The following is a 140,705-nucleotide window of genomic DNA, read 5'->3' on the forward strand; positions in this document are numbered from 1 at the left end:
CTTACAGACTTTCAAACTGAATGAACTGAACAAAAAAAGGAAAAATAAACAGGACACTCACAATCTTCCTCGCATTTCTACATGGTGCCATCCCACCATCTGACTTTGCGAAAGGAATACCCCAGGGCTAAATCATTTTCTACTCCCAACAATATGCAACTTATTACAAATTCAGCAAAAACAGTCAACCTTTCTCAGAAACATTCCTCCTACTGAAACCCGCCCAAGATATTTGATCCATCTCCTATGAAAACCACTTTTGTACATCCTTTCTTAATTTCTTCCCTTCATATCCCTTTCATTGCAGCCTCGGTGTCTAGTTAATGCTTATTAACCTGTTTCTTATTTATCGCAAGCTTGGGATACATGTCAAACAGACACCGGATGACATATAACAAATGAGGTAGACTACTCGTGGCAGGTAAGAGTATCCCTAACAGCTCATTTAAATTTGTTCATCCATATTTTCATTTAGATGATCATCTAAAATAGTTTTATCCTTCATATCTCTTTGCACTCTAGCAGATCATCTATCTATGACATCCTTGTTTGGATGATGGAGAGAGAACATCCAAATATAGAGTTTCTCTCCTAATATAAATGACATTCAAAAATAGATGATGATATAGATGTTTTACTGGAGCTCAGTTTTTATCTCTTGTTCTCTATTTTTAAGATGGAGGATGAGATAGATGGACTGCTGGGGATGCTCTAACGGATTACCTCAAATATTGTGGAAAGTGTAAGGAAATGTCACCGTATTGTAGGAACTGGCCAAGCTAAGGCTCCAAGAACCACGATACAAATAAAATCTTGGCACCTTCTTGTTAATTGTTACGCTCAACTCCAACAGATTGACAGCTAGAGTGAGTTCATTTTGGCTGAAATGCACTCAACTAATTTGCTCGTGCAAAACGATGTAAGTCATCAGCGCATGGTTAGTTATGTATTAATTATTTCAAACTTAAAAATAAGATTATTTGTGATTTTAAAACAACTTTCTATATTTTCTGCAAAACAAAATAATACGCTAATGACCTGTCTCATTTGATGTGGGCAAATTGGTTTAGTTCATTTCATCCTTAAAAAAAACTTGGCCTAAAGTCTGATAGCTGTCCGTCTAGCTATTGACAGATTGTGTTGACAGAGTTCGTTCCATGGATCCTCACAGCTGTTGTGGTGGCTTCACGTAGGCCAACACTGTAAATATGGTCTGGACAACAGTGCAAACGAGCATGACGACAGTGGCTAAGACAGCAAGCGCAAGCCATGGATTGCTGAAGTGATTTAACGATAGCCATGCCATCCACCTGTTTATCCGACTCTGGTAGTGATTTTCCAGTGTTGGCACAACGAATTGAGGTAGCAACTGGTTTCAGCTTTGATCACTACTTTTTTAATTAACCTGGTGAAAAGAGACGACAACTCCTCATCGCTGTCCATCATATGCACTATGATCCCTTTCGCAACGAGTAATGCAGCATCATCAGGTGTGGTTACAAGTTGAGACATGAACCAAACATAGGCTGTGAGATCGTTGCCATACCTAGGATCTGTCTGCTCTAGTGCAATGAAATTCTTGAAAAGAGCCTCGGAGTTCTCATCTATCGGTAAGCATGGAATTTCTATCACCCCATTTCTGAACCTGATGTCCAGGAGTGAATGCTTGTTCTCTTGATCATACTCCCTTTTCTTAAGTGTAACTCCAGCCTCATGATACTGCACTGCACGGCGCCATCGACGCCATCGGCTTGATAGATGCTCAGATTCCGAGCAATTCAACTGCTGAGATTGCAGAAATATCTGCTGATTTTTCTCTGGCTTTCGACCAAGACTGATATATCTTTTTCCAAAATGAAGAAGACGGTAAAAGTAACTTGGCCTTGTTACACCTTGATGTTCCTCAAATTTCTGACTAGGTCTAAAGTACATATGGCACAAGTGAAGCAAATGATGAAACTGCTTTGGCCTATCAAATTCCTGAATTGCTATTGGATAGTGACGCAAGATACTCTCCATGCATCCAGCAATTTTGTCGGCAAGAAACCTTGTTCTCATCTCCGTTCCTGTAAACAACTCGTATATTCCTTCCACGATATAAAAAGGAATTTGGTTCTCAAACAAAAGCAAGTCATGCGCGAGACAACAACTGTACCATCCTCCCATTCCATCAGAACCATTTGACTCCTGATCAGTCTGCGTCACCGTTCTCTCTTTAGGTTCTCTGCTATTTCCTACCCGACAAAGCTCCAAACTGTGGGAACTATTTCTCTGAAAGTCTTTTAGACCTGTTCTTCAAAGTTCGATTCTTCCTTCCTTTCAAGATTTGCACTAAACCTACTGCTGGCAGTTTCACTTATTATTTCTTGACGACTACTGCAACCCTCGTATGTCCCTGGGTTTTCCTCTGCATTTCCTTCTGTTCCATTTAGAAAGACTAGTACAAAGCATCCATCGAGCAAGAGCATCTTCAGAAACTTTTTCTTGTCCATTTTTATTTCCTCAGAGTAACAGCTCCTTGCACGCCGCTCACATTTGGCAATTGCAGCCAAGTAATCTTGCAAATTTCCACTACAATTTGACCTGAGGATGAAGTTTAAACAATTCCATTTCTCCTTCTCCATAGCCTGTAATGGATCCTTTCCATAGTGATATGGACCAATGGACAGAATGGTTGGCTCATAAGCAGTCCTATCAACTCCAAGTATGTGCTGTGGGACTTTATGAATCGAGTAGAAGTTAGACACACTGTAAATTGAGTCATAATTTGACCAGTAATTATCTATTTCCTTTCTCATGGAAGAAACCATGTTGTGGATATCTATGTGATCGGTCCTTCTTTTGACTCCCGAATTCATCATTATCTACTGGGATCTGCTAACATTTTTGTATCAGTTTATTAAATCGTTATCTGAACGAGTCGATTTCAAGCTATTATCGACCATGGAAACTATCAACCTCTTCCTAGCAAGTGACCAAGAAGTTCAAACCATGCTTGGAGCAGAGAGCTTCACCAGAAATATTAGTACAATTTTATGCATTCTTAGCCTGCTTACTAGAAACGCTTTTAACATAGGAGGTGGTTGTATTGACTTGAGTAGTACCTAAGATCCTTGGTTCAAATCTCTGACTTTCAGATTAAGTTTATTTGAGTGGCTAAGTTTCCTACTTGGGCTAAGCGTGAATTTTAAAAAAAAATGACTGTATATATCTAACCAGATATAGAGACCGGTAAAATATCCTTATCTAACAAAAAAAAAAGAAACGCTTTTAACATTATCATTACTAAAGGGTTGTGATTTTGAAAATTAATGCAAGGTGTTAACTCATCACACGAACCTTATGCATGGGAAATGATTTTACGTGACTGAGACTGTCCAAACCAACCACGCGTTTTTCTGCCCTTCAAATAGCAATGGTGCCAGAGTGGCCAAAGTAACCTAGACAATAAAATAGTGACTAAAAAAACCTAGATAATAAAATGCTTTAATTAAATAGTAAAACATTCGACAGGCATGATGGATGCGAAATTTAAACAGATGTTCATTCGCCGATGAGGAATCAATCAGTAGTCAAATACCAGAAAGAACAATCATGATGCCAACAAGATGAGACGAGCTCAAAACTAATCCATGGCGAGAAAGGAACAAGGCGATGATTGACATTGCCAGGATTTGGAACTCACCAAACATCCAATAATCTTCTCTCCTACTGGGATCCGCGGAGTTAGCGAGAATTTGTGAGGAACGCCGTCAAGAAGGGAATCGAGGGATCCGTGGATCCTATCACAATCCCCACATCGAAAATTTCTTCCTTTCCTACTTTTTGGAGTGGATATCCGGTTAGTGTGAGGTCTCGACCCGATTGAAGCCTTGTTTGGATGGGCTCAATCTTGGCCCGTCTAGATTGGTCAACAGCAGACCAAGCCGAGTAATTTCTTTTTTTTAGAACAGCCGAGTAATTTCTTGATACCTATGAAAAGGAGCCATGTTTGTGGTTAGTGAATTAAGGAATAATAATTACGATTACAGGTCTGGGTATCCATGAGGGTGAAAACAAACGAAAAATAATTTTAAATAAAACTTTTATATACATAGTCTCGGCGATCTAAAAGCCATACTAAAAAATAAACTAAAAGCCCCATAATCAACTCTAAAATAAAGTTTGAAAATTTAAAGTTTATATTATAAATATAAGCAAAAGTGAAAATATGACCTGCACGTCTAACAGCCTGACGTGTATGTGCATGGGCTTAATTTTTATTAGTCATGCTTTATATTCTAACAATGAGTAATGCATGATCAACCTAATATACACGTAGAGATTGATTTTGGTCTATCTTAGACTTTTTTCATTGGTCCATTAAAATCTTAAATATTGATTAAGTTACTCTAGCTTGGTGATAATTTGTGTTACTCTTTTAAATCATTGGTGATAAATTTTATAGTTATTGGTTATGTTGTTTTTTGTCAAATTATCTATCTATCTATCAAGTTATTGAGAGAATATATTCCATGTCACTGAGTTTTTCACTGTTTTCCATTAGCGTTGTCACTTTATAATATATCGACGAGTTTGACTATTTTTCTACGATATGTCATTGGCCGATATTTGTTCTAAAATATGTGTGTGCCCGCGTGCGGAAGGTCAATGATGTATTTATACTCTTAGAAGCTTCAGATTGTTATTATTAGTATTGCATATCTTCCTCGCATGACATAAAAGTTTGTGTATATACTTCAATACTATTTTAAGAAAATATATTATGTTACATATATTGATAATTTATAATCTACAAACATAAATAAACTACAAAAATCATAAAACCCATACACAAACTTCCACATCATGTAAAGATGCTACAGACGAAATTTCAATTCTTTTTAAACTTATAAGGGTATAAATCAATCATTAACCTCGCAAGAATATACAGACATTTTGGGTACATTTGAAAAATGTTATTGGTCTAGTGGCAATATTGTAAAACAATAGATAAACTTATTGGTTTATTATAGAATGTGACATTTCGAGGACAAACAATTGAATTAAAAAAAGTCAATGGCATATACTAGATTATCTTTAAGGTATTATTTATGTGAAACCAATTGATACCCATCAGATATACTCTTGCCTAGTACATATACGGAGTTCTAGCGGACAATCCTATCGGACATGAATTTGACTAGTGATGATGGGTATTGGGTCGGGTATGGACTCGCTCTGCTTGGCCTGCCTAACCCGTGTCATCCTTAGATGAATATGCCACACATCTCAGTATCTCACCACCAACTCCTAATCTTTTGAAAGGAAATACGAGTGTGGGATCCACGTGTCAACCACCAACACCAATTCTCTATTTTTATATGAAAGTAGGATTCTAGGACCAATGAACTCATATAGTCATGTGTTAGTAGCACATATATGTGTAATAATTAAAAGATGATATATATATATATATATATATATAAAATAGTAATGATGATTATTTTTCTTAATAAAATCCCATTGTCAATGCATGAGAAATATGCTATTGAGTAATAAAGAGAGTAGTGGATGTTTTTTTTCAATAAATAGAAGTAGAACAGATCCAGCAAAGCAACTAGCGAAATCGCAAAACAATGAGACAAGTAGCATGTGGTGCGTGCAAAGGTGGCGTGATCTAAGAGATACCACACTCGGAGACGGGCACGACCTAACAAGATATCGGTATCACTCGGGTTTGGCCAGTAGAGCTCAGGCTACGAACGCATCATAAAATCTCGATCCGCGCTAATCATTATCTGCCGCCACCATACAAGTTTCGATCGATCCCAACGTCAGATGGAGGCGAAAGCGCCGCTCGTCCTCGCGGTTCTTCTGCTAGTCGTCACTCACGACGTCGTCGGGCCAGCGGCTGGGTGGATCTCGCGCGACAGCACACCGAACAGAGAACGCGAAGGGATGGTGGTACGCCAAGCAAACCTGGCAGAAACAGTGAGTGCTTCCGCTCTTACTTTTTTCCTTGTGCGTCTGCCGATGATTCATTTGGGTTCAAGTCGCTCGGTTCGGACTTGGGTGCCACGGGAGTAGAGGAATCGAAGGGATACTTCGCCGGCCACATTTTTGGCCGCCCTCCCAAACTTCCGCCCTGCAGCCGAGCGATGCTTTGCTGAAGATTAGTCAGCACTGTGTTTAGTGTTCTGCTCTCCACTCTGCGATATAAGTAATGAGCTCAACAACTGAATCTGAATACGAATCATCACTTGACCATGCCTTCCTGTGGTCCGTTATATTGAAAGCGAGAGTCGGATGTTTAAGTTCTCTATGCCATCAGTAAGAACTAAGGAGCCACGTTTGTGCATACACAGTAGCATATAACATATAGTTAAGCTATTTGGGTAGTATAAGAACTGCTCCAAGGCAATTAAAAATATGCCCACTAGAAAGCACTATTCTGGCACAAAACAGACATATTTTTCACAAAGGTTTTCTTTTATCATTTTTTAAAAGTATCTTGAGATAAAAAAAAATTAGTGCAAAACTATGATACTTGTACCTCAAGTTACTAAATTTTTACACTGAAAAATATGACACATAAATATACTTTAAGAATAGTAAAAAAGCTCTTGGTGCAAAAAAGTGTGTAGCGACTCCACTAGTTCAATGATGAAAAACTTAACATTTCTACCTTAACCATTTATATACAGTTCCGGACAAACTGGGGATCCAATATTTTTTTTTCATCTTTTGCTATGAATGGATTTAATACACTGGCTCACATCATGATTGTAAAGCCGATTTATGTTTTGCTTTACAGTGCAGAGAAAGAACAAAAAGGCCCATAATTACTCCAGTGAATAAATATCCAATACATCAATTTATTTTGTTGACAATAGTTGAAAACAGATGTACCACTCACCGGCTGAAGTATGAAAATGAACTTTACAGAGAAAGATCAGCTAAATCGAATGATCTAGAGACCGCTTTGAACCAGGAGTCTGCTCTTTTCTTCCTATGAATTTCATCCAATTGTGGGCGGAATACCGTCGTGTTCTCCCTGTGCAAACCTGCAAATACTTGCTCCTTTGTCCATATACCAACAGCTAACCCAGCTGCATATGCAGCTCCAAGTGCTGTTGTCTCAATGTCAGCTGGTCTGACGACAGGACTGCCCAATAGATTAGCCTGCAGATGGGTGCATATATGTTGTCAGCAAGTTCTGTACACGTATCCATGAGATAAGAAATACTACCATCGGAAGGCTAGATTTGTATTTATTTTCTTTTATGATTTTCTGGGAAGGAGAATAATTCTTTTTACCTGAATCTGCATGAGAAGGTTATTAACAGTAGCGCCACCATCAACACGCAACAAAAATTCCCCTTCTGCACTCTTCACTTCACCTGCCTCACCAGCATCCTTATGCATAGAACTTAGGACATCGTTCACCTGAAAGCACATACTTTCGAGCACTGCTCGAGCAATGTGCCCCTTATTTGTAAACCTTGTGATTCCTATGCAAATACCTCTTGCGTCATCCCTCCACCATGGCGCAAACAATCCGTTAAATGCTGGCACAAAGTATATTCCACCTGAATCCTGCACAGTTTCAGCCAACTTTTCAATTTCTGCTGCTGAGCTGATGATTCCAAGGCTGTCCCTTAACCACTGAACGGCTGCACCAGCAATTGCAATGGAGCCTTCTAGAGCATAATTAGTGGGCGCATTTGGGCCAAGCTTGTAAGCAATAGTGCTAAGAAGACCATGGGAAGATAGTGTAACCTCCTCCCCTGTGTTGAGAAGAATGAAGGCACCAGTTCCATAGGTGCTTTTTGCTTCACCTTTCTGACACAGCTGCCCGAGCATTGCAGCATGCTGATCTCCTAGGCACCCAGCAATAGGGACACCTGCCAATGGAAACCCATTGGCAACCACACCAATCCTCTCTGAGTTACTGATAATTTTCGGCAATATCTCAGCAGGAATTCCTAATGTCTCGAGTGTTGGCTTGTCCCAGTCAAGTGCCTTCAGGTTCATAAGCATTGTGCGAGATGCATTTGAGCAGTCTGTGACATGCTGCCCAAATACTTGTTTTCCATCACGATCTGTACCGCCAACGCCTCCTGTAAGGTTCCAGATTAACCAGGTGTCGATTGTGCCAAATAAGGCATCACCAGCTTGAACTGCATTCTTGACGGCATCCACATTTTCGATCAGCCATAACACCTTCAAAGCACTGAAATAGGTACTAATTGGCAATCCACATGTCTCAACAAAGTGAGTTCTACCACCAGAAAGCTCACTTTCCAATCTCCTGAAAGGCTAAACATGATGAGAAAACTGCATTATGTAGCACCAGATGGTCAAACAAGATGGAGAAAAGGATGACCTGCAAATGGGGCTTGTGCGAGCATCCATCCATACGATGGCATTGTAGAGAGGAAGGCCTGTTGATTTGCTCCACATAACAGTGGTCTCCCTCTGATTTGTAATACCAATGGCCTTCAGTCCAGCATCCACATTATGACCATCAGTTGTGGCTTTATCAAGCGCATTTGCCATGCATGTCTTCACACTCTCCATAATCTCCATAGGATCATGCTCAACCCATCTATTAGTTCACACCCACATAACAAGTCATAAGTAAGCATAAACACCAAAATCATAAGTTCTCTTAAATAGAAAGAAAACCAGCATTAGCAGCAAAAATTCAAGATGAACTGTAAGCACATTACAAGAGATTTGGTGGTAATGGTTACATACTACACTGAGTCAGTGCCTCACTGACCAATGAACAGAATCAGATAGCATAGAACATCATTGTATGGCACTTGTCCCTTTGGTAATTTCCTACTTTCACGTATCAATACATAAATAGAAGTATAGAACAGAAATCCAAGCCTAGTGACATTCATATTAAGAACTAAGAAACGTATATTCATGGTGAGAGTAGGAAATTGACTACCTTAAAGTTGCATGAAGGTAAACAATAATAATGTGATAAATTTAAAGAAGAAAAAGTTCTGCTGGCCATAGACCAATTGCCAGATAACCAAATTACTCTGGCAAAAAGGGGTTATTGTCCTCAAGTGGATTATATTAGTGTCTGTATTACTTCTTCCCTTTTCGAAGACTCTTCTGATAGTATGCAAATACTTTTATAAAACCGATGGTGGTATAAAAATAATATCATCCATGGCCTTTCAATTCATTTGCACCGTCTGACCTTTCTAAACTCCAATAACTTTCATTTTAAAAAAGGAGTGGCAGGAGCTTTGCCATAGAGCTGTGAGAAGAATATAAAGGCTAGGACTTTTGTGACTCCATTAACTCAGTCAATAAGATATATCTTATTCTTATTAATTATCCCGCTAATCTTCTAGAAAATATTTAAATAGGAAAATAGACTAGCTAGCATATTCCAAATTTGTTGGACACTGTAGAGTTCAGACGTTGAAAGGAGAATGTTGCACAAACAATGGTGCGCCATTCTGGTTAGGAGTATTATCTACCATTCTAGTTTGATTGTTGAGTAATCAAAATATACAGTACAAGGAAACTAGTTACCAGGTTTCTACCAACATGCTTTAGCAGTAGTATGATACCAGTTTTTTAAATAACAGAGTAACATTGAATGTCCAGAACGAAACAAAATTAAATTGAACCAAGGTAGCATCTTTAAACTAGGAGCTCCGTAACTCCATCCAGTTCAACCAATCTAACGGAATATCAAGCCCCAGGATCCATCACATCATAGCCTAAAACCAAAAATGCTAAGAAGATCTCCACCCAAAAGACCACATCTTTAGTAAAGCATCACTAATTAACCCAAAACTTACCCCGCCTCCGGGTAGTGCTGCTTGAACTCGAGCTGATGCGACGCAACGGGCTTGGCGTGGCGGTCATAGATAATAAACCTCGTGCTCGTCGTGCCCTGGTCGATCGAGGCTACATACACCTCCTCCTCCGCCGCCACCGCCGCGCCCTTCCCAGCCATCCTCCTCACCGCAAGGCACTGCGCTCCAGGGGCGGGCCGCGGGCACAGCGCAGCGACAACCAACGGCGGTCCAACGCAGCAGGATTGGCCGCCGAGAAGGAGGGAGGGAGGGAGGGGGAGGAAATCCGGGAGGAGGAGGTGGAGGTGGATCAGTGGAGATGGCGTCAAATCGGAGTGGGCAGTTAGGAGTTGAGAAATTTTATAGGCGAGGAGGCGATCCGATTGGTGGGGGAGGCGACGATGCCAACGAAGCCGGCGTGGAAGTCAATGATGCCCATCGCCTTGTAACACTGCACGCTTCACTACTCTTCTATCCTCACTCTCCCGTTGATAACGAGTTTTTCGCGTGCCGCGTCCCACCAAATCTCGGAAATTTTACGTGGTTTGTAAAACAAATCCGGATTTTTCGTACCAGATCGATATAATACAGACCGTTCGGTTTTTCGGTCAAGGATAAATTCAGAGTGAATTTTAATATTTTAACAAAATTTACTAGGATTTAGGATTTTATTGATTATAACTTAGCCTTTCGTTTTGTTTATACTTATAAGCCAAAATTTAAATTTTAGTCTTAAGTTTAAGTTTATAGTAGATTTTGGTTTTTTTCATCTTAGTTAATTTGTTTTGTTGTTCTTATACCACTAAGAATATATATATATATATATATATATATATATTATTTATAAAATACTTTTTATTTACACATAAATTGTTTGTTTTTTTTCTATGAAAAAGCCCCAGAAGCACCCACTTGGGCTGCTGTTGGCAGTGGTGGATCTGCATCACGGATAGTATAAAAGCCCTGACTGCTAGAGATAATGATAGATTAGTTCATTCTCTGGATGTAAATGAGGATTAGTTCGTGGACAAGGACAACCTTATCTGATTAATAAGGATGAACCGAGGACGCCATCACAAGTCGAGACGCATGTTCATTGACAAATTGATACGCAGATGTATAAAGCTTGGCACAAGCACTGCAGTTCTGCAGCACTGTGCTGCACGGTCAGCAACGACGCGGAGGCATTACTCCATGGATCGCGACAGGGGAGTAAACTTGATCACGAGCAATAGTAGCGTGCTGCTCCAGCCCAAGATCGCCGGCACGCAACATGTCGATCGTATTATCCGTCGTACGATTCCTCCTAGACTACTTATCCCTATGCGATCTCTATATTTTTCTCCTGTTCACATGTTAGGATCTAATTAGTCAGTAGTTAATATCTTTCGACTTCTGTTTATAATTATAAACTAAATTTTGATCTTTTTAACTTTAAATTTAAAATTGATTTGGAGGGTTTTTTTCATCGAATTTTTTTTAACCTTAGATAGCCAAGTAATATATTGACGTGCACGTTCGAGAAAACTTTTAGATAACTAATAATACATATATAAAAATTTTATTCATAAATTATTTTTATTTATAAATATGTTGTTTGTTTTTTGCGAGCACAATCACCCCGAGTGTCTTCAGAAACATGAGATGAGAGCGGGAGTTGCATAATTAGTGGATCGGTCATTGTAAGGGTCAGCATGCGGCAACTTGGGAGCTCTCTCGTTCCAGTTTCAGATTTTTCGTGTGATTTTGCACATTCCGAAGAGCGCATGGCTATGCCATGACAAGAATTTGGATCAGCCAGGCATAACCTGGTAGATTGAGCCTAATTTTCGTCGAATATTTCGAGGTGCGGAGTTGGCTCCAGTTGAGGTGATGAACTAGTGCTAACTAATGGTCTAATTGAACCATACATACTGCAGACTGCAGTAGCTTGTTTTGTCAAGAAACAGCATCAACAAAAACAATTGCTCATACTAGAAATAGAAAATGAGCGAGCAACGTAGGACGGTAGGAGGATGGACAAAAATCGTCATAATCTTCAACCACTTCACCGGACCAATTTTAAAGGAGAACTAACTAGAGCATATGCGATATCATCGATGCAAATAAATCGATCTGTTGTCAGCGCAACAGAAAACATATACCAAACGGCTAAACCAATGCTCATCAAACCTCAACCTATTTTAAAACGCTATTAGGCGCCTCTTTCGCCGTCGGAGAAAGGCCCAAGGGAGAAAAAAAAACTCCCTTAATTGATATATGAGTGACTTTAAAGCAGCTTTTAAATACAAAATTTAAAAAAGTAACTAATTATATATCAATGATTTATTATCTTGTTTTACCTGAGTAAATTGATTATGACTTTTTTATCCAAAAGGACCAAAATCTTCAGCCCACTGCTAGGAATGGCAATAGGTAAATACCCATCGGATACTGCTATCCCATATCCATACCCACTAGTAAAATTTCGTACCATTAAAATACCCATATCCGTCACGGGTAAGAAAAATTTCCCATACCCATACCCGCTTGGGTAAACCTTACCCATCGGGTTACCCATATACCCGCAAAAGTTCAAAACAATCTAAATATCACACTTTCCATATAATATATGCATAGGCGCTAGATACTTAGGGCATCACACATTCATATAGTGTGGTGGAAATTTATGGATGGTTTAAATACATATAGTTTTGGTTAATTAGGCTAGGTTAATATGATATTAGGGCATGACATGCATTTAAATTTGCGGGTATTTATTACCCATGGGTAAATGGGTATGAGGATCATAAGAACGTTTTCATACCCGCGTATCCATCGAGTGAAAGTATTTACCCAATTACTTACCCACGGGTAATATATTTAGCTCATACCCATACCCTAATAGAGTAAATACCATCGGATCTCGGGTCGCGAATCCCCGTTGCCATCTCTACCCACTGCCGTTTCTCTTGCGTCCTTTGCTGGAACAGCATAGCACTTCACTCCCTAGTCGATTAACCTTACATGGGCCGAGTGGGCGTCACAGGCCCATATCTTTTTCGGTTCGGCCCATAATAATCGTACCAGAAGCCCAAAAACGGCTTGGAGGAACAAAAAGCGGGCTGAAGATTTGGGGGACTTGGTGGGCCACTCATGACACGGCGGACACGAATCCGGTCTGCCACCGGTGGATGGGTCGTCGCAGGGATCCCATGCAAGTAAGGGTGTAAGTGGGCCAAGTCGTTGGCAAAACACAATAGGTAAGATCGATTGTCCATCGACGTCGGCCATCCATGTCCTCTATTTATTTTTAAAATAAACCGTCTTTAAACTTATTTTTAACATTTATAAAGATGTTTGCCCCACTAGCGAATTATGACGTGATTGTGTTACGTTGAAATGCAAGGCAGAACGGCATGGACAAATACTGCACATTTTGGTAATAAGTTTTGGAACAATTTGTTTTTAAAATAAAAGAGTGAAGTGTATGTTATGTACAATTTTTTACCAAAGTTTCATTGCAAACCACTCTTAAATTGTATGTTTCACCTCTAGACTAGGTATTGTTGCCAAATATTACACTTTAAACTGGGTGACCTATATGTAAGTCGGACATGGAGAGATGGTTAGTAATCTGGTTGTCATATGAGCCACACCATCTAACATGTCACGCCAATAACTAGTTCACAGTGAAAAACGGACTTTTGAGGATGTTTAAAGTGAAACTTTGCTAAGAATATGCAGTCCAAACTATTTAGATAAAAACATTCTAACCTATATACGGTTGCACTAGCCATTGAAATCGTGTTTCGCTGACTGAATCTTCGTTGCATAAATCTTTGGCTGATTCTTCAGCATGACGCTCACGGGAGATATGGTTGCACACAATTACATTCTACAGATCGTGACCCTCCTGACTAGTTCATGTTATTGGGGGGAGGTTACGGATAATCCACGCCGATACCTAATTTTACCGATACTTATTTAAAAAATTAATTATCATCTTCAAAAATTTTAGTTAACACAATTCATGTTGGACTTTACTCTAAAAAGTCAATTATAGAGGTTTTCATATCGAATGGGTACGTAGTACAAAATCATAGCTTGATTGAAATAAGATAATATATTGCTAAACATCCATCTAAAGTCGGTAAAAAACTGACTTGCGAGTTATATGTAGTCAGTCTTACTCAAACTAGAAAAAAAAATCTCTAAAATCAGTGGACAATCAAATCTTTCTCATATCACCACCGGAAACACATCAAGCCACAGCGGAAGATAATCTCAAAAGACTAAGTAAATTGTAAGGGACAATTACAAATCTGATCCTACTTGAACGCGAACTACAGATTTGACCCTACTTTTTTAGCTTTGTAGATTTGGCCCTCTTTTTTAAAATTGAAGCAGCTAAGTGACTTTGCTCCGTGAAGACTATTTAACGGTGTTAAATGGAGGACGACTTGACCAATTTACCCTTGCTCTTTTGACCCTATTTTATGTTAACTTTTAGGAAATAAATATACATATTTTATTCAGAAACATTGGATTAAAGGTTGAAATATATTTGATAGATTTGGTGTTAGTTTGATATATATAATTTCAAATTTGATAAATTTGAACTTAAATTAATATAATTCGAAATTTGATATTTATTTGATAGATTTAAGGTTAGTTTGATATATACGTTCTAAATTCAATAAATGACATGTAAGTTAATATACTTTGAAATTTGAATTTTATTTGATAGATTTGAGGTTAATTTGATATATATAATTTCAAATTCGATAATTTCAACTTGAATTAATAAAATTCAAAATTATTGATTTGAAATAGCTGAATGCAATAGGTACAATCATTATAGATGATCTTACAAAATTTTGACAACACAACGACTTATTATATCAATTTCGAGCAACGTATAGGAAGCACAAGCATATGTGATAGGTCTATGCATTTTCAACACACAATCATATCCAACATCAGAAGAACAGGGATTCAACAACACGACGGCCAAGTCACAATTAAAATCAGAATCGGTCGATCGATTGCCAATGTTGCTGATCTAGCAAGGTACGTTACCAATGGAGAAAGGAGTGGCCTTTGCTGCGGTGGTGACGGCCATGGCGGTGCTCGCCGTGACCACGACGGCCCAGGATCAGTTCACCAGAAGCTGAGAGGGCGCAGTGAACGACGTCCGGGCGGCGGTCGGCGTGAGCACGGCGGTGTATGTCAACGTCAACCGATGATGTGTCTGCAACCACTCTTACAGTTACACTAGCAATTGAAATCGTGGTTCCCCGGATAAACCTTCGTTGATTTTTCAGCATCACGCGTCGTGTGAGACACGGGAGAGCCACACAGCAAGTACAGATCGCGACCACTATTTGCGCTCCGTGATCCGCCCACTGCCCCACCACCACAATGTAACCGCGTTAATTTGCTTGGAATCTGGGTTAGTCCTAGCCTCCTAGGTTAACCTGCGACAGCCGGCAGTGCGAAGAACTCACCTCGCATTCTTGCGCTCTTCAACAGAACCGTGGTCTCGATCAGATGAGCATCTCCTCTGCACAGATGCCCTTATCTTTGCTACTACACGTGTTTCTGCTGTCCACGTTTGGCATCTCATATGGTTGCCTCGACGAGGAGAGGATTCCCCTCTTGGATATACGGGCGTCGCTGCTGGGCACGACGGCCACCGATGATGGCAAGCCGCCTGCGTCGTGGCTACGGAGCGATGACTGCTGCGCCTGGGAAGGCGTCGTGTGCGACAGCAGCACGCGGCGCATAACCCATCTCTACCTTGCGTCGCTGATCGGTGGTGGCGACCAAGCTCCAAGTCAGTGTCGGATGGGTCTCAATTCTGACGCCTTTTCGGCATTCCGTGAGCTTCAGCTCCTCGATTTCTCTATGAACTATGGCACTTTTCAGAGCTGGGATGGTAAGTATGCTCAACAGCTCAGTTGCATTTTTTTTTCTCTCCTTTTTGTTTTCCATGTATTGCTCGCACGTGTGATCCACTGATAAGAGGCTTATTTTGTAAACGGCAAAATTCTGGGCAGGTTTAGTAGGATTGACCAAGCTTCGGTATCTAAAGCTCAATAACAACTGCTTGAATGGTACTATCCCAGCATCTATTGGGAAATTGGTGTCGCTGGAGGTCTTGCATCTTCAGTTTACTGGCATTAGTGGAGTACTTCCAGCTTCAGGTACAAAAATAAACACTGCCTAGTAACTCCTGACATGGTTTTTAAAAATTAAGTGCTTATTTGGTTTCGTGCAAAAACTTGCCATAACAAAATTTTGACAACTGCAAATATAGTACTCCATCATGTCAATATTTATTATTTAGCATAAGAGTTGGTCAAACTTTTAAAATTCCAACTATCAATAATATCTTAAATGTTTAGATTAAATACAAGACAAATGATATACATAGATTCTTTTTGAAAAATACTATCATAATATCATAAGCAATTTTACCATCCTTGAGGAGGTACTAAGAGGTACCACTGTTTTCTATATTAAATTTAGTACCTCTTGGTACCTTAGGTACTAGAAAGGTACTAGAAGATACCAAATTTTATATACAAAAGAGTAGTATCTCATGTTACCTCCTTAAGGATGGGAAAAAAACTCTAATATCATAACCTTATTAGGTTTTATAAATTTATTTAAATGTAAAATTATTTGTTGGAGTTTTATAAGTTTGACTAAATATTACCATAAACGACAAATAGTTTTTACCGTAGGGAGTAACGGCTAGATATTTGGATTGGTTCCAATATTTGCCAAAGCTAATACAATTCATACTACAAACTCTACCAAAACATTGGCACTTTCAAAACATGTCTAAGATTTGGCACTACCAATAATTTATTTTAATTTGGTAGGAAACCAAACCAAATAAGACCTGACTGTGTATGCTGTTTGTCCAGTTTATAGTGATCATTCATGTACATGTTTTGCAGCTTTTGAATGTCTCCAGAACCTGCGAGAATTGGATATAAGTAGCAATCGACTCAATGGAAGCATCCCTTCATCAGTATTTTTACTTCCTCATCTTGAGCACTTGAGTCTCTCACAAAATCTCTTTGATGGAAATATTCCTGTGACCTCATCTTCAAATATTACTTCAGAGTTTAAGACGTTCAATTTTTCCATGAATAATTTGAGCGGTGAATTTTCCTTCTTCTGGCTGAGAAACCTCCACAAGCTTGAAAAGATAGACGTCTCAGGAAATGCTAATTTGGTTGTTGTGGTCAACTTCCCCACATGGTCACCTTCATTCCAGCTGAAAATGCTAGTCCTCTCTGGTTGCAACCTTGATAAGAGCATTGTTACAGAACCACATTTCTTAAGAACACAGCATCAACTAGAAGTGCTTGATTTGTCCAACAACAGCTTGTCTGGGAGCATGCCCAATTGGTTGTTTACAGAGAGAGCCACATTAGTTTACCTTAATCTTGGAAATAACTCACTAACAGGGTCATTAGGCCCAATTTGGTATCCTCAAGTGAATCTCAAAGCTATCAGCCTTCCTATGAACCGTATCTCAGGACATCTACCAGCTAACATCAGTTCAGTATTTCCAAACATGAGCTTTCTTGATGTTTCTAGCAATACGATTTCTGGAGAGATACCATCATCATTGTGCAGCATTAGTAGCATGGAATACCTGGACCTTTCAAATAACAGCCTTTCAGGAGAATTGCCGAGTTGCATGCTCACTGATTATCCTATGCTGAAAACATTGAAGGTATCAAAGAACAAACTTGGTGGCCCCATATTTGGTGGTAAGAATCATTTGTCGATCAAATGGGAATTATTCCTTGACAGCAACGAATTTGAAGGAACACTGCCGCTCAATCTGACAGCAGATTTCGATGCTAATGGGACATTGGATTTGCATGATAATAAGTTATCTGGTAGACTTGATTTTTCTCAATGGAACCTTTCGAATTTATGCACATTGAGTCTTGCTGGCAATAGTCTAACCGGTGAAATCCATCCAAGTATTTGCAATTTGACAAGAATTATGCTTTTAGATCTATCTTCCAACCACCTTTCAGGGGCTATACCACACTGTAGCACTGCATTAGAGCTTGAATTCCTGAGCGTGTCTCGCAATTCTTTGTCTGGCCATATGCAACCGTTTTCTTTCTTCAATAGCTCTACCGTCATGGCTTTGGATCTTAGTCACAACCGATTCACCGGAAACATCGAATGGGTACAATATCTAGGTAAAATTAAGTACCTTTCCCTGGGAAGTAACAAGTTTGAAGGGCATATATCCCCTGGCCTTTGTCAGCTCCAATCCTTAAGGATACTTGATTTATCAAACAACAGTCTGTCAGGGCCATTGCCCCCATGTATTGGAAATCTCTCATTTGGACACACTCCATTTGGTATCTCCTATTGGTCACTAATCTGTGAGCATCGCTTCCCGTACCCAATTTTCAATTACATCGGATGCTACGAACAAAGAGGCTTCAGCTTCCGTACTAAAGGCAACATGTACATGTACAAACGTAATTTCATCAACTGGATGTCTGGCATCGACTTATCTTCAAACATGTTATCTGGACAAATTCCCCAGGAGTTGGGAAATTTGGGAACTATCAAGGCCCTCAATCTATCCTACAATCTCTTTGCAGGACTAATCCCAGCAACCTTTGCAAACATGATTTCAGTAGAAAGCTTAGACCTATCACACAACAATCTGAGTGGAGCAATACCATGGCAGCTAACTCGTTTGTCATCACTGTCTGTATTTTCAGTGATGTACAACAACTTATCAGGATGCATACCAAATTCTGGTCAGTTCGGCTCATTTGATACTTATAGCTACCAAGGAAACAACCTCCTACGCCCAGCATCAGAAGAGAGTGGGTGTGCTCCCAGTTCAGGGTCAGGTTCTTCACTACCAGACGATGGAAATGAGAAGGTAAACGACCCAATCGTTTACTCAGTCACCGCTGTCTCGTTCGTTGTGACATTTTGGATTACTATCACATTCAGAAGCATCAAAATGTCGAATGAGCGATAGGTTTGTTAAACAGACATCATCTTACAATGAGTTGAGTGGCTCGATTCCATGGCAGCTGAGTAGGTTATGGCCATTGGCGGTGTTCTCTATGGCATATAACAACTTATCAGGATGCACTAAAAAATCTGGTCAGTTTGGTTCATTCACCATGGACAACTACCAAAGAAACAGTAATCTTCACGATATGTCAAAGGAAACATATGTTCTCCGGATTCAGGAGCAGGTGGTTTGTCATCGGATGTAGGGCTATCAAAAAAGCTCGAAGCTTGAAAGCTGCTCGAGTTTGGCTCGTTCCAGACTCGGTTCGAGCTCAACTTGAGCTTCTAACGAGCCGAGCCCGAGCCTTATCGGAAGCTCGCGAGCTTTCTTGAGCTAAGCTCAAGCTTATTACGAGCTTACATATACATGTTATTTTTATTGTTTATTTGATAAAATAGTAGATTAATAATAAATTATTATATATTTAAATGATAAATTAATTTTTTTAGTATTATATATTAATTTTAAATCTTATTTATAATTTATTTAATATAGTTGACTTAAACTTATTATTTTTATTTACAAATATCATCAATATATATATCATATACTCAAACCGAGCTCGAGCCTAACCGAGCTCGAGCCGAGCCTGTCTAAGAGCTCGAAGGTTTACTAGTTCGATTCGAGCTCGGCTCGAGCCTATATCAAGCTCGAGCCTGGACAGGCCAGCTCGCTGGAGCTTGGTTGACAGCCCTAATCAGATGGAAGAGGCAGTATGGCAAGATTTGGTGCTCTATGCAGTCACTGCTAGCTGCATCATTCGTCTTGGCATTTTGGACCACCATTGCTTTCTTGTTTTTCCATCCACTTGGACAGTACGCAACTCTTGAATAGGAGAAGGTGTTATGTTGTGGCAATTAGCAATTTCAAGTTTTTATTTCAGTGATCCGTTTCTAATTGTTAGTTCTCCACTTGGCAATAGCTTCTGAAACTCTTGAGCCTGTAACTTTGAATATTTGTTATGAATTTTAAAAAATAAAACATAATTTCACTAAAAATTCAAAAACTATTTATTATAAACCAATCAATCTCTGCATCAAATTTGAAAATTACTTTTCAACGAATATGCAGCGAAAAAAGATCTGTCGAAAAAACAAAGGAGATGAAATTATTTCATCACAAACAAAAAACATATTTAAAACTTTTAAATGCATTTCAAATCAAATTTGATGAATTTTGTACATCTTACCAAAAATTTAAACCTAAATAACATATAGTTTAAGTTCTCATTTTTATGATAAAACTAATGTATGGATTTAATATAATTTTAAAAAATCAAAAATATTAAATTTTATTTGTCAAGTTTGCATTAAATGATTGTATCCCTTTTATTTTAGTATAAGTTAATTTTTCACATAAAAATTTATTGAGTTGGTACCACACATGTATGAGAGGGGTAATATAGTTATTTTAAAAATATTTAAAAGTCAACTAATTGTCAACTAACGGAAATGATATAGAGATGATCAAAATAAAAACTCAAGTCTATGTAAGGGATGAGATAAAATTTAGGAGTATAGAATGGATTGAATAAAATTTTAGGGGTACTTAGGAAATTTTCGTAAACCAAAAAGACAGACTCCCCCTCAGACAAAGATTAGCCGTCATCCCACCCTGCTGTCAAAAGGACCACATAAAAACCATTAGCTACGAGCTGTATAACACTGCCACAGGAAGCTAAACAGAAAAAAAAACATATACTACTGGAAAGCTAAGGGAATAGATCACAATATCTTTTTTAAAATCCAGTGGGATGAATTTATATTAAGAGGGGTGAAGACAATTACGAGATTCTTACAAAGCACCCTGCAGCAAAGCTAGCAGAGCTATAGGAAAGAAAGAAATGGGGAGATGGTACAGACGGACCTGAGAAGGCGCCTATGGTGGTTCTAGACTACGTCACAGTCACGCCATCGCTGCCTTGATGGTTGGGCATAAGGATCGAGAGACCCTTTGCACCACTGCTACACCAGAGCTCAATTTCATCAGTTATTCAGTTAATAAGCTTGTTTATGTCTCCTTTTTGTTGAACACCACGTTGTTATGTTTTTTTCCAGATTTCCCACGAAACTAGGATGATCAAGGATTTGACGTCGCCTTTAAGCTCTTTTGGTGTTCCCTTGACCGCACTGGTCCACTAGTCTTGTAGTGGAAGATGGTCTCGATAATCATCCAATTTGAGGTTGCGGCCTGTTACCTTGTTGGGTCTCTTGATTTTACTCGTAGTATTATACTAACAGTAGAATTAATCTTATCTGTTGATTTAAAAAGTTATTTTTTACTTTGTTAATTAATTAATTAGTAGTATTTTGTAATTTTATTTTTTTCAATAAAGATCACAATAAAAAGGATGATATTATCCCTTTAAATTTCTACTACACATAATATTGTCGGTAGTATAATTTAATCATAACCATCCGATAAAAATAAATCAACAGTATGGATTAAATTTCTACTACAAGTAAAATGTATTGAAGTCGGCCCTACCTTGCTTAGGACATCGTTCCAAATCTAGAAGCAGGACTGGCAAAAGTATTCATTCAATCGTTGACGTTTTTACGGGTGGTCTGTGGTCTAAATTCAGTTTTATGGTAGAAGTCATGCAAAGAATTTGCATTTTACCGGTGTCCAGTTCTTCCACACACATGCTGCAGTGTTGAATGGTATGAAGCCTACAAACTGCATTTGGTATGTTGATCTCCTGGTGTATTCTACATAAGTAGTCTATTTCCACCGGATTATGTCTTCTTTCGTGTGAGATTAATGTTAGCTTCTCCAAGACTCCAAGTGGAGTTCCAAAACGATGCCTTATGCCCATTTCCCACTGTGACTCGGGTTGATGATGTGAAAAGCACAAGGTCATGTTCGTCGGAAGACGTTGGTGTATCTATCCATGACTTTTTTGTTTGGTTGGCAAGCAACTTTTATATATAATCTTGTAAAAATACCGTTTAAAAAATATACGCAAGGAGAAAAAAGGAATATGGGTTTCGCCACCGAACGCGGGGTCGAATATAATACCACGGGTTGAAGAAAGCTGAAGAAGTTTCCCTTCTCCCCGAGCGCAAAACATTCACGTTACGACCCACGACACACAAATCTCCGCGTTCCTGCCGTCCCACTTGGCTTTCCCGACTGCTTCAAAACTCCAGAAACAACGAGCTAGAGTCGCTGGTGTCAACTCACAAGTCACGACCCGAAAGTACAAGTGTTTGCATGAGGATGTCAAAAAAGTTCATGGAACCAAGAGAAATGCAGAACGATAAAACCACACGATCCAGCATCGATCATTCTCAGTTCTCTCCGGCCCCGGCAGGAAAAGAACGCAGGATAAGGGCCTGAAGCTGAAGGCGTAGTAGCTTCACTGAAGATGGGCAGCAGCGTCGTTCAATGGGGATTCTTCTTCTTCTTCTTCTTCCTTGTCCTATGTCTGACGCATCCAGATATGTACATGGCCCGTGGCTGCTTCGTGGAGGAGAGAGCGGCGCTGATGGACATCCGCTCTTCTCTGACGAGCTCAAATGGCACGGCGCGGCGTTCTTGGGGCCCCGACGGCGACTGCTGCTCGTGGGAGCGCGTCAATTGCAGCACCAGCACTGGGCGAGTATCACATCTCTACTTCTCAAACCTGTATGATTCTCAGGCGTTTTGGAGTTTCAACACGACGGTCTTCTCTTCATTCCCAGAGCTCCAGTTCCTGGATTTGTCCGGTATTTATCCCAGCTCTCTAAATTCTGATGGTATGTGGTCAACGTCCATTCTGAATAAACAAAGATTGATGCTTGTTTTTGCAATGAGTAATATTTTGATACAAATTATCACAGGCTTGGTAGGCGTGAAGCTGCCCAAGCTACAGCATCTCAACCTCAGCTCCAACTGGTTGACAGAGACAATCCTTGCACCTCTTGGGGAAATGGTTTCACTGGAAGTCTTAGATGTCAGCTCCAACTACATCTCAGGAGTTCTTCCCACTGGAGGTACAGAAATGAATATTTAGAACCAGCATAAAACTGTTCAGTAAAGAACTAGCATTGTTGTATTGATTATATTTGCAACCTTGATGCAGTCCTAGGAAACCTCACAAATCTGCGGGAGTTGTATTTGAGCGGCAATAACTTCAATGGAAGCCTTCCGAAGTCATTGCTTACACTTCCTCGCCTTAGGATTCTGGATCTCTCTTCAAATTCATTAGTGGAAGGAATTCCGATCAGCTCATCTTCAGAGCTGGTATTATTGGAAGTATTGAATCTCAACAGCAACAACATGAGTGGAACTATTCCAACTGAACAAGGTATGGAGATGAACATTTCTTGCTTGATCATAACATCTGGGGAGGATTTTCTACGATCCTGCTTATGACTGTTTCATAATATTCATGAGCAATTTTCCCATCCTTGAGGGGTATCAGGAGGTATCACTGTTTTCTATGTAAAATTTGATACCAAAAAACAGTGACACCTCATGAGCAATTTTATCATCCTTGAGGAGGTACTATGATGTACCACAGTTTCCTACGTAAAATTTGGTACTTCATGGTCAAATTTTACATAGGAAACAGTGTTACCTTATGGTACCTTCTAAAGGATGAGAAAAATGCTCAATATTCATACTTATTACTTCAAAAAATAATTTTCATACTTTGGGCAGCATTTGGATATCTCAGGAACCTACGAGAATTGCATTTGAATTCCAATAAATTCAGTGGAAACATCCCAACTTTCTTATTTTTACTTCCATACATTGAACGGTTGGATCTCTCGAGAAATCTGTTTGAGGGACCTATCACTATAAGTCCATCTTCAAATCTTTCTTTGTCTCTCAAGGGCCTTCGATTTTCCCAGAACAATTTGACTGGTAGAGTCTCCTTTTTTTGGCTGCGGGAACCTCACTAAACTCGAAGAAATTGACTTGTCAGGGAATATTAATTTAGCTGTCGATGTAAATCTTCCTGGATGGGTACCTATGTTCCAACTGAAGAAGTTAGCTCTATCTGGTTGTGATCTTGACAAAGGCATTATTGCAGAGCCACATTTTCTATGCACACAACATCATTTACAGGAGCTCGATTTGTCCAACAATAACTTGTCAGGAAGTATGCCTAACTGGCTGTTTACAAAGGAAGCAACTCTGATCAACCTAAACCTTGGAAATAACTCACTAACTGGATCTCTAGATCCAATATGGCACCCCCAAACAGCTCTAAAATCTTTCATTATACCTACCAACCATATTGCAGGAAAGCTACCAGCCAACTTCAGCTCAATGTTCCCAAGCTTATCAACTCTGGATTTGTCAGGCAATAATTTTTCTGGACAAATACCAATTTCATTATGCCACATCAACCGCATGCAAAATCTAGACTTATCAAACAATGAATTTTCTGGTGAAATGCCAGCTTGTGTGCTCACTGATTTTCCTGAGCTGTGGGCCTTGAGGGCCTCAAGTAACCACCTTGGAGGTTTGGTGCTTGGTGGAATGAAAAACTTGTCTGTTGGGTTTGCAATAGAACTAGCGAGAAACAAACTTGAAGGAACACTGCCTCGTCATCTGTCAGGAGAATTGAGATTCATGGATTTGCATGATAACAAGCTGTCTGGTGAGCTTGACACCTCATTTTGGAATCTAACTAATTTGGTGGCACTTAATCTTGCAGGCAACAAAATAACTGGCAATGTCCCTAAAAAACTCTGCAACCTGGCATCAATTCTAGATCTTTCGGGTAACAACTTAACAGGGTCTATACCAAGATGTAGCAGTGCATCTTTAAGTTCACTTAACCTGTCTGTGAATTCCTTGTCAGGAGACATCTCAGATGATACTTTTAACACATCAAACCTTATAGCTTTGGATATGAGATATAATAAGTTGACTGGTAATCTCAATTGGTTAAGGCATTTTGATAACATTAAGATACTTTCATTGGGTTGGAATGAGTTTGAAGGCCAAATAACTCCAAACTTGTGTAAACTCAAGTGCCCAAGAATAATTGATTTCTCACATAACAAACTTTCAGGTCCGTTGCCACCTTGTGTTGGTAACATCTCTTGTGATAGCAACACGGCAACTCCAAGTCCTTCACCATACTATGGTATCTACCTACTTGGTTTACTCTTGACAGAGGCCAGCATAAGTGTTTATAACCCAAGAGTCTTCACCTTTGCTACAAAAGGGGCACAATACACATATGGTTTGAACTTCTTCCGTCTGATGTCTGGCATCGACCTATCTGGGAATATGCTGTCAGGAGGAATTCCATGGGAGCTTGGAAATCTGAGCCATATAAAATCCCTCAACCTGTCCAACAATTTCTTCACTGGCCAAATCCCAGCAAGCTTTGCAAATATGAGTGAGACTGAAAGCTTGGACCTTTCCCACAATGAATTGAGTGGATCGATTCCATGGCAGCTGACTAGGTTATCATCGTTGGCGGTGTTCTTGGTAGCATATAACAACTTATCAGGATGCATTCCAAACTCTGGTCAGTTTAGTTCGTTCACCATGGACAGCTACCAAGGAAACAGTAATCTTCACAATATGTCAAAGGGAAACATATGCTCTCCGGATTCTGGAAAAGGTAATTTGCCGTCGGAAGGAAGAGATAGTATGGCAGATGATCCAGTGCTCTATGCAGTCAGTGCTGCCTCATTCGTCTTGGCATATTGGACCACCGTTGCTTTCTTGTTTTTCCATCCACTTGGACGGCGTGCAATTATTGCATCACGGAAGGTGTTATGGTGTGGCAATTAAGAATTTCAAGTTTCTCTCTTTACAATCACCCGTTTCTAATGGTTAGTTCTCCACTTAGCAACAGCTTCTGAAACTCTTGAACCTGTAATTTTGAATGTGATGTCCATATTTTGTTTTAGAATTTGGTCTCAATGTCCATATATAGGTCTCGGAACCACCGAGACCACCCTCTAGGTCCGCCTTTGCCGATATAACACATCTGTTGATGCCCCTAGGATGAATGGCCAACAAGGCTTTGGCACATTTTCATGCAGCCTCCTTGGTGTCTGCTTACTAGACGATTTAACCGAAGCAGGGGCACCTACAAAGTGGCCTCTCGTGAGTGTTGGAGAGATAAAGGGGTTTTTGCATATAGCCCCCTTAACACCCTTCTAACAGGTGTTATCTATTTTCGAGGAGTCACCTGCAAAATCAATCGACGAAGAGAGGGGGCATAGCAATTTTACCAGTGGTCCCCTCGACGTCATGTAGGTGTGTGTTCTATTATATATATTTTGAGAAAATCATGGTATACATAAATTTATAATTTATGGCAAGTATAGAGATATAGTTTATATATATATATATATATATATATATATATATATATATATATATATATATATAGGATAAGAATTGGACTCATGTTGTAGTTAAGGGTTTCCTCCTACTCGAGCACGGCCGTAACAAGGTCAGGTGATGCGAGCCTAATAATTAAGAAGAGTCGGTCAGCCCATCATTAACAGGTGGGTCTCATATTAAGTTTCCCGGCATGTGATTTTGACTCCTCGATTGTTCCACAAATCTCTTCCCGCAAGCTGCGAGCCCACAAGAAGATGGATAATTAGGCCTGTTTAGTTTCTAAATATTTTTCCAAAAACATCGCATCGAATTTTTGAACACCTAAATAAATTATTAAATATACATGAACATTAAAACTAATTACACAGTTACGGAGAAAATCACGAGACGAATCTTTTGAGCCTAATGAGGACGTGATTAGCCATAAGTACTACAGTAACCAACATGTGCTAACGACGGATTAATTAGACTCAAAAGATTTGTCACGCAGTTTCCAGGTAGAATTTGAAATTTGTTTTATAATTAGACTATGTTTAATACTTTAAATGTTTATTAAAAAAATTGATATGATGTTTTTTAAAAAAAATCAAACTGAACGCTGCCTTAGGCCACTTTACCGGACCAGGACGTCGTGTCCTACACTCCTGAAGAGGCGAAGACACGGAGAATTCTTGAGGACTTTGACGAGGAAATGCAGAGGTCGAATGGACTCACCAGTCAACAAATTCTGGGGTGGTGTTTAGATTAAGAAAATTTTTGGAAGAAGTATCATGTCAAATATTTGATCAGATGTCAGAAGGGGTTTTTGACACGAATGAAAAAACGAATTTCACGGCTAGCCTAGAAACTACGAGATGAATCTTTTGAGCCTAATTAATCCGTCATTAGTATATGTTGGTACTGTAGCACTTATGGCTAATCATGTACTAATTAGGCTTAAAAATTTGTCTCTAAGATTTTTTCTGTAATTGTGCAATTAGTTTTTTAATTTATCTATATTTAATGCTTTATTTAGGTATATAAAGATTTGATGTGATGTTTTTAGAAAAAAATTTGGACACTAAACCAGGCCTGAATGTAGCTAGTCAAGCTTTTGTACCGCGGAAAGCAGTGGTGCACGCACCAAGTCCTGGTCGAGATTTCCAGTGGTTTCAAGCCTAATAAAAGCAAATCATAGCGTTGTACATCCAATGCACCTAGTGCAGTAGGTGCTGTAATAAGTCACACAGCTTTCCAACAGATTACTCGTACGCGTGACTCCCGAGTGCTTCAGGCCCCTTTCATTCGGAAAATCAAAATTTTTTCTGTCACGTCGGACATATTTTTTCTGTCACGTCAGACGTTTGATTAGATGTTGGATGAAATTTTCAAACATAAATAAAAAATATATTTTATAGCTTGTCTAGAAACCTCGAGACAAATCTTTTGGGCATGCCACAAAGTCTGATAAGTTTGACGTTTGATCAGATTTGCATGATAACAAGCTGTCCGGGAAACTTGATATTTCCATTTGGCATGTACCTTCTTTAGCGGTCTTGAACCTTACTGACAATACTTTATCCGGTGAAATGCATTACAATATATGCAACTTGAGGATTGACCTCTTGGATCTATCAAACAACAACTTAACAGTCCCCGCAAAAAAAAAAAAACAACAACTTAACAGGGCCTATAGCAAACTGTACCGGTAATACCATGCCAATGCCACTTCGTTTCCTTAACCTATCTAACAACTCCCTCTCAGGAGATATCTCGTATGTTTTTTTTTAATATGCCCAATCTTATAGCTGTTGATATCAGACATAATCAGTTCACGGGCAACCTGAGTTGGGTACAAAATCTTCAGGAAATCAGAATACTTTCCTTGGGCAGATATAATTTTGAAGGGCAAATCACTCCATACATATGTGAACTTCAACACTTGAGGATAGTTGACCTCTCACAAAACAAACTATCAGGCTCGGTACCAGCATGCATCGGTAATATCTCCTTCAAAGTTGACGAAGATGAACAGATTTTGCTGGTGGTCTCTGTTGACACTAGATTGATTAATTACTCGATCAGTAATTATGACCTACAAGGCTTCTCCTTCTCTACAAAAGGGTATATGTATTAGTATAACAACAGATTCATCAATTCGATGTACGGCATCGACCTATCTGCAAACATGCTGGAGGGGAGATTCCATGGCAGCTAGGGAATCTAAGCCATATCAACTTATCAAGTCCCTCAATCTATCCTACAATTTCTTCACTGGTCAAATCCCAACATCATTTGGCGGCATGAAGGAGGTTGAATGCCTGGACCTGTCCCACAACAACCTGAGTAGTGGACCAATTCCTTGGCAGCTAACTCAATTAACGTCGTTGGGAGCATTCTCCGTGGCTTACAACTTATCAGGGTGCATACCTTACTATGGTCAGCTGGGCTCATTCGGCATGAACAGTTACATAGGCAATAACGACCTTCACAATACATCACAGACCTTCACAATACATCACAGAGAAACAGCATGTGCTCCCCAAGTCATAGCCCAGATCCTGTGGCGAAAGATGATGCGGGAGAGGATTACGAAGATCCAGTCCTCTACATCGTCGGTGCTGCCTCATTCGTGTCGGCATTCTGCGCCACCGTCGCATTCGCATTTTGCCATTCATACGGGCGATCCGTAATACTCAAAATGTAGTCCATATCCCATGAAATAATTCCTTTGTTTACCTGAGCAGTAACACTGCCAGAAAGCTCTGAGACATCATACGTTTGTGTGTAATGTAGACTATGCTATCCTTCGTTAGATTTTCTATACATCAGATTAGAAACAGCTATTTGTAGTAGAATAATATTGCACGTTCTATTTGTTGTGAATGTGTCATATCGTACTTGATTGGCAGAGACTAGCCAACCAAATTGCCCGTCACATATGTATAACAAATGCAGGTACTAATTCCTCCTCTTGCTTGTTCTTGACGATCTTTTACCTTTGGTTCCTGAGTCTGGAACCACTGGGAGTGGCACCAGCAAACCTCCTTTGAGATCATCAGCATTTTCGTTCTTCTCGATCGACTTCTGTAACTTGATGGAAAATTTGAAATCTTTTATCTGCAGAAAATTGTGTAGGGTAAGTTAACTAATAAATAGCCCTTGTACAAACTACAGGCCCAGTTTTTACAAGCGGAAGGAGAATTAGCACCTGTTCTTCTAGATCACGAATTGTATCGTCTTTCAACTTCAGTTGAGCCCTCTCCCTGTGAAATGTAGATTTAGCAAATGAGAAAAGAAAGGGATACTTGTGGATCTAGGAAGGCAAAACTATAGATCTAAAAACTGGGATTTTGGGTGCTACATACCAATTTTGCCTAAATGGAAAGGATAGGACTCAAGCAGATTATCTACAAACAGTGCATGAAAGAAAATATTTTCCATTAAGTGCACATGCATAAGATTATAATGTTCCCCCACAGATTAGCACGATTCAACACCTTCCATTGTGCCATCTTCAATGCAGTATGGAGGCTAATGCAGTACAGCTGGTTCCATTTTCCGGTGGAAGGGGGATGACGAGTCCAAACATACCTTTCCTCTATTTCCTTTAGTGTCCGGCACCATATGTCCTGGCTCTTCGTGAGTTTTTCATTCATCTACAGAAAAGGCAAAGTACCAAGTTATATCAAAGAACCCACTGGTTGTGCTTAAAAACAACTGAAAGAATAATGATTTAAGATGCTCACATCTGCAACTTTCTTTTTCTCCAACATTGCATTTTCAAACTTTTGTTGGATCTCCTGAATCTTATCATTTACAGCTTTATCCACAGCATCAGAAATGCGTTCTTCCCTTTCTTTCTTAGCTTCTGACAACAGAGCCTCATAATACTAGGAATATAAGCAAACATAGGCAGATAAGTACATCAGATATAAAAATATATTGCAAATTATACAACAAACTCTATATAAAAGTTACTAGTATATAGCAAGGTCTGTAACTACACATAGATCATGACATCAAATGATAAGCACAAATGAGGGAAGCACCTCTCTCTGAGTTTCAAGTTGGCTAGCAAGAAGGCGGTTGTATTCATCCACAATCTGTTATTAGAAGGACATGTGATTTGAGGAACCAGATTGGTAACATGGTGCAACAGATTAATTGAAATAATTGAATCTGCAAGTTATTACTGTTTCTGCTTTGCTGCTGAAAATAGCACTGCCAATATCTTCATCATCATTGCAGGAGCAGTTTACACAGTCGTCACCAGAATATTTACACTTTGACTTGAATTTAGAGTGCTTCGCATCGCTTTTGGAGTGATTAAGTCGGTGGACATAACTGTCACCAACATAATCCCAAACACGTTGAGTTTCCAAATCGAGTGAATAGCAGTGCTGAGTGTCTTTCCAGTGTCTAATTGCATGGCCTTCTTCATACCTGTAACAAACAAAGCAATAAAGAGTGATTGGTTGGGTTCAATTAGGTAATCATGCCATTAAATTTCTTTCATTCCAGATTACTAACTACAACAAGACATGAAAAATGCTCGTATTCATGAGGTAGTGTAGTGATTATTGACTTGTTGAGTCCAGATAGAAGAGAAAAGAAAAACAGTTAGTAGACAGTAGCATACCTTCCGCATCCAACAAAACCACATATTATACAGATCCAGAGGTTTCCAGAGGTTTGACAAACAGAACATGTAGGATTCTTAGACTGCTTCTGACAAAACTGACAAACCTGAAATGGAAATATAATGAATGAAAAACAACTCATGATGAAGCTTGGTAATGGTTATAGTGGTGTCAAGAATATGTCTGTATGTATAAGCAGGCATTTGCACATATACAAGCCTATCTCCATAAGTCAGGTGAGGCTAGTAATGTCTCTTAATATTCACTGACACAGGTAAACAGGTGCATAACATTCAGTAATCATCAAGATAAATATAGAGGGTGAATACATAATATTCTGCAATGATCCTGAACTCTGACAATGGTAAGTTCCTACTGAGTATTCTAGCAATTCACGCAAGGACAAATATAAAATTTCACGCTTGCAAAATGGCCACATTTTTTATTGACCACGGTATGGAATTCAAACTACTCCATTAATCAGTGCCATAGAGAATTACTCAAAAGTTAGAAGATGCCAAGACTATAAGTTTATAAAACTGAGGCGAAATCAGTACCATGTAGAAATGGAAACAAGCATAGAATCATAGCAATAACAAGTGATTTTTTGTTCCCTGGGAAATGATGATTTTCAGAATGATCATTACCGGACAAGATGAATTGACCCACATTGAAACACATGAACACTGGAATGAATGATCACAAGTGGCTGCCATAATTCCGCTGATGTCTTGATCCAATCGTTCTGATTAATAACATACATAAAAAGATGGTGAAACAATGACAAAAAAGAAAATGATGCATTAAAACAGGCACACAAACTCTTCCCATGAAACAGATGGAGTGTGTATATCCATGCATATTTACAGGATATAGTTAAACAATAGAAGTAAATACGTAAACATGAAGACATGTTCTTTACTAGAATCATGCAATCTGCATTGCCTGTTTAAGCTTATTAATCGATTGGTACCTTGGAAAAATAGCATCCAAAGACAGCATTTAGAAATGTGGTACCAAAATTGATAGGCAACGTGTGCCTTCAAATAAGGTTAACATAGATATGGTACAATTAAGACTCCGCGAACATGTAAATTTGCTGTCCACAGAGCTTCTCAACTTCACAGGTGTAGTGCCTCAGAAGGGAAGTGCCTAATCTCTTGATCAGAGGGAATGATTGCAATTGAAATCTTCCCAGCCAGTGTGGAGATGATACAAAGCAAAATCACTGAGCACAAAATCCAAATTCGATGTTGTTGAATGACAAAAAAATACTAGGACAAAAACAGAAAAAAGCTCACCAATACAGACAGGGCATGTCGGCAGCTCAGTAGATCCAACCGGTGGAGTCACCATTAGCTCGGTGGATGGTGTATATTGCACAGCAACTATAAACAGAACATGGCAAACCTCTACCTACACCATGGAATAAGCAAGAGTCCCAAATTAGCAGCAGTTTTGCACATGGTCAGCAACAGAGTACTAGACAGACATTATAATGTCAGCAACCTCCGAGGACGAGAACCTCCAACCATTGAGGTCCAAGTAGAACCCATCGGCACTCTTCTGATCCTCAAACTCCACGAGCACGCTATACCGATCCTCCACCCCATCATCCCTAACGACACAGCACATATGTGAAATCATAGCTTCCCGGGCAGAGCCGAGCACAAATTGCTTCAAGTTGAAGGGTAATTCACCTGATAACATTGATATCTGATGCATGTTCGATGTAGGGGCCGCAGAAGCGGACGAAGTCGTCTGGTGTGACGCGTGTCGGGACGGCGAGCACCAGGAGGCTCGTGCCGCGCCATGGCTGACAGACGCAGGCAATGAGGCATAAGCATGCACAGCAACGGAAATAAGGTACAGAGGAAGATAGGTTACCGGGAGTAGGCAATCGGTGGCGAGCTGCGAGGCGGCAAGTCCGGATGAGGAAGAGGATGGAGTAGCGGCGACGGCGGAAGCGTAAGAGGCGGTAGATGACGACGGGGAGGAAGAGCGGTAGAGGTGGAGGATGCCGCGGGTATGGTTGATCCTAGGGTTCCGGGCGGGCGCCGCGGAGGTCGCGCCGGGCAGCTCGAGAGGCACCGTTACGGAGGCGGTGGTGGTGGAGGGGAGCGGCTCGCCGGAGCGCGGGGAGAGAGGGTGAGAGGTGCTGCCGACTTCGCCGGCGGCGACGGCGGTGGCCGCGTCGTCGGGGAAGTCGACGGACTGGATCCGAAGGCTGAACATGTTTGCTTCCTGGGCTTTTCTGGCCTTCTGGGCCGTTCCCCTCCGTCTTGTAGTTCTGGCTGTAGCGATCACTGCCTGCAAGTGCGATGATTTGTTTTTTTCATCGACAAATATAATCGTATATTTGTAAATAAAAAATAATTTAAAAATAAAAAATTATATAATTCTAGCGTTCTAAAAGGTAATGTTGAAATAATTTTTGGTGAAAAACTCTAAAATTAAATTATAGCTACGTTATGGCTGCGTTCTTTTTAATAGAGTTAATTAGATTCATGTCATTATAATTTTGCATGTTTTGAAATATATCATTATTATCTAACTAATTATAAGGATGTCATTATAATTTTAGAACTATTTAAGATATACCATTAGAAAAAAAATTGGACCAAATTGCCCTTTGCACCTAAAGAGGTGTAGTGAACAACATAAGGGCAATATGATCCAATTTTTTAAAAAAACATTGAATGTATACGGAGTGACATATTTCGAATAGTTCTAAAATTATAAGACATCCTTACAATTAATCGAATAATAATAGTATGTTTTGAAACTGAAAAAATTATAATGACATGGTTCTAATTAACCCTTTCTAATAAGGGACTGTGGATCTTTGTTGGTAAGTTTTTCAAACTCCTAATGGTGTATTTCATGTGAAAATTTTATATAAAAAAGTTATCCATCTAATCCTTATAAAACATTTGCTGTCTTCTACGTGGAAAGTGTTGCTGAGAGATGATGAGCTAACTCTGATGGACGAATGGATTTCAAGCCTTCAACAAACTTCCAGAAATCTGCAAGTTTCAAGGATGGGAATAGGATGATCGGAGGTCTATTGCTTAGTTTCTACTGTTGAGTTGGATTCTGGAATGTTTTCTGGTCACTTATGTTTGTGCCAAACTTGTTTTGTTTAGGGTTTGCTGCGTTGTTGGCTGTGTTGTTTGAAGTTAAGTTTCTCAGCTCCTCGGTGTGACTGAGAATGTCAGTACCGTGCATGTAAAACCGGTAACCCCAATATACTCTTTTTGATTTTGCTGTTGCTTTATAAAAGCAGGGCTCTCAAGCCTTTTATCAAAAAAAATCTTTATAAAACAGGTCTTTTACTTTTATTTCTAGTTAATTTAGTTATGTTAAGATATGTTGTTTTTTGGAAATGGATTTTGTACCGGAAACGAAGCACGAACTGATGCATTGCAACGGGAGTGGAGCTATGACTTCGCCAAATGCTAATCATCATTCCGTAGGGTCGTCGTCGGGGCAGAAAGAGCTACACAGATGAGATTCGTCAAACTACTCAAACATCACCTGACTGACCCCCATCAAGTGACAAACGAACAAGTCCGTCGTGCGGTTAGATCATCAGAAACACGAAACTTTGGATTCGCAACTGTAAGCAGATCAACGACTTCCCGCCAAAAACCCATCGTCTCCTCCATAGTCCTTTCCCTGCCTCCAATGATCAGGTACAGACTTACAGACCAAAGCTTTTGCTGCCTTTTTTTCACACAGTTTCACCTCACATCATCCCCTAATCACCGATGACAACTCTGTCCTACACCCCTGGGGACCCTCTTGCCACTGAAATTGGCTGGCCAAAGCGAAGAGTAAGTACACTTCTGTTTAAGCAGACAAGAACAGTCATGGCACCACCATAATCTGCTCAGCTAATTGCACTAGGCACTAGCTTTTGGGAGTACTAAACTGCATCGGAAAACGTGACCGGACAAACTGGCCGGAGTAGATTAGATTAGATTAGACAATGAGTGGCAAATTAGCTTAATCTTGCTGCTATGGTAGTTGCCTTTTGACGCGACCAGAACTGACGACGAAGGGGTTAAGCCACACCCCCCCGCCCCCCACCCCCCCGCCACATGTTGCTTTGTTAGCTTGCGCACGCGCTCGCCACGGCGCGGTTCTCCACTCCGCGCCACTCTCGTTGAGCTCGGCGAGGCGGGGCGGGACGCGGGGGCCGAGGGGGGCGCCGGCGGCCATGTTCACCGACGGCATGTCGAGGCTGGCCGTGGGGGTCAGCCTCATGGTGGCGCTCAGCCTCGCGCTGTTCCTCACCATCGTGGTGCTCCTCCTCGCCGACCTCTTCTGCGCCCACCTGCGCCGGCGGCGGATGCGCGCGGAGGAGGAGATGCTGTCCCGGCGGCGCCCCAAGCTCGGGCTGGCGCTGTCCCCGCCGCGTGCCGCCACGGGCGACGATGACGCGGCGTCGGTGGCGACGGCGACCACCACGGCGCACGAGGCGCTGTCCAGCACCCCGCCGTTCTACTACGCGCACGGCGTCATGCAGGCGGCGGACACCAAGGACCTCCTCCTCGCGATCCCCAAGCTGGAGTCCGCCGTGTGGAGGTGGTCGCCGGCGCGGCGCTCGTCGCTGTCCTCCAGCTCCTCCGCCAACAGCGACGACCGCTTCGTGTGCATCTCCAACCCGGTGTACGAGCGGGGCGCCGCCCAGGCCGCGGCGGAGGCGGGCGGTGGTGCCGACACGCCGTTCGAGACGCCCGACGCCTCGCCGTCGCCGATTGGGATCACGGAGGAGGTGGAAGAGGAGGGCGAGTACTCGCCGCCTCTGTCCGTGATGAGGAAGCTGCCGCCATTGGGCGTCGTGGCGTGTCCCCCGCCATCGATGGGCTTCATCGATGGTCGACCGTCTCTGGGCTTCACTGATGGCCGGCCATCGCTGACGGCGTGGTCGGGGACGGTCACCGACACCAACCGCGCTTCCTCCTCCTCGTCCAATCTGACTGCTCACTTCTTTTCTTCCTGGTCACCAAAGTGATAGATCATCATGTATGCAATATGGTGGTATTGATGTAGCCGTAGCTTAGGATGCAGTGCTTATTTTTTAGCTAGAACTCGATTAATTCATTGATTTTTCTCTATTTAATCTGTTCTGTTGCATGTACTTCGATTTGCTGTGTTTCGCTGATTTTATGTTGCAGATTTCTTTTGTTTTATTACTCATGTCCGTAGACCGTAGCTTAGGAGAAGAATCGTAGAGGTGTTGCTCATATCTTTCGGTGCAAAATATGAGTAAATGAGGCACTTATGCTACGGTGAAAATATATAAGCGCTAACTTAACCAATACTCCTATTATAAGATGTTTATTTTACTTAACTAGCTTTATCCATATACCAATGAATATTTTTTACATAGATGTTAACATTCATTAGCATCAACATGAATTTAGAGGAAACATAATACCTTATAATAGATACAGAAAGGGCAAGTGATTAGATCAAAGGCTATTCCAGAAACTGTCTTCTAACGGGCCTATATTAACTTTGCGAAACAAAGCTCTGAGAAATGCTGTCTGAACTCTGAAGCATTGTAGTAACTTTGTAGAAGTTCATACCACGCATCCCTCGCGACAAAAAAAACTTACTCCATCGTGAGTCAATGCATATCTCGGGTTCTTCAAAAGGAGAGGGTGATCCCAAGTTCATGGCCGCATCGTTGAGAGGCTCTGAAAAGCCGTGGCCTGTAATTATTTTACCCGTATGAAAAAAAAGCCTGGTCGAACGTGCAAGGCTTTGGCAGCTTGAGGTTTGGCGCCTGCTCCCACGCTGTTACCTGCATCTGTGGCGCGCCCCCTGCTTGCATGCATGCCTTGGCGCCATTCTCTCTGCTTCGCTGCTTGTCAGTGCAGGCAACTGCGCTCTTGCAAAGCCTATGAACGGTGCGATGCGTGCTGATCTCGATGCCGTGTACCTGCTCTGCTCGTTTTCGCGTCGCTGATTGTTTGGCTTTTTATATACATATTTTTAACGATATAAAAATTATCATTAGCAAATAAACTTTCGTAAGAAAATCTTAAAATCAATTTTAAATTAAAACGCTGAAAATTTAAATTTTGACTTATGCGTATAAATAGAAGTGCAAGGATAGACGTGTGAGTGACTGAGTGTCTGAGTGCGTGGATGGAGCAGTCGGTAAACGACAGCATTGCGTACTCCTCTCACATGTCCGGCGATGGTGCGGTTGACTCATGGCCATGGCGTCATGCGCCGATTTCCCGGACACGGAGGGGGAGAGAGTGATGAGTGAGAGAGCCAGGACAGGCCCCCCAGGTGCACGGGCGCACGGCATGCATGATTGGCTGCGTTCCCAGTTGAAACAAGCGCGCGCGGCCCGTTTCTGGCTCCGACGGACGGAAGGCGGCGGAGCTCCGGCGAGCGGCGGCGCTGGCTGAGGGTAAAGAGCAGCTGAGCAGAGCACCTCTCCCTGCGTCGGGCTTCCTTTGGGTATTTATTAACCGTTAGATTTAAGATGGATATAAATGGGAAGGGCAATGTATGTAGCCATAGGCCGAGGTGCCGAGCTTTGGCCCAAAAAGCCCATCACAATAGAGTCGCTTCCAAATTTCAATATGCTACTCCTGACTTAAAATATAATTATTTTTAGATCGTTTAATATATGCCTAGAGATATCGAAGACCATTTTAGTTATTTTAGTGGTTATTTTTTTAATTTATATTTTTATAAGTTTTAAAAAATTGTTAGAATTGTAAAATCATAGAAACTAGTACGTAAATATTTATATTGTAATACAAAATTAAAATTTATTTAAAATTTGAAACTAGAATGATCAAAATTGGGCCCAGCAAAGGCCCATCAAACAGAAGGGCCGAGCAATACATCGGTATGTGCGAGCCTGCACGGTTGGGACTTGGGCGCCCCGATCACCGAGCACCATTTGCCGGAACCCTAGCCCGCCAAAACCCAAAATCAAAATCGCCATCTCGGAGGAGAAAAATCCCCAAATCCACCGGCGAAACCCACCAAAACCAATGGCGTCCAGCGCCGCCGTCGTCGAGATCATCGACGACGACGACGACGACACCGCCGCCGCCACCCCTCTCGCTGTCCACAAGCGCTCCCATGCGCTCGCCGCCGCCACCACCGCCTCCGATTTCCTCGACGTCTTCTCGCCCTCCCCTCCTGACCCGAAGCGGCGGCAGCTCGCGTCGACCATCGTGCTTGACGACACCCCCACCCCGCCGAAGCGGCGGCCGCCGCCCGTAGATGCCAGTCGGTCTGTTTCCGCGGTGGCCGATACGCCGCGGTCGTCCGTGCCGTGCTCGCTCGGCAACCGCGCCGTTGCGGATGACACGCCCAATTCTGTCCTGCCAAGTCCGTCCCACTTCGGCGTTGCCGATTCTGCGACCCCTCGTTCGGATGTCCCCTGCTCAATCGGGCCTGCCGACGTTGTTCCTGAGACTCCCGGCCTCGCCGTCCCGCGCTTGGCTGCTCCCCCCTCTGTCCCTGCCTTGCCTTCTCTTGCGACCGCGAGGAAATTTTCTGGTGATTTTTTTGACTGGTAGATTCATTCCATTTGATCTTTCATGAACTTTACCGCCGTTGGCTAGGCACATTCTCTTCATCTATTGACTTTGCTGCGTGGAAAAAATAAACGGGGATTAGTTCCAGTTCTATTAATGGCAAAACAGTAGGCTCATTTCTGTATTCCTTTTCTTGGTCTGTATCAGGCATAGCTAATCTCCGTAATTCATCCCAGTGATTTCTGTGCAGCTTGTGAACTTTTGTGCACATTCTGAACTTATTTGTACGGCCATTGTAGTTTACACCTGATGAAGTCAGACCTAAATTATTTGGATGATTAATTGACCTTGAAATTTTGGAATTAAAAAAGAAAACACCACGAACTATTGCTTTATAGATGACATCATGTTCTTCTACACTCATCATGATTCTTATCTGGGAGTAACTCTTCTTCTATTTTACAGGAGTACCTTGTCCAATATCTTTGGATAGTGATGAGGAATTGGATGACACTCTATCCAGGGAGGATTTAACCAAATCACCAAGCAATATGGCAAAGCCAGAATGCGTCATTCAACCCTGGACTAGTTCCTGTACTGATAAAGTTGATGGAGCATCAAGTACAGATCAGAATAATTATTCAAAATCATATGTGGAGCATCAAATACCCCTTTCTGGATGTAAAAATTATGGTAAGAGAAATTTACTTGAGGATAATAACAATGAAATAGACAATCATATGTGGTGTAAAATCCTTGTACTATATATCTGATTGTGAAGATAACACTCCTTGTAGAACATTGTTCTTTAGTGCATTTATTGTCGATTATTTTGTTAGGAACAACCAGTTACCATCAACCTCTGCATGCTAATTTTCCTCGTGAAGATTCTATCTTGAAGGAGGCTGATCCTTTTACCAATAAGCATTGTCCTCAGGTATGCTAGTTTAAGTGGTTTATAATTTGCTATAAATGTAGAATCATATTTTCATAATTTCTAAGCAGATAACTCTATGGTTGTACAAAAGGGAAAGAATGTTTGATTGAATAGAATAATATATATGGCTCAGTAGGCAGTTAGGCATGTTAACTACGAATATGTTAGCTGGATATCGTATTGTATTTGTGTGCAACTAATTCTTATGTGAGTTAGAAATAGCCAAGACCTAAGACTACACTAGGAAGAGGGTGCTCAATCCCAAAAGACGGAAGGTAACCTTACATATGTACTAACAAAGAAGGGTGATCTTGTGTTTGTAGGAGGAGAATGTTCTACCAATTGAAGAAAGGAAGAAAAAACAACAGGTCTGGCTGAGTAAACATATAAAAGAAAACTTGCTGTTTCAAGTTTCACAAATTACGCTGTTTAAGTTTTGACATTCTTGCTTGCATAGTATAGGAAGAGAAGAAACTAAAGATGGAAAAGAAAGCCAGACTGATGGAGGAAAAAAAGCAAAAACGACTGGTTTGGAATATATCAGAAATATATTTATATATTCATGGTGTGATCTAGAGAATAATAGACCATATTGTTTATTTTCTAGGAAAGCAAAAGGCAGAAGGAAGCTATGAAAGCTGAACAAGCAGCATTGAAGAAGTTGGACAAAGAAAAAAGAAAGTGGGAATCAGGGAAGTTTGCTACTAAATCTATTGTAATTGAGATTGACTCCAGTGTTATTGAAAGCGGCTCAGTTGGAGGTGTGTACGATAATTCTGTCAATCTATGTTGATTGTCTCACCTTTCTCCACTGCTCAAATATCTGCCTTTTGCAAACAGGTCATCTTGTGCAAAGATTTGCAGAGAAGGGACTTTTGTATCGAGTTACATCTAATTCAATCAGGGGGTCGATTTTATGGAATATGAAAATTCCTGATGAGATCACCCAGGTACTAGTTGATGTGTAGATATGATATTACCAAAATAGAGTCACAAAGAGGCTTGCCATTTGACTTCTATTCCTCATGTAAATACTGGCGACATGGGAAAGATATTCTAAAGTGTTCTACATTTGTGCAGAACCAAGCTTCAACATTAGAAGTACCATATATTCTCTTTGTGCTTCAAGCTGAGGAATTCTGCGATCTTGTGACCGCTGGTACATTATTGGACCATGTTCACAAAGTTCGAAGTCAGTATCCAGAATTCACGATTTGCTATGTCACTAATAAATTGATGAGCTACATAAAAAGACGGTTAGTCCTGGAAGTATGGATTATCAAGTATTATTGATTTTTGCCTGTACTCTACTTTTAAACTTTGATTTTATATTCAAACCTTCTTGGGATTTTAAAGTGCGTGTAAGTTCAGTTGCTGTCAAGTGTCAACACTAGTTTGTGAGCGCTAACGTTCTTGCTGCTACTAATAGCAAGCACCATTTCCAAAAAAAGGAATTAATATTTTGTACAATTTACACTTTTGGTCTTGCATGGTTCTGCCAGGTATTGTTTGTATTTGCCTCCATCCTGCTAAAATGTCATATTCTTTTGGCATGCAGTGAGCAGAGTCAGTACAACAAGAACGTACCAAATTCAAATGGGTGGAAACGTCCACCAGTGGAAGAGGTCTGTTTTCAACTATCTATTTCTGTTCTGAACGATTGTAGATTGTATTCGAGAATGTCTAATAGTTATTTTCAGGGTTTATGCAAACTAGCAACGGATTGTGTTAGGGTTCATTCAAGGCAGTGCACAGATGAAGCTGAAGTGGCAGAGCATGTTGTTGGCTTGACATATAGTCTTGCAAATTGCAAGTTCAGGCAAGTTACGTTTGTTATGAGAGTTTTGTACTGGCTTTAGGAAAGGTTGCGTGTATATTTTATTTCTTTTGCTCCCTTATACGGATGTTTCTTCATGCATTTGTTATCTAATCATTTACATGAGTGTATTTGTCTCACGGCAAGTTAGAATTTAGAATACACAAATGTGGTAGTTTTTGGAACTATGATCTGCATTCTGATTGTATTGTAAATAATAGAGGGCTGGAGCAAAATGCATCTGGAAGTGTTATAGTAGGCGGCACAAAAAACATGTGTACTGGTATTCTGACCAAGCGGCATTGTCAGATTCCTAATTTTTATCCTAGATCTGTGTGTGAGTAAAAGTGTGAACTGCATGTGGGCTAACATCTCCTTTGTACAATTGGCATAGGGGCATGTGCATGATATAAGGATGCAGTTGAATATTTTTCTTGGATTTGGTGCAAGAACCATTTAACTTTAAGTGCACCAAGTTCAATTTAAGTGCTTTGCTAGTTGCTTGTATATATGATTTTTTAAAACTCTAGTTGCTAATATTTTGTCTTCTGTTATTGCCCTAGCTTCACATTCACAAGATACAGTGATAAATGTGTAAAGGCTTTTATGGACTATTATTCGATATTGCAGATTTTAGTCCATCAGCTTTTCTAGGGAAGATAAAACGTGATACCTGTGCTATTATAGTGCATCCATTAAGGCATGATTTTATGGAAATACACTTCCCATGCCTTTAATTTTGTAGTATAAATTATATGAATAAATAACATATACTTCTGTTCAATAATGTGGCTTTCTTACACATTGAGTATAGGAATCAGTTCTATTGCTCCACGTTCCCAGTCCGTGTATGATCAGGTTCATGTTAAGATATTGGCCACCCTGACTATTCTGCAGGAAACCTTTGACATGGTTATCTGTGCATGCTAACGGTTCAAGTATTAAAGGCATTGAGAAAGATAAGATTAAGAAAAGCCCCTGGTAAGTTGTCCTTAGAACTATATACTGAACCAAATTTGTATTTAATGTTGTGTGCCTTTTCTTTTGTTCCCACTAACCTGAAATAGTTCCAGTCTCTATACACAGTACATTAGAAGCAGCGCATTTCACAGTTTTCACGATGAGTATAACTGTATAAGGTTATTTGCTGTTTGGTTCTTTCCTTAGTTTTCCTTAATCAAAACAGTGCGTTGATTCAAGTTCTAAACAAACATTGCTTAAAAAATTGATTTCCTGTTGCTAAACTGATGGTGGTATTCCTCCTATGAACTCTAGCACATCCCATCTTGGTGTCTCGGATCTATTTAATAGCAACTTAATTCTTTCCTTTGATATAATCTAATCTAATTGTTTAAATCAGAAAATTGGCTTTCTTTTATCCAATCTTTTCTAGAAATGTTTCGTGGCACTTCTTTCTTTGTAGATGCCATCATCTTTTTGGTTGACTTTGGATATCAGCCAAGCTTGGTTGATGTTGGTTTCAATTTATAATTTCCCATGTATAATTACATTAGCAATCTAGCACTGCTAATGATGCGCAGCTCTCCTGCGTGTTCGAGAAATAATCTAGCACTTCTGGTTCAGTGGTGCTTCTATCGACCGGTTGATGCAACGCTAGAAAACGTGGATGAAACCCATGCACAGATTCTTGGATATTTTCTGATTGTGTGGCCTTTTTTATTTTATAGTCCTACATGGTCTGATCAGATGTTTTGTTCAACTGTGTCAATTTTATACTTTTGCCGTCGTACCATGCTAATTATTCAAATCATGCCACAGGCTAAAATCTTTAGTTGCCATTCCTAGAGTCAATCCAGGACATGCTATTGCAATTGAGAAGAAGTACCCGTCCATGAGATCATTATTGAATGTGTATATGGATGATAATAAATCTGTGAGTGCCTTTTTTTAACAGGCTTTAAGTAAAACTGAAAATCTACGCGTTGGCTTTTCAGTTTTTCTTAACAGATTCGTTGACAGGTTCATGAAAAAGAGCATTTGCTTGAAGATTTGATGTTGGAAGGCCCCCTGGGTGATTTAAACAGAAGGCTCGGACCAGCATGTTCTAAACGAGTGTACAGAATTCTCATGGCACAAAATGGAGCGGCAGAAGTGGAGGCTGATAAGCGATAACAATGGAGCTTAGCTAAAGCCTTCCATGCTCACTGTTATAAATCATGAAAGGTCGATGTATTATTTATGGCCCTTTTGTTCATATTGTTTAGATGAAGCTTCAAGGTAGTTCATACGATGTTCCTGGTGCTGAAGCCATTACTTTCTATGGCTGGCGCTTTGGTATGCTCTCTAGTCATCGAAGTTATCATAACATGACGGACATGGAACCTTCTGCTAGATATCTGGAGGACTGGATGATGCTGTGGATACCCTATTCTGTGTGATAGCAACACGAAAGGCCCCACCAATTTTGCAACTTTTTGTAAAGTTCACAACTATTTAGAAAGGTTCAAGTAAATGGTTTGTACTGAAACCTAAAAAAAATCATATCGAACGGCCCTGCACTTGTGCGTGTCGGCAGTGTAATGTATGGTACCTTAAGGCGCAGCCGTGCAGTGTACGATTACACGCATTAAGCCCCTGGTTGCGGCTACCGATCTTCAAGGAGTACAACTACAGGTATTTCTGGCAATTTCATCTATGGTAGGTCTAGCTGTTTGCCTGTTTCATACTCTTGCCAACATTTTGCAGACTCGTTGCAGCCGATCAGATCGCCCTGTCCTGAATCTCCAGAGAGAGGCGTGATTCTGCAATATACCCAAGGATCTACTATACCGTGTAAGCTAACGTACCAGCACAACCGAAAGAAGGGATAATTCTTCAGAAGAAACTCTTAAAGAGAGAGAAGATAGGAATTGATGCATGGGAATCACAAAACTGTTCATGAAATCCTGGGCCTGTTGCAACCCAACATATCTGCACACCAGCACATTGCAATGCCAAATGAATCCTGATTCCTGTCTCATCATTTGCCTAGTAGCGAGAAGGGGCATCCTCTAATCTCTTCCTAGAGATAGTTGCATTGTATAATGGTTTTAGGCTGCCGGTGCCTTGCATTTGAAGCCGACATGTGCATTGGGCAGAGACGCTGTGTTTCAACATGCCCAAAAGGATGCCATGGGCAGATTGTACGCGATTGTCGGAAACCCACTATCATCACATGCAGCATTTGCAAGATTCATGGCATTGTTGAAACCACCGGTTTTATGTTTCTTAAGCGCAATGACAAGTGATTTTTTTTTGTGTAAGCGTCTTTGGCAACCCTCTGGGTGGACCAACAAAATGGTGCCCCAGCCACGCCCGTTCTTTGCTTGCTATGATGAGGTCATGATGCAATTCACAAGGTTAGAAATTTACATTATCCAAGCCCTAGCTTGTGATAGACATGGTCCATCCTTAATTATACTAGTAAGGTAGCTTCACCAATATCAATTTCTTTACTTGTTTGGTGCCTGTTGCTTCTTGATTGGCTGGCTGTGTGCTCAAGGTTCCTTCAAAAGCAGTAAACCATCAATTTAGTATACTATGGTAAACATTATATCATATGAGTTTGGTCTGCTTTTGTCTTCCCTACCTCTGCGAATAACAACACAGCTAAAGTCATCTCATTTACATATACATTTTGCATGTCACAAAAGTGAAAGCTAAAGGGGATAAACAAATCTCACGGCAATTGAATATATTCACATGGATACGGCATCATGCACAGGTAGACGCCTAGACGGTAGTGACCGGTGAACATTCTTTACAGGCAACCTCTTGGCACATACTACTAGCCATCTCATCTGTGATTCTGGATGAGAAGTCATCGTCCCAAAGAAAGGAATCCCCAAGGCATGGCCACATTCACATGCCCCTGTAGCCATATCATGCTTGAGCAACAGAGGCAGCAGGTAACTAGTCACTCACAACTTGTAGTAGTAGTACCTTCACATGCTTTGCTAGTTGCAAGACCGTATACCTACTCCAATACAATCGAGTATTCGCTTACGTGGTTTAAGATTTGTGTGGCAGCTATAGCCTATACGGCCTTAGGCTTTAACTTGTCCATGTGCATTTGCTTTCACCAGGAGAAGACGAGAGAGCCCCCATTGCCGATTTGTCAGAGTAAAAGAAGGAGAAAGTTACATGAGCCCATGCTATCTGGCTTGGATAGAGCCACTGGGTTAAAGCATGGGGGGCACTTGTATATTGCTATTTTGACTGTGATAAATGCCATCGCAACACACCAGCTTTCAAATTTATGGACATGTTCTTTCAAACGTCCTCAAGTTTGAAATTCGTGGCATGGTGGCAATTTTCCGGGAGGGACATATCCTGGTCATTGTCATGGCCGTCGCCGGCGGTCCGTTTGGTCTTTTGCCCAAATGACAGGTGAAAATGCAAAAAAAAGATGAATTAACATCTGTTGGTTGCCGACGTAACGTCGTGGCACCGATGCGTGCTTGCCTTGCCCGTACCAATATGTCACTCACGCCTGCTGACAAAGAGAGGCAGGGGAGGGGGTCCGTCACCGGTGTCACGGCCAGCCCAAGATTTTGCTAAGATGACAAGATCCCAGTCGATGGTCACATGGACCAGCTCGCTGGATGGCAATTGCGCTGGTCTACCTCCCCGTACCGGATCAAGAACCATTCATAAACAAGCTAAAACCGACGAATTTCGAATAAATTTTGCAACGCTGTTATACATACGACGATTTTTACATGATGAAATATTTCTCTTTAGTTGGGTTTTAGGGACTCTGAAAGTCGTTATGTTTGATCATATCAAGATGGGAATAATAAATCGTATGCATAGTATTTTTCTAAATTCTGTCAAAAGTTAAATTTTAATTAATTTTTTTAACTTGATCCAAAAGCCAATCAGTTTATGTTATCGATCCAGCTACCATAAGCCGGTTTCCGTCGGTTTTATAAACCCCGCTGCCGTCACACCATCACCGTGTTCCGCGTAGGAACCAACCGTACCGTGCCAAAGAAAACGGGGAAAACGCCGGCGCCGCTGCGGCTGCGCGCGGGTAAACCGAGCGGAGTGGCAGCGGACGCGGGCGATTCCCGAGCCGCGCCGCTGCCGGCGGGGGCAAAAGAACGTGAGAAACGAGCGAGCCGCAGCGCGTTTGGGTTGGGTCAGGTGGGCTTCGATCGCATCGCGCGCGGCGCGGCGCGTCGCGTTGGCGATCACGAGAGAGCACCCACCCGCGCGACGCGATCCGCTGCTGCAACTTGCGTAAAAACGCATCCCATCAATGGGGAGTGAGAGACAAAGCGAGCCGGGGGGTCGCCGTAAACGCGGGGCATGATTGCGGTGATATCTGCGGCACACCATGTCCCCGTGACGTAATTTATAGCCCCGTGTTTTGGTGGTGCACGCCTTTGTACCGAGCACTCCTATTAATCGGTGTACCGTGCTGCGGAATCTCACCATCTTTCGGGGGTGCCTATGCGCGAGATCATCACAGTTCACAAGTGTAGTCCTCCTACTTTTAGGAGAGAAGAAGAAAATGGGCATCAGCATGGGGGGGGGGGGGGGGCATGAGCACGTACGGTACAGTGAAAACGCCGGTTCCCGGTGATAGGCCGTCCCTCTGGCACGTCGCGTCGCGCACCCATTAATTTACCCATTAGCCCATGACGTGAAGTAACCAGGCAGCCCTTGCCTCGCGTTGGGGCAGGCGCGGCCACAGCAGCCAGCAGGCACAGGCACAGGCAGCCAGGCCGGCCGGCAGCTCATCAGCTCGAGCCGCCCGCTCGCCTGCAAGAGCGCATGGCACATGCTTTGATATAGTATACTCCTACTATTAGTACCACCAAACCCACAGCGGAAAATACTGACGCCGCAACGCATCGCGGTTTCCGATGCCACCCGGAGGAGGCGTAGAAAAAACCGGTCTATTCCCCCACGAGTCCATAACGATGGCTACGCTGTAGCTGATGTGTCGTCCGGCGTTTTTGCGCCGGAAAAGAGAAGAAACCACCACCACCGCGGCCCGATTCATCATGCCCGGCCGGTCCGGCATCGTGCGCGCACTGTGCGTGGATGAGAAACCGGAGCCTCAGAAACACTACTACTACTAGTCAATTTGGTTGGCGATGGTCCAAGGAGCATTGTCATTGCCGCTGCTGTTGATGCTCGTAACTACGGCCGTGTTCGTTTTTTCCAGGCGAGCACTAGCACTACCAATTGTGGCCTGGGAATAAAGGCACTTTGAAGAAGCGCCGTTTGCTGGAGATAGTTGGAGCAGCAGTAGTTTTTCTCGTTGTTTCTCTCAATAAACAAGTATGTATTGGAGTACTGCTGCCACCACCGATCCGTTTGATGTGTGTGTGCACGCATTGACTGCTGCTACTTGAGCGAGCACAAGCGAGGTGGTGTTTACATTGAAAAAATTTTTGGGACAAGTGTCACGTTAAATATTTGATTGGATGTTGGAAGGGGTTTTCGGACATGAATGAAAAAAACGAATTTTACGGCTAGCCTAAAAACCACGAGACGAATCTTTTGAGTCTAATTAATCTATCATTAGCATATGTTGGTTACTGTAGCACTTATGGCTAATCATGGGGTAATTAGGCTCGAATGATTCGTCTTAAGATTTCTCTCATAACTATGTAATTAATTTTTTGATTCATCTATGTTTAATGCTTTATTTAGATGTTTAAAAATTCGATGTGATATTTTTAGAAAAAAATTTTGGAAACTAAAACAAGTCCTGATTCTAGGTGTGGTGATAAAGCTGATTGACTTCAGGTCATACTACTGAATGGCAAATATATATAAAAAAAAGTCCCTTTCTGAGCTTCCCTTTGCTTTTGTATGCTACGGGTGTTTTTTTTTCTTTCCTTTCCCTCCAGAGATTGGTCTCGGATTCCCTGAGCTTACAGCAGCAGTAATTGTTCAGTTGACTCGATCATCGATCAAGCATGGACCATGCATGTATTCCAAATGAAACTCATTGCAATCACATATACATACCGATCGATCCATGAAACTAGTACACATATGGTCAAAATGTCAAAGGAAAAAAAAAGATCTCATCTTCATCTACCGTGTACGGAGGCACTGATCATACGGCTTGAATTGAGGAGCGTAGCGTACGAATCTTGTTGCAGCGGTGACCTTACAGACATTAAAACGCCCGGTAGTCAAAGGCTTAAACAGTCCAGAGAAGAGAAACCAAAATGGCCCCTACCTTTTGCTGTCCATAGTAGGCGTTTGCCAGCTTTTAAGCAGCGTCCATGTCCATGTCTCTCTCCCCCTACCACAGGCCATGGAAAAAAGAGAAAGAAAACACGAACAAAAACTTGCAATGATGGTCACTAGAAAGATGCTTTGGGAAAAAAAAACAAAGAAGAAGAGAGAAAAAAAATCGTGTGAAGCCATGAAGAGTATACCTTAATTAATTAAGAAACGGCTGTGATTAGCAAGCTGAAAAGCACCAAAGTTGTGTTCAGCTGGTCGACATGTTTTATCATGGATGCTTGGCTTTCAATGGCGCCAACTTTACATTTGCATATCAGAGTGCTCTCTCGCCTACTACGACTACTCACCTTCTTTACGTCTCCGTTAGGCAACGCAATGGCAGTAGCAACCGTGCTTTCTTTCCTTGCTGTCACATGGCATTTTTTTCTCCTACTACTAGATAGCGTTTGCGAAATTGTGATTAACAATTTGTCTCCATGTTTTTAATCAGGGTTAGTTGGCTGGTTGGCTGACCGGTAAACATGCTGGACGCTACTTGGACGGGTCAATGAAAACTCTCTCCAAATATCGGCTTACATTTTGTTTTTTTATGCCGGCCTAGTGACAACTGAACTTGGTGAGTAATCCATGCAGATGCCTCTAGTTGTGCCTGCCTTGTGATCCTTTGCTTTCAAGAACTATTCACGCTGTCATTCACAGCTGTTTAAGCTACTAGTACTAGTAGGTTGGCATGCGCCTTTACAGTTTGTTTGTTTTCTAATCTTCACCATTAAAAAGACAAATAGAAAAAAAAAACGATTAGAGGGACATGCTTCCATCTTTGAAATGGTCCAAGACAAAAAGATAAATTGAGAGAGAGAGTGACAAATAGTAACACTAATTGGCTTCTCTATATTTTACTTTGGGTAATGTTGTTTAAACAAGGATTATGAAATAAAATCTTCGACGTACACAGTACACCTGGTGAAAAAATTGAAATTGAACGCAGTTGAAAAGTAAAAGGAAAGGAAATATCATCACACAGCAAAAGAGGGTGAGAAAGCATCAAGGTCTTGAGAGACTTGTCTATTTATATCTGGCACTATGAGAAAGCTCTTGTGTTAACTATATTGCTGTGCATTTATATAAGAATTTGATCATTGATTGGATGGACCATATCATCATTATCATATCCCATAATGAGAATTGGTGTTAAATAAACAATCCATTGGAAGTGTCATGAACTCTTTAGATTTAAATAAAGGCATGCATCAATTACAACTTGAGAGTAAAAACTGACAATATATTTTAATACTCTGGCAAAATTATTTAAGCCATGATCATAGTAAAAAAAACTACATACATATGGTGAACAATGTAAAATTGCACGCAGTTCAAAAAAAAAGTAGGGGAGTCGATGAACTCTGCCTCAAGCAGAGGTCGTTTTTGTTTAATCAATAAAAAGAAAAATCTTCGCGCGACATACGACAGTGAGAAACATCCAGCTCACGCAACGCTATCTATTTATATACTAATTAGCACTATGAGAGCTCTTATATTAACTAGAAGAAGCCGGTCATTGATTAGGTGGACCATATCATTATTATCATATCTCATATTGAGAAATGGTGTTAAATACATAACCCATTGAAAATATTATGGACTCTTTAGATTAAAGTAAATAATTGTATCAGTTACAATTTGGCGAGTAAATCCAGCAATACATTTTGGTAAGATATAATTAGAATACTTCAGGATAAAAGAATAAACCAACTATATGTGAATACTAATTATTAATTCTGAATTTTGAAACTTTTAAACATTGAATCATACTTTAGTACTCCAACACAAAATGACGAGATAACTATTAATTCCAAGTTTGAAAAATTTGAAAACAACGGAAGATAGAGTGAACACACAAAAAAAATATCATTACCTCCTATTCAAATCATAAGATGCTTTGTTTTTTATATTGTTAAGAATACTAATGTGTGTGTATATAAACACACATTGGCAAAATAGATTATAGCTTATCATTGAAATACCATGTCATCTATATACTTTAAATAATTTTTACATGCAACTTTTAACAAATTTAAAATCCAAAATAGATAATAAAGAACCATACATTCGCACGAGCTACTGACCAGCGCCTCTAATCCTTTCCTCGCATTCTCACTCTTACAGAATACTCCTTCTAATGTTGTTGATTTCTAAGAGATATGTTTGATGGTTCGTCTTAATAAAAAAAATATAATTATTATTTAATTTACTATGATTTGATTTATTATATAAATTTGAAGCATGGCTTATAAATTTGTATATTTGATAAAATTTTTAAATAAATGTCCCTGTCCTTTCACTTCTGCTTATGTTTATAAGCCAAAATTTAAATTTCTAAAGTTAAATTTAAAGTATATTTTGGATATTTTCTATCGTAGTTTATTTTTCAGAATTGACTTTTAGATATATAAGAATACACATATAAATTATTTTATTAATAAAATATTTTTTATTTACAAATATATCGTTTATCTTTTTCTTTTACAAACCAAACCATAACGGTAAAACATAACTTTAAAAGTCAACGACCTTAAATAAAAAAACAAACGGCGTACACTATGACTTTAGCACCCCCAAATGATATGCTTTTCTAAAATGTGCTTTGGCTTTTGATCACCCGGATGGAAATTTGCCCACTTTTCTTTTGTTTTTTTATCTGAGCCCAATGAGGGGATAGTCTGGAGCTGAGGTTCTTTACGCAATTTAACCCAAAGCAGCTAGGGATAAAGGGGTAGCTAAAGATGAGAGAATCCAATCCAAACTGAGATGGAGGAAGAGAGGGAAAGTAAAGCAGTGGCTCACCCTCAGCGCATTCTCACAGTATATTCCCCCCTGCCAAGTACTCCACGTAGCACGAGCTCCGTCAGAAAAGCCGCAAAGCCATTCCAAGCACCCAACGACCTATAAAAGGTCACACACACACATAAATTGCTCTCCTGAAGAAAATTTGCCTCTGCACACTCAGCGTGTAGCTCATCAAGTTAGGCTTATTGGAAAGTTTTTGTTTGGTCTTTTTTATTTTTAAATCTTAAAAATAAATGTGCTAACTAATTTATTTTTATTTTTTAAATATGAACCTTTTGGCCAGAGTTCTATCACATGAATTAGAGTGACTTGCGTCTCCATCTTCTCATTTTTGCAGATTTGAATTATCAACCTTATATTTGAATGATTTTGAGGTTTTTTACTGAAGTTTATTTTTTAGCATTGGTTTTAATATCGCTAAGAATACATATATAAAAGTTTTAATTCATAACTATTTTTTAAAATATGTTGTTTGTTATTTTTATGAAAAAAAATACAATCACATGGTGGTAAAATAATGCTACTATTCCAGCTCCTTAGGCCCGTAAAGATGACAAAAAATTTTGGGAGAAATGTCATGTTGGATGTTTGACCGAATGTCGGAAGGTTTTTCGGACATGAATGAAAAAACAAATTTCACAGCCAACCTAGAAACCGCAAGACAAATGTTTTGAGCCTAATTAATCCGTCATTAGCACATGTTGGTATTGTAGCACTTATGGTTAATTATGAATTAATTAGGCTCAAAAGATTCGTCTCAAGGTTTCTTCTGTAGCTGTGGCATTTGTTTTTTATTTTATCTATATTTAATGCTTTATTTAGATGTTTAAATATTCGATACTTTTTAGAAACTAAACATGCCTTACTAGCATAGCATGGAGAGTTTGGCATGACCAAAATATTTGACTGAAAAAGTTCCTCAGGATAATGTTAAGTTGAAAATATTTAAATAATAAAAAACAGATAGTAAAATATACCCATCCAGTTTTATCATATAGGCACAAGTGTTTATATTTACGGTTAATTTTTCTTTCGGCAAAAACGATTTATAAATATCGGGACGTGCTTATATAAGAATAGGGCGTGCAATTTGTAGCATACTTTTGAAAAAGTATATATAATATAGTACTGCCTCTGAAACAGACACTAATACAAACCTCGTCTTTCTCTGCGTGCTGCTAGTCCAATCGGTTGACCGTATGTAAATTTCAAGCATGTAATTATTGAGACTGGAAAATGTTGGCAGTGTTCTTCTGGGCAAGTGCAGTGCAGGTGATAAAAGAGGAGTTGTTCGTGCGGCCATTTTCTTTTTTTTTTGGTTGATATTTCTTTCGTTTGTGGCTGCTACGTGCGATGATATGAGGTGATTATCTGTGCGTGTGACGGACGTAAGCTGAAATGGCGCATGCATGCCGTGCACCGCTCAGGACACGTATCACGTTTTGACTTCACTTCATCTATCTGATGTGGCACTGTGGGCCCGAAGACGTGCATGTTGTGGCTACGTGAGGTTTCTGACGGCAAAAACTGCAATCGAGTTTTAAGGGTCATCAAGCGAAATGATATTTTTATAAATTAAAAATATTTTGTGAATAAAAATTTTATATTTGTATTCTTAGCAAGATAGAAGTTAAAGCTAAAAAATAAACTATAACGAAAAACACAAAAATAAACCTTAAATTTAAATTTTGTCTTATAAATATAAGCAGAAATGAAAAATTGAGGGTCTCGACAGTTTAGCGATAATTAGTTCTATTGTGATTGTAGAATTCTACGAAACATTATTTTTCCGGGGGATTAACCATGTAAATTATCTCTACGCAATGTTCAAGGCTTTTTAATTAGCCCGTTATCCTCGGTAAAACAATACAATTAGCATATGATAAATTTTGAATTAAATATTAGTATCTTTAAAAATGTGTTTAGCGGTCAGGTGCTTTGAGCGTTTGCAGAATTCCGGAGGTGTCAATTATACGTTTTATTGTTTTATTATGTTTGAGCTGGAAAGAAGCAGAAATGCAGCAAAAAGGTGATGATACTATACGTGGTCGCGTGAGTTTGATGCACAGGAGGAACAAGTTTATATGGCAAATTCATGTGAACCCTCGTTTTTAAAGCGAATATATGCGTGTCAACCAACATGACAGAGAGAATATTGAAACGCCACACCACAATCAATGGCTTCCTTGCAAGGAAAAGCCTCTTGATTTAGTAGTACAAAACTTATGGAAAAGATAACACTATTTGGAAGAGAAACCGAGTGTCTTCCAATAACAGCAATACAATTAGTGCTTCTAAAAGAACCAGCTCACACATTAGTACTCCTCCTAATTCCTAAAGCAGTAGTACTCCTGGTAACTTATCTGGACAGTGAATAGCTCACTTTCACATTTACTCATGAGGTGACAAACAGGCAGCCATTTGAATATGGCATGACACTTGGATTACACCTAGAAATAATCAATGCAAGGATGCTCAGCCAAGGATAGAAGAAAAAGTAAGGGGAAAAAAACTCCACCACAGTATTCAATGGAGAGGATGAGCATGCAGAGAAAGAGTGCTGCAAAAATCCAAAAGTGGAGGGGAGGTCATGTGAAAGACAACACACACAAGACATAAACAGTGGCCTCTCCTAATCTTTCTTTGGCCCTTGTTAAAGGAGAGGCTAATTGTGTAATCCTAATGAGATGAGGAGGAGCATTTAAAGGCTGGTTTTTTAGTGGAGAGAGGAGGAAGAAAGGGATCCTTCCAACAAGACCCACAGGAAGAGAGAGATGAGATGGAGAAATAAATAAATCCAAATTCAGCCAAACTTCTCTCTCCTCCTCTCTTCTTCTTACATCCTCTCATCACCACCACCCCACCTCCCTCTCTCTCCCTGTCTTTCTCCTCTCCTCCTCCCTCTCGCTCTCTCCCTCTCTTGACAAAATTTCCTCCACCCATTCCCTTCTCTGCCGCTTCTCCACCCACCTTGTCGATCTCTCTGAATTCGGTCGCACCATCTTTCTCTCCTTCCTCTCTTCTAGCAATCGGTCGTTTCCTCCGGTTGTTGTGCTGATTCTTTCTCCCTCTCTCTCTCTTTCTTCCTCTTCTCTCTATCTACCTTGGAGAGGATCAAGAAACGAAGAGAGGAGGAACGGAGGGAGGAAGGGAAAACCGAGAAAAGTCTGTTCTTTTTTTGCTTTGGCCTTGTGGTTCTTGGGAGTTGTTGAAAGACTCTGGACCTGTTTCTGGTATGGTTTGCTGCATCTCTATGTATCTCTGTCTCTGTTTTTGTTTAATTTATCTTGTTCTTCTGATGCATGCTGGACTTCCATACTCTTTGGTTAGGAATCCATGGTTCCTTTGCAATATGTATCCTTTCCTGTTGATTCTTTCGTTGTTCGTCCCACGAGGTGTTTCTATGGTCTGGAATGCGTCAAATGTTATCAAACCGTGAAAAAACATGTTTTTCATAAACATATTCCTCCAAACTTTGTACTAAACGATACGTTTCTCTCCTGCTTGGTGTGTTACCGTGCGAAACCGAGATGGCTTGGGTTAGTTAAATTTTTCTCTGTGTTGGTTGCCTTTCAATTTGGTCACGAGATAATTAATCCGTCCCTTGAAACCGTGGATCGCCGCTTCTACTTTTCCTTGTGTTTGCTTGATTTACTTAAATCTTTTTTTACAAACCGGAAAGGAAGGGAATTAAATGCAAAATGAAACGAAAGTATTTTTTTGAGAGTCCACAGAGGCAATGGGGCCCATCGTGCATGCAGTCCATCTGTTTAGGTCGCATGCAATGTACAATCACCGTGTCTTTCACTCATTAAATTGCATGCATCAGCACAACCTTTGCTTACAACAGCAACCCAAACCATCAAGTTTGGTGCATCCATATAACTCACCAAATGCGGTTCATGCCAAGATTGCTACTGTCAAACCAGTTAATACCCTCATCAATGACATAATGAATTTCTATTCTATGAAACCCAAACGAGTCTTCCTACTTTTGGACATCAAACATTTTTTTTTCAAAAATAAGAACTTTCTGGTAGCAGAGTCATTTAGGAGCACTAGCGAGAACAAAATATTTCTCTGTTCACATTTCTATAGATATTAATTAGTTCTACTATAGTTAATAATTAAGATTGGACTTGCATTGTTCTGTAGACCCAGTGACCGAAATTGGGCATGCCTAGTATGTGATGTTCCTTAGCATTCAGCATTCCTTCAATTTGAGCATGTTGTTTGCTTGTTCTGCTATTGCAATGTTAAACAGAACATTTGTTACAAAATTGTAATCTTTGCTTTCATATACAGAACCCTCCTTTCCCTTGCTTGAAAGAGATGAGCTGTACGTGAGATGCTATTGCCAGACATCAATTGATAAAGAGCACATCTTCAGTAATGCAGGGACAGAAGAACTCTGTTGAGCAGCTTGCTGATGTGTTTGGATTTGACCATGCATCTAGCTCAGGAAACCCTGTCATGGATCAACAAGGTTATTGGAACAACATTCTTGGTTCCGTGGAATCACATAATCTTCAAGGTTATCAGGTGAACCGTAGTGATGGAGCTATTCCGTATGGAAACAGCGCGCATCAAGACGGCACATTTTTAGGATTTTGGGAGTCAGGTGAAGCAAGTGCAAGTGGCAGTTCACTACATTTTGGGAGCTCTAACGAGATCAAAACAGAGCAACGTAATATCGGTGGTGTCCTGAGGATTGGTGAAAGGCGCTTGGCAGCTGAGCACAATCTTTCTTTGGACAATGTAGATATAGGCCTCAACATCAATGGTAATGATCTATCTGGTCAAAGTTCAAATGTGAATGGCGCTGCACAAGGCTCTGAGCAGCATGGTGGCTGCTCTCGTACTGGTACAAATGCTCAGGCCTCCGACCTGAGATTACATCCATACAGGACATTCATATTAGGTGCCGAGCAACCTGAGTCTTTTAATTCTTTGAATGGCAGTGAAAATTCTATAGGTGATTTTTCGTTGATGCCAGAAGGCATTGATCACCGACCAGGTAGTTCCCTGGATGGCCGTCGTCTAGCATGCAAGAGGAAAAATATTGAGGGAGTTCATGGGCATGGGCAGTGCTCAGCAGGTGCCAGCACTAGTTTTTCCCACAGGAACGATAGTATTTTCCATAGCATCGCTTCTTCCAGTCGCAACCCCTCACCTAGTACAAATTTACCCTCTCCTAATTGTCTGTTGGTTCCAAGCGCCGTGGATGAGCAACCCCCGACTTATGTAGCTACAGCAGGATTGTCATCTAGTAGCTATGATCTTAGTGGAGGCAATAATAACTCAGGAATGTCACAAAGAAGTTTTCGACCAAGAACTACCCTGGCACAACAAATTGGCCCCTATGGTGTGTGGCCTTCTTCAAGTGCTATCAGACATTCCAATTCATGGAATCATCAGCCACCTCCCTTTCAGAGTACATTTGACGAACCACCTGAGGTAATTCCTGTGGTCAGTAGCTTGAACTTTCAATACCAGCATCCCATGAATGTGGTTCCTGGTATTCCACAAATGGCACACCGTTTCTCTGGTCAAGGGACTTCATCATCAAGAACAGGCAATTTGGAGAATAGAACTATTGGTAGTGAAGACTTTAGCGGGCGGAATGTAGTCGCTACCAACTTCCCTGATGCAGTTCCTCCATCTACACTAGACATGAGGCATTTGATACCAGAACCATCTAGTTGGAATGTTGATGGCAGAGTTACTACCATTCCAGGAAATGTTCCTTCATCGAGAGCTACTGCCAGTTTGATGGTCAATCCACCGGCCTCCCCATTTATTGCTCATCAAAACTTGCATAGACGCAATCCTCGTAATTTATCAGAGGTTACATTTCTCTTGCTCATTTCAATATGTTTCCTTTTCAATTCGATTTGTATTTTAATAATCTTCTTGCATTTGATTTTCTCAGGAAATAAGTCGTCTTTCTGGAGCACTTCGCAGCCATCAGCACCCTCGCCTAAGGTCAGGTTTTCTGTTGGAACGACAAGGTGATGGTGTTTGGGGTGTTCCATTGTCTACTAGGAGCAGGGAAGGAAGAAGATTAATCGAGGTACCAATTCTGCTCTTTTTTCCTTTTCTTGCCTGTTTTTGTTCTTAACTGGGCCGTCATAGTGTTATGTCTACACCCATTACATACAGATGCATCATTAGGAATATGTATAACAGTAAAGAACAAAATAATGTTAATTCTGACTCTCTTGTAAATCTTATGCAATGGTCCACCTAATTCTGCATGTGAAAGATGAATTTGTGTTTTCTCAGTTATCAGTCTGTAAATGTCGTCACTGTTGCTTTATTCCCTTTGTGCATGATCATCTTGTGCCTATAGCAAACCAAGCATTAGTGACATTTCTTTTAGTAGGCCGTACTGCATAAGAGAGTGCATTCATATTTTCTTTTTTAAAAATGTCACAGTGGATTAATAGTTATGAAATACTGGTTTCATCTTGTTTTTTTTCAAGTCTGATCTGTTATGATCTTGGTCTTCTATCATGAAATTTAACTATTAACCATGTTCATGCTACATTTTTTTAACCGTGTATTCTCTAGAATCCTGAATATTTGGGGATTTGCAATAATTAATGAACCATCCGTGCAAGAATATACCGTTTATTAATAAATTCGTGTAATCATGAAGTCTATGCCAGACCATATGTTTCTTATCTTTTTGCTTGTCACCAGATCCGGAATGCACTTGAAATGATTCACAGAGGGGAAAATGTTAGATTTGAGGTCAGTAACAGTAGTTCTTTTGGAGTTTCCCTACTTTACCTCATGTTTGCATCTGCATTGCCTTGTGAAAATATTGATGAGACCACCTTGTCTCAAAAAATTCCAAGTTGGGGCTAGTATCTCATATGGTGTTGTTTAAACCTTCATGAGGTTCTGTATATTGGAATGCGGAAATTGCTGATACTGAATGCATGAGATACCATATTACCTATGATTCACAAAATACAATAATTATTTCAAGAACAAAAAACTCTCTACCGTTATTTATTGAAATGCAAATACTCACATACACATTGTACTGGAATTCTATTCTGTTTTCAGATAAATGTAAACGGATATGCACTAAAGATGAATGGCCATTGCATAAATTTCTTAATATTTGCTTATTCTCGAGGGATTTACTCTTGCTTCCATGTATGTCTGTTCTTGTTACAGTCAATTTTCTATGGTGGAGTCGACATTCATGACAGACACAGGGATATGCGCCTTGACATAGACAATATGTCTTATGAGGTTGGTTTTCCTTGGCACGATGTTATCTAGGTCTTCATCCAGCAAAACTCTCATCATTGTTGTCGTCTTCCAGGAGCTATTGGCACTGGAGGAAAGAATAGGTAATGTTAGCACTGGCCTCAGTGAGGAAGAAGTGACCAAGCTCCTAAAGCAAAGGGAATTCTCATCATGGAGATTGGAGGCATCTGTGGAAGATGAGCCATGCTGTATCTGCCAGGTATAACGCAAGGCCTATCAGACTCTTATGACCTACTAGTTTGCGATGTATGGTTAAAACTTCAAATCTAGTAGGTTCAATGATATGTGCATTTTGCTTTGTTAATTGTACGTCATGTCTTTAGTGTCTTTAGGTGACATAAGCCTGTGAATGTGACGATTTAAACTAGAAACACACTATCCATTAATAATGTAGCTGTAGGTCAGTCAGGCCTGTGAACCACTACTAGTTGGACAATAATACTGAAGTTCTAAAACTTGTACTAGCTGAATGCTACACCTACTGACCTACCCAAGCAATATCATACCTTGGCATTCAAGATCTTCCTTGTTTCTCCCTGTTTATCCAGGAAGAGTATGTTGATCATACCCAAGCAGTATTAGTCTTCTTAAATCAATGAAAAACTCTGGCATGCTAAATTCTCCAAACTAATTTCTATCGATGCGCTAATATGTTAATCACGTCGGTTCTCCCTGTTTATCCAGGAAGAGTATGTTGATGGGGATGATCTCGGGACACTGGACTGTGGGCATGATTTCCATGTTCGTTGCGTCAGGCAATGGCTGGTGGTGAAGAACACATGTCCGATCTGCAAAAATACTGCTCTGAAGACATAGGAAAAGCGCAGTGCAGAAGCGCTGCGTGCCTGTTCGATCGCAAGATCATTTAGTGATTCATATTACCGTGCCGTTTTTTGATTAGAATTTTTTTTTGCCATTGACCTACAAATTTGATTTTAAAAAAAGGTAAAAAAGAACTGGTCCCTGCAAAAACTGCTCCCCTGCAGTAAATAATCCCTGGAATCTGTCGCTCTGCATTCAACTGAATATTTATGGCTGATATATTGGATGAAAGTTCAATTTTTTCCCCCAACCGTCGTGCCCTGTTAATCCTGCCTGATCTGCTATGCTACCATGTGCCAACCTGGTACTACCAACCACTTGCTACCACACTATTTTTGCAGTAATTCATGTTTCCTCTCTGGCTGGGTTAACTTGAGATCCCATCCAATGATCCAGTGCACCCTGTTCGGTGCACCTGTATCTGTTTCTTGTCGGCCACAGACGCCGCGGCGCGAAAAGCCGGCACGCAACTGCCGCCGTCGCCGTCACAGTCGCCGGCCGCCCCCAACACGCCGACGTCCGCGCCGCGGCATCGTGATGGCTAGAGCGCGCGCGAGCGATGCTACGGAAAGCGGCAAAAGCACACGTCGGCCTCGACCGCGGCGGCGGCCACCGGTCGCTGTAGCCGTATTCCCACCGGCAGGGTATCGTCTCCGCTCCACTCATCGCACCGCGGGTGCGTGCCTGCCCTCCTATGCTAATGCTAGCTAGGCCCCTGATTTGGAGCTGCATGTATTTCAGATTCGCCGTCAGACTCAACGAATTGGACGCTAGCGGCGGCCTACGTAGAACTCGATTCCCATGCCCTCTCGACATAACCACGATTTCGTGCAACGACACGGACACAATTATCATCGGCTAGATACGGATTCCTCCCCCGTCCTGTACTTTTTGACACGAAAATTCTTTCTTTTGGCACGTTGTCAAGTCCCAACACGTGATGGGCCTTGCTCGATCGAGGCTGGGCTGTGTAGTAGCTCGCGAAAGTTGGAGATGGCCCGGTTGGGAGCGCAGATTATTAGCCGGCCGTGTGATCGATTCGTCACAGACGACGCAGATGCGGCGAGCGACAAAGGGTGGGTTTGGGCGCGCGGCTGGTCGGGTGCGCCTTTTTTCGTGGAGCGGCACAGTGGTTTGTGTCGTGGCGTGGCGTGCTGGTTTCGTGGGTGGCTTGTTGGGTCGGATCGGTAGGGCGCCCAAAAAGGCCAGAAAGGTACCGAATCGCAGGGCAACGTCGCCTTCCCTCCCAGCAAGCGTAATAGACATATTGAACAGTACAGGGGAGCGAGCTCGGTCTGGCTGAGCCTGGCTACAACAAATCACAGAGAACAGCAGCAAAAATCCAGGGGCTACATTGCATTGGATCGCCGGAAAATTAACGATTAGACGCAAAATGTACGTCCCTAAGGAGAAAACAGTGGTTTCATATGAATATATGTATTACAAGAAAACTTTGCATTGGGGTTTTATGAAACAATGGTAGACCAACATTAGGGGAGGTAGAACAGTGAGAGGTGGGGACGGCGTGCACTGTCTGTACGTACAAGAAATTTGCACTGCTGTCGCCTCTGCATGCATCTGCAGGCTAGCCCGTGTTTTGCATTACTAGCGTCATGTGCTGATGGGGTAAACCGGCTCCTCTCCTCCTCATATGGTCCTGCAAAATTTACTGCCGCGGCGTAAGTACACACTGCATGGGTTGTTCCAGCTTCAACCGTCCTCGCCGTCGCCGATGCAGCCACAGGGAGGAGGAGAATTCATGCCGCCGCACGGCTAGCTGCCACGACGAGTCCGAGCACGAACAGGCACTGTTGCACAATAGAAGGTCGGTAGGAGAGACGGGTACTTTGAGCCCATGCAAAAAACATGAGAACGTACGCACACTGCAATCATCATGATGAGCAATCACGACGTTTTCCGATGTGGTGGCCGGCCTAACAACCATCCCATGCAAAGTATGCAACGCATACTTGCGATGGCAGGGGGCACTCCTGCAAAGTACCACGGCTCCTGCCATTGGACACCTACCTGTGATTGCTACCTTAGTATTAGTAGTTGTAGTAGTAGTGTCGCAAGGTCATAATTGGTTATTAGATTAGCCAAACGACATGGCTTGCCACCACCACCAGCACTACGCCGTCCACTGATCCCATGCATGATTGCGCGTTTGCACGTTCACACACACGCATTACAGGCACGCAAACAGATGCTCAATTGTGACTCGCGAGTGATTAAGGATTGTGGGTGGCTGGCCGCCTAACCTAACGCTGGGGTTCGCTCACCAACAGACAACTGGATTAAGGGGTGAGGGCGGATGAGCAACTAGATCAAGACTTCGCAATTGTATATACCTGTGACGACGAGGCAGTGGGCATCAAACAAAGAGGAATTTGAGAGGAGAGGGGGATTAGTTTAATTAAGGTACTAATCGATCGCTGCTTATCTATCTAGTCGATAACACAGAGGAGAGGAGAGGGGAGAAAAAAAACACAGAGATGATGACTTGTTTTATCACTGTTACAGCTGTCTTTTTTGACATTTGGAAAGACCGCCACTTGTGGCGTCCTCCTCCTCCCCGTCTCCACCGCCCTCCTCCCGACGCATCCTCCTCTCTTCCTTTGTTCTTATCCAAAACCGCATCGAAAAATCTCGCCACGAAGCTGCCGCCGGTGGAGATGGGGGAGTGGACGAATAGGTAGGTGGGTTGGGGTGTGCTGCAAGCGTGGGTTGCGTGGAGGTGATCATACGCTGGCTGCATGTTGCTCTCGTTGCTGAGTTGGAAGTGAAGCCGGCTTTGATCTTGCCGCCGTGGTTCTGTTGGCTTCTACTCGGCGTCGGAGCTCTCCGGGCTCGGCGCCTGGTTTAGATCCGGGTTCTTGGCCCGCCCGCTCCATGCCGTCCGCTGCTGCTTCTGCTCGTGGTGTTGCTCCTCGCCGGGCGGCTGCAGCTGCGGGTGGTGGTGGTGGTGTTGGTGATGCTTCTGCCGCTCGCGGTGATGGGTCGGCGCGACCATCATGCCGGTCTGGAGCGCGTCGACGCGCGAACCGACCTCGATGGCCTTCTTCCGGATCGAGGCCGCGGAGAGCGTGCCGCCGTCGGGCTCCCGCGGCTCGCCGGCGCCACCGCCCTCGGACAGGGACGCCAGCGAGGAGATCTCCTCGGGGAAGTTGAGCCGCGCCGACCGCCCGCGCAGGTAGAACACCGCCGTGTCGTAGGCGCGCGCCGCCGCCACGGGCGTCGCGTACGACCCCAGCCAGATGCGCGTCCGCTTGTGCGGCTCCCGGATCTCCGCCACCCACTTGCCCCACTTGCGCATCCGCACGCCACGGTACTGCCGCCGCGGCTGCTGCTGCTGCAACGGCAGCGCCGCCGCCGCCGCCGCCGCCGCGTGCTCCTCCTTGGCAGCGACCGCCGCGGCAGCAGCGGCCAGAGGAGCCATAGCCGCCGCCGCCGCGGCAGCAGCCGAGGCAGCCGAGTCCTCGCTGGAGGAGCGGTACTCGCCCTGCATGAGCGAAGCCGCCGCCGCCGCCGCCTCGCCTCTTCTCTCTCTCTCTGCTCTCTCCTGTGCAAGCAGCAGTAGCTTTTTGGCGTTGGTTGGGCTTCTTCTCTTCTTCTTCTCCTCTCTTTTCTTTCTCGCTATCTATTTGTTGGGTGGTATTTGTATTGGGATTTTGTGGGTGGGGGTGGTATGATTAGAGTTTGGTTGCGATAATGATAAAATAAACTCGGGAGGAAGACGTCGACGGCGGGCACTGTACTGTGCTGTGCTGTTTGGAGGGGAGCCTGAGCCTGGGCGGCAGCGTAATTGTTAGGTCCACCGGCTTACTTGCATCCGGACATCGTATAGGTCGACGACCACCGTCTTGGGGTACAACCACCTGTGCATTTCCGTAACAGTATACAGGAGGCGGCATATGAATCTGCCTTTTGCCGCGTCCTCCGTCTCTCTATGTGCTCGTGTACTTCCTCCTGCTCGACATCTCACTTGACATATATATATATATGTTCACAGAACTTTTAGGTGAATCATTTTTTTAAAAAAGGGTAACTTATAGGTGGATTTAAAATGATAAGGGGTCATTCTTTCGCTGCTTCAGCAAAAAAACCCAAAAAACATATTTGAAAACGAAAAATAATTTATAAATAAAAATTGTATATATGTATTTTAACAATTTAAAAGCTAATGCTAGAAACTAAGCTATGATAAAAAAATTATGAGAAGTACAACCGTGTATTTAGAAATAGCAAATAGTTTAAGGTTCTATGTTCACTGTACGAGCTAGAAATTACTACCTTAACTAGAGAAAAAGAGAAAAATATTCACCATTAGATTATAATATATTCAAATTATAAGCGTGTAGATTGATAGTTATAGTAGAGGTATAATTGTGTTTTTAGAAATAGAAAATATTTTATTTCTAATAGCACTGTCAATTAGGTTAGATCAATTCGACTAAAGAACGGAATCATGTTCATACTTTCAATTAAATTGTAATAGACTAGCATTGAGTAAAAAAGAAAGCACGATCACATTCGTGGATTACTCCCTAGGCCGCCGGTGTATGTCTGGCTCCCATGTTTTATAGAATTTACATTTTTTACCATAATAGTACTATCATTACTGAGAAGTGAACTTGCAGATAGATACAACTCACGTGTAGTAAATGTAATAATATTGACATAATAGTAGACGGTCCAAGTCATGTTTTTATGCTAATGGCAGCTAGCTGCCCGGTGCATGGGAAAAGGGATTGAAAATACTATACGTATTATGTTTGATTTTTTTTATCGTAACGTTTGATCATTCGTCTTATTTAAAAATTTACAAAAATAACAAGTTATACTTAAAGTTATTTTTGATAATAAAATAAGTCACAAGCAAAATAAATAATATTTTCATAATTTTTTAAATAAGACAAATGATCAAAAATTGTAATAAAAAAAATCAAACATGTTGATACGGAGGGAGTAGAAGACAATAATTTCTGGCAACAGACTGAACGATGTTCCTGGCAATGATAGACACATGCGTACAAAATCAAAATACAAAATTGAGGCAGCTTATATCAAAATTAATACAAGTGATTAAGTGATTAATAGACAATGATTCAGCACATATACACTATCGGAAGCTTCAGAATTGAATAGTTGCAGTGTTTTGAAATGTCCCAGTTAAATTCCGTCAAATCACCAGGAGTATTCTTAAATGCATTGCATAAGATGCAATCATGCAACCATTCATTTTCCAAATCGGGCTCCTTTGAATGTTTTCTCAATGCAGCTAATGGTGTTTATCTTCCTGATTCAGTATTCGATGCCCACCACTTCTTAGGAGACATGTATTTATACCCTGTGGTATCCCCCATGTCCAAATAAAACTCAGGAGATAAACTCTTGACTGGATCAAGCAATATTGGTCTTCTGCGAAAACCTTGTTCGATTAGACCTCAAAGTCCAAGTCTATTCGTGTGTCTATCCATTATTTGGGGTATCTAGTCCGATATAACTGGTTATGCAGTATATTTGATAAGGTGAGCTTAAGCCATTGACATCGTATACTACATCATATATGACAAGGTTTATTCACAACCAAATCAATTTATTCATGCATGTACAATTTATAGAAACATCCACACTAATTGTTTTGTTAATTAAATTTTGCGGCCTCAACCACACCACTGTACATCGATCGTGTGCAGCCTAACGCCAATCATAAGGGCATGTTTAGTTGCGAAAAACTTTTCCCAAAACCTCACATCGAATTTTTGAACATCTAAATAAAGTATTAAATATACATGAATATTAAAACTAATTATACAGTTATGGGGAAATCGCGAGATAAATCTTTTGAGCCTAATTAGGACATAATTAGCCATAAGTGCTACAGTAACCAACATGTGCTAATGACGGATTAATTAGACTTAAAAGATTCGTCTCGCGGTTTCCTGGCGGAATCTAAAATTTGTTTCATAATTAGACTACTATATTTAATACTGCAAATGTGTGTTCAAAGATTTGATATAATGTTTTTTTAAAATTTTTTTACAAAGCCCTGAGTCAAGAACACAAACAAAAAAATTATGACTATCTCTAATTATGTCACATCCATCCTTCTTTCATCTCCACCAACTCTCTTGCACACTTGTCGCTACATTTGTGATCGTGTTGACCTTAGGCGAGACTCTGCAGTCATGTACTTTCACTCTAGCTGTCGAAAAATCTGTATACAACATTTCAGACTGCACGTATGTACTTGATCGAGCTGCATGTTTACACCAGTTAGCAAGCTACGTGTAGATGACAGCCACTTTAGTACCCTTATTTTTTTGGCTTTTACTTATTATTTTTTGGCTTATATTTATAAGTTAAAATTTTAAATTTTTAGAGTTGATTTTGAGATTTTTTCACCGATGTTTATTTTACTGTCCTAGCCTTTAGATCGCTATAAACATATATATAAAAATAATATTCATAAATTATTTTCCATTAATAAATATGCCGTTTAGTTTTCTAAAAAATTAAAAGATGACCCAAATTTTGCACTTTATATACGTGTTACAGTTTTAGAGAAGATCGATGACAGTGGCGTTCACTAACTTAAAACCGTTAACTTTGTTTGCCCCCAAAAGCTTGAGACGACATTTCTGGACCGTTACTAACGTGCGGCATTTTCTCCGAAAAGAAACTTTAGTCTGATGTATTGTAGCCCACAGCTAATACACACTTTAATTATGCTAATTTTGTCACTTGATAATTGGCTCTTTTTAGGTGGAGTCAATTGTGCATGAGCTATAGCCGCCTCCACGCATAATTGGGCGGAGTTAGCTGGCCGGCGGCCGGCTTCCCTGTCCAAAAACTCCATGTCTAGTCGGTGAAATGAAAATTTCTGCGTGTAACATCAGACGTTTGATTGGATGTTGAAAGGGGTTTTCGGATAAGAATGTAAAATAAACGAATTTCACGCCTGGCATGGAAATCACGAGACGAATCTTTTGAGCCTAATTAATCCATCATTAGTACATGTGGGTTACTGTAGTACTTATGTCTAATCATATACTAATTAGGCTCAAAAGATTCGCCTCATGATTTCTCACATAACTGTGTAATTAGTTTTTTAGTTTATCTATATTTAATATTCTATTTAGATGTTTAAAGATTTAATGTAATGTTTTTGGGTGAAAATTTTTGGAAACTAAACGGGGCCTAAATCGGGCAAATCTAACGAGGCTTGGCTAGCCAGCTAGACGGTACAACAGTACGTACACCGTGGCCCCGCCACGGCTGTGCAGATTCATGGGTTGTCGACGCGAGAGTCACGCCGGCCAGCAGCAAATGAGCTGAGCCCCGCGCGTGCTAACATCATGTACGATAGAATATTATAAGTCAACTACAAATTTTAAGAAATTTTAAGAAGATAAGAGATTAGATTAAAGAAAAATGAGCTATAGATTCTAAATATGTAATATGTATATGATAGGTAGGATATGGTAGTATCTCTTCTAGTGTTGCGCTTGTGTTCTTAGTCACGCGTCTAGTCTAGTCGTTCTATTTTTTCTTTCTCGGGTCTGAGCCTAAAGACTTGTCAGGCTTCTAGGCGTCGTGTACCAAAACTTTTTCCTGCTAATATATTGACATGTAAATCTTGCATTCGAGAAAAAAAAAGGATATGGTAGTATATATTTTGTAGATAACAATTGTATGAATTGACTATTATATTGATTATAGATGAATTGCAGCTAGTAGTTGGTTATACTATTGAATTTAAGCCCTATTTAGTTTCCAAAAATTTTTGGGAGAGGACGCGCACGGTCACATAGTTGAAGTATTAAACATAGTCTAATTACAACAAATTTGAGTCTAATTAATCTATCATTAGCATATGTTGGTTACTATAGCACTTATGACTAATAATCATGTACTAATTAGGCTCAAAAGATTCATCTCATGATTTTCCCCATAACCGTGTAAGGGCAAGTACAACAGTGTAGATGGTTGTTGTCTATTTGACACATACAGACAGCTAAATAGACATCTTGTACAATGACTTGTCTATTTGTTTATCTACAAAACATTTAATTTATCGTTTGACACATAAATCAAGGTAATCAATGGTGTCAGTGAATAGACGAGACGCGGCGTACAACAGTGCTAGCGGTGTCGGTTTGGTATTAGAGCACGCACCCCTGCTGTCTCTTCGCGAAGAGACACTCCGGTCGTCTATTAGATGGGACGGGGTTTTTTACAAATTTCGTAACATACAGAAGGCTTAAAGACAGACGTTGTACATGCTCTAATTAATTTTAATTTTCATCTATATTTAATATTTTATTTAGATTTCTAAAGATTTGATGTGATGTTTTTGAAAAAGTTTTTTTTAACTAAACAAGCCCTTAGCTCTAATGACCGGGGCAGGCATATGCAAGCGAGAAAGCGTACATGGCGCGCGCGAAACGGGGAGGCGTTGGGCGACGCCGCGGGCTCGGATCGCTGGCTCGTCGCTTGCCCTCGCGCGCGTGAAAAGGAGGCCCCTGGACCACCACATGTCGGAGTAACCGGGCGAGCCACCGCGAGATAGGTGAGCGATAACGTCGTACGTACTACGAATGAATCTACTCCTATCTCAATCTCTATCTATCCCTATGATGGGTGGCTCTAGCTAAAGCAGCTGCCTTGCTCGGCTCGACGGATCGTGATGCATGCGCATGTCGCGCTGGTACGATAGGATCTCTATCTAAATAGTAGCAGGAGTACTAGCTAAAGGCCTAAAGCCGCTCTAAGGTCAAGAAAAGCCGGGTCGCATATGCATGCAGAAACCAGAAAAAAGGCGCACGCTTTCAGTTCCGGGCTCCCGTTCGTAGTTGCGGTGCCGGGACGCCAACCACACTTGGAACCTGATCCGGGCCCGGTTTTACTTCGTCAACGAAGCCTCGCCCTAATTTGTGTATACAGCCGGTTGCCTTTTATGCAAGACAACGGCGTAGTGGTATATTGGGTATAAAATAGGAGAGGCTTTCGCACAAGAAAAAAACAAAACGTACCAGATATGATTAACTGTACTTTCACCTCGCAGGTTATGCACGCGTTGACAAAAATGAAAACCTGATAGAGTTATCCCGGACTGAACCGACGAGGTTTAGTACGTACGGCGAGCGACAATTTTCGGTGTTGATGCTGCTCTTGACTGGTTGCACCACCGGCACCATTAAAAACTGACACGCGCACGTTCTCCGTTACTACCTCCATGCCGCATGCAGCACCTAGCCAGTCCCCCCTCCCCGCCCTCTCCAGCCACCAGCCTGCGGCAGTACAGTACAATTACAAAGCCGGCTGCTTTTGCGTCCGCGCCCGCGGCAGTAATAAACAACGGCCACCCCCATCCGTCCGCGCCAGCATCGATCGTTTCGTACGTTCGGTGGACGGAAGCACGCACGCACACGCGAGCAAGCACCACTAATTTCGGGCCAACCCCCAACCGATCCTCCGCCGGCAGAAGAGTCAGGCACCGACATGTCGACATGAGGCGAGGCGGCTGGCTGTGCTCGATCCCTCTAGGTGGCGTCGCGCCGACGTGGACGTTTCCCTCCCCGTCCACGGCACCGCGGCGCGGCGCACTAGCTAGGAGCAGCCCCGCCAATTCCCTATCCACCCCCGCCCATGCCAACGCACGTACGTGTCGCTCGTGCTGATCCGGACAAGCGACGTCAATTCGCTTGCCAGCGACGGCAACGCCCGCCCACTATCCTCTCCAAATCCCAATCATACTACTACTAATGACGTAGATTTCCCGCAAGATTAGCAGCTCCCGCCCCGGCTAATCACATCGCGTCGTGTCGTGTCCACTTCACTTTTCCTTTTTGTTGAGCGCATCGTCATCCCGTCCCCGCCACGTCCATCCCCCCTCGCCGCCCAGCTTGGTCGGGGTCGGCGGAGTTGGAACGGACGGCTGGGATGGGTGCGACTATGTGGACGGCGCGGATCGCTCCGGGTGGAGGTCGGTGCGTCCTCGCTTTGGAACGCGACGTGTAGATGCGGGATAGGGTTGGGTGAAGTGGGAGCGACGAGGAGGAATCCGTCCAACCGCGCGGCCAGTTCCGAGTTTTGAGACGTCACGTCACGGCCTCACGGGGAGAGTTGTTCGTGTGCGGGTGGCGTTGCCGGCGCCGTGTAGGTAGGTGGTGTGTGCGCGCGCCCCCAACCGATTTCGGTCTCTACTTCTGTTATTAGGAATCGCGCAACGACTTCCAGTTCACAGATGTTGTCGGTGGCGGGTCATCCATACGTCGCGGCCGCGTTTATGGCTTTCTGGACCGCCGACGTACCGGAGGCCAGGGCATGACAGGATAGGATACCGTCTTCGTTGAAGCAAGTCACAAAAGACAAGCTGCGAGAGCCAAAGCGAAGGAGTTAGCTTGCTCTGGCAGCGTTCGTTATTGCTTGGTCGGATTGATTATACTGTTGAGGAAAAAAACACCTACTACTTGTGGTGTTGAATATATATCAGCTCGATCGATATGTTTGTATCCTCTCCGGGGGCGGCTGGTTATTTTTATCCAACAGGGACGATGTGCCCTAATCAGTACATGCGCGTGCCGAGCTGTATATTCTATTTGTACTTGTCCGTCCAATAACTAACCAGGAATAGCGTGCACCAAATCCAGATCCCTTACAGCCAGCCAGCCAGCCGGCCACCTGCCCTTTGTGATAGTCGCAGAGACACAGTAGAGATGGATACTCTACTAGTGTTAGCAGATGCTCTGGTGCAATCAATCATGGCCGTATCATAATCATCAAGTGTCGATGTGGGCATTGGTTGTTATCCTGACGAGGGGAGGGAAGAGGGGTTGGTTGGCTGGGTGAGGTGAGGTGAGCAAAGCAAAGCAAGCGGGGGCTAGCGATCGAAAGGGACGCGCGCGCGCGGCCGCAGAGGAAACGAGAGAGAAGTGGAGAACAGAGGTGAGGTAGAGGCTGTTGCTATCTTATCTGTGGCGCCCAATAAACAAAAAGACGGGGTGGAGTAACGAGGAATGCAACGATGGATGGATCCGTTCCTCGCTGCCGCTTCCGTTTTAAAAAATAACTTTAAATCAAAAGACTAAAATATACTTAACTTTATCGAATCGAATGGAATTGTTTGTTTTCCACCCCATGTTTTTATTGTGCTTACGTTTATAAGCCAAAAATTAAATTTTCAACATAAATTTAAAGTTGATTTTCAGGTTTTTTTCACCAAAGTTTATAGTTTATCATTATATTTTAAGTCACTAAGAATACATATATAATTTTTTTTATAAATTATTTTTTGTTCATAAGTATATCGTTTGACCTTTTTCATTCAAAACATAAACCATCACCCTTCAACTTTTACAAACTTCAATAGTGATTGCTCAGAGGTACACTTATTTTGAGACAAATAAGAGGGGCAAAAAAACAATCTTATTTTTGGATAACAAGAGCACTCGTTTTGTTCCAAAACATAATTTTAGACAGTTTAGCAAATACTATCAAAATATTTTTTTAATCACTTTAGTGATTAATTTTAAAATTTTGAATGGCTCATGTTTTCTTTCCAAGCACTTATTGTCTTAGCAATCATTGAAATAGGAGAAACACTAATAAAAAAATTGAATGGCTTATGTTTTCTTTCCAAACAATAATAAAAATAGTGTAGACACGAGCGAGCAATAGCAACGTCAGCTGCTGCTATCTTTATAGATAAACAAGTGCAGCAGCATGAGTTGATTGATTCTTCATCTGGTGCCGCTATATAATAAGCGAGCGAGACGGGAGGAAATGGGGCGTGGTGGGGGAGTAGCGGCGAGAGCGACCGGGGACAGAGTGGATAATGCTCGTGCTCTGGAATTCCACTGCCGACTCCGCCCCCGCCGGCAGTTGGACGGTTCCAGCCAGCCAGCCAGCGCTCGCTGATGCCCACCGATTAAAACAAGCGACGCGAGCGTACCACCGTACCTGCTTGGCGCTACTGTAGTACTGCTTTGCCTGCCGGCTCCGCTGTACGCGCGTGTTCGTTCCGTCGCTGCCAGGCGGGGCGCGCCGACAAGCAGGCAGGCAGGCCGGCCGGTGCGCGCGGCCACGCACCAACCCGCCGCGAACTCGGAATTCGCCTCCGCTTTCGCCGCCCCGTGACTCCCGAGCGAGCGAGCGAGAGTGGGATGACTCTGCACGCGCGCGCGCCGAATCAGCCGTGGTGGCGTGGTGGGGGGATGTGGATATCGCAAAGGGCTTTATCAGCTCGCTTACGTGATGGGTGCTGCCTGCTTCGGTGCGTCGTGCTCCCACTACCGTGCCCGTGCGCCGTGCATGCATCTGCTGTTACGATGGGCTGGTAGCTTTGCCGGCCGGCATGGCCAGTAGCAGCACTACTAGTAACGAACATGTTGTGGGTGTCGGAGGTTTGGAAAGGTGAAAAAAAAGGTGGGGCGTGTACACTTGGGAAGACTACAGTCCTAGGCGATGATCATCATACTATGCGTGCTCTGCTCGGGGGGCAGGCAATGGCTGTCAGAAAAGAAAAGGGAAAAGGGGAAAAAAGAAAGTAAGAAAGCGAGGTCTCGTGTACATGTCGAGCCCAAGTAGCCCGTGCCGGTGTCGAACCCTACTAGGCAATTGTGTGTTGGCGACGGTGATAAAAGCCCCACGCTTGTGCCGGTAGAGGGCTTAATTCCCGGAACATACCCAAATGGGCCAGGTCTTATGGTGTGATAGTCGACCACACCTGACAAGTTGCTCTTCTTTTCGGAGCTAATCATTGTTCATTTGCTTGAAAAGGAGGAAACCCACTACTACGGTGGACGACGCTAGCTATTATCCCGCTGCGGCAGCATGCATCGCCCCCCAAATAAAAAGACAGAGAGAGGAGAGGAAGAAGAAGGCGAGGGCTTGTAGTAGCACTCTACTGGCCTCCATCACTCTCTTGTTGCAAATTGACCGATCGATCATGATTCACCAACGTTGGAAAGGAGCACCGATCGAGGACCACTGCAACGAGACCAACTATACTGTACGTCGTCTCGCTCCCTTTCACCCCCTGCTTTCCAGCCGGCTTCGGCAGCTACGTAACGTAGCGTACCCAACTGCATGGTTGATGTGTTCATTTTCTTGTGGATGCAGCAACCTGCCAATGTGTAGTAGGAGGAGAACTGACCCCCATGTCCTGGCGCCCTGATGTTCTTGGCATGTACTTCTTGGATATACTAGTGGCATGCAGGGGAAGCAGTTCAAGCAGGAACTCTGGAACTTTGCTACCTCGTGGCTGTGCCACTTTCTGCGACGTCGGAAGTATTTTCCAGCCCACAAAAAGGCCCAAAAGAAGATGGCCCATGATCTGCACAAGCTGGTTAGAGAAAAGCCCACTCTAGGTCTCTCATCTGGGCATCGAGTTTGAAAAACATTCTTAACAATACAAAACCAGAAATCTTGAATCGCATATTACGAAACCAGGTTAATTTAGACTGATTTTGATTAATGTGGCGAGTTGACCCGGATCCTCTCCTGCTTATTAAACACTTGCTCACTCTATTTCATAATATAAGATTTTCTCAAATTTTCTAAATTTGTGTACTAACAGTATAACAATCAATAGACATGTCAAAAATAGAAGTGGATCAATCAAGAGGCATGGCAAAAATAGAAGTGGATGCACTTGTAATCCTCACTCTCACCCTTCTCTCCCCCCTTGTCTCTCCGGCGCCAGTGGTGAGAGACGGGGACGCCAGCGGTGAAAGGTGGCCGTCGCGGCGAGCGCCCTTCAAGGAAGGAAGGCGGCTGCGAGGAGCAAACGTTCGGTGGGGCGGAGTCGGGATCAGAGTTGCTCCTCTCGTTCGCGCTATTCAAGATTGGTTGGGTACTTGGGTGGGTGAGCCGAGCACTTTCTGGCTTTAGGAGCGATGGCCTTTTCCAGCCCAGAGAAGCCCAAAAGAGCATGGCCCATGATCTGCATAAGTAGGCTACTCTACTTGAACATTGTTGTACTTCAGGCCTGCCACTGTGCGCTCTTAGGCCGAAACATCGTTTAAGGTCCTATTTTTCTGTAAAATTTTTGTATATAAAGTTCATGATATCATATTTAGGTAGATTTTAAAACCATATGAAAATAATTTTATTATAGTTAGTTTCATTGTTTATACTATTAAATAAATACAAATATTTTTTTTAAAAAAAACACAGGCTTACTCCTCTATTCGGCTATTCCTATGCCTATAGGCTATAGCGCAGGGGAGTCGGCTAGCCTTGTTGCATGTGATCCACAAACCATAGTATAGAACGTGCGTGCAAGCTCTAAAACTCGCGCGTGCCAACTTTCTGAAAAATCTGCTTCCGTTCAAAACATTGTATGATCGAACATGTCTTATGCTTCTAATGGCAATATATTTCTGGTTCTTAAAACTCGCGCGTCTTCCTAGCGAGAGCGTTGTGTCAGGATGGGCGTGCCACGCCTCCTTCTGGGCTCTGGCTCGGTGCTGGAAGAACAATTTCAACACTGTCACCTATATTAACACACTCCACCGACGATACTGTGATGCAATCAGCAGCAAGTAATACTCAAAGAGTTTTACTCCTATTATTTCTTTTGTACCTCAAGGTACCGGTACCTCACGGTACCAAATCGTTTCTGATGGTTGAATCTAACAGTATACATCCTACTTAACTAGATTCAACGATAAGAAACGATGTAATATCTAAATAAAGAATGAGAGTAAAACTCATACCCAAAGCATCACTTGGCCGTGTTGGTCGCCGGGCAAACGTTGCAGTTGAGAAGCGCCCCAAAATCCCCAGCCGCCCGTGTCAGCAAGCAACCCTACTGTTCAGATGATGCAAGCGAGTAGTGGAGACGACAGCGACCTCACCAGAGTGGACCGCACGAGACAGGCAGTAGACCTCGTAGCAGTGTTCGTTCAATCACTTTAGGCTACTCGCAACGAGTGAAAAACCACACGGGAGATTCTACCGGAAAAGGGTTTACGGCTGGTGCCATTCCAAGGAAAATCGATTCTACCACTTCATTGCAAGCTTCCCATCAAATGGTATGATTGAAAATCGACTGTAGATGGGCCTCTTCCCATGTGGCCTTCTTTCAGTACTACCAGTACCAACCTAGACCTGAGCATATCATTGTGCACAAGCTCAGGATTGATAAGATAGCTTCACGAGGGGAAAAAATGGGCATGATTGAAAATTATGAGAAATGAAGATGTGGTTGAACTGACAATGCTTGATATACTAATCTAAGTATCAATGCAACAAAGTTTCAATTGGGGTTTTTTTTATCATCTTTGAAAAGTGTCTCAAGGTACCAAGAATTTTAGTATAAATTTTGGTACCTCAAGATATACACTTTTTATAGTATGGTACCTTGAGGTATTTTTTAAGGATGGTAAAAAAACTCTTTTTGGATGCAAGGTTGTTTTATGTGATTACTAAGCATCTGGTTCAGATACAGGGTATTATCTACTCACTTTTCACAAGATATAAGCAGATTATAGTTGCTATGACGATGCTCCACGCATTGTTTATTTTTGCTGCTCCTGTTTTCGGATGCCAAAATGTGTCGCCCGTGAGCTAACGCCCCATCGATTACACTAGCTGTTAAGGTTTGGAGTAACAATGCACCGAAAGGTTGATGGTTCCGAGGAGGAGAGGAGCCCGGTTGTACGATGTTTCCATGTGTGGGTACCATGTGCCAGCTGCAAACAACAACGCAACCATCAGGTTCAGGGAACTTAGAGCTAAGTTCGATAATATAACCACTACTAGCTTCAATTCATCTCTAACTAATTTAATAACCAATGCATACAATAGTTAGCTACAAAACATCGATACATGGTCCTACATGTCATACACACATTTTATCTTGGAGCTCGTGTGCAGCTGACTATAAATTAGTAGCCCACCTCTCTTTTCTCTCCCCTCTTATCTTATTAAAATATGCTTATAGCTGGCTTAGGGCATTCCTAACCCAATGACTAGGATGGTGTCCATAGCATTAAATAAGTTGGTACTTAGGATGAAAGATGATGTGACAAGTGAATAAATGAGGAAAAAGAATGAAACCATGTCTTGTATGAGATATGGATTCTACGCAACATCTAAGATATCATGTGAGATAAGTAGCATTAAATTTAAGTGTGAAATAGTGGTGTTTGCATTGGAAAAATGATTCTTGATGATGTGGAGTTTATGAAAACTACATCTAGTGTTATGGGTTGGGAATGCCCTTATAGCCTGCTATTTTTCCTGCTCTTAGGAACAGATTAGGGCATTCCCAACCCAATGACTAGGATGTTGTCCATAGCATTAAATAAGTTGTCATCTAGGATAAAAAATGATGTAGCAAGTGAATAAATGAGGAAAAAGAATGAAACCATGTCTTACATGAGACATGGTTTCTACACAACATCCAAGATATCATGTAAGATAAGTAGCATTAAATTTAAGTGTGAAATAGTGGTGTTTATATTGAAAAAGGAGTGTCTAGTACTAGTTTCTTGATGATAGGAAGTTTATAGATACCGTAACCAGTGGAATGCCCTTAGGAGCGACGCCGATCTAGCGACCTTATCAAACTTATCGGAAATTGAACCGTTTGAGCGAAAATTTTAACCGGGTTTGTCGGGTGCAGTAGGTTTCAGTTTCACTTGTTTTTTATAAGTGTCCAGTACGCGCGATTCATCTTGTTTCACTAGTGTTTGACAACGAAAGCATTTAATCGGTATCTGTTCGTGCCGCCCATCCGAGTTCTGGCATCGCACCATAATAAGTTTAATCTGAGCAGTGCAATGTAGTGCTATTAGTACGTAGACGGAAACGTACAGCTGGTGCAGAGCACTAAACTGATCCACATAAACACCACCATCAATATCAAAATATCAAACTAGTGAGGTGAATGATAATGAACCACGCGATATGTCCTGAACAAATTGCTGTCTTCTGATTTATTTGGCGCTGTTCAGCTTTGTCCCTCCAGTGAACCACATACAGAAATTATGCGAAATTCAGTCTTTGTACGGGAAGTTGATGGTACATGGACTTGATTGCCGTTAAGTGGAGTCCTCCTTTTGCACTTTCTGATAAGGTGAAATGGTGCAGACAAATGCGGTTCGTAATCCGTATGAACCGTACTCTTCTTTTTTGTACAAACAATTGCTCGTATCGAAATATTACAAACAATCCAAAACCTTTCCGTTCTAAGCCCCAAAGTCCAAATACGTCCTTTGTGCTTTTGCAAGGCATCTAGTCCAGGCTACATTTCAAGAGTTTTTCCTGAACTACCGTGTAGTACACCGTACGCATCTCCAAGGCATTGGAGTTCTATCCATTGCAAATGGTTTTGTGGCGAGCACCACCCTCATATTTTCACTTTAGCTTATAAGCAAAAAAAATTAACTTAAAATTTGAGGTTGATTTTAGAGTTTTTTCATCGTATTTTATTTTTGAACCTTAACTTTTAAATCGATAAGAACACATATTCATTAGAAAAACTAGATGACTACTTACACCAAGCTAGATAATTCACATATGGTATATTATATGAGCAATTTTTTCATTCTTGAGAAGGTACCATGATGTACCACTGTTTTCTATGTAAAATTTGGTATCTTCTTATATAGAAAACAGTGGTACTTCATGGTACCTACTTAAGAATGGGAAAAATGCTCATATTACATTGTTATAAGGTTTGGAAGATTATATTTACATGGGTTTGTATTTCACATACAACTCTTAATTTCTATTTTTAGAGACATAATTGCATTTTGTATGTGTCTATCTCGATCAATCCATACAACTATAATATGGAGACACGGTGATCTAACGGTTAATATTATATATAGATTTCTTATACAACTCTTAGCCTATATAACAACAAGGTTTGCATTTCATATACAACCCGTACATTATATTTTTTGAGGTTTGGATTTTATATATAAGTCTTAACTTCTATTTATATAGGTTTAATTATATTTTGTATAGCACAATGTCAATCAATTTACATCATTATAATCTAGACTCACTATAATATAATGGTTAAGATTATTTTTTTCTTGAATTAACATGTTTAATTTGTAGCCTTCAAAACGAACGTAGTGCATTATTTTTTAGTTGTCTCCAAACCAAATTTTAGCAAACTTGATAAAAATCGCATGGCGATGATCTAGATCGGTAGTAAACTACGAGGTGTCTAGCAAGGCAAAAATTAATGTTAAGCAGTGTACAAGGGGTTACCCAGTTTTAGGCTCTCAGTGTATGAGATAATTCCCTAATTTTGCTTGGATGTTGTATTTCGGTGGAGAATGGATCAACAATAAACTCCCCAATCTAATATGCCATGCCCCTTTGGAGACTCCATGGCCTCCTTATATAACGAGGGACACTGTTATAGATAGAATCCTAATATGATAAGATCAATCCTATTCAGGCTGGGTACGGTTTCTAACAATGTAGGGATACAATCCGAATATTGTCAAACTCTTAACCGACCTGGTACAAGATTACATTATCTTTCTTTACTCAGCACCCCCTTCCCTATATGGATATGTACAAGTTATGGATACCCCATATTTGGCCAAGTCATCCAACTTGCCATCCTACCCTCAGCGCTGGTCAAACTCGACCAAGCTACCTGGCTTTCCAAATGGACAAAATTTGCTATAGGGCATCGAAAAAACGTGTAATTAGCCGGTGGACATGGTAAGATCATGAATTTGCTGCAGGGCACCATAAAAATATGGTAATTAGCCGATAGACACTCTGACCATTATTTTATTAATTTCAGAATCATTTTTTTTAAAATGATGAGATTACCCTCGGTGGCCAACCCGTTATGCCGACTGGGTCCGGTTGAACCAGACCCAATTGGTCTCGGCGCCGCACCACACCCGAACCCTAGCCTACAAGGCGACTGAGCAGGCAGCGGTGACGGCGACTTAGCTACGGTGAGGGCGGCGGTGACCCGGTCACCAAGGGCAATCTCGTCATTTTGTAAAAAAATTACTCTGAAGTTAATAAAATAATGGCCAAAGTGTCTATCAGTTAATTACCATATTTTTGTGATGCTCTACAGTAAATTCGTGATCTTATGGTATCCACCGGCTAATTACACGTTTTTTTTATACTCTGTAGCAAATTTTGCCTTCCAAATGACAGGCCCTGCCATTCTGTCTCCTTCCATAGCTCTCTCATGCATTGCAGTGTGCATGTCCACTCTCTTTCTCTAACGCATCATGCATGCCTCGCAGCGCTGAGCTAATTCATTGCTTCTACCCAAGATGAAGCCAGTGATGGAGGTATGGTGGATAGAGGTTGCCAACAACAGTCATGGTGGCGAGAGTGCTTTGGTGCGTCGGACGAAAATGGAGTAAAGGCATGAAGGGGTCATGCGGACAAAGTTGGCGAACCAGAAAATGACATGTGACTGGAGACGAGTAACTGGTGGGGGCAGAGTTTGGCGGGGGTGGGCCATGCTTTAGCGGCGACAATGACGACGGTTGCTATGGAGCAGTTCGGAGTGAGGGGGATGGATACGGTGACCAATATTTAGATAAGAGGGTGCCCCCAACGAGGCCACCGGCGTTGGGGTCCTCGGAGTCGATGGATGGAGATGTGGTGGAGCCACACGAGAAAGTGGAAAGAGGAGGTGAGCTAGCAGATGAATCGTGGGATAGATGAAGATGGTAGTAGCATAGGAGAGCGTTGTGACCATCGGTGAGCATGGTCTTTGTAGGACTATACTGTGGCAAGAAGGAGCACGAGCGCAATGCCGCTAAGCCTCATGTAGCTCTCGCGGCCCGCCCTCTTGCGCCCGGCCGCCCTCCTATGAGGTGGGGATAGAAGACCGGAGAGGTGAATTGGGGAAAGAGTGTGAGAGAGGGAGAAAGAAACAGTAACCGATAAATAAGACCCACTATTTAATTGGAAAGTGGAATAGAGAAGTGGTTGGAGTAAAAAACGAATTTACTCTACAGTATTTAGTAAGCTAGCTAAATAGGTATTTGGAGGGCTAAAATTGACAGCTGGGTTGGAGAAGCTCTTGTAAAGATGAATCCTCCAAAACTTTTATGGCAATTCTCAATTTCAAAGGCCCCTTAGATTTTCTCTATTGTGAGACGAGGCAACTTTTCAGTCCACGGCCTGCATTGATTCCATGTGTCTGGACCAAGCTTTTCTTCTTCGTTCTGGTTGCGACCAAGCCCTTTTTTACTGCTTGCCTCGTTTGCACGTATCATCTGCACATGACGTGTACCGTGTCTGAAACTTGCTGTTTTTTGCACAAGTACAGGCACCGCTTGTCGCGTTGCATGAGAAATGCAGGAAGCACAAGCCCCGGTAAAAAAAAAATCCCTGTCGAGATGGAGGAAACCAGAGTACAGAACAGGAAGACTGCCCACCCCAAAAAGGCTTTTGCTTTCAAGGCATTTCAGTGAAGCATGCAGGGATAACTGCCTGGTGACTGGTGAGTGGTTGCCTTGCAGCAGTAGTAGTAAAACTAGAGGTGAAAAGAAGAAGAAAGGCCGGGCTAGTCGTCGTCTTGTACAGCCTGAATAGAGGCAGAAACGAAAGGAAACGAGAGCGAATGGACAATGGAGAAATCAGCTTGACAGGGAGCTGAATCGGTTGGTGATGGATACTTGAAGAGTACCATGGATTGCATCAGATATCCTCCTTTGTTCTTGACGAATGGCCAGCGGAAGCCAATCCCGACCATTTTCTTCACGGGTCAATTTTGATCTTGTCATCAACCTTTGCTGCGGCCAGCAGACAGGTACTGTCATCTGTATTATTAACCACTTTGTACTAACACAAATGGAGAGCCTCTGTGGCTGTGCTCTGTTCCCATTTTCACAGGAAAGGTAAAATGTTATCTCCACGCTTCCGAATCTGCGAGCGACTGTTTCGGCAGGGTGGTTGGTGTTGCTACTTGCTGCTGACATCTTCCCTTTTCATGTGCAGAAAGTGGCAGCTGCTAACAGTGAAACGGATCAAGCTGAGCACATGGTTATTGAAAGCCTCTGAATTCTTGGAGTAATCACAGAGGAAAGGGAGAAGGAAATGCCCATGCCCTGTCACCTGTGTTGTTCTTGTTCTCGTTGGCGGTCTGTCGACTCTGAAGTCTGAAACTGCAATTTTTTGCGGTCTTTCAGGTTTTAAGCTCTCAACCACCACTATCTGACAAGATGATGTGCCAGGAGCATAGCATGCCTTCGTTCCAAAGTCAGGAACCACGTACGCATATACTACTATCAAGTAGTAGTATCATCTGACCTTCAAAAAAAGTAGTAGTGTCATCTGACCATGCTGTGATCAGTAGTATAGTAATCTGTTATCTGTTGTTAATGGCAAGCGGCAACGTGGGTGGGTATCTCTTGGGGAAAACAAGATAACCTAGAAAAGAAAAGGTTGGTCTCCACACGCCATTGCTCATAAGTACATTTCATGGGATGAGGTGTTTTGAGGAGGAAGAATCATGTGGCTGAAGATGTTAGCTAAGGTGCAGTTTTTAGAGGTGTAACATATACATCCTCTCTGGTTGCATTGTAGTCTAGTGGAATTCGAGTAAAGAATCAAACCTGTCTTTTGGCTATTGGTTTGCGGAATTAATCCCTCATGGTTAGCAGCATGAAACATCTCTTGGATTATATTCCACATGCCAACCCTTTTTCTCCAAACTGTACTAGTACGGTGTAATTCAACTATTCAAGAAAGGAGTTGTTCCTGGTCAGTAGTATATGAAACATCTCTTGGTTTTATGCTCGCAACAGCCAACGAAACGCAACCCTTTCTCCACAACTGTAGCAGTACTAAACGTTGCGTCTGAATTAGCTGGCCCGGCAGTTAATTTGGCGGGGGAATCGATTGGTCCAACGCCGTGCCCATTTGTGTGCTGCGAAAGCAACACGATTCGATGTGCACTGCCAAATAAGGAAAGCATTCACATCTAAATTGACCAGCCAGCTAAGAGTGTTTCAGCAAATAATTGAGCCCACTTGAGTATCACTGTGCACCCTTGATTCCTTCTCAACTAGTACTAGGAGGAGGCTTTAATTCATGGCACCGTTCTTGTGGCTGCCCTCATCTATATTTCTTCAGTCACTCAAAAGTCTCAAACCCAAGTACTCCAGTAATTAATTACTACCACTACAATGCTTAGGATCATCTGCAGGCGTTTCAGATTAGTAGTACAGAGGTTATTGCTATGCATGCACTATGACCTGAAGATTTTTCAGGCTGTCTTGAAGGTACTACTAGCACTAGTACTCCTGCTCCTAGACGTACGTTTCGGTAGGCTGACGTAAGTGACACGAAAAGGCAAGGACTTGACTGTTTGACAATGCAACTCCTATTGCCTCCTTAATTTCACTAGGCTCCAGAAGGGTGAGGCTATACTCTCGTGCCAAATCAGGCATCCATGTGCAGCACAACGAACGAACAAATTCTCGCCTGCAGCCATCATCAAGAACCGATGTCTTCCCACACAATTCTCGTCATTAGTATTATGACTCGTAGTTAACTATAGTACTAGTACTAATGAATAATATAATAACACTAGAATACTAAACTGGGGGTGCAGGAGATATTGTATTTTGTTCATCCAACGTAGGTAGTGGTCGAACACTTGGTGTGGGCAGAGAGGTGGCCACGAGGGCCCAAAGTGAGCTACCGAGTTAACAACGCTTGCAACTTGCCCAAAACGCCCAGTGGACCATCACGTTGTTTAGTGCAACTTTGGTGCCTTGCTTCCACTAATGGTATGCACTAAATCTACTTACCACTGTGCAAAGATCGGCGCCGTTTTTATACTGTCATCTCGGTAAGCATCATAAAAAATGAATATATTCAGCCTCTTTGTTAGTAGTTTTTCTTTATTATGTCGCCGTCAATTAAGCAGTACTACTAGGCAACAGAGATGCCTTTGTCAGCGATTAATTGATGCAAAGACAGCCAAGTGTGGGAAGCATCCAAATTAAGGAAAAAGGTGTTGCTGCCCAACCGTTGATGCGGTCGGTGTCGCTGCGTGCGTCGGATGCATCGCGTCACGCATCCGACGGCGGCGGGGGCAGGGTAGGATTCGGTCCCGGTCGCCAACGAACGGAACGGGAAATGTTTCCTAAACCGGAGCTGCCGCTGCTGTTGGATAACCTAACCCGACGACTCCGTTCCGTCAAGGTCGCGCTTCTAATAGTTTATAGATTATCTCGTTAAGCTCCTATTAATCGAGAAATGGCATCAACCATGAACCTTTTATAGTAAAATTCAGTTAATCTTTTTATATCTATCTATTACTATGTATATTATGGAGGACAGAAATTTTTATATTGATTCTAGAAAATCGAAGAAAAAAATAGAAAGTTGAACCGTTGGATAGTAATGAGTCTATATTACAATGACGTAGATTCATAGATGTATTTAAAAAAACACAATTGTATCTCTAAAAAAGAGAAGTCGAGAGCTATATATCAATCCATTTCTATAGAAGTTTTATATAAATCGGACAAGAAACAGAAAGAATAATATTTATATGTAAAATCAAACCGTTTGGTTAAAGAGTTGCATATGACGCCATTTTATTTTTTTCATTGTTATATAATTCTTAATTGTGTTTATAGAAATAAAAGAATATATTAGACTTATTTTTTAATCAGGGGAAAAATTGCACGATTACATCTGTCAACAAGACCGTTCAATAGCAGTATTCGGTAATTGCACCGTTTTCTATTCTATGATGTGGAAAGCCGTCATACCAGCCGTTTAATCATTCTTTTTTTTTGTATAATTCAATTAATCATATGTATTACGATTAAATTGGTAAATGGTGCCCTTTCCATCCAACCACCGTATTCGTCATTTACAACACCTCAGCCAGCATTTTGCTATATGGCATGAATTTAAAAGGATAACTCTATGAGCTTTTAAAACCATCGTTTTTCTCACGGTCACCTTACAGTTTTTTTTAAGAGCAAGTTTAATAGTATAGCTAACTACTGGCTCTAATTCATCTATAGCCAATGCATACAATAGTTAGCTACAAACATCAATACATGGCCCCACATGTCATACATACATTTTGTCTTGGAGCCCGTTTACAGCTGGCTACAAATTAGTAGCCTACACATCTTCCCTCTTTCCTCTTATCTCTTTAAAATATGCTTATGGCTTATAGCCTGCTATTGTACCTGCTCTTAGGCCGCGTTCGGCCAAGGCACGTTAGTTAACTTATGTATGGCATGGATAACATAGTAATAGATTAGTACACGATTAATTAATTATAAATTATTAAAAAAATATAAAATAAAATAATATGATTTTTTAAAACAACTTTCCTATAAATTTTTTTTACAAAAAGTATACCGTTTAGCAGTTCGGAAAGCGTGCGCGGAAAACGAGATGGATAAGTTAACTTATGGAGGGGAATAACGCGACCTTAGGGCATTCTCAACCCAATGATTAGGATGGTGCCCATAACATTAATTAAGTTGTCATTTAGGATGAAAGATGATGTGACAAGTGAATAAATGAGGAAAGAGAATGAAACCATATCTTGCATGAGACATAGTTTATACACAACATTCAACATATTTAGCATTAAATTCAAGTATGGAATAGTGGTGTTTGCATTGGAAGAGTAGTGTCTAGTACTACCTTCTTGATGATGTGGAGTTTATAAATACTACATCTAGTGTTATGGGTTGGGAATGCCTACAGTGATACTACGAAAACCTGTGTCTCAGCCGTCCTTGTACCGTGCTAGCCTGCGGCACATGCATGCATGTAAAAGCATTGCATTGGCTTGGAAATCGATCCGAATCTGGGGCAACCTATCGATCGAGGCAGAGGCAGGCAGGAGATGGACCTCGCAACCACGTTGGAGTCGGGGGAGACGTCACTGTAGCGTTAGACTCCTCTACCCCCGGCCATCCCAAAGCTGCTGCTGCTACTACTACGCTATAGGTAGGTCCAATGGACCAACTCGACTTGCAGGCATAAACTATGGTTTCCATATTCGCGTGTACTACGGAGTATTACTCTACTTTACTTTACCACATGCAAGTGTGCACAAACAAGTGTATATGTACTCCATACATTCTACTCCAAATATATTTATTTCTAGGATTTAATTATTATATCAAAACATAAGAATTTGTAGTACTATTTATGTTTTTCTCATGAATCACTTTTCATTCATTTCTTATTTTATCTCCACTTACTGACCACTTATATTTATTCGTAGTTTACTAAATGACATCATGGTTTTTTAATCTTAATCTTTGCTAAATAATTAAGGTTGCGTTCTTTGTTAGGTCTAATAATCAACGCAAAAAATGTAGTAGGGATTAATATATGATTAATTAATTATTAGTTATAAAATATAAAAAATAATTTGATATAATTTTAAAATAACTTTTCTAAAAAATTTAAAAACGCACAATTTATTAGTTTGGAAAACCTAGGTAGTAAGAAGGGGATAACCGGATAAGAGCTCGGTCTAACTAAGGTAGGTTATGCAGAGATATTGTTACACATTGAACGATGCGAACCGTGCAGGGAGAACTACAAGTTCGCATTGCATGTTAGTAGCCGTACGGAAGTTCTTTTGTTCATCAAATCGAGACGTGTTTCTGTGCCAAAGTGCTCACACGATGACCATATGGAGCTAGCACAAAAGCTTTGCAAAGTGATCAACGAAGTGTGGTTCAATCAAAACGATGATCTACCGTAGCTCAGAATGCAAACCACTCCATCTTTCTCCTTTCTGGCACCATATACCCAGCTAGCAACGTACTATTACTCCTATTTCCTGGACAACAACAGAAAATGTCATGGACACTGTTTGTCCAGCCCTGTTTATTGCTGCATACTACTATGCATATCTCCTGTCTCTTGTCTGAACTCTGAAGCATATATAGCTGCGTTGTGGCAGAGCTTTTAAACATGTATAGGGGAGAATATTCGTACTGAAGATATCTTTCCTAGTACGGCGTTCACAGCGCCAACACGAACACCGGGTCGTCTCTCGCTTCGTGCCAATCTCGATCAGGCTGGTTGTAGCTTTGCTAGGGTCTTGTTGGAGAGTCAACAACTCTGCGTGTATGCAACTATGCAAGGCTGAGATACAGGAGTGCATTTTTTATGGCCCCGTTTAGTTTTCAAAATTTTTTCCCCAGAACATCGGATCGAAGCTTTCGACATATGTATGGATTATACTTTGAAAAAACTAATCGTATAGTTAGAGAGAAATCATGAGATGAATTTTTAAGTCTACTTAGTCCATGATTAGCCATAAGTGATATAGTAACCAATATATGCTAATGACGAATTAATTAGGCTCAAAAGATTCGTCGTGTAGTTTTCTGGCGAGCTATAAAATTCATTTTTTTCATTTGTATCCAAAAACCACGTCCGACGTGACACCAAAAAATTTTCGAAGGCCATGCATGGATCCCTAGAAAGCTGCAGAATTTTCCATTGTTTCTCTTTGTTGTCTTCCATAAAACAAAAAAATAATAATACACTGGCTATATTGACTAGGTAGTGATGATGGAGGTGACTGAATTCGATGAAACAATGCGTTGTGGTGGATCTGGATTCTAGAAATTTAAGATTCAAATTACAATTTTCATAAATTTATAGTACCTCCATCCTAAAATGAGTTCATCTTCAAATCTCTTGTTTATCCTACAAAGAATTTTTTTTTGGAACAAATTTTGTCTTAAAGTTTGGTAAGGTGGGTGATAAATGCATTGTGATTTGAAAAAATAGAGAACACATACATTTAGTCTTAAAATGTGAAGGATATTATAGCCTTTTTAGTTTTGCATGTATGTGAGAAATAGGTTGAAAATTGAGATAGAGAGAGAAGACGTGAATACCTCATTATTTCACTTATAATAAGAAAAATGACATTAGTATAAATAATTTATAGGTAAACCTTCTGCATACATGTTTAAAAAACAAATGTCGTAAAGTAAAATATTATAAAAAGATTCATATTTTACATTAAAATTTTTAAATTCAAATTTAGCGTATAAGTATCAATATAAACGAAATAAGGAGGGCAACATCTACTAGAAGTTCAAAAATCCTTAATATATTATACTTATAAAATATTGAGCTTGGTCGATTATTATAGCATCTACACAGCGGTCATTGTCGTTTGGTTCGTAGCTAGAAATAAAAGAGAGAAAGTAGTACTATATGTCATGAAAAGAGTGGCAATTAAGTTGTGCAACCTTGTCGGTTTCATGGTTATGTGAAATGTAACGCAAAGTAGCATTGATCATGATGGGTTACATTATTCCTAGGAAAATTACATACGCAAACAAAAGAAATGCTGAACGACCTGTTCAGTGTTCACATGACTAAACCAAATTCTTGTACAAAAGGAATAAGTTTCTATCTTTCCAAGGCGAAAAGGATGCCGCGGCACATAAAAAGTGTGGATGTTGCAAGCAAGAAAATGGAGCCAACAGTTGGAAGAATTGACAAGCATCAGAAGCGTGCCCTGAACTTTCACTTAGGAGTCATTTTACCGTGCTAATTAATCTGAGTCACTAATTAAAAATAATATTTTAGTACTTTGTTAATTAATTAATTAGTAGTATGTTGTAATTTATTTATTTATTTGCAAATAAAATGGTAATACTTCAAGGATAATTTACATCATTTCGTATGTGTGTGCATCCGTGATGACGAGGCTGTGATCCACGGCGGAAAGAACATAATACGTATATGACTTTTGGCATCTGCGACAGCCCAAATAAGTTTTCTAGCCTCATAATTAAAAAGACGGTAATACCCCTCTAAATTTCTACCGCTCATAATATCGTTGGTGGTATAATTTAATCATAACCATTCGATAAAAATAGATTAACGCTGTTGATTAAATTATATTGCAAGTAGAGAGCATCCGAAATGGGCTCTTCACTTGAACGTGCTGTTTGCAACGTAGTAGACAACACAATTCACTTCTTAATAAAAAAAAGGTGAGGACAAAAACCAATCTCTCACGGCGTACCAATTTTGCCCTCTATTAATCAAGTGCAGGATTGTGCCAAGACATTGGCGTGGGGACCGGCTTATCACTTTCCCTTTCGAAAATGACATTGAGATAGATAGCTAGATAGCCGACCTTTTTAAATTTCTTTAAGTTTTTTTACAAACGTGCAAACAAATTACACGTTAATATATTAGCATGAAAGAGTTTGAAATATAGACGCCCTAGATTAAATAGACCAAAGGTAGGGACCCGGAACAGAAACGTTGGCCAGGCCGGGCAGCCAACTAGCTAGAGAAAATTTCTCCAAGTTATGAAGAATATCGTCTCAAATTTGTGATTGTGGGGATTCTGACTTCACCGTTCTGTCCGAGGTTGATATAACGTCTCAGACCTGGTACAAAAACAAATCCATAGGTGATTTACCACTATAGAAAGGAATATACTTCATCGTCCTATAAAAAAATTAGCATTAAAAATGTGTTCAATGATACAATAACTTCTCTACCTATATTCTTTCTTCAACTAATCTCCTATTTAATACATTCACCTGTTTCATTAACTCAACAATACAACCTCTGTGTATTAATTCTACATACATCCTTCTTACCCGTTTAATTCTACATACATCCTTGCCACTGCCCAACAATGGTGTAAATACCTACCAGTAGACAAATAAGTATTCAGTCTTTTGCACAAAACTACTACAGCAGTATATACAGATATGATACTATTGTATTGAAAGAGATAAATGCCCAGAAATTACTATTAGCTCCGTCCCGCAATAAATTTATCTATGTAGCTTAAATTTGAGCTATATGCTATACTTATTATGGAATAGAGGTAATAATATCATTTGAAAACATATTCAACACTTCGCAGAGAACCATTGAAAAACAATTGATCAGAGAGACACAATTTCACCCACGACTATCGCTATCAGAATATCAGATACCGACTAAAACCAATTTAATCCAAAGTCTAATACACTGTTGGATAGATTAGAAGTTGAGATTTGCTCAAGTTCAACAAAAAATATCTTGAGGTATTGGTACAAAATCGTTTTTGGTCGTTCGATCTAATAATACTCATCCTGCTCAGCTAAATTCAATGGTAGGAAACGATTTAGTACCGTAAGATACTGGTATCTCAAAATACTTTTTATTGGACCAAAACAAATATTAGAAGTTACCATCAGTACGTTCTTCTCCAAAGTCAGACAGGCGAGAAAACTAGAACCAAGTACCATTCATGTACCAGCATTAGAGTTTGGATCTGTAACGCCATATGTGCAAGCACAGACGTGCGCCTGGTTGACATGAGTAGTACTAGCAGACACAGTAATTTTCTTGTGTTAATTTCCACGGGCTAATTAAGCGATCATACATATATAAGCCTAAACAAATTTTGCCCATAGGAGATGGCTGCTAGTGTTAGCTATGGGGCATTTTCTTGATCGCTGACCGCTCACCTTCCAGGTTGTCTCGTCGCTCTTGAGAAGCATTTGGAATTATGGGTGATGCCTTTGATGGTTCATGCCACGGGCTATGGTGTTGTAGATGCAATGTAGCTGTGACTGCTGGGGAACATATGGTACTGTTTGTGCATGTAATGATCAGATTTTTCTCCAGTGAAGCCAGCGAGAGACAGGACGGTCTGGAAACGGTAGTGAAATTTCTTGACCTTACTGATATCGTTTCTAAAAGCTAATAAAATATAATACGATCCTTTTTTTTTTATCAATTTTGTTTGTAGAATTTAGTTTGCTTAATTTTATTAGTGTCATATTAAAGTTATCACTAAATATTTAAATTCATACATATGAAAAACTCCTTACCGTTGTCATAAAAATAGAAAATATATCATTTCCTACCGTTTTCATCCTTACTTAGAATTAATGTCCTCGAAATCAGTAACTAGATTTTAACTTTGAATTCATATCCTTTTGAACCAATCTGTTTTACTATAACCTTGTCATACGGGGTAGTTTCAGCTTGATGACTTATGCTTATATGTTAAAATTGAAATGTTTGAACATAAATTTAGAACTAATTTTGACTTTTTATCATTATAATTTATGACTTTTATTTTTAGATGGTTAAAACACATGTATAAATATTCTACTTATAAAATATTTTTTAATTATTGATAAGCCTACTTTTTAGTAGCAAAATGAAGAGGCTTGTTAGTTCTACTTGTAAAGGTAGGTTGTTGCTGGCTTGTTGGTCACATAGCAGTACTACCAGGGTTTCACTTACCGCGTAAACCGCCAAAACCACGGTACCGCGCTCCCGCGGATCCCACATGGTAACCGTAAAAACCGCAAAACCGTGATAAATTTGAATCCAAAAAATTTAAATTTAAACTCGCGTGGTTTTCGCAGCTTACCGCACGGTTTTGCACGGTTACCGTGCGGTTTCGCGCAATAACCGCGGTAAGTAATTGCTGAAACATCGCATGAAAACCGCGGTAACCGTGGTTTCCCGTGCGGTTTTTGCGGCCGAAACCGCGGTTACCGTGAGGAGACCGCGGGTGTGATGTGATGTCAAATGAAAAAAAACTTTAAAAAATCTAAAAAAATACATAAAAAATAGAAAAAAATATTTTGTGACTTATATTTATGACATAGGAAAAATATGATATGTTATAGGGAAAACAAGAAAATTTTCACGTGACCTTTTCTAAATTCTTGATATTGCAACATAAAAACATACACCGTCATATCATCCTTCACCAAATAATTCACAACAATAACAAGTAACAACAACTTCATTTTGATTGTTGCGTTACAACTATACCTACTATCCATTATCACGGATAAAACTATTATGTATGTACTAACATTCACGTATAATTTTTCTTCATACATATTTTTTATATATCCATCGACATAGTTGTATTTCAACATTATGTAGCCTAGTGTAAATTAATAGTGACTCAACACAAAAGATTCTTAATCATCTTCCTATGAAATATTACTTGCAATAGGCTATTTTTTAATTTTGTTTTCCGAAATTCTCGTTTATGATTTTTAATTACACCGAAAATATATTTTTTTCATAAATTTCTTTAACGAAACTACACTATATATCAACTTATACAACATATATTTTTTTCATTAAATTTTCTTAAAATTTTTATATTCTTCTTAAATTTAAACTCGATTACCATGGCTTATCGAAGCCGTGTCCTCCGCGGACCACGCGGTTACCACGGTTCCGCGGGATCGTGAACCCTAAGTACTACTAATAGATGTCAGGATGTCAAGTACTATGGCAGGTGGCAGCGTAGTGACTAGGAGTTCTTGACTGAGAGATCGAGAAGGCATCCCGGTAACAAGAAATGAAAGAAAGATGGAAAGAGGCCTAGATATGCACGTACGTACCCAGTCTAGCAAAGATGCTGGTACTACTGTGGTAAATAGTAGTACTACTACTCCAAGATATTAAAGTTTTATCCAAAGTTTTAATTCCTTTTTTCACCGGGCGTAAAGTTTTTTTCCAAGCGTGCCTTGACCTCGTACTACAGATATGCGCCATGATCATACTCTACAATTTACTCAACTATTTATCGGGTGATAGAAATGAACCGGTTTTGGCTCAAAAGGAGAGTTAATAAATAGTACGACAGTAACCGCCCGGTCATCGTAATTATGCGAATCGCGAAAACGTCGTCCAGTAAAAACGCTGTTTGAAAGGCCGAGGTCGAGCTACCGTTATACTACGATGCGTGCGTCCCAAATACGTAGCAAGGGTACACGCGAGTACGTGACAGGCCATGCGGCGGAGAGCACCACAGACCCAGCTCTACTAGATGACGGAAAAGCCTCTCGTCCATGTACCATGTAGGCGGCCGGCCCCCCTCCCTCTCGTGCCGCCACCAAAAGGAGGGTAGGAGACGAGCGGAGAGAAGACAAGCAGCAGCAGCGACCGAATCGAATCGAATCCAAGCGCGAAAAACCACGGCCCGCCCGCCCGCCCGCCCGGATCAGGGGTCCCGTTCGGTCGGCCGCGGAGCGCTCCACAAAAACATGCGTCTAATCCCGCTCCGCTAATGAAACCAAAACATGTGTAAAATCCCACGGCGAGACGCGCCGAGGAGGAGGAGGACGCCGCGCGCTTTATAACCGCGAGCCACCACCACCACGCCTTTCGCTCTCGCTCGGGCCGCCGGCAGCGCAGCGCAGCACAGCAGCCAGCCAGCGAGCGCTCGATATGTTGTGTTGTGTGCTGCTGCTACGTACGACGACCCACTACTTCTTTCCCTCCCCTGCTTTTCCCGTCCTCTGGCTCTCTCCTCTCTCTCTCTCTCCTCCTAGGTTAGCAGCGGCTTTGCCAACGAGATAGATAGGCAAAAGAGAGTACTTGCATAGCCCAACAAGGCAACACCAGCTGCTGCTGCCCCCTTCTCTTTCTTTTCTGCTTCTTGCTCGTCTCGTCTCGCCTCGCGTAGCTCGCTTTCTTTTCTCTCCTTTTCCTTCCTCTCTTTCTATCTTCTTCTCCAGTGCCGAGACGCAACGAGGGAGGGAGTCGAGAGGCATCCGACAGACGGGCCATGTGGGACCTCAATGACTCGCCGGCAGCCGAGGGGGCGCCGCTGTCGCCCTCCGCCGACGACTCCGGCGCGTCCTCGTCCTCGGCCGCCGCCGTGGTCGAGATACCCGACGAAGCCGACGACGACTCTGCCGCCGCGGCCGTTGTCACGCGCCAGTTCTTCCCTCCGGCCGTCCCGGGCGGCGACCCCGCCCCCGGGACGATCGCGCGCGCCGGTTGGCTCCGCCTTGCCGGAGCCGCGCCACCGGCTGCTGCCGCGGGCGGCGGCGGCGCCGCCGCCGCAGCGTCCAAGAAGAGCCGGCGCGGGCCGCGTTCCCGCAGCTCGCAGTACCGCGGCGTCACGTTCTACCGCCGGACGGGGCGGTGGGAGTCGCACATATGGTAAGCCTCCTCGTCTCCTGCTCGTCCTTTCCGTTTTCGACAGCTCGACGGAGGAGAAGAGAGAGAGAAAGAGAGAGAGATGCAGTGGGAGCAAAAGAAGAGCAGCATGGATGGGTTTGGTATTGGATTCGTCTTGTTTTGGGCATTTCTTGCTTCTGCTCCTTTTACCTTTCATAGCAACATCTTATCAAAGTTATTCTTGCCATACTCTCTCCTCTCTCTCTCTTCACTCGCCCTTCTTCTTCTTGTTGTCTTCTCTCTCCTCTTCACCCCTTCAATCCTTTTGTGCAATGCAGGGATTGTGGCAAGCAGGTCTATTTGGGTAAGTTTCATTCATGTCCATCTTGTCCATACCCATACTTGGGAGTTCGTACACGCGGCCTCGCCAATTGGAGCCGTTTTCTATTGCGCGGTTTCGATTCCTCACAATGGCTGGTCTTTGTGACGACTGAATTGCAGGCGGATTTGACACCGCTCATGCGGCGGCTCGGTAAGTTCAATTCAATTCCTCGTCTTCCTCCGCTGACTATTATTCCCTGCTCGCCCAATCGAACCCGCCGCTGTCAAATTCCAATCATTGTTTCACTTCCCCAATTGCAGGGCCTACGATCGGGCGGCGATCAAGTTCCGCGGCGTGGAGGCCGACATCAATTTCAGCTTGGAGGATTACGAGGATGACCTGAAACAGGTAAGAGCGATCGATTATTATCCGCTCTTTCTTTGTTTGCATTAGTTGCCACAGTTTCGGTAGATCATATCACTGTAGCTGCAGGATTAACGAGAGATTATTGCAGATGACCAATCTGACCAAGGAGGAGTTCGTCCACGTGCTCCGGCGGCAGAGCACGGGGTTCCCCCGGGGAAGCTCAAAGTTCAGGGGCGTGACGCTCCACAAGTGCGGGAGATGGGAGGCTCGGATGGGGCAATTCCTCGGCAAGAAGTATGCTCTCATGGATCATCACCAACCTCGCGTTTCTTCTTCTTTCGTTCGCTCGTTCTTTTGGCCAATCTCCCCTCACCGGCTTCTGGCCTTGGTTCGCTGCAGGTACGTCTACTTGGGACTGTTCGACACCGAGGAGGAAGCTGCCAGGTAAAATTATTGGACCGCACTGTGCGTGCGGCCATTGTCACCGTTGCAAGTTACGCTCTGGGTTGGATGGGCGAGCGAGCGGCGATGTGATTGATGTTTCTTGTCTCTTGACTCGACGGCCAGGGCGTACGACCGGGCTGCCATCAAGTGCAATGGCAAGGATGCGGTGACAAACTTCGATCCAAGCATTTACGCCGGGGAGTTCGAGCCGGCGGGTGGGTGTTGCTTACTGCTCATGGTTTGGTTCTAGTAGGAGCCACAGTGTTGGCTGCTCCGTTGTGGACTGCTCATCTGGACAAAATCCGTCACTGTGCAGCAGCGGCCGCGGGTGACGCCGCCGAGCACAACCTGGACCTGTCGCTGGGGAGCTCGGCGGGCTCCAAAAGGGGCAACCTTGACGGCGGCGGCGGCGGGGACGACGAGAGCGCCGGCGGTGGCACGGGCCCTGACCAGCGCGTGCCCATGGCGTTCGACCTTGACTGGCAAACGGCGGCGGCGCGGAGCACCAAAGCAAAGGTAGAAGCTTTCCGCATCAGGCGTTGTCTTCTCCCCACGAAATAAATAAAAAGGGGCTTAAAAATTCCTCGTTTTTCTTCCAGTTCGACCAGAACTCGAAGCATCCCCAGATGCCCCCGGTCCTGCAGGTCTCCCACCTGCCCTTCAGTCCCAGGCACCACCAGGTGGGTAGCAGTAGCACTATACAACTCCACTTGCTGCAGAATTTCTTGCTGCTGCGCGTGCATTTCACCGGTACCCGCGAACTGATGAGTTCTTGTCGTCTGTGCTGCTGCTAGCAGTTCGTGAGCAATGGCGACCCGGGGACAGCGGGAGGCCTGTCTCTGACGATCGGTGGCGTGGGCGGGCAGTGGCCTCCCCAGCAGCAGCACGGCTGGGGCAACGCCGGCGGCACGAGCTGGCCGCTGCCGCCGCACCCGGCGGCGCCGCCGACCAACGCCGCCGCAACCGCGACAGCAGCTGCAGCATCATCACGATTCCCACCCTACATTGCAACGCAAGCCTCAACCTGGCTGCAGAAGAATGGGTTCCATTCCCTGACCCGACCCACCTAAGGTGATCATCAAGAATTCAGGATCACCGCATTCATCGTCTCATCATCGATCATGGCAAATTAAGATCGATGGAGGTGTGTGTCACTGACGCAGGGAAAACTCAAATGCTACTACCAGCCAGAACAGCTGGATGCTATTCTTTTGCTCTGTTTTTCTTTCCCCTTTTCCTTTTCCTTTCTTTCTTCTTCTCTGTTTCTTGATTGGGCGAGCGAGATGGATCTGATCATGATCATGAATGGGACACACAAGTGGGCATGTAAATGAGGAGTTTCCTAGAAGGCGAGAGAGATTGGCTAAGCGTCGCCTCAAGCAGTGTATCTTTTGCCGTTTCGCCACTTTCCTTTCTTTTCTTTCACCATGGCCAACAACAATGACTTTGGGTGTCAACATCACAGCTCATTTTGTTCGGTCTCATGTTGCATCATTCACTGCATGATGACCATGATTCGGGAAAATTTGCTCCGTCCACCTCCGCTTGGCCGACAACACTTGCCCTCTAGTAAGCATCCTTAAACATCCACGGTTCTACTGTTCTTCGCTTTATAAATCCTACGGAGCGCTTAGCTTTAAGCATCTGTCATGTACTCTTATCATCATCAACGGAGATGATCAGATTAACAAATATGTCAAGTCATAAGATTTGGCTTGTTGCTTTGCAAAAAAAAAATGCCATTGTTTGTCCTTCTGGATGTTGGTCTCAAAGTATTCTCTTTTTTTTTTTCTCTAAGGAGATGTTTTATGGTGCTTGGTTTTCCAAATTAAAAAGGGCATATACTACTGAGTTTGGTATCCTATACCAACAAGAATCAGATATGTGGGCCCTAGATGCTATGCAAAAATCAAATCGAAACAAACTGTTCCATGCAGAATCTTCCTAATATCTGAATTTCACTGTGTTGGGTTACTTGACATATACTAGTAACATCTTGACGAGAAACAAACAGTCATCTGGACTGGATTTGTTGGACATGAATTCAAAGCGTGGGTAAACAGCAATCTTCCAAAAAGAAAAATATATAGCGAATGTATAGACCCACCACGTACGGTTGGGACTTGATCATTTGATAAGGTACGGAGCTTTAGGTTGCTGTTGCTTCTTGCGAAAACAAAATGTTATCATGAGATTTCTTGGAATAGAAAAGAGAAAAAGGAATAAGTAGATGCATGTGTCTCATTTTTCACTCACTCTTTTATATCCTTGGAGATGCTTTAAAATGTGTTGCCTATGCACCTCCCTGAAAAAGAAGAGGAGAGAATAGTGCCGAGGGTCATGCAAGTGGGCGTAACATTTTGCTAGAGAAAGGGGATTCCTTGTTTCTAATTCGGGCATTGCAATAATTGAATGGTGGGGCGAGGTGAGAGAAAAGAGAGAGAGTGAAGTGCTGGGCAGGGCAGCACTGGGTACTCCGTACCTCTGTTCTAAAATATAAATATTACTAGTGATGAGCATAAATATTAAGAAATGCGTGAAAATTATTTCAATTGATTTAAGATAAGATAATATTAGCTAAAATATAAACAGAAATACCTGTGATAAGATAGGTGAAAAATAACTATTTTAAAATAAATTATGTATAATAGAAATAAAGAAATATTTGCTATAGGACACTTCAAATTGGACGGATGGAGTTGCATCCAGCAGCAGTTAGGCGGCAAGGGCAAAGGTTGTGTGTGTATGTATGCGGCTGGTTCGCAAAAGCGAGCTGGGCCACCACTGGCCACTGCCGTAAGAGCCAACCTCGCGGTAAAAGCCGTAGTAGCTGCCTACGGAAAGAAGAAAAAAAACCGAGTTTAATGTGGTCTGGTCCGATGCCATGTCGCTCTCCTCGGCCCTCCGAATCAGTTCGCCCTGACCGAGCTAGCTTCAGCTAAAGCTAGTTGCTGCTGCTGCTGCATCTTCTCACCGGCAACCAGCCAGCAAACGCATCGGCCGTTTCAGCCTCCTGCGACCCATTATTGCAAGCACCAGATCTCATCAGACGACTGGTCTCTTTCTCCTCTTCATCCACCTGTTTCTCGTTCAGCACTTGGCCATCATGGTTCTTGCCATCTTGGACGCAGTGGATGGGCAGGGGAAAGAAAAAAAAAAACGTTGGCAGAAATCGTTTTGGTGCTCGTTCTAGATTGCTTGAGTATTGAACAGGGTTTCTCCGGATGGATCCCTTGAGTTTCCGCGCCATGTGCATGTTTGTGGTAACATATGAAAAAAAAAAAAAGAATTGCAATTCGAGCGGTGGTTCAGCCGGCTGCTATCCAGATACTATGATAATGACAGGGCAGGGTTCATTGGCAGCGTGTTCAGCATCATTCTTAGTAAGCAGCTGGGACGTACTCGTCTAAACGAAGCAACCATGAGGAGTGTGTCTTCATGACATGTTTGCAACTTGCAAGTGTGTTGTTGTAGCTTTTCCGGTGTAAGCTATCACTAAGCTAGGGCCAGCCTCGCGAGGGTGTGAGAGATCGATGCACATGCGTGGTTCTATACATTTTTACTAGCCACTATGACTGTTGTGCAATAGCACGGGGAAAGAAGGTTTTCCTCTTGTCCCCTTGCGACTCGCCGACCAGCTCCAGCTGCAGCTAGAAAACGCTCACAATTAATACTCCCTTCATATTTTTATGTATGACACCATTGATTTTTAGATTACGTTTGACTTTTCGTCTTATTTAAATTTATATCCAAATATGCAAAATTATAATGCATACTTAAAGTTCCTGTAATAATAAATCATATTATAACAAAATAATTAATAATTATATATTTTTTAATAAGATGAATGGTCAAACATGAATCTAAAAGTCAACGGCGTCATATAAAAAAATATGGAGGGAGTATGTGTGTGGGGTTACCAAAATCCTGTGCAAATGAAATGCTCGTGATATATCCGCGAACAAACTCCTGTACCATATCTCATTTAGGCCCACATGATCCATGAGCTTATCCTCACTAAGCTCATGACAGAAATAACATTCCGACTATGCATATGTACATCTCTCTCTGTCTTCGGCTAGCTGGGGCTATGGCACCACAACAGTTTAATTTGCTAGATATATGTCGGTTGTCCAATTTTAGGCCGTTAGATTAGCTCTAAAATTTATAAAAAGGATGGTTAGGGAAATTGACCAGATCAAAGGCACATCGAAGACACGAAATTTAACGTGGAAACCCTTGCGGAAAAAAATACGGCGCCAACCGGCAATAACCACTATGAAGTGATTATTACAATACAGGAGAATGCATCAGGCCGTAGCACCCTTTTCATGTAGTTTACAAGACAGATATATATAAGAAAAAATATAAGAGTCATAATAGGAAAAGACTACGAGTCTTATTAGGAAAATCTACGAGTCTAAAAAAAATATGACTAGGAGTCAGATTAGAAAACTGATAATATAATTCAAATACATTGCATACTACAATTCGGATCATATCTTTAACAAGGATAAAATTTAAAATCACAGACATAGAGAGGAGAATTGGCCTTCCGACCTCCGAGTCACACCGTATGTTCATAACGAGAGGTCTTTTGAAAACTATATGTAAATCGCATACAACTATACAAGTTATATTATATTAGTTATATACCAGTTAAATGTGATGAGAGCTTCTTTGTGAGTGTGAGTGATACCATACCTTTATCTTTGGTGCTTGAGTAGTTGCTCCGGGGTGTGCTCCTCGGTTTTGCAAAGACCTCAATGAACGTGTCTCCTATGAAAAGATCATAAAGATCTTTGTACCGTAATTGCATTTATACAATTTTCAATACTTCTATGAAACAAGCGGTCGTGACGGTGAATCTAACACCACTCCAGCACCAACTTTTTTCTCAAAAGAAGTCATCCTCCATGAACTCTCTAGTTTATATACAATGAAAAAGTCGATAGTTTAAGAGATACTATATACATTAGTTAATAGATAATATATGCTAAAGTGATGGTAATAATGAGTTAATGATAATTTTTTAACAAAATTATGTTGCAACGCACAGTAATCTTACAACACAATGGCTTCCTCGGTCGAGCAAGAGAACAATAGATATGACTTGGTTCCTCTAACTTACGTGGGTCCCTGACATGTGAGCCCCACCACCCACGGGCCCACATGTCAGCCTCTCTGACTTAAGTCAGAGGATCCGGTTCCCAATGGATACATCTCACGGCCGGCAGGCGTGGGGTCTCGGCGCGGGCCGTACTTGGGTTTCACGGGACGAGCTGAACCACGATGGCGCCCACGCGCGGCGTCACTAGCGAGAGGAGACGATGACCCGAGCAGCTGCTGCCTACAAGTGCGCGCACTGTTGCGTCGCAACCCCCTCCCCGGCAAAAAAAAAAAAAAAAAAAGCTCGCATGATCGATGCTTCCACTCGACGAGGCCGTGCGCTCCAAGGAGTAGTGACTAGTGAGGTTTTTTATTACCGACCAGGCATCCGCTGCAGCGTGCAACTGTGCGCGTAGGGCCCGAGCGTGCGTGCGCGCGGGCGGAAATATCAAGTTAGGCGGAGCTGATCGATCGCTTCGTACGTCAGCAGCTGAACGCCAGCCATGTAGGTATGTGAACAATGCACGCACGAGGCCACCACCAAGGACGGGTCGTCGTCGTCGAGGTACGTGCTTGTGCTACATGGACGAAAGGGCTTTGTTTAGTTCTTAAAATTTTTTTAAAAAAAACATCACATCGAATTTTTAGACATTTAAATAAAACATTAAATATAGATGAATAAAAAAACTAATTACACAGTTTAAATCTTTTGAGCCTAATTAGTCCATGATTAGCCATAAGTGCTACAGTAACCAATATGTGCTAATGACGGATTAATTAGGCTCAAAAGATTCGTCTCGCGGTTTCTAGGCTAGCCGTGAAATTCGTTTTTTCATTCGTGTCCGAAAACCCCTTCCGATATCTGGTCAAACATTTGACGTGACACTTCTCTCAAAAATTTTCTTAATCTAAACACCACCGAAGAAAAGAAAATCACAAAGGTGTGGAGACCGGGAGGCACGCACGCACACGCACACGCACGAGGCCGCGCTGCACGAGCACGACGCATCGTCGCATCACGAGTATGCAAATGCAGCCTAGCTATCTAGAGGCAGCCAATGCATGCAGATGCAGCCGCGGGGTAGTGGACTTGGCTGGAAGGAAGGACGGCCGGCCGGTCGGTCGCTAGCGTCGTCGGTCCTGTTCACGGCCTGCCCCGGCCTTCCCCAAAGGGAAAGTGGGCACCGACGCGCACCTGTTCACCGGCAAAAGCCGCTCGAATGCTCGATTGGTCGCGCTGTGTGTATGTGTGTGTGTGTGTTTCGTTTCCTGCCGCTCCCGCCCGCCCGCCCGGTCCAGATCTGGCGCTAGCGCACGATGGCGACGTGAGACTGCCGGTGCACGGACGCCACCACCACGACGTACTAGTACAGCTCGCTCGCTCGCTGTACGAGTACCACTGCTGCAGTGCTGCTACCTAGCTAGCACGCGCTCCATCCATGTACCCATCGCCCGCGACGCGCCACCGTCCTGTGTCGTGTTGTTTTGTGTTGCCTCTTCTTCCGCTGAGACTGCATGTTAGGATTGTTTTTTTACCTCGTGCATAAATCATTAACGCATGATTAATTATATTTTTGTAAATGTTTTTTAAAGCCGCAGATAAACTCATTTTTAGTACATAATCAATCGTGCACTAATAACTTTAAGGGCCTCTTCGGTTTAGAGAAATTTTACAGAAATTTTGGAAGAATTAAACTGTTTCCTCTGAAATTCCTGTAAAATTCCTGTGATCCGAAGAAGCCCTAACTCATTTCCGTCAGCAAACCCGATCAATGCATTTTAGCCCAAAAGAACCTGCCTCTATTTTTCCTCCATCCTAGAAAAAACGGATTTCACAGTTTGAATTTGGACACTTTTCTAGAACGAGGGAGTAAGTTATATTGTTATAACAGCAAATTAAATTCTAGCACATGGTGTACGCATATTCAGTATCAAAATTAAATTTAAAATTGTATGTTTACGGAGTGATATATCATATATTAATCTGGTTTGTCAAATTTTTCTAATGCTTTAGAATTATTCAAATAACATACTAGAAACATAAATATATATCCGATCTATGGATTAAAACACCTTTTCCTCCCTGGCTAGCTCGATCGAATTGGGCCACGTTCCTTCACCCCTCCTAAGTTAACTTATCTTCCTCGTTTTCCGCACGCATGCTCTCCGAACTGTTAAATGGTATATTTTTTGTTAAAAAATTATAAAAAAGTTGTATTAAAAAATCATATTAGTCTTTTTTTTATTTTTTTTAATAATTAATTAATCATATACTAATCTATTGCTACGTTTTTCGTGCCGGGTTACACGCAAACGAACTTGGCCTTGGTGTTGCTTGGCCCGGCAAGGAGGGACAGGCATGTGGATCGTGGGAATGGACGAGCACGGTTTAAAATGGTAACGTACTGCTCATCTGATCGAACAACAATTGAATGGGATTTTGCCGGACAATTGCACAAAGCATAGACTTTTGGATACGAGTATACTACGGCTTGATCTGTACTACTAGTAGTAGTTACTAGCTATAGCCATAGGGTGAATGGAAATCTCGCACAATAACGGATAATGGAGGAAAAGTACACATACTGTACAGTGATACTTGCTCCTTGCCTAATTAGTTTCCATCCAATGACCTGTTATGACGCCGTATCTATATAGTGTACAGTACTCCAGAGCCATAGCCCTTTAATCAATAACGGAAAGTATAGTTTCCATCTGTCCCAGCAAGATGCAGTAGGCAACACCCTTGAAATTGTGGTTCCAGGCCGGCCGGCTCTTATCTCCTGTAGAGCCGCCGTGCAGGCTTAGACTTTGGCGCCACACGTACCGACGATCGAAAGAAGAGCTCGTCTTAAGTTGGTATGGGCGCAAGCAGTGCATGCGTGCGTGAGATAGCTGAGATGTACATGGGTGACTTGTGAAAGCCGCGACGGCAGCATAATCAACACACCGATCGTAATGACGCTTAAAACGGGACGTGTCGTGTCGTTCGATGCCGAAGCCGGCAAGCCGCCGCCGCCGCTGCACGGCAGCACGGGTGAATAATTTTGCTGGGGCGTATGTATGTAATATATGGTCGGCGCAGCACGTGCATACGGCCCGTGCGTCCGTTAGGTCTACTCGCCGACGGCAGTTGATGCGGACGGACCGATCGATCGGCGTCGGCCGGGGTGCGCGCCGCTGCATCACGTGTACGTCCGGCGGAGACGACGCCACCGCGGCGGGCGGGCGTCGCGGCAGCACGGGCGCACGGCGCCTCACGCGCGTGGATGGTCGCGGTCGGCAATCCGAGGCCGTTTGCCCTTGCGCGCCTGCGGCCCGCGGGCTGGATGGACCGGTGGAACCAAAATAATCCTTGTATGGGCCGGTAGGCCAGCAGAAGGAGAAAGTGTACTTTTCCTGCCTCAACTATTGCCCATGTTCAATTTTAGTCCCTCAAACGTAAATCGGATACTAACGCTCCCTCAACTATTAAAACTAGCTCGTTTTGACTGCATGATTATTTTGGAGGGTCGTTTTGTCCTATGTGAACATACGTGGTATGTTGACTTGGTTTTTATTAGTGTGGTACATACGTAGCAACTTTACCAGCCAAAAAAAAACCTGATGAGATTCACATGTAAGTGACTATATTTTATCTTCTTCATCCACCTGTCTTCACTCAAATCGTTCCATTCTCCCTTCTCTCTATTTCTCGTCTCAGTAGGTGGAACTTATCACTTACAACACTACTACCTGCAAGAGAGTTAACAAACCGAGGATGCAGAGTTGATGGGGTTAGTAGTCGGTGATGGCCAACGCTAGAGGTTGGCCCATGGAATCCCAATTACAACGAACTCAAGAAGCATACAACAAAAATAATCGTGGGTGAGACGATGATGAGGACATGCATCGATGTCATCTTCTATGAATCTCTCAACCTATACCTTTGACGCCACCTCGTCACTATCATCGCCCTCCTAAGCATGTTGCATGCCTCTTGGATCTAGAGATCATAGCACCCTCTCATCCACCCATGATCCTGTTGGCCCTATCAAGTGCAAATTTGATAGCGATAGTGGTGATTGACCAGTTGAGGCGACAGATCCTGCCTATGGCCACACTTGCTCCTAACTCCTAAGGCAACCTGGTAGGACAGTACAGACTGACATTGGTTACATCCCTCTTAGTGGTCGTGCTGAAGATGATGGTCACGACCACAACTGCCATTGCACATAGCAGCCTTAACCTCCTCACATGCTCGCCCTCCACTACGAGCAGTTCCTTTGAGCTCCACAACAACCCTCACGTGCATAGTTGGAGTTACACCCTAGAAGAGAAAGGGGGTGGTGACTGGTGAGAGGAAGAGGAAAGGACCGACACTGCGATGGTGGTGGGAGTTAGCATGGCCACGTAGGGCTGCTCAAAGAGGAGGGTTAGATAGAGAGATGAAAGATGACGTAGTGCTTAATGATGTGTGGCTCCACCATGTTTATTACTCCCTCTATTTTATATTGTAAGGTTTTTTTATTATGTCTAGATTCATCTATGTTTATTTTCGTATATATACGTCTAGATTTATTAGCATCCATATAAATTTAGTTAATACTATAAAGTTTTATAAAACGGAGGTAGCATTTTTGTTGTAATTATAATACCACGTATGACAAAACCACCGGCCGAGTCAAAACGAGCCAGTTTTAATTGTTGACAGTGGCTATATCTGATCTTACGGTTGATAAAATAAAATCGAACACTAGCTGAGTGCAAAAGTAAGCTTTTCCCGGCACCAGGCCGGCCAGCACGGACTGAAAGTTTAGCTCAACCTACGGTTTTACTGGAAGTAACTTGCCGATGAGTTACTACTTCCCATTGCTTCAGAGAAAATGCACGTCCGTGGTACTGCACTACGCTGCCTGAACGGAACCCCACTTGTCGCGTCTGTGATCTGTCCAAAGTTCGTTACAGCTGACTGTCAAATTAGCAACTGAGAGCACAGTTTAAAACGCGAACTTATCAGTTTACTGAGATACTAACCAATCCATCTCACAGATCTGTTTGCTTGTGGACTGTGAATTAGGTACAGTGCGGAGACTGACGTCAGTGACTGGTCTGGCGTTACTAATTTTCTTTTCATTTCATGCAGCAATATGTGTCGATGTAGGAGCTTAGCTGGCAAGTTTTCCTCCTGACGGTGCGCGAGACAGGCCGACAGATGGATTGATGCACCGATGCCACTTAAACTAGCTTGAGGTGCACACAAATAAGTTCTCCGTACTTTCAACCCCCTGCATCCTGATTCTTCAATTGGACCATTTGCAATTAAGATGTGAGAAGTGTCGATCATTTAGGGCCAAAAAACTAGGGATAGATACCGAGGTTGTTTAATTTGAATTGGTCTAACTTGTTAAGAATATGAGCGACAAGCTTAGTTTGGCTCACGTTATTTGCCAGCTCGCGATAACTCGTTTAGCTTGTGAGCCATGATGTGAAATTGGAGAGGTGGAGGACATGGGCTCGAGTTTGCTAAAAACCGAAGGGCAAAAAATCCGTATACGAGAGGAGCTCGCTTCGGTGCATAGGCCTAGGCACAATAGGCTATCTCACCAGCAGATGCGCCACCCCCACGGGAATGCACTAGTGATCAGTGGCTCTAGTGTATGGCACCACCGAGCACAAATAGATCAAGCCACCAAGTGTCGAGGGATAGCGGCATAGGTAGGTAGCCTCGGACGTCATGGGTCGATAGTGTCAAGTGTCGCAGGTGGTTATGCTTGATACTAGGGCTGGACAGCTGGCAACACAAGCGTGAGATGATTCTAGGTGATAGGGCTAGGAGCTAAAACTTGGGAACTAGAGTGATGTAGTGAGAAGGAAGATATGATTAGAACTTGTTTGTGCTACTAAGGCTGCGGTCGGCAGCCAGATAAGGCATCTTATTTCTGTCTTTTTCACGCGTACGTTTCACGAACTGCTAAACGGTGTATTTTTTGCAAAAAATTTCAAGTTTTTTTAAAAATCATATTAGTCTATTTCATATTTTTAATAATTAATAATTAATTAATCACGTACTAATCTATTAATATATTTTCCGCGCGGAATAAGTTATCTTATTCTCTTTATAACGAACTTGGCCTAAGAAGTGCTAGGATCGTAATCGCAAGTTTGGATTATATTTGGCTTGCGAGCCCGTTGGAGTTAAGTCATTGTCTCTTAAACGGAAACATCAACTCAGATCTCAGCTTGATAAAAAAAACTTAAACAAGCCGAGCCAACCATAACTTCTCGAGTTGAGCAAGCTAACAAGTTATGAGTTTTTGTCTGCCCTAGACAAACACAAACATTTTAAGGGCAGGTCAATAACAAAGTAAGTAATTGGTTATTAGATGTTTACCTATATATTATACAAGTTATTTTATGTTAAGTTATTAATTATATTTTCATGTAAGGCCTAACCTTTATTTATCACTTCTAATCTATTCGCCAATCATGGAGGTTCAGCCACACACACCATGCAGCCAGGCTGCCCGTGCAAGCCGTCATCTAATTAGTTGCCCGTGCTTCTCTCTCCTCGCAATATCTCTTCTAACTGTATAGAAAATCCTACATCAGCGACTAACAGTAAGCTAATGTTTCTTACTGCACTTGCCCTATTATTGGTCGATGTAGATCCCAACCGTTGATTCATGCCTAGGAGCAGATTTAACGTGGAGCGGCAAGGCTCGAGTCCTCGCTACCCCTGTTAAAGCCTTTAGAGTCCCACGAAGACCTCTCTAAAATTCTATGGCAAGAATTAATAGAAACAAGGGCTAAAACTTTATCTAACTTGTTCAGACCTCTCTAATCTCGTTGGCTATATCCGTCACTGTTCATGCCCTCTTCGTGGGCCACTATCTCCTAAACCTACTGCTTCTGTTCATACCCACGCTACATACATGTTCCATCGCATATTCACATTACGGATTGATTATCCATCTAATTAATCACTGAGCAAACGATTGTAATATCCTCTATTAGCTATTAAGCTTGAGTTTTTTTTTCATTGATATGTGCCAAGTAGTATTTCAGCTATCATCACTGATCGTCCAATCCCTTCTCCAAAGTTATTTTCAGCCCACGTTATTTCTCTTTTGCGTACTTGTCAGTTAAAATTTAAATTGTTAATCTTAAGTTTTGAGTAAATTTTTATGTTTTCCATTATAATTTATTTTTCAGTCTTCGCTTTTAGACCACTAAGAATATGCATATAATTTTTTCACATAATAATTTTTCTTTGTAAATATGTCGTTTGATTTTTTTCTCCAAACAATCCAAACAATTAACCTCTTTGATTCTCTATGCTGTAGATGAATGTGCTGATGAAAATCATTTTCTACTGCGACAAGCTGGCAATGAACTCTCCTGGACAAAAACAGGTAATTATGGCCATAACTTGCTGGAATCACAAGATACTCCTGTAGCTATGGGGACAGCAAGAGCAGTAATTTAATGGAGAGTACAATGCTGCTATCGCACTCCATTCTCTTGTCCAATGGCACCGCCGACACTTAAAAGCCCCAAACTCGGACAAACCACTCCTCGAGTTAGGTCGATTTTTCATCACAGCTCAGCTCGTAAGCCGTACATAACCACACAGGCTTCACCGCACATACGGATTGATTATCTTCAGTGAAGGTTAAATTTTTGCCCCGGGTCCACTGGCCAGTGAGCCAATCCGCAGCATCAGTATCCTGTACTACATGCGTCATTGCAAGGATCTAGTAAGAAAAACTTTACATCTGTTGCTAGAGAGCCCCACGGGAAAAGCTGAACGATCGCTTTGTTCTTATACCCGCGTCACCTTTTTCTCCCTTCCATCCACCTTTGCGTCCTTGTCCTCATCTCCTTCCCTCCTCCTCCATAGCCATAGGATGCCGTCACAGGCTCACAGTGAGGCAGCAGCAGTTCATTCTTGGTGAGCTGCAGCAGAGCCACTACCTGTTGTCACTGGAGGTCAGTTCAGTTCAGTTCAGCTCACTCACCTCACTGGCTACCAGTGCCTTTACTTGTGTTCTTGGAAATCTTCCTTTCTTCTATGTTACTCTTGCCCTCTTTCAATGTGCGGGGTGCGCACACTCAATCTTCTTCTCGTTTGGTGGTTGGGAAAACGATGGGGAAATCTAGAGCTTGGGCTAATGGATTTGGAGCTACTTAGATGGTGATGTTTTTGGCTTAGTTGCTTATCTGCACTTACATGCATGCATATTGCAGAAATCACTCTTGTTAAACTGCTGGTGCGTAAATTCTAAACCCCTCTTAATGAAATTTGGCCACCCAGCTTGGGAAAGGCCCAGCAAAAAATAAACTGCTGGTGCTCCTAGGAATCCTGTCTTCTTGTTTCACCCTTGGAGCCCTTTTTGGGTTTTCGCCATCAGTTTTAGCTGATGTGCCATTTTCACTTCCTGCTGCACAGAAGGAAGTTATTGATTCTGAATACTTCCAGTGGGTTTAGAGTTAGACTTCTGAGTTTGGACTGCTTGTCAGTGCCTTCATCTTTTCTGTAATCTTCTTCTCTTCCCTCTTTGCGAACTGTCTCTTGTCTAGATTTAGGTGTAGTGAATTGGCAGAATAAGTCTAAATAGATGTTGTGAGGGTGGTCCACCACTCTCATTTAGCAATACAACTTCGTTCAGAGGTTTTAAGATTTGTATTCAAGTTGTTCAAAAGAGTACTTGCATTAGGTGATATCCTGTGGCATAAATGCCATCCAAATAGGCCCTAAGATTGTCGAGGCAAAGCAGAAGCATTTCATTTTATAGGTGTTTAAAGTACTTCAGTTCTTTTGACTTCTGAGAGGACGTACCTGAGTCACATAAATGCCTTTGTACCATCTGGTTTTAATTGCATCGGTTGATGACGCTTCTGCATCAAAGTGATAGGTTCAATGTCAATGAACTTTCACTATTGGAGCTGACAGAGAAGCTAAAAGTTGACGGGCAATTCTGTTAAAATTTGTTTAAAGAAACTATATGCCGTATTTTGCCAACAACTTTACCTTTTGGAGTAAGTGGTGGGTGCAAAGAGAATGGAACAAAATACGCTTCACTATATCCTTTACTTTCTTTTTGAGTTGAGCGTCGCTTTCTGCATTGAAAGGCAAAGGATATTGTGGTCCACCGATGAAGAAGCTGACTAATCATGCATAATGGACTAGTTAATGATACTGGCCAATTTCTATTAAGATTATACATTGTTACCCAACGTTCATTGGTTAACAAAATACAGGAATTTGCAATCATGGTATAAAAAAATTAATGCTAGTAAGTGACATGTATGACACAATTATATAAATTCCAGACTTCCAGTGTACCAAAATAGAACTTGATATCAGATATGTAACTTGGAACAGTTTTGCATAGAAGATTTGATACATACATGCTGCTGATATTTAGTTTCTTAATAGATTACCTCATTACCACCCAAGGAAATGTTCCATCTGTATCCACCTTTTGCACATTTTGGTGCGAATATATCTTGTTAATATTTCCATTGCTTAATTTTTAGGGGGCTTAGAATATTTATAGATACTTAGTATCTCATTGATGGATAATAAAACATGGCTTTGGAGAAAGAAATCCTCCGAAAGGACAATTTCAACGAAGAACAAAGCCAATATATCTGAGAGGGAACAGGAGGTACATCACTTAGCTCTTTAAAATTAAGAAGCCTTCTGAATTATCATATCTTCCTATCTGGATCTTCAACTTTCCTTTCCCTGCAGAAGGAGAAGATTGCACGGTTAGAGAGATCCTTGCAATGCTTAAATGAAAAGCTTTCATATGCTCAAGCTGAATGCGTGGAGAAGGACGCTATTTTAGCTAAGCAAGCAAAAGTGGCTGAAGAAGCAATATTAGGTAGAAACTCTACTCACTTTTCTCTAACCCATACATGTTCATGTTTCATAACTATTTAAGCATATGTTTGTTCCATCCTAGAAGTGAGATGGACACCTGCAAGTAGGCACATTCATTGACAATTGAAAGTTCTGCAATTAACGTATTGGTTAAAACTATTTTAGGTTGGGAGAAAGCTGAAGCTGAAGCGGTAGCTATTAAGACACAACTTGATGATACTCTAGACCAGAAAGCTGCAATTGAGCAAAGGATTTGCCATCTTGATGAGGCTCTAAATGTTGCAATGGTAGAGAGGGAGTTATTGATAAAGGACACTGCTAAAATGATTTCTCATGAGCAAGTTAAAGTTGAGAAGCTAGAAGGAGATGTAGTAGAGAAAATAAACATAATTGCTAGCTTGGATTCTGATAATAGGCAACTTTCTGAAATGCTCTCAATGAAAGAGAAAATGATCTCAGAGTTAACTGAAGCAAAGGCAGTGATAGAGTCAAATTTCAAGATCCTTTCGGGAAAGCTAGAGTCAGCAGACAAATTGAATTCTTCTCTTAGATATGAGGTTTGCATGCTGCAGAAGCAACTTGATATTCGAAGTGAGGAAAGGAAAGTTAATCTGAAATCTGCTGATGCTGCACATAAACAACATCTTGAGAGCGTAAAAAAGATTACAAAACTTGAAGCAGAATGCCAGAGATTGCGTTCAATGGTACGTAAAAGGTTACCAGGCCCTGCTGCCATTGCTAAAATGAGAAGTGAAGTTGAAACAGTGGGTAACAATTCAGTAGTAACTAGGACGAGAAGGTTCAATTCTACAACAAATCTGGTGCAGAACTCCTACCATGCATCACATGAAAGCTCTTCATTGCTTGCAAGACTGCATGCAATGGAAGATAAAAATAAGAGTATGAAGGAATCTCTTTCTATTAAGGAGGGTGAACTCCAGTATTCCCAGACCATGCTTGCTCGCACAACCTCTAAACTTTCCCAAGTTGAAGCCCAGCTTGAGGAGTTATCAAGAGGTCGGGTTGCAACAGAATTAGTAAAAAGCAGTCCTACAGTGGTTGAGAACCCTCTTTCATCAATCTCTGAGGACGGTTGCAATGAAGATAATATCAGCTGCTCAAGCTCATGGGCGTCTGCCTTGATTTCTGAACTGGAACACTTCAAGAAGGGGAAGCTGAGGACACCATCTTGTAAGAGTACCGGAGTATCAGACTTGAGTTTCATGGACGACTTTGAAGAGATAGAAAAGTTAGCATTGATATGTGATGCAAAAACTACAGAATCGTATGATTCAAAGAGGGAGAGCAGAGAATTATCAGGGAAAGAGCTGGTAACAGTTGATGGTCCCAGCGAAACATCTAACCAGCTTCATCAGCACAAGATTGAGAAGGCAGTCCTGAAGTTGATAGAACTTATTGAGGGAGTTATCCAGAGATCATCAAAAGATTATAGTAGCGCTGTTGTGCTGCCTGGTGGCAGTGAGGGCGATCACTCTAACACGTTGACAGACTATGTTGCCCGTGCATTCCTGTGGAAAACGTCAGAACTTATTTCTGTACTACAAAATTTCGTTCTTGGGTGTAACGAGCTTTTGTATGGGGGTACTGATGTTGAAAGATTTGTGCTTGAAGTCAATATCACACTAGACTGGATAATCAGCCACTGCTTTTCACTCCAAGATGTATCAGACATGAGGGAGGCTATTATAAATAATTTGGAGTTAAATAACAGTTCTGGACTAGAAGTTGTTCCAGTAATTAAGCATACAGGATTCCAAACAACAGATGGCATGTGTGAACCCAGGACACCTAACAAGATGCAGATGTCAATAGTATCCGTATCAAGCTTAATGGATATTGGATGTAGAGATGATGACGACGCAAGAACTTTAACAAATAAAGCACCAGTCTCTAAATGTCAGGAATCAGATGGAAAAGCTTCAACGCTACGAGCAGAACTTAATGCATTGAAAGAAACAGGAAAAATAATGGCACATGGTGTCAATGGTGAATCGACAATCAGTGAACTAGGGAAACCATCCAACTATGACATAAACAAGGGATATCAACATGGAGTGTCTTCTCTTGAATCCAAGCTTCAGCTAGAACGGTAATTCTCTCAGCTATATACTTTCCATCGGTCATAGTATTATGCCTAATGCAGTCCTCTGTAAACAGTTGCCCTGCTAAAGAAGGTACAAAATATGTTTGTAGGAATGAAGAGCAGCATGTACAGATGGTAAGATCTACGTTATTTTACCTCTTGAGTCTTGACATTGTTAGATTGTTATTCTGGAACTTGCCTTTGTACTTTGCAATGTACTCTCTTTTTTTTTTGACATCATTAACTTTTGGATCTAAGTTTGACCGTTTGTCTTATTCAAATTTTTTATCCAAATATGCAAAAGTATAAGTCATACTTAAAGTTTCTATAATAATAAATCAAATCATAACAAAACAATTAATAATTATATAATTTTTAAATAAGACAAATCATCAACATAAACCTAAAAGTCAACGGTGTCAAATAAAAAAACAAAGGGAGTAGTTGTTATTTCATTTGAAGACCGTGCCACATATTTGTGCATTAGGGCGTGCAATAATTTAATTCCCATCTAGTATTGCTACACTTTTTTTTTCCTGAAGACAGTATGTTTCACATTTGAGATCATCAATATCATGTGATAGGATCCACCAACCACCTTGTGCTATGAACCTGTGATCCATAAAACTGATAGTTGTAACTGAGATGCCAAGAAGATTACAGCATATACAGTATGTGGGTTCCAGTGAATTGTTTCTTGATTTTACCCATTCACTCTGCATGGTCTTGCCCTTTTTTAATTTTATCTGGATTTTGTGGGGGGTAGCATGAATGTTTTGAAGGATCTTTTCTTTACAAGTAATTACCTTCATTACATGTTTACCATTCAATCCGTTTTGAAGTTTAACTTTCCCCTTTGTGTCTATAGCAGCTGGAGATCTCAACAGCGTCAGACAAGCTTATCGAGTGTCAGGAGACAATCCTAAACCTGGGAAAGCAACTGAAAGCACTTGCATCTCCAAAGGATGCAATCCTTTTTGACAAAGTGGTTCATACTTCAGTTCAGTCCGAGCGAAAGCCCCGGTCTCAGTCACTAAATGATATGCTAGCCATGGACGATGGAGGATTCGACTGCCTCAGCTCCCCCAAAACCAAAGAGATCATATGTGCAGAGCTAAGGTCACGGCATGAAAGAAGCTGTTCTGTCGACAACGGAGGTGATGATTCAGTAACATGCAGTTCCCACCCAATGCCGGTGGTGCCACTAGCGAAACCTTGCCGCGTGGATGGAGCTTGCAAGGCTGTAGCACTTGTGCCGAGCAAGCAGAAGGGGAACACCAACTTGCTGAAGAGGATTCTGACGGGAAGGAGAAAGGAGGCCATGGCCAAGCCAAATGTTGCCGTGGGTGCTTAGCTGACAGAAGCGACGTCAACTCTACACATGCATTTGTATACTTCCCTTTCCGCTGTAAATTAACTAATTAAGCGTGACCGATTTGATTGGTCGTTGAGCTCTGTCCTTTTGATCAATTTTAGTAAGAACAATTGAAGTTTATATGTAATAAGCCGTATGTATTAGTGTGCTCTGCGACGTTTCCGGCAAAATTGTGCTGTTGCTGGAGGCCATGGATCTACATCCGCTTTGATTTCCCGTGCAAGAGAAACAACAAATCCTACCGTTTCAAACGTGCGGAGGCCATGTGATCTCCGCATGCGTGTCTATGCTATCCTAGCATTTCTGCAGCGGGAGTCCACCCAGAGGAGGAGCAGCGGCCAGATGTGGAACAGGTTGAGGTTTTTGCGTTAAAGCGGAAGACAAATTTTAGAGTTTCACCACTGACCTCATCTCGATCGTGCTCGGAGTCGCGTAAGCGTAGCGTCCCGGAGTCCCGGACTCCCGGTTCGTCGGCGCGAGCGATCCCGCACCGCCGCGGTCGCGCGGCGCCGGCTTCCGCGAGGCCAAGCGTGCGCCGCCGAAGGGTTGCGCAAGCGCGGAGGGGATCGGTTTCGGAGGAAGGATCCGGCGGACGGCGGTAGCCGGCGGGGTGCGCGATGAAATCTGTTGCGGTGGACGCATCGCCTACGCGTGGTTGGCCCGGTTTTTCCCACGATTTTCTGGGCCAACACATTGATACTGGGCCTCCATTAATCGAAGGCCTACTACTGTTCAAAGTTTAACTGGGCCAGATTATTGTTTTAGAATGCGAGGAGAAAGCTGAAACATTGAGATCGTGTGTGTTACGGAATAATTATCTCTTGGAGAGATAAATTTATTTTCTGGTAGACCAACTTGAATCAGTTTTAGCGATAAATTTGGTCTTATCTTTAGTTTCTCTACTGTAAATAGAGGAGTAGGTTGCAATTATTATACATAATATTGATAATAAAGAGGAAACTCTACTTTTTCACCTATTCGGACATCTAGGGATGGTCGAAAAAAACCAAATAACATATTTTCAAATAAAAAATAATTTAGAAATAAAACTTTTATATACGTGTTTTTAACAGTCTAAAAGTTAAGCTAAAAAATAAATTATGATAAAAAACTCTAAATCTACTCTAAATTTAAAGCTCAAAATTTAAATTTTGGCTTCTAAACTTAAACACGAGTGAAAAGATGGACCGTTATATCTTCTTATACATGTGATTGCAAATGAAAAAAATATGAATAAAATTTTTATATACGTATTTTAAGCAATCTAAAAGCAAGTCTGATGAATAAACTACAATAAAAAACCCTCAACAACCCAAAATCTACTATAAATGTAAGATTCAAAATTTAAATTTTCGCTAATAAACAGCAAAGACGAAAAACGGGCCATTACATCTTATGCCTATTAATTTGTGGGAGGAAAGAGAGAGCATATTTGAGCGATTCGTCAACGCAGCCATTCTGCAACATTGAGTATAACGAAGTTTCTCACGTACAAGAAGGATCCCGTACACAACTACACAAGCATGGACGAACCCCATTCCATCAAATACAAAAGTTAAGTACGAGATGAGTGAAGGAGCCGACCTAGCTACATTCTCTGCAGTAAAAAGGCATCAGCTGGGGGCCTCTGCGCAAGGGAGAGAGCCTGAGCGGGCGGTACACGACAGGACGGGACCTGCCGCCTGTGCGACACGGCCCAACCCAAGCAGCAGCCACAGCCAGCCATGCATACGCATGGGCGCCCACCACCTGCATCGTCGTCGTCGCCGCCGGCCGTCGTCGTTTTCCAAGCGCACGCCCATGCGCCCCGAGCCTGCTCTTCTTTGAACCGGAAAAGCTACCCCCGCGGCCTGTGCGAGTCTCGGAAAAGAGCGACAAAAGCGCGCACCGCATTCGCACGCATCACGCATTCATTCCACGGCGCGCGCGCGCGGCCCCCTCCGGTGACTGATGCCCGCGGCGGCGGGGCCAGTGCCATCCGGCGCAGTGCAACGCTGCGACTCGCTGCGGCGTTGCCTCCCCTGCTCCGATCGATCGACGGGAAGCGCGCAACGCCTTGGCCTCACGCGCGTGTCTCTTTTAACGGTTCCGCACTAATCCCAGCTACGCCTACACCTCGGTTGGTCGGTTGGTTGGTTGGTTGGTTGAGAGAAATTCTTCTTCCCACGAGCGGCGAGCGCGCGTGACGATCCACACCGGCGCCGGCTGCCCGGGCCCTGACCTCTCTCTCTTTCCGCCCATCTTTTCCGGGGTTCTTGTTGTTCAACCAGACAACACGAGAGCAGTGGAAAACTGTTGCTGATCCATCCAAGCAACACGTTGTGTGTGTGTGGAATATACTTAGCTACTACTAGCTCGATCGCCGTACGTGCATGTGGCAAGTACAACAACTTGCGAGTTGCTGGGTTTTTGCAGCGCTCAATCTCGAGGGTACAATCACTAAACAGGGTAAATGTGCTTCTGTCTGCAGTCTGCTTCACCTTTGACCAGCCGGACCAATGTTGCAACTGTACCTTGCAGTAGATAATTTTAGGACTAGTGATCTACACAGAAACTTAGGTTGGTCAATGTGTCGAATCAATGGAACAATCGCCTGCTGCCTTACTGTTTAAACCTCATTATCTGTACATAAGGGTTAGCTAGTGATCTACAGAACCACAGTCTGTATAGTAGTACTCCTATCTCTTTATTGATACAGTACGTAGTAACAGTACCATACAAACTCTGAAGCTCAAAATTATTGTCATACGAAGCATGCACGTTTGATGCCATTATGAGTATGATGTCACTCTAGATGTTTAAAGGAGGGGGACGAGGAGCGTATAAAGCTGGAGCAGAGAAGGGTTGCTCAGGCCATGGTATAATTGGCTCATAAAGCCTGAACATGCGTAGGCTACAAGCATAGACATGATTAATTTGCAGTGTGCAAAAATGTCAGGCCCTGAACTTCACTTTAGGATACATGAGTAGTACTATGTACGTATTACGTACTGCTACTTCACTTACGTAGAGAATATATACGATTCGGATCTTAAAGATGATCGACGTATCTGCAGGACATCCATATTATACTCGCTAGCTATGCATGATTCTGATCTTCGACGGACTCCAACCTAAGCCGACATACTTATGTAAAACCAAACAAGTGGCCCAAACTGCTAATTGAGTATGAATATTTCAATGTTAAAAAATGTGACCGGATTACATGCACTTTCTTCCACGTGTTAACAAAGCTTAATTAAGGATCATAATGAAAATCTAATGGACCGAAGTTTACAGATTCTCTGGTCCCCTCCAAAGTTTCGGATGCCATTATCTCAGCATAAGTCCGCCATAATATGACATTCCTAGTATAAGGTTTTACTATATTTTTTTCAACGGTGCCACGTAAGCAACAAAACATTTAATTGATAATTAAAATAGTTTGTACAATACATCATTTTATTTTGGTGTTTCATAAGTAATACATGCGAGAAACAAGTTGCATTGGAAACAGTTTAAACATAGTTTTATCTAGATAAAACTCATTTTATCTCTCTTCATTAAATACTTTGTCACCTCATCAAAAGCAATGGCGTGACACTATATTTAATATTTAATAGGAATGAAACTTCATTGAGTTTTCGTTCACTTAGCTTTATTAGTTTGTAAGAGTAAATAGTAGTAATAAAAACCCTAAACACTTGTTTTAAAATACCACATAAGTATGATAAGGTGAAGTCGAAAAGAGAGAAGAGGAGTTATACCTCAAGAAGGAGCCATCTCCACACAAACCTTAAAAGAAGGGAGAGAAAAATTGAAGGTTGGATAGTGCAAACAGATAAAATAAAAATTTTAGGGTTAGCATACCAGAGTTATTGCATATGTAGCACATTATGGATTTTTCTAAAAAAATATATATATTTATTGGTTTTAGGAGTATATACACACTCGAGAAAAAAAAAGTAACAATATGCATCTACTGTGCCGCAGAGACGTACCACCAGCACCCATGCACCTGCCACTGCCGTTGGCCGATGTCACGCAACTATCCCGTGGCATTGGCCTGGGCCTCTCATATCGTAATTAGTATCGTAAGACATTTTATCTTTTTTTAATTATTATTTAATAAGTATATAATATATATGTGTTTAAATTTATTACATATGAATCTAGACTGACATCTTAAAATGGAGGGAGTAGAATATACATGATGCAGTATCGGTGGCACAGTGCCACACAGTTGGAATACGCTACCACACGGTAGGAAAGTGGTATTGTGTTGTGCCGCGTGTTGAGGACACAGCACCTGTAATGATGTATTGCACATATATAATTTTTGCAATTTAGGGTCACACATATATACATATAAAATGAGAAAAAATATATCTTCAATTTTTTCGCATATTTTACATACTACCTCTTACATGATAAATAATTTACATGAACATAATTAGAGGCGGGAACTACCACTTTTATAAAGTTTGGTGTAATACATAGTCCTTTTTTTACTTGTTATTCAGGAGATCATTACATGTAAAAATGCAAACTATATTTATATATTTTTACCATTACATTTGTATATATTCATACAAAGTAGTATAAGATAATAATTTAATTCTCTTGAAAAATCTTAGAGCAATTTTACAGAAGGTACGTACCATGAGATACCAAAATTTACATTAAAATTTTGGTAGTTTTCAGTACCTACTACTCAAGTACAGTAAAATTGCTCAAAATCTTAATATCCTATCTATGCGAGTGATAATTTTCCAGAAAGTTTGTTTGCACATTTCAAACTGTATATGTAAATTTGAGAATGGTCACAAATATTGTGTCATTTCGGCGATTGACACAATCTCCATAGAATTAATTTAACTGTTAGTTGCTATCAAAATACATCCATAAAAGATAAAACTCAACAACAACAATATTATATATGTAAAATTTTTATAAATAAATCCGCATGATCAATGATTTTTCATGTATCCAGTAGAAATTATCTGAAAAATGCCAGTATTCAAATTTAAAAATGAAAGTGAACATATGCCCCAAATAAGATGATTTTTTTTATTGGGAGTAACCCATGGGAAAAATACTAGTTTTTAATAGTGGTCCTACTTGCTACTATAATGTATTAATATTTAGCTTCTAGCCATTAATATATCATGCGTTGCACGGGTATTGTTGTAAACACGTAAAAATATTAAAATATATTTTTGTTGGTTTAATAATTCTGAATTTCATAATTAATAGATATCGAGTTATACTCAGCTTAAAGCCTAAGTTGTAGCTTTTCCATATTTAATTTGTTAAGTATGAAATTTTTAATCGATAAAAACTTAAGTTTTGCATTCAGTTTAGAGTCTCGATCCCCGTCACGCTTAGAATAGATGGGTTTTGTAACATGGCTCGCGATACTAAATGCAGATCTATTCTTATGATAATACAATCCATCTAACTATATATAGCTAAATCATTTTTATTAATATGGGAGCTCCAATGTCTAATTAGTATGGCTATAAATACATAGATAGATAGATTGCTCTAGGTAAGAAATATTATGCTTGAGTATTACCTACCTATAGTTCTCACACAAATATTAATTACCTACCTCCATCACGGCATAATTTAACAAAGATATATATTGTGATCCTTAATGGTAAGTTTAAGCACCTTTTATTTCTCATGAATTAGTACAACAATGGATCGGACAGTCAGTAATATCTCAAAGTACACTAGCTAGTAGGTATGAAAATATAAATATTACAGGGAATTGACATGTTATGACTTGTTAATATATATGAGCTTTTTTGAGGTTTTGACCTCGAAAAGTATAGCAAATAAACTTACGTGTGGAAGGTGCCATACGTTATATTAATTAAGCACGCACGCACATAAATAACTGGTGAAATAGACGCGCGTGTCTAAGCATAACCCAAAGGTCCCAAACATTGCGTGCTCTGGCCACATTCGTTATCTCTGCACATGCATGCGTGCATGTAGGAGCAAATGCTACTTCCGGTTGGAATTCATGAGCACCCACAAACCACAACAATGCATATATGTTCAAAGCAATCCAAACATGATCAACAATACAATGCACACCCAATGAGAAAAAAAGAAAGCTGCAACCCATGCATGCATGCATGCATGACACCCTGCATGAAGAATACGGAGTATACATATATGCACAACTAAGCTTTTCCCAGGGGACGCAACGGGAAGAGCTCCAGGGTCACATCGTCGTCGGTCGCATCCTCCGTTGCGGCGTCTCCATCGCCGGCGCCGTCACCCCAAGCCTTGCACCGCCGCTTGCAGCTCGTCAAACCGTCGTCGTGCAATTCCTTCTTCTTCTTCTCATCCGGCATGTCCTGCGTAGATATTAACCGGCGAGATCATGTATTACTTACGTGAAAAAGGTGGCCGCAGATTCATGGATTAATTCTTGGTTAATTAGTTAATTGCTACCACCTTGGTTTGGTTCGAGGGCAACGAGGAAGAGTCGAGCGTGCTGAGGGTGAGGAGGGCGGCACGCTTCTGCTTCTGGCGCTCGCGGGCCTTGTGGTTCTGGAACCAGTAGAACACGTTCTTGCCCTCGATCCGACCGTACTTGCCGAGCTCCTCCGTGATCCTCTCGATCTGGACGGAGTTCGGCGTCCGCATCCCGCCGCGGTACAGCATCTCCAGCACCTTTATCTGCTCCGGCGACGGGTTCCACCTCGTCGTCCCCGCCGTCGGCACCTGCACCTGCGTATATACATGCATGCTGCGCAATTAATTAACGAACAATATAATTAATCAGCATGTATTGCATGCAGCCATGCACCTGAATACCTGATGATCTTTATATAGTTGAGATGAAAAAGGAAATTAGTAGGGTTTGATGTCTAACGTACAGCGTAGTTCAGCAGCTTGGAAACATTTCTGGCGCGGGGGACGAAGTCAGGCGGGGCGATCGTCTTCCTCGGCTCCGGCAACGAGATCTTCGGCGCTAGCGGGCGGAGGCATTTTAATGCGAAGGCAGGGAAGGCCGAGCCGGGGATCGACGGCGAGATGGATGGCGCCGGACACGAAGACGATGATGCTTTGTCCAGCTGGTAGGCCACATGGAGATGGTGAAGCCTCATTGTTACGTACGTTGCAGTAAGTTTAACTCAAAGTTAGCTCAAGCTTTGCGTGGGAATTGGAAGCAGATTAGATTGTTCAAGCTAGGGCTGAGAGAGGAGAACATCCTGGAGTGTTTTTATACCGGGAGAAGCCGGAGAAAATAAAGCTAGGCAGCGAGGGTTTGAGTGTGTTTGTGTGAGATATCGAGGTAACAGTCGAAAATTAAAGGCGTGCCCTTTCATGGGGCGACAGGGAATGTGTAGATTGGTGATGAAAGGCGTCAGCATTCGTAAAATCGTAATCATCAAATTCACGAAAAGCAGGCGCTGTAATAAAGGTAAAAATTCTCGCATGGAGCTAAAGCTCTCCTATTTCACCTTTCCCTGTCGAAATTCATGACGACTGACAAGAAATATATGGGAAAACTAATCTTCCTTTACAATGCCTTTAAAAGCAAGCGTGATTCGTGAACACCAATCAAATTCCACTTATGCATGGATGTAATTAGAAATGCTGTCTTAACCCAGTTTCTCCTATAGAAGATGTGATCTTGCTATGAGTTTAATTTGTTCCCACAGTTCTGTGTTTTGTGTTCTGAAATCAAACAACCATATGCATGTTTTCTAGCAAAATACGAACTTGGCCTGGATCAAGCTAGCTAGCTCGATATTCTCCCTGGTATTATGCCAACATGAATGTAGTTAAATTTGCTCCAGAATTTGTAATATGAGCTAGGCCACGTTCGGTTGTGGAGGAGGTAAGTTAACTTAGCCCAGCGCGAAAAACGGAGTAATAGATTAGTACATAATTAATTAATTATTAATTATTGAAAAAAATATGAAATAGATTAATATAATTTTTTGGAACAATTTTTTCTATAGAAAATCTTTGCAAAAAATACACCGTTTAGCAGTTTGGGAAACGTACCCGCGAAAAAGCGCATGAAAAACAAGGTGGTAAGTTAACTAAGGGGGAGCAAACAAATGCGGTCCTAGTAGCTCAATCTGATCGATCGGCTCATATCAACTGAAATATATATGAACTCTGTAAATAGTGTGTTAAATTTTAGTCTTCGTCTGACAACTAATTACCCCAGCTTATATACTGTTGCTTAGCCCTGAATGCATTTGCCATTGTGTTCTCTTCTCGCTAACTAGTAACTACTCCATCTACACCTGCATATATGATTGCGCATGATCATATAGACCTAGCTAGAAGCAAAGCAAAGCGAACACACGGAACAGTATATTCCTGTCCACAATCTCAAAGATTGGTTTGCTATATCTGCTCTCTCTATAAACCTAGCTTAGCCGCTAGAAGGCCTATTGAGGAGACCATCAAAAACCTCCATATCTGCCATCAGTGAAGCTGCAACATGCTATATATGATTGGCAAAGCATGCAAACGAAAGCGAGAACCCAGAATGATGGATGCTGAGGTTGACCTCGGAGTTAGCGCCTGCATTCCATCGTTGAACTCGCAACAGGATACTGCACATCAACAGAACTGAAGCCACACTGCAGGCACACAGCTATCGCTCGATCCAGACCTCCAGTACGTACGCACTGAAAAAATATTCCTCCTAGATAGCAGCAGTGCAGTGCTAGCTGTACTGAACATATTACATGTACACATCGCTTTCCTGAACCCCTGATAAAAGAGTCCCCCCGGCCATCAGCTAGCAAAAGCAGCAGTAGTACCTGCAGGTAAGTAAAGCCCCATCCCAGCTAATGATACAGAGAGTGACACACATCATTCCCGTGCAAAAGTTTGCTGGGTACAGTCAGGAAAACGAGGTGCATGCTTCCTTGCAAAATAACATATTTTACGAGTTGATTGCTCTTCAGCAAAATGCACTGTATCATCCATGCATCGATCGATCTCAGCTTAATTATTTAGCTATAGCTGTTAGCTTGTGTGGCATGGACGACTACTGGTCCTGTCCTTGGTCACTGGTCATCGATCAGTAGTCAGACTTAGGTAGCTTTAATTTGTATAGCATCACTCAGCTAGAGCTCTCCCATGCCATGCCATATGCATGTTACCTGCAGGGAGTGTCCACACGCCATGGTGCAAGCTAAGTGACACACCATGCAATGTCGGGGGCCGTCAAATCGGTCGGTCTTTTGCTCCTCAGCAGTAATGATACAACAAGGCTGCGGAGTTAGAGGCCCATCAGGCCAGCCAGGAAAGAAATGAGCTACTACTTTTCGGTGGAATTTCAGTGGCCAGTGAAGGGAATGAGCTGATCTAGCCAGACCACCTCTCGCAGTCGCATGTACGTACGGGACGCATGCAATCTATACGTAGTCGATCGATCGTACGTACGTACGTTTAATTTGTAGCCGTGATTAGTGAAAAAGTTTCGGCAATCCCAGTAAAGGCAGCGTGAGAGGCCAAAAGCCCGGAAAAGAGAGGGATCAAAAGGTGGGGATAGATAGCCGCGCGCTGTACATGGTTGCCGGCCGGCGATGGCGGTGGGGGAGACCTAGTACACGCCAGCGGCGACGAACGGTAGGCGGAAAGCTAGCTGCGCACACAGCAGCTCGCTGTCGCTGCCATGGCTGCCGCCGCTTGACGAGGGTCAGAGCCCAGTACAACTCTGCACACACCCGCAGGCCTCTTGTCTGAATATTCCTCGCAACGTACTTAATTTTTTTTATTTAACTTAACTAACGCTGTTAACTTTTAAATCGATCATTTCTCCTTTAACATAGTTATTAATTACTTTATTATAATTTGGTTTTATTTTAAAAAACATGTAAGCTGACTTATAATTTCACGTATTTATATAAAATTTATAAATAAAATGAAATAGTAAATATAAATTCAAATGACAACACCGATATTTTTTTTATAAAAAAATAGGTGGAAGTATACATAACTACTAGCGGCCTAGCTAGCTCCCTACCCGCATCATTGATGCAGGGCCATCTCATCTCGGAGCATGCATAACTATAAGCCAACTATAAATATATTTTAAGAAAATAAAAAGGAGGAAAGAGAAGAGCAACGAGTTATAGATTTACAAGCCAACTATAAATATATTTTAAGAAAATAAAAAGAGGAAAGAGAAGAGCAACTAGATATAGATTTACAGTCAGCTGCAAAACAGACTCCAAGACACATGTGTGTATAATATATGAGACCAGATATAAATTATGTAGTATATATTTATAGATAACTATTATATAAACTACTTATTAAATTATAGATGAACTAGAGCCAACGGTCAGCTATGCTATTGAACTTGCTCTTACGGTGGTTTCGGTCGATCTACACCGCCGTCGGGACTTGCTTTTATAGGGGGCTTGATGGAGTAGATCACGCCACGCGATGCTGTGAAATCGGGGCATCCCTCACGCGGTGTGAATGCGTGTTTGCCCGCTCTCTCTCCCTCTCGCGGTAATCATCACCGATTCACCATGCCTGCGCGCCTGAGTAGTACTGCCGCGCGCTGTCAACTCGCTCCCAATAACTTAATCCACGCGCGCTGATCGATCTACTGAGGATCGGTTAATTGTTGGGGTCGATCGATCGGTCGATCAGCCGAGCCGACGACCATGCATGGATCGACAGGTTCCATCGAGGTCGATCGACAAATCCTAAATATTTCACGCTGTTATTTTTTTATATATGTTTGACTATTCGACTTATTTAGAAAATTTATATAATTATTAATTATTTTTTATATTATTTTGTTTATCATTAAATATATTTTTATGCATATATATATATATATTTAAAAAATAAATAATCAAATGTGTATAAAAAATTAATAACATCAAAAACGCTTAGTCACGAAGGACCAGTAATCAAGGAGTGATCGTTCGTCAAATCCACTCTGGGCTCGGGCCCGGGCCCGGGCCCCATGCCATGTCTCGCATGCAGGCACACCGCAGTTTTACCATGTGAACAAGCTTTGCTGGTTATTTCTTGGGTCATTCTGCGCCGTTCATTTTAGACCTAACGGGTGGCGTTGATATTTGTTCATGCCATCTAATCTGCTGGGCCGGCCTGCGTGATAATCTGCCCTTCGGTTGGGCCTTGCCTTTCTTCGAATACCAATGTAGTCCGGGCCGAGCTATACCAGCTTGCCTCTAAATTGGATGGGCCAGTTCGGTAGCTTTCAGGGGACAAGTTGGGCCTCTACCTATCGCGTTCGGGTTTTGAATTTAGGCCCACAAAGGAGAGATTGAACGTTTGTCCTTTCGCTCTCACTGATGATGTATGTTAGTGCGTAGCCACGACAAAACGTAAGGACATTATTAATATAGGAGTGAAAGAAACCCAATACGGATTAAATTTCGTACATCGACACCAAATTTATTAGGAGTTATTTCAGTCAAATTTATGTATCCTCAATAGAGTGGATGCATCAACTACCTAGCTCATGGTTTAAATGGCAAAATTAGGGCAACATGATCACGACCATCAACTTACTTAGTACTTCGTACATATATAGAACCGGATAACACGACTTTAATTCAACGCCTCATGAATCCACGGATTTTGAAATTTCGAGAATCGAGATATATATGTACAGTTAAAGCATTCGATGTCAGTAGAGATGCGTCCAAAATGCCAAACTCAATCGAAATATATACGCCGATTTCAGTTTCTCAAGCTAGCTTCTTCAAAATCCACATTCAGGAGGGTATAGCTAAGAGCCGCAGCTGACAAATCACAAATGCAGCGGGAACAAAACAAAACTTCAAAAGGTTTTCATATGTGCAAAATCAAAAGAAAACATCAAGCTAACCAACCTATGAATCTATGATGACCACTGAGTGGCACTGACTCACTGACAATTATTCCGAGGACGCATTCGATCACTTGACAATGCAGAGAGCCATGATCAGTAGGAGATGCCGACGAGGGCAACCATGGTGTGGGCGACGAGCTCCTCCCGCGATCTCCGCGCGGCGGGCGAGGACGACGACCGCCCGTAGCCGAGCATCGGCGCCGCCAGCTGCACCCCGCGCCGCCCGCTGAGGAACATCGGCAGCTCGCCGGCCAAGAACGCCGCCGCGTCCCGGAGCGCGACGCAGACGCGCGGCAGGTGGCGCGCCAGCGGCAGCACGAGGTTGAACGGCCACACGAGGAACGAGTACTGGAAGAACACCTGCACGAACCCGCCGCCCGCCGCGGTGGCCGCCGCCGGTACCCCGGCAAGAAGCAGCATGTGTACCGCCATCTCTCCGAAGCCCCAACCTTTCCACCGGCCGCCCCCCGCCGTTACATGTGCCAGCCGCGGCGTGGCCTACCGGCCGGCTGCCTCCGCCATGATGATGCTGATCACCGTGGTCGGCGTGCTGGTGCTTGCTACAGAAAGGGCCATGGCTTGGAGTGGATCTGTGGATGGATACCTTGCTTGCTGATGCAGAGATGCTTTTATAATCGGATCCGATCGGACAACGGATCGGGTCGATACCTTGACAGGTTTGGTAACTGTTAACCCGGCAAAGGTTTTTGCAATTTTAGTTCAGATTTTCTTAATTTTCGGTGCCCCTCCCCCCGGCACAAAACTATTTCGCCTGAAGTTTTAGTTTTTTTGTGAATTTAGCAAAAGGATAATTCAAGTTCAGTTAAAATATGTCCGAAATTTATTTATTTTTAATCGAAACATTTCGAAATTGTTACCTAAATAGTAAACCCTTAACCCGACCCTCTACGCAAATTTTGGACAGCCGGCCGGCAGGAGACCTCTCGTTGTTGCTTGCATTTGTCCCAAGTTTGGCGTATCCGCGTAATGGAATTAGTGGGAGACACTGTGCCGGGAGATAGGAGGTCCTTGTGATGGTCCAACGAGGCAATGAGCCAATGGGGTCGATCTGGAATTCACCTTTCTGAAAGAGAGTAAAGACACTGCCTGATTGCTTGCCTTTGTTCTAGTCTGAGCTGATCTGTAGCAACCAGCTCCACATCCACATGCATTCACTACTTTAGCAGTGGTACTATATACTGCTGCATAGCAGTAATAACCCCGTTCCAAAATATAACCTTTTTTACAGCTAAACACAATAATTACGAAAGTAGGTGAAAATGATTAGAGAAAACTTGCTATCGGTTAAGAAGAGAATGTAAATAAGAAAATTAAATGAAGAATAGTTATGATTGATTCAAATAATAAGGTCGTAGAGAAATATCTTTACTTTAAAACAAATGAGTTATAGAAAAAATAGATTAATTTTGGAACGGACAGAGTACCATATTCTCGATATTTCTTTATGCATGGAAGAGTGTAATTACATGCTCTGGGTCACTTACGATGGCTCATCAGTGATCACGCATGCAAAACTTTAGATATGGGCACTGACCATTCTACCATCTTAAATATCATAGGCATAAGAAACTATGAATTTAAAGTTTTTTTATGGTGTTTGTGATGTACATAGAGGTATGGAGACTTTGGTGCAATATAAACGTTGATCTGTGAGAAATAAGTTATGGAAATAATTTTTAATTGATGACAGTGGTATAATTATATATATATTTTAGTGGCAAATGTGTTTAGTATCGATACTTTTCATGTTTAAAAAATATCAAGAAGTATTGTGCTTTCATCGGTAAGAGGCATGAGGGTGGATGCATCGGAGGATCAAGAGGATACTGCTCATCGCCGGAGGAAGGGGGTTAGGGGGCGGCACGAGGGTAGGGACTCCGCCACACTGTGAGTGGCTTTGCTACTCTTGGTCGAGCTTGAGACATAAGGGTCTTACATCAACCCTACATCCAATCTATATCTTCAAGTCATCGTGCAAATATGCAAAACATCGTATAAATCATGTCACACTTTGAAAAGAAAATATAAAGTACAGAAAATCATGCAAATTTGTTCAGTAACGTGCAAATTAAATCAATTCTAACCGATACTTTTTGTTATTTATACATTTCTGACATGGTATCTCTTTTGACTTTTTTGTCCTTATATATAAGAGCATTTTTCCTATCCCTGAGGAGGTATCATGAGGTACCACTCCTTAAGTATGGAAAAAATACTCCATATATAATTATCCTTTTACCCATATTATTTAAGTATTTCTAATGTAGTATCTTTTATTTAGTATATTTCATCTTGGAGAGTTCTCGTGAATTTGTTTTGAACACTTGCCGACAGAATAGGAAAAATATTAAAGCGTATCTCGGGAGCAGAATGATTAGTCCTACTTCGCAATGGTAATGTTGATTTGGCATGCTGGCATGTGCCGGGAGCCAAGTACGGACAACCTGACACCTGATGCACAACAGCTCACTCCTGATCGTTGGCAAACAAATCACAAATGCATCACTGCATCTGCATTAGAGCTCAGCAGCTGTCTACCACGCGGCAGGATCTGAAACTGAAAGAGATTGAATTGGAGTAAGTCGTTTCATTCCGTAGATATATCAACGTCGTTTTCAAGAGTGGATAAGGCCTATATGTTTAAATATTCGTCTCTCCTGTATTTCAAGTAGTAGCATGATATTACAGTAAAATTTAAGGACAAATTTGGATACCAAGAAGAGGTCAAGCTGGAAATGCAAGAAAAATATTGGATTGTTCAGAGATCTCTGTCAAACAAGGTAACCCCACATAGATATAGTTGGGCCAAAAATCAAAAAACCACTTGCTGTACTCGATATGCACGAATTTCGCTATCCATTTTGTTATTATACACATCCACATGGTCGTTTCCCCACAATATTTTTGGTCGATTCAATGTACATGTGCTGTGGCTTTTCTTCGTTCGAGGGGCCGCTTTTGATTTTATTTTGGCCTTCCGGCATGTCCCCGGCCGAATTTGGGATCCATTTGATCTGTAGATCATCGATTGTGTCATGATCCGAATCCAATGGGACGAATTGAAACCTGCAAGTTTTTCCATCGTGACGTGCAAGCATACTTGTTTTCTCAATCATTCCTGCACAGATCAGCTACGTTCGTTTTACGTTACGATCAACGGAGCACAAGTGCAGAACTACATATGTACAGCATGTTAGAAGGCTTTCTTATCGTTCTTTTACCGTCTTTAAGAAGATAACATGAGGTTTTTTTTATATAAATTTTGGTACCTTGGATATTGGGGGTACTAAATTTTATACTAAAGTTTTGATATCTATAGGTACCTACTCAAGTACTGTAAAATTACTCTTACTTGATGCATAAAAAATTATAGTGTAAACTTGTAATATCTTAAGTACATTTGTATCTCAAGGTATTAATCTTTTACGCTGAAAAATATGGTATCTTAATCTACTTTTCAATAATGATAAAATCACTCGTGAACAGACATGTTAGCTTGGAGAACAGTGACCCGTGTAACGTGTTGTCGACGACGACGACAATGTACTGGAATACACTACTGGAGTGTACAAATGCGTTGAAAATGTAAGTGAAAAGGAAGCGAGCTGCTACGTGTACCGTTGTTGTGTGTGTGTGGTGGCATCGTCTTCACTCTTCAGGCTTCACTGATCCTGAATTCCTGATGCTGCAAGCAACAACAAATGAAGAGGAATGATGGATGATTGGATGGACTGATTGGGAGCAGAATTGTTGCCACCATGCAACACAGCTGTGCAGGACAATAGGCTACACAGTGTACTCTCCATAGTGCTGGGTGCCACGATATATATCGTTACCGATCGAGCGATTTCTTCTGCAATCCTGATTGGTGATCTAATTTTCGCGGTCCTGGTGTCAATAGCATTATGGGATACTGGGCCGGCTTGCTGTCCGGGACCATATAAATCGACCTGCCTAGTACAAATACAATTCCTTTCTCTGAGAAATATATGTCCTTGAAACAGCACAGCAAAGCATCACTGATAGTAGCTGCGCTTGTGTAAGTCGTATCATTTTCCTTAAAAGAAATTTTACCATACTTAATAAAATAATTAGATATACTAAATTATTTTTAATGTAAGATTTTAGTATCCTGTATACCTATTACTTAGAGGTACACGTTCTTTTAGTAAAAAAAATCTTTTCTTCTCAATAATGGTAAAAAATCTTTTCTTAAATGTATGTTGTGTTAATTTTACTGCTCTACCAATTTATAGTTTTTTTTAATGAAATGAGCTTTTTTAACATCATTCAAAAAGTATCTTAAGATACCTTACTTTTTAGTGTAAAAAGTATGGTATCTTGAGATACTAAAAATTTATACTAAATTTCTTGGTACCTTGAGGTACTCTTTAAAGATGATAAAAAAACCCTTATGAAATGCTAAAGGTATGGTCTGATCATGACAGATCTAGGAAAAAAATAATAGTTGAAGTTGAATATGTTCTTTTAACTTTTCAATGGAACTTCAGTTTCACTTTTTATGAACCTATGTCAGAAAAGTTTAGTAGAGGCTCAGAAGCTTCGTGGACATATAACTGACAGTGAGGGCTAAAAATGAATTGGTTCTGTTGGCAAGCGTATACAGATCGGCCACTTGATGAATTGGTTCCGTTGGCAAGCGTATACAGGTGAGTTGTGTTGCACCAACTACATCGTATTTTCCTATTTCGTTAGACTTGGTTAGTCAAGAGGTTGGCGTTATGCAGGTCTGCAGGGTGGAAACTGGAAAGATATTTAGGATACGGGCATCAGCATCAAAATTCGCACTGTTGAGATGAGATTTTCCTGACCGATTTCATTTAGTACACAATAGTAGTATCACCGTTACAGTAATACAGCCACCCTTGAGAAGTTGAGACCTCGCAATGGTGGCGCGCCACTCGGAGCACTGAGAGCAGAGCAAGAAACCCAAAAAGAAAAAAAAAACGAAACCAACGTTGCATCGAGAGTTTCAGTAGGAGATGCTGAGCAGCGCCTGGCGGAGTAACTCGTCCGCGTCCCTTCCGCCGCCGCGGCGGCGGATGCGGCGGCGGCTCCAGACGGTGCCCCGCGCGTAGGCGCGGCGCAGCCAGGCGGTGTGGAAGACGAGCCCGCCGTAGAGCGCGGCGCAGGCGGCGGGCAGGTGCCGCGCCGGCGGCAGCCACAGGTTGAGCGGCCACAGCAGCGGCGCCGAGAGGTGGAACAGGTGCACGAACCCCCTCGCCGCCACGATCGCCACCAGGTGGAACCCCATATCTCGCACTCGCGGCGACCAAATTTGCTGGCCCGCTTGTGCTCTTGCTTGCTGCTGCCGGTCGTCGCTGTGTGCTGCTTTGCTTGGCTCGCGCTCGCAGTCCTCGTCCAACCCTACAAGTAACTGTGCGAGCGCGCGATGTGTCGCGCGTGTGCGTGTCTGTGGCCGCGCGCGCGGTGGGCGGTGGCCGAGGAGGGCGGGGGGGAGGTGCAGCCTTCCCCAGTTGAGGGCGGCACATTGATGACACTGATTTTTATGAGATTTGGACATTTGGTCAAGTCCTCCGACATGGCAACAACGTACTATAATGGCTAAAACGACTGCATCTACAGATGCGATAAGAGCAAGGCTAATAGCCCAATAATACACTGCTACCTCTATTTCCCTCTATTTCATATCTTAAAAATTTCTAGTTTTATCTAAATTGATCAATTAATAAATGATTTATTAGCAATAAAATAAAATTAAGCAAGACTAGAAAGTCTTACACTGTGAAACCGATGGAGTACATAGTAGTCAACGAGTTGACTATAAGATCTTTTGCATTATTCTCTTAATCCACCTATATATGGTAGTTAACTCTTTAAGATTAATACATGACTCACTTATCTCTTACAGAGTTTCTTTGTGTCTAATTTGGTTAAGCTTATGGCTTCTCTTTCTCATCCGCCTTAACATTTAGTCGGCTTACGGTTGCTGTTATACTTGCTTTAAAGGTGAACTAATGGCTCGTTTACTTTTCTACCATTTTAAATTGTTCCAAGTGGCAGCACTAACAAAATTTGGTAGAATAAACTATGGGCTCGTTCTTTTCAGCTTATGGAATTGGTTTATACTTTACTTTCCTTCAAACTGCTAAATGATGCGTTTCGTATAAAATTTTTTATATAAAGATGTTGATTTAAAAAATCAATTAATTTTATTATTAAAGTTTAATAACTGATATTCATTTAATCATGTATTACTCACGTTTCTCATTTATATGTGGATAATTAGTCCGATGGAATAGGTGGAAAGAACATGGCCTAAATATATACTCCATCCGACCTACAATACAAGCATTCCTAATATTTAACCATAATATAAGTAATTTTGTACTGATTTTTGTAATTCAATTATTCCAATTGTTCTAAACCAATCATATGCTTAAAAAATCTAGTCGATTTAAAAATTTTACCATTAGAGTGGCTAGAAGAGAATCTTTTAGCATTCAATTCAAAATTTAAAAATTGACTATAAAGTGACCAAAAGAGAATCTTTTATAATTGGCTCTCACATTCTTTCTCCTTCATGCAAGCAGAGTTGAGATCACTGCCACGTTCATATATTGTTAATGCTCAGCAGCCCAGGACAGGCCAGTCCAACCGTGCCATATTTTATGGGCTTTACCTGGGTATACGTGGGCACTAGTGGCCCAGTAACTTGTGTCCTTACCATCATCAGCCGCAGACAAGGTGTCCATGTGCAGAGTGACCAGTGAACAGTAGCAGCTACTTCGTGGTGTGTAGATCGAGAAAAATTTTAGAAGAAATGTCACATCAAATATTTGACCGGATGTCGGAAGGGGTTTTCGGATACGAAGGAAAAAACGAATTTCACGATTAGCCTAGAAACCGCGAGACAAATCTGTTGAACCTAATTAATCCGTCATTAGCACATGTTGGTTACTGTAACACTTATGGCTAATCATGAACTAATTAGGCTCAAAAGATTCGTCTTAAGATTTCTTCCATAAGTATGCAATTAGTTTTTTGGTACATCTATGTTTAATGTTTTATTTAGGTATCTAAACATTCGATGTGATGTTTTTGTAAAAAAAATTTAGAAACTAAACAAGGCCGGCCTAAATAAAAGTGTAACTAAACAACCACTGAATGCTTAGTTGATTCCGCATGTAGCACAGCAGCAGCAATATCAAGTCGCGGACCATGCAGTAGAAAATACTGAAGGAACATCCATATGCTCCCGAGAGCACACCTCCCCAAGAATTTTGCAGCTAAAGTATCAGAAAACTGAAGTCCTTCAACACAAACAGCAGGACAGCAGTATAATAATTCTTGTCAATGAATGGCCATAATTTTCTATTAATTAAATATTACATGTTTATTTTATTAAAGTATACTTTATAACTCATTAATACATGTTATCCTACTAATTTCAAACTAGTATTGATAGTTAAAATTTTAAATGATTAACCACACCCTTGTCAAAAAACAAGAATTATGAAAAGAGACTATTATCTTTTCTGAGATGAAGGCGATATGATTACAGGCATGGTAAACAAACATGTGAAGTGCAAGGGATAGCACGGTTCCAGGTATCCATGGATACTGCGTCCGATATGGTACGAAACGTGGGTTTAACTTCCGTGGTTACGTCCATATGAGAACTTTGCAAGTGATAACCAGGTTTTATATTTACCTGCGAGTAACTCATGCCTAACCTAATATACATTTGGTTTTTGTCCACGTCTCGTACCCCTTAGCTCATTTGATGTCCAGACCTTTCGTGAAATTATGCTAGTTTAGTAATAATTTATTACTCTTTTAACCGTTGGTGATAGTTTTATAACTTAACTAGCAAAATGCCCGTGCTTCGCAACGGGTTAAGGGAAAAGAGTAAGATAAATTTTACTGTTTTCGTGCACTCAACCATGCATTGTTTTTTTAATAAATACAATTGGAACCTTTTATATATGCTACAACAGTTCATCAAACTTGTCCCTTTGCAATAGTAAAGTAACCATGAATTTCTGCTCCAACGATATTATCCATGGAGGTGCGGAGATAAAGTCAGATATGGTCTCATAATCAATATATCAAAATATTTTTTATTACCCTTTACTTTTTATCCACCTTATGCAACAAAATTTGTACTAAAGAATATTGTACATGCCGTGAGGCAATTTATTTCAAAATCTCAGATTATTCCCTACCATGACCAATATATAGTATAGCTTAGCTTTTCTTGAGATTGATCGATGTATATCTGCATGTCATTGAGCATCTACCATGTTTATCTCTCAAACACTGGCATACTGATATGCCAACTCCTAAAATCAGTTTCATCTCAATCAAAAATAAATAGCTTAGGTCTTCTATTCAAAATTAACAATATATAAATCTAATCAAGAATGAAAATAACCATAACTATGTGTAAATAACAATTTTATAAACTTTCGAATGTTGCTAAAACAGAAATATTGAGCTATCAATTTATGAGTTTATGATGCCCTCTCAAAAAAGCCCCATGAGTAAAAATAATCCTTACACCGCAATAAAACGTAGTGAGATTCGCTCTTTAAACCAAATATGGTGGATTAGTGGTATATATGCCATTGCGTTGATTATGCTCTGCATGCATCATGAAATCAATAGGTCATTGTATTATAGCGGTGAGTATCCCTGATGTCACGCTGATGACCCGGTTCAGTTCGGGCTACGCGCATTTTTTCCATCTTTTGCGACGCGCGTGGCACAAGTGGGCCGACGGCCTGATGGCGACGGCGGGTGGCGCAAGCGTGAGGCCTGGCACAGAAGCGACGCGTGTGGCGCGAATGGGCCGTGAGCGCACGCTCAAAAGCAGGCTGACGGCCTGGCGCAGAAGCGGCCCACGGGGGTGACGGACGAAAAATCCTAGCAAAATCAATACTGCTTTTTATAATAGTATAGATTAGTTATGCTACTCTTTACTAAATTACATATCTATTGAGATATTATTTATTTAAGACCTGTTGGGTATTCGGGCATGATCTGTATGAAATTCTATCCATCAATCCTATCAGACATGCATCAGGCAGGCGAAGTTGGGCAACGGATCGCATATGGATTTGCGCAATCCGGGCCGGATCCAACCCATTGCCAACCTTAGATGTGTAGAGAGGCAATGTCAAAATAGAAGCACTCAAGTCTCATACTGGGGATTCCAGTATAATTAGGAGTATCTTATGCTTAACACTAATACTTTACTACTTTGGTCCTTCACTAAGTTGAGACTAGTAGTAAATCTCCATTCAACATACTTGTTACAATTCTTAGCACTGCCAACAGACAATAACACGGTGAAACTACGGACAAAATCACGAAAAAATTTTACAGCACTCGTAGCTGGAAGCGAACCAGTCAGAGAGATCATGACCTCGCAGCCATTCACTACATTAGGAACTGTTCTACTGGCTCTCTTTTCGGGGCAGAGCAATGCATGCAAAATCGAATGGGTCTCACTTCAGAATTCACACAATCCTGTTGACATATAAACCCATCCATGACTAGGAATTGCTAGTAAGATCACTGTCATTGTCAGCCGCAGTATCTGCTTCCTTCACTTCCTGAATCATCTTGAGGACTTGCCAGGCAGTTGGCCGACTTTCAGGCGAGGACCTAACACAAGCAGATGATATGTCAACAATCATAGCAAGTCGTTCGAGATCCACCCCTTCATCGTCCCTCGCAGACTTGACATAGGTCTGAAGATTAGTTGCAACCAATACTGTGTGCTCAAGTGGTGGCTTCCCACTGACAAGTTCAAGGAGGAGGATGCCGAAAGCGTATATGTCAGATTTTGGAGTTAGCCTTCGGTTGGACTTCATATTTTCTGGTGCTCTATAAGCAGCATCGTCTTTGACTTCTGATGATTCCAAAAGGAATGACAAGCAATTGTCCGTGAGACAAGCCTCAAAGTCAGAACCAAGCAGGACATTGGAAGATTTGATGTTTCCATGAACAAGTCGAGATGCTTGGTGAATGTAGGCAAGGCCCTGCCCGACATCTTCAGCTATCTTCAGGCAGGAAGTCCAATGAAGTGGTTTCGCTAGTGATGATCTTGAACCTGCAGTTCGCTAGTTGACATGAGTGATGAACTAATGCACAAAACAAAACATCAAACTACCTATCTCTACAACCTATGGTTTGAAGTCCTATAATATACAGAGGAATATATGTCAATACCACCATACCCGTGAGCTGTTGGAAAAATTAAAACTCGTAACCAGATTAGCCAGCATTTTAAGTGATACAATCTGCTACTTTCTTGGAGGTAAGACCTCGTAATACAGAAGAAATAATTTCTTTAATGTGCCACAAAAATTAACATTGTTAGTAAGATAAGTGGAGTAATTTGTAAAATGATACTACCTCCGTTTCATAATGTGATGTGTTTGACTTTTTTTTGTTGTAACGTTTGACCATTCGTCTTATTCAAAAATTTAGTACAAATATAAAAAATGACAAGTCGTGCTTGAAGTTCTTTTGATAATAAAGTAAGTCACAAGCAAAATAAATGACATTTCCATAATTTTTTTAATACGACAAATGGTCAAACATCTTACATTATGAAACGGAGGGAGTATCACATATTTATGCTATACAAATTATAACATGCCAATTATATTCAGTAAATCCTGGGCTCCCAGCAACAAACACAATTAAGCTCCAAACTTTCATCAATATTTCTATGACAGGTCAAAACATAACAGCATCCACACCAACCAGAATTCATCTTTTGAGTGAGCCTAAATTCTATACCAAAATGGCTACAAGTTCAAATTGTAAGTACCTAACATCTGCTATGGGTTCAAGTCATATTGTGCCTTAGATGAACTAAGGTCACAGGGAAAGATACAGTTTCACCTTTGCTATTTTGATCAAATGTTTGATTTTTTTTTCTTCTGTCAAACATGTACGCAATGCACGAGGGCTAGGGGGAGGGCGTGTATGAGCTTTTTGACTTGCGTGTGTACGACTTCATATTATCATCTAACCATAGTGGCCGGATTTGATTGATGGAATTAAAATTTTCAAATATTTGATCACTAGGCGGACCCATTCAGTTTTCCTTTTGGGAACTCCATCTGACCTCTTCATGAATTTAATTTCATATTTAGTGTGGAACAGTGACAGCATATACTACCACAGGTCCACTCTAGAGTCTAGACACGTAACGAGAGGTTCACAATGACGTTCAATCCTACCAACCTGGTAGCGTGCAGATCAATGGGCACTTATGTATGGCTGTTCACTATATTTACTCAGTTTATAAAGAAAAGAGTCCAATGTATCACCCCAAAAAAGCATAAAGCACCACATGCATAGGTCCACCACATGTAAACTCTCATTCTGTTGCCAGATTTATATTCACGTGGCTGAGTTTTCTAAATTTTAATTCGCTCCCATGTTAGTTGGGATGAAGAATGTCTGGTTCGAAAGGTAATGCTTGGGGACAAGAATGTCTGGTTTTGTATAATCCATTGGAGTTGCAGGGAAGTATCAAGTATGTAATGGCAATTAGCTAAATTGTTAATAGCACGAATGATAATCAACCTACTTATCAGAATTCCAGGTAGAGAACAACAATGGCTGCAAGGTACGCACCATGGATGAGAGAGTAGAGGCTGCCATTGGGCTGGTAGTCATAGACGAGCAGCCGCTCCTCCTTTGCCTGGAAGAACGCCCGGAGCGGGACGAGGTTGGGATGCCGCAGCCGGCCAACCACATCCATGTTCTGCTCGAACGCGTCCGCCTCCAGCGCCGCCGGGCCAATCTTGGCTGCGTCCAGCCTCTTCACGATGACGACGAGACGGCCGTCGAGCACCGCCTTGTACGTCGTCCCCACGCTCCCGCGGCCGAGCACCTCCGCCGACGCGCGCATCAGCTGCTCGAGGCTGTAGCTCGCGCCCTCGCCCGCGCAGAACGTTAGGCAGCCGCTCCGCTCCAGCCGGCGCGCCTTCTCCTCCGGCATCATCATCGCCGCCGTCTCCTCGTTATCCGGCACGCACTCCACATAGCCAATGTCGGTGTTGTCCCTGCTCACCTCCGACATGGCTGCGCTCTTCTTGGGGCTCGGGTACGCCGCCGAGCTCGGCCGCCTACGCTTCTTGCCCCTTTTCATTGCAATCATGGCGCAAAGCAGAAGCACGGCCACGAACGCTCCGGCGGTAGCGGAAACGGCGATGGCCGTCCTCCTCCTCACCTTTCGGGAAGGCGTGGATGAATCCGGTAAGCTGATGCTATCGCGTTGCGGGCCGTCGCCAGTGGCCGCGGCGCTCTGCACTGGGGGAGCGGCGGAGCCGTTGTTGCCAGGTCCGTGGAAGAAGAGGAGGTGGGATCCCCGGCACTCGCGGCGGATAACCTCGCCGCAAAGCTCAGGATTGCCCGCGAACGCGGCGGCGCCCATCTGCGCCATGACGGGGGTGACCGGCACAGGCCCGGAGAAGTTGTTGTACGATACGTTCAACAGCTTGAGTGATGACTGGTTCCACGCCGGGACGGAGCCATTGAAGTGGTTGGCGTCGAGCCGTAGGAACGTCAGATGTGGGAACGCGACCTCAATGCCGGCCGGGAGCTCGCCGGAGAGCCTGTTCCCGGCAAGGTCGATGGAGCGGAGCCGTCGGAGCGAGGCGACCGACGCGGGGAACGGCCCGGAGAAGCGGTTGCCGGCGAGGAAGAGCGCCTTGAGGTTCTCGAGCGGGGAGAGGTCGGGGATGGGGCCGTGGAGCGCGTTGGACTTGAGGCTGAGCACCCGGAGCTCGACGAGGCGGGAGAGCGTGCCCGGTGCGAACGTCCCGTTCAGCCCGGACGACTCGAGCACGAGGCGGATGATCTGGCCGGCGGCGCTGCAGGAGACGCTCGGGTGGGAGCATGGCGACGCCGCCAGAGGGAACCGGAGGTGCGCCGATGGGTCCGCCTTGGCGAGGAACGCGGAGAGCAGCGCCCCCGGCGCCGCCGTCGATGCCAGAGTCGAGGGCGGCGGCACGGCTCCGGCTCCGCGCACCGCCGGCGCGCGAGGGAACGTGGGCTGCGAGTGCGACGCGCCGCCCACCGCCCCCGCCGCGGGTGCACCACCAGGCAGCGTAGGCTGCGAGTGCCACGCGGCGTCGCCGGCGGCGGCGAGCAGCAGCAGGAGGAGGAGGAGGAGGAGGGGGAGCCGCATCACGGTGGCCGCCGCGGGGTTTTCGGGGGGGGGTTGGGTGAGCGGTGGGTTTCAGTGGAGTGCGGCCGCGTGATGTGGAGTGGAGTGGAGTGGAGTGGTGGGTGCGTGGCTCCGCTCGGGGAAGGGGTCAGAGAGCGGTCGCCATGGCACGTGGGTGGTCACTGGAGCTTGGCTAGGCGTGCCCCCCTTTTTTGGCGCTTGATCAGTTCATCGCATGGAGAGAATGCACCGGCCAACGGGAGGATAAAAAAGCACACACTTTCGAGTTTAAACTCACGTCACGGCTAGGTCACGTCCATAGTTCAAACCTTCAAAATCTAGAAAAAAGAAAACAAATCCAGTCTATTTCAGGAGCATTTTGGTTATCCACCACTGGACATGAATGACCTAGCCCTACGGTTCGTAACTTCAGGAGCATTTTACAGTAGTTATCCACCACTAGATCTAAACAAAGTGACAAACATTCTACAATTCCTAATGTGCTATCATAGGATTATCTACGGGGGAAAAAAAATAGAGGGAGTGTTTGAAAAAGAGCCGTTGATACCGATCACCCATCGTACAATACCAGCAGTCCAGCGTTCTGAAATCGACGTAGCAGTCCATTGTTCAATTTGACTGCACAGCTCTCTGCAGCTGCATGGGTGTGCGGGCCCCCCTTGGCGGGGACCTCCACACAATTCAATCAGCCGGTGGGACCCACGTGCCTGTGCCTCCTCGGTGGAGTAAAAGTTACAGTATTGTTTTGTCGGTTGATGCAAGCTGCCCTGCTCCTCCTGCTGGGCTACTGTCCTCTTTGCTCTACACGTGATCGCGTCACCCTCGCCTGGGTCTTGGGCCTACAGCGCGATGGTGGAAGGCCCACGGAGTCAGGCCCAAATAATCAGGGAGAGAACCATATATAGTACTTCGAGGGGAGAGATTATGGGCTGGATGGATGATGGGCCGATGGGCTTCTGTATAACTGGGCCTTTTTCTGGACGAATTCTTTACACCCAACCGAGGTTTGGGCCACTTGATTCGCTGGACCCAGGCCTAGTTTAGTAGTAGTATCAAAATGAAAGGCGACTGCTGATTGATCTACCTCCTGAATCTGATGATCTGAACCAGCTGGACTCTGAACCTTTCGTACTTGTCAAGTGTGTTCGTGTTATCCCCTCAAAATGCCAGGTCCCAGTCCCATCTCCATCTTCGTTTCGTCGATCACGTGGACCTCTATTTTTTCACTTCTAAGTCATAAATTTTTAACTCTAAGTTTAGAGTTAATTATATATTTTTTCACTGTATTTTGTTTTCTAGCATTGATTTTCATATCTTAAACAATGCACACGTAAAAGTTATATTCATATTGTTTCTTTTATAAATATATTGTTTAACAATCACCTGACAGCCACAGCCAGGACCGAGCAAAGCCATCTCCGTGCATCACCGTCAACTGTAAAGCACACTGCCCTGGTCGCCATGGACGCTTCACGTGCTCCGGCTGTGGACGAGAAAAATAGAACGTTACTTTCCGAGTAAACTGTTACTCGTTAAAACAATCCAATCTCGATTACTAGTAATAGCATTTCACGATCTGCAGTCTACGGAGTACGAAGTACAAACGTCTTCTCTGCAAGAAAAAAAAATGCACTCAGATCCAAAAGTCTTCTCTCCAAATCGTCCTCAGTGACGTGATCAGCTCCTTCTTTCAGCTCTCAATAAGAACATATCGTTGTGTTCTTTTTTAAGGATAAAATGAAAATTATCTGATTTTGTGATAGTTATTTGATGATATAAACTATGATATTAATTTCTATAAAATTAAAATCTAGTATAAAAGTATAACATGACGAACTTTCTCTATAAAAACAATTTCATAAAAATACATCATTTAGTAGCTCGAAAAACGTGCGTATAAAATCGGAGAAAAAAAAATCTGCGCTAAAGAACACAACCACTCCCCCGCAATCTCCGGTGAATCAGCCAAAATATTTGCAACGTGCGATTAAGATCGTAATTAAGACCCACATCTCCGCAACTAGACTGTTAATCACATGTGATGGAACAGTTCTGGCTGAGACGTGATTGGGCACTAATCTGACTCTAATGCGGTCTCTGTTGCGTGCGAAAACGGCAGTGCTGGTCAAGAAACGACTCGATCAAAACGCAGCGACTTGTCCCCCGTACAAAAAAAAGTCGTAGCAGCACATGGGCCCCAGTTTGGTGGACGGACGAGGTGGGCCTATTGGGCTTAGCCACCGGGCTTTCTGCAGAAAACCGTTGTGGGCCAGAATGCCTGGTCGGTTGCTTCACCTGACTAATCATGTCAGTATTGAGGACTTCCCAGAGTTAGGCACACCAAATTGTGTGATTTAGGGTGTTTGTTACTAAGTTTGGTGCCCCTAACACCCACATGTAATAACCCATTAAAAAGCACACAAGAACAACATTATATTGGATGATCAAAACGAGGGTGTATACTACATGCTGAGCTAACTGAACTAGTAAAATGAGCGCTCATTGTTTAGCTTTCAGCTAGTAAGAAGTACTCCGTATAATAGAAAAATTAAATTCTATTTTTTTATTTAGAGTTGATTTTAATTTTTTTAAAGTGCTTTACTTGTTAGCATTTGCTTACAAATCGTTATCGACGGGTTTATGGTATTTTTGTCCATAAATTAATTTTTACTCGCAAATATGTTGTTTTGATTATAAAATTTTATGCAAATTTAAAAATACACTGTTGTTAGCAATTTCAAAGTGCCGTTACAATCTAAATTGTGACATTTTCCTAGTTTCGTTTTTTTTCCTTTGTATGAGTAACATGGATTTTCTTTTCTCGGTTTGAAGCTTGGATTTGTTATTTGTGCGTATAGAAACAAAACTGTCCCTACACATTTTTTTTTTCATTCATTCAAGTCACTCAGATCCCATTCAATCATTCATTCATGTCCGAGTTATGATGCCCTATGATTACTTGATGTCAGAATCATGGCCATACAGCGTGAGCAGTTGAGCATTTGGAGAAAAGTAAGGTATAAAAATTGTCACCTTATATCTCTATGTTTACGTGGAGATAGGAGGAAAAAATTGAGAGGAAATAGCTGACTATAGATACAAACAGTTATAGCGCATACTCTAATACCCTGTATATATATAAAAGATGAATTATACATTAATAGTATAGGATATATTTATGTATAAGTTAACTAGTATACGTTAACTCTTATTGATATGGATAGAAAGGTTTTAGTAGAGAGTTGGTAGCGCCCCCTTTGTTATTACGCGGTAAATTTTGAACTCAACTGTGACGAAGCCCAGAAAGGAAGCAAGCGAGCAAAGGACAGAGCAGCAACAACTCTCTCTCTCTCTCTCTCTCTCTCTCTCCGGTTTCACTACCACTTGAGAAAAAAAATCCCAGCTTCCCAGCTCGGCACGAGCGCGAGACGACCTGACCTTGAGACCTCTCTCCCTCCTCCGTCTCCATCCTGCTCGATTGATTCCTCCCCACCTCGCCGCCACCCGACCCCCGAAATCGCGGTGAGATCGAGCACCGGGCGTACGTGGGCGCGAGAGGGACGGGGATGAAGTCCCATGGCAGCCGTGACAAGCTGCAGGCGGCAGCGGCGTCGGGCCACCGCCGCGTCCTGCTCCTCGTTTTCGCGTCCTGCTTCGCGCTAGCCACGTTCCTCACCTTCGTCTACAACACATCCCACTTCGCCTCCGCGTCGGGGGCCTCCTCCGGGTCGGGGGCTGCGGGCGCGGCGGCGGCGGCCTTCTCCTCCTCCTCCGGTGGCGCCAGCTCCGGCTCCACGCTGCCGCTCCCGGTGTTCGACGCGCTCGTCCACTTCGCCTCCATCTCCAACGCCACCCACCGCATGTCCGACACCGACATCCGC

The 140,705-nt window shown here is 42.2% G+C and overlaps 14 protein-coding genes, 1 long non-coding RNA gene and 3 pseudogenes across 23 annotated transcripts in view; 9 read left to right on the forward strand and 9 right to left on the reverse strand.

The window, feature by feature from the left end:
* Positions 1 to 1,033: 1,033 nt before the first annotated feature.
* On the reverse strand, positions 1,034 to 2,617 carry LOC121054251 (annotated as a pseudogene).
* Positions 2,618 to 6,920: 4,303 nt separating this feature from the next.
* On the reverse strand, positions 6,921 to 10,241 carry LOC102709270 (glycerol kinase). Its single transcript, XM_006652853.3, has 4 exons — positions 9,819 to 10,241; positions 8,369 to 8,590; positions 7,300 to 8,293; positions 6,921 to 7,164 (listed from the first exon to the last, which is right to left on the reverse strand). Exons 1-4 carry the CDS (start codon positions 9,974 to 9,976, stop codon positions 6,922 to 6,924), a joined length of 1,617 nt encoding a protein of 538 aa, XP_006652916.1. The 5' UTR covers positions 9,977 to 10,241; the 3' UTR covers position 6,921.
* Positions 10,242 to 15,268: 5,027 nt separating this feature from the next.
* LOC102710203 (receptor-like protein 15) lies at positions 15,269 to 19,231 on the forward strand. The gene is made up of 3 exons (XM_015836621.1): positions 15,269 to 15,735; positions 15,857 to 16,003; positions 16,766 to 19,231. The coding sequence occupies exons 1-3, from the start codon at positions 15,348 to 15,350 to the stop codon at positions 18,841 to 18,843; spliced, it is 2,613 nt and encodes an 870-aa protein (XP_015692107.2). The 5' UTR covers positions 15,269 to 15,347; the 3' UTR covers positions 18,844 to 19,231.
* Positions 19,232 to 21,969: 2,738 nt separating this feature from the next.
* Positions 21,970 to 25,828, forward strand: LOC102710492 (annotated as a pseudogene).
* Positions 25,829 to 28,330: 2,502 nt separating this feature from the next.
* LOC121054226 lies at positions 28,331 to 28,883 on the forward strand (annotated as a pseudogene).
* Positions 28,884 to 29,018: 135 nt separating this feature from the next.
* Positions 29,019 to 33,080, reverse strand: LOC102710783 (BRAP2 RING ZnF UBP domain-containing protein 1). Its single transcript, XM_015836108.2, has 12 exons — positions 32,700 to 33,080; positions 32,513 to 32,628; positions 32,322 to 32,430; positions 32,114 to 32,228; positions 31,460 to 31,557; positions 30,812 to 30,918; positions 30,366 to 30,615; positions 30,222 to 30,275; positions 29,919 to 30,062; positions 29,764 to 29,828; positions 29,381 to 29,435; positions 29,019 to 29,289 (listed from the first exon to the last, which is right to left on the reverse strand). The coding sequence occupies exons 1-12, from the start codon at positions 33,045 to 33,047 to the stop codon at positions 29,131 to 29,133; spliced, it is 1,620 nt and encodes a 539-aa protein (XP_015691594.2). The 5' UTR covers positions 33,048 to 33,080; the 3' UTR covers positions 29,019 to 29,130.
* A 1,953-nt stretch (positions 33,081 to 35,033) lies between these two features.
* On the forward strand, positions 35,034 to 35,989 carry LOC102709555. The gene has a single exon (XM_006652854.2). The coding sequence runs from the start codon at positions 35,035 to 35,037 to the stop codon at positions 35,830 to 35,832; it is 798 nt and encodes a 265-aa protein (XP_006652917.2). The 5' UTR covers position 35,034; the 3' UTR covers positions 35,833 to 35,989.
* Positions 35,990 to 37,744: 1,755 nt separating this feature from the next.
* Positions 37,745 to 44,466, forward strand: LOC102711065 (crossover junction endonuclease EME1-like). The gene is made up of 14 exons (XM_015836109.2): positions 37,745 to 38,357; positions 38,801 to 39,028; positions 39,175 to 39,272; positions 39,596 to 39,640; positions 39,735 to 39,800; positions 39,880 to 40,033; positions 40,113 to 40,222; positions 40,353 to 40,528; positions 40,831 to 40,897; positions 40,973 to 41,091; positions 41,986 to 42,069; positions 42,868 to 42,982; positions 43,069 to 43,722; positions 43,795 to 44,466. The coding sequence occupies exons 1-13, from the start codon at positions 37,844 to 37,846 to the stop codon at positions 43,219 to 43,221; spliced, it is 1,929 nt and encodes a 642-aa protein (XP_015691595.2). The 5' UTR covers positions 37,745 to 37,843; the 3' UTR covers positions 43,222 to 43,722; positions 43,795 to 44,466.
* Positions 44,467 to 53,993: 9,527 nt separating this feature from the next.
* On the forward strand, positions 53,994 to 59,512 carry LOC102709835 (probable E3 ubiquitin-protein ligase HIP1). Of its 2 annotated transcripts, none has more exons than XM_006652855.2 (7): positions 53,994 to 54,386; positions 55,459 to 57,000; positions 57,086 to 57,226; positions 57,859 to 57,909; positions 58,345 to 58,422; positions 58,496 to 58,639; positions 59,125 to 59,512. In XM_006652855.2, the coding sequence occupies exons 2-7, from the start codon at positions 55,546 to 55,548 to the stop codon at positions 59,254 to 59,256; spliced, it is 2,001 nt and encodes a 666-aa protein (XP_006652918.1). In that variant the 5' UTR covers positions 53,994 to 54,386; positions 55,459 to 55,545; the 3' UTR covers positions 59,257 to 59,512. The 2 variants fall into 2 exon arrangements, with proteins under 2 accessions (XP_006652918.1, XP_015692100.1); XM_015836614.2 differs by lacking the exon at positions 59,125 to 59,512 and adding an exon at positions 58,989 to 59,080 and having other exon boundaries at positions 54,003 to 54,386.
* A 2,228-nt stretch (positions 59,513 to 61,740) lies between these two features.
* Positions 61,741 to 63,003, reverse strand: LOC102711345 (ethylene-responsive transcription factor ERF008-like). The gene has a single exon (XM_040522895.1). The coding sequence runs from the start codon at positions 62,768 to 62,770 to the stop codon at positions 62,087 to 62,089; it is 684 nt and encodes a 227-aa protein (XP_040378829.1). The 5' UTR covers positions 62,771 to 63,003; the 3' UTR covers positions 61,741 to 62,086.
* A 28,453-nt stretch (positions 63,004 to 91,456) lies between these two features.
* On the forward strand, positions 91,457 to 94,983 carry LOC102711617 (APETALA2-like protein 5). 2 transcript variants are annotated; one of them, XM_040523304.1, is made up of 10 exons: positions 91,457 to 92,199; positions 92,496 to 92,521; positions 92,659 to 92,689; positions 92,800 to 92,887; positions 92,994 to 93,139; positions 93,245 to 93,289; positions 93,413 to 93,504; positions 93,609 to 93,805; positions 93,889 to 93,969; positions 94,087 to 94,983. In XM_040523304.1, exons 1-10 carry the CDS (start codon positions 91,820 to 91,822, stop codon positions 94,357 to 94,359), a joined length of 1,359 nt encoding a protein of 452 aa, XP_040379238.1. In that variant the 5' UTR covers positions 91,457 to 91,819; the 3' UTR covers positions 94,360 to 94,983. The 2 variants fall into 2 exon arrangements, with proteins under 2 accessions (XP_040379238.1, XP_040379237.1); XM_040523303.1 differs by having other exon boundaries at positions 91,458 to 92,199; positions 93,606 to 93,805.
* Positions 94,984 to 105,730: 10,747 nt separating this feature from the next.
* LOC102710116 lies at positions 105,731 to 112,369 on the reverse strand. Of its 5 annotated transcripts, none has more exons than XR_423453.3 (5): positions 112,155 to 112,369; positions 108,056 to 108,131; positions 107,412 to 107,500; positions 107,220 to 107,278; positions 105,731 to 107,134 (listed from the first exon to the last, which is right to left on the reverse strand). It is a non-coding gene; the product is annotated as an uncharacterized LOC102710116 (long non-coding RNA). The 5 variants fall into 5 exon arrangements; XR_005811613.1 differs by having other exon boundaries at positions 107,412 to 107,548; XR_001550128.2 differs by having other exon boundaries at positions 105,731 to 106,818; positions 107,412 to 108,131.
* On the forward strand, positions 106,295 to 111,982 carry LOC102710297 (filament-like plant protein 7). 3 transcript variants are annotated; one of them, XM_006652856.3, is made up of 6 exons: positions 106,295 to 106,369; positions 107,921 to 108,051; positions 108,138 to 108,270; positions 108,435 to 110,379; positions 110,448 to 110,508; positions 111,242 to 111,982. In XM_006652856.3, exons 2-6 carry the CDS (start codon positions 107,959 to 107,961, stop codon positions 111,725 to 111,727), a joined length of 2,718 nt encoding a protein of 905 aa, XP_006652919.1. In that variant the 5' UTR covers positions 106,295 to 106,369; positions 107,921 to 107,958; the 3' UTR covers positions 111,728 to 111,982. The 3 variants fall into 3 exon arrangements, with proteins under 3 accessions (XP_006652919.1, XP_015692036.1, XP_015692037.1); XM_015836550.2 differs by lacking the exon at positions 106,295 to 106,369 and having other exon boundaries at positions 107,946 to 108,051; positions 111,245 to 111,982; XM_015836551.2 differs by lacking the exon at positions 106,295 to 106,369 and having other exon boundaries at positions 107,946 to 108,051; positions 110,484 to 110,508.
* A 5,555-nt stretch (positions 112,370 to 117,924) lies between the features above and the next one.
* On the reverse strand, positions 117,925 to 118,946 carry LOC102710583 (WUSCHEL-related homeobox 4-like). The gene is made up of 3 exons (XM_006652857.1): positions 118,627 to 118,946; positions 118,202 to 118,477; positions 117,925 to 118,101 (listed from the first exon to the last, which is right to left on the reverse strand). The coding sequence occupies exons 1-3, from the start codon at positions 118,855 to 118,857 to the stop codon at positions 117,925 to 117,927; spliced, it is 684 nt and encodes a 227-aa protein (XP_006652920.1). The 5' UTR covers positions 118,858 to 118,946.
* A 4,329-nt stretch (positions 118,947 to 123,275) lies between these two features.
* On the reverse strand, positions 123,276 to 124,191 carry LOC102710868. Its single transcript, XM_015836418.2, has one exon. It carries the CDS (start codon positions 124,032 to 124,034, stop codon positions 123,696 to 123,698), a length of 339 nt encoding a protein of 112 aa, XP_015691904.2. The 5' UTR covers positions 124,035 to 124,191; the 3' UTR covers positions 123,276 to 123,695.
* A 4,223-nt stretch (positions 124,192 to 128,414) lies between these two features.
* On the reverse strand, positions 128,415 to 129,197 carry LOC121054270. The gene has a single exon (XM_040523586.1). The coding sequence runs from the start codon at positions 129,166 to 129,168 to the stop codon at positions 128,617 to 128,619; it is 552 nt and encodes a 183-aa protein (XP_040379520.1). The 5' UTR covers positions 129,169 to 129,197; the 3' UTR covers positions 128,415 to 128,616.
* A 3,549-nt stretch (positions 129,198 to 132,746) lies between these two features.
* Positions 132,747 to 136,824, reverse strand: LOC102711149 (probable inactive receptor kinase At5g67200). Its single transcript, XM_006652859.3, has 2 exons — positions 135,267 to 136,824; positions 132,747 to 133,725 (listed from the first exon to the last, which is right to left on the reverse strand). The coding sequence occupies exons 1-2, from the start codon at positions 136,822 to 136,824 to the stop codon at positions 133,166 to 133,168; spliced, it is 2,118 nt and encodes a 705-aa protein (XP_006652922.3). The 3' UTR covers positions 132,747 to 133,165.
* A 3,286-nt stretch (positions 136,825 to 140,110) lies between these two features.
* LOC102711425 (protein IRX15-LIKE-like) overlaps positions 140,111 to 140,705 on the forward strand; it is a 1,449-nt gene continuing 854 nt past the window's right edge. The window contains exon 1 of the mRNA XM_015836316.2: positions 140,111 to 140,705. This exon is cut by the window's right edge and continues 854 nt beyond it. Within this exon, the coding sequence (XP_015691802.2) occupies positions 140,391 to 140,705 (315 nt within the window). The 5' untranslated portion in view covers positions 140,111 to 140,390.

Source organism: Oryza brachyantha, chromosome 4 (genome assembly GCF_000231095.2).
Source record: "Oryza brachyantha chromosome 4, ObraRS2, whole genome shotgun sequence".
Lineage (NCBI taxonomy): Eukaryota > Viridiplantae > Streptophyta > Magnoliopsida > Poales > Poaceae > Oryza > Oryza brachyantha.

Bases quoted from the DNA above. Each gene is read 5' to 3' on its own strand.
- LOC102709270 (XM_006652853.3), bottom strand. From the start codon at position 9,976: ATGGCTGGGAAGGGCGCGGCGGTGGCGGCGGAGGAGGAGGTGTATGTA. The intron at 8,591-9,818 runs GTAAGTTTTGGG...GTGAACTAATAG, and splicing joins CAGCACTACCCGGAGGCGGG to ATGGGTTGAGCATGATCCTA. The intron at 7,165-7,299 runs GTAAAAAGAATT...ACCCATCTGCAG, and splicing joins ACCTTCTCATGCAGATTCAG to GCTAATCTATTGGGCAGTCC.
- LOC102710203 (XM_015836621.1), top strand. From the start codon at position 15,348: ATGAGCATCTCCTCTGCACAGATGCCCTTATCTTTGCTACTACACGTG. The intron at 15,736-15,856 runs GTAAGTATGCTC...AATTCTGGGCAG, and splicing joins CACTTTTCAGAGCTGGGATG to GTTTAGTAGGATTGACCAAG. The intron at 16,004-16,765 runs GTACAAAAATAA...CATGTTTTGCAG, and splicing joins TGGAGTACTTCCAGCTTCAG to CTTTTGAATGTCTCCAGAAC.
- LOC102710783 (XM_015836108.2), bottom strand. From the start codon at position 33,047: ATGTTCAGCCTTCGGATCCAGTCCGTCGACTTCCCCGACGACGCGGCC. The intron at 32,629-32,699 runs GTAACCTATCTT...TGCGTCTGTCAG, and splicing joins CCACCGATTGCCTACTCCCG to CCATGGCGCGGCACGAGCCT. The intron at 29,436-29,763 runs GTATGTTTGGAC...TACATTTCACAG, and splicing joins CTAAAGGAAATAGAGGAAAG to GGAGAGGGCTCAACTGAAGT.
- LOC102709555 (XM_006652854.2), top strand. From the start codon at position 35,035: ATGTTCACCGACGGCATGTCGAGGCTGGCCGTGGGGGTCAGCCTCATG.
- LOC102711065 (XM_015836109.2), top strand. From the start codon at position 37,844: ATGGCGTCCAGCGCCGCCGTCGTCGAGATCATCGACGACGACGACGAC. The intron at 38,358-38,800 runs GTGATTTTTTTG...TCTATTTTACAG, and splicing joins GACCGCGAGGAAATTTTCTG to GAGTACCTTGTCCAATATCT. The intron at 41,092-41,985 runs GCAAGTTACGTT...ACTATTCTGCAG, and splicing joins CTTGCAAATTGCAAGTTCAG to GAAACCTTTGACATGGTTAT.
- LOC102709835 (XM_006652855.2), top strand. From the start codon at position 55,546: ATGCAGGGACAGAAGAACTCTGTTGAGCAGCTTGCTGATGTGTTTGGA. The intron at 57,227-57,858 runs GTACCAATTCTG...GCTTGTCACCAG, and splicing joins AAGGAAGAAGATTAATCGAG to ATCCGGAATGCACTTGAAAT. The intron at 58,640-59,124 runs GTATAACGCAAG...CTGTTTATCCAG, and splicing joins AGCCATGCTGTATCTGCCAG to GAAGAGTATGTTGATGGGGA.
- LOC102711345 (XM_040522895.1), bottom strand. From the start codon at position 62,770: ATGCAGGGCGAGTACCGCTCCTCCAGCGAGGACTCGGCTGCCTCGGCT.
- LOC102711617 (XM_040523303.1), top strand. From the start codon at position 91,820: ATGTGGGACCTCAATGACTCGCCGGCAGCCGAGGGGGCGCCGCTGTCG. The intron at 92,200-92,495 runs GTAAGCCTCCTC...TGTGCAATGCAG, and splicing joins CGGTGGGAGTCGCACATATG to GGATTGTGGCAAGCAGGTCT. The intron at 92,888-92,993 runs GTAAGAGCGATC...AGATTATTGCAG, and splicing joins ACGAGGATGACCTGAAACAG to ATGACCAATCTGACCAAGGA.
- LOC102710297 (XM_006652856.3), top strand. From the start codon at position 107,959: ATGGATAATAAAACATGGCTTTGGAGAAAGAAATCCTCCGAAAGGACA. The intron at 110,380-110,447 runs GTAATTCTCTCA...CTCTGTAAACAG, and splicing joins TCCAAGCTTCAGCTAGAACG to TTGCCCTGCTAAAGAAGGTA. The intron at 110,509-111,241 runs GTAAGATCTACG...TTGTGTCTATAG, and splicing joins AAGAGCAGCATGTACAGATG to CAGCTGGAGATCTCAACAGC.
- LOC102710583 (XM_006652857.1), bottom strand. From the start codon at position 118,857: ATGAGGCTTCACCATCTCCATGTGGCCTACCAGCTGGACAAAGCATCA. The intron at 118,478-118,626 runs GTACGTTAGACA...GTATATACGCAG, and splicing joins CCAAGCTGCTGAACTACGCT to GTGCAGGTGCCGACGGCGGG. The intron at 118,102-118,201 runs GTGGTAGCAATT...ATATCTACGCAG, and splicing joins TGCCCTCGAACCAAACCAAG to GACATGCCGGATGAGAAGAA.
- LOC102710868 (XM_015836418.2), bottom strand. From the start codon at position 124,034: ATGGCGGTACACATGCTGCTTCTTGCCGGGGTACCGGCGGCGGCCACC.
- LOC121054270 (XM_040523586.1), bottom strand. From the start codon at position 129,168: ATGTCCAAATCTCATAAAAATCAGTGTCATCAATGTGCCGCCCTCAAC.
- LOC102711149 (XM_006652859.3), bottom strand. From the start codon at position 136,824: ATGCGGCTCCCCCTCCTCCTCCTCCTCCTCCTGCTGCTGCTCGCCGCC. The intron at 133,726-135,266 runs GTGCGTACCTTG...AGCGAACTGCAG, and splicing joins CCTCTACTCTCTCATCCATG to GTTCAAGATCATCACTAGCG.